General features: G+C 44.1%; 3 protein-coding genes across 8 annotated transcripts; 2 read left to right on the forward strand and 1 right to left on the reverse strand.

Moving 5' to 3' along the window:
• Window positions 1–16745: 16745 nt before the first annotated feature.
• Window positions 16746–33508, forward strand: Nipsnap1 (nipsnap homolog 1). 2 transcript variants are annotated; one of them, XM_003478330.5, is made up of 10 exons: window positions 16746–16903; window positions 22832–22959; window positions 23123–23168; window positions 23440–23534; window positions 27316–27386; window positions 27514–27654; window positions 27954–27985; window positions 28320–28414; window positions 29866–29949; window positions 32390–33508. In XM_003478330.5, exons 1-10 carry the CDS (start codon window positions 16800–16802, stop codon window positions 32452–32454), a joined length of 861 nt encoding a protein of 286 aa, XP_003478378.1. In that variant the 5' UTR covers window positions 16746–16799; the 3' UTR covers window positions 32455–33508. The 2 variants fall into 2 exon arrangements, with proteins under 2 accessions (XP_003478378.1, XP_012997505.1); XM_013142051.3 differs by having other exon boundaries at window positions 28320–28359.
• An 818-nt stretch (window positions 33509–34326) lies between these two features.
• On the forward strand, window positions 34327–71723 carry Thoc5 (THO complex subunit 5). Of its 5 annotated transcripts, XM_063225979.1 has the most exons (22): window positions 34405–34460; window positions 36615–36718; window positions 37914–37986; window positions 38872–39015; window positions 41283–41396; window positions 41513–41610; window positions 44297–44443; window positions 45166–45280; window positions 48701–48833; window positions 49552–49587; window positions 51071–51148; window positions 51750–51790; window positions 52037–52136; window positions 54066–54174; window positions 61590–61691; window positions 62190–62286; window positions 62523–62637; window positions 64554–64657; window positions 64801–64888; window positions 67282–67397; window positions 68103–68293; window positions 71528–71723. In XM_063225979.1, the coding sequence occupies exons 4-22, from the start codon at window positions 38971–38973 to the stop codon at window positions 71589–71591; spliced, it is 1893 nt and encodes a 630-aa protein (XP_063082049.1). In that variant the 5' UTR covers window positions 34405–34460; window positions 36615–36718; window positions 37914–37986; window positions 38872–38970; the 3' UTR covers window positions 71592–71723. The 5 variants fall into 5 exon arrangements, with proteins under 5 accessions (XP_023416563.1, XP_005007333.1, XP_012997509.1 ...); XM_005007276.4 differs by lacking the exon at window positions 37914–37986 and having other exon boundaries at window positions 34328–34460; XM_013142055.3 differs by lacking the exon at window positions 37914–37986 and having other exon boundaries at window positions 34328–34460; window positions 52040–52136.
• Window positions 71724–88705: 16982 nt separating this feature from the next.
• Nefh (neurofilament heavy chain) lies at window positions 88706–98293 on the reverse strand. Its single transcript, XM_003478333.5, has 4 exons — window positions 97326–98293; window positions 95196–95395; window positions 93864–93988; window positions 88706–91450 (listed from the first exon to the last, which is right to left on the reverse strand). Exons 1-4 carry the CDS (start codon window positions 98197–98199, stop codon window positions 89311–89313), a joined length of 3339 nt encoding a protein of 1112 aa, XP_003478381.2. The 5' UTR covers window positions 98200–98293; the 3' UTR covers window positions 88706–89310.
• Window positions 98294–121999: the final 23706 nt, after the last annotated feature.

Here is a 121999-nt window from a genome sequence, read left to right on the forward strand (position 1 = left end):
GGCAGGGAAGGGAATGGGAAAAAAATAAGCAAGATATATCATGTACAGATACATATTCTCAATATTATCATTATGTATGTTTCAAATGTACCAACAGAATAAAAATACCACTGAAAAAACCTTTGGTACTTTGTTCAAGGCAGTAGAGATAGAAACTTTAAAAAAAAAAAAACTTTAAAAATCCAGACATGAGGGTTGCTGTAATGCTACACACTCACAGGCATTTGAGTTGACCTTTACTGGCTGTTGCTTTGTTTGGTTTAGGCCCTCAGGCACATGTTTCTAAATTATCTGACTTTGTTAGAAGAATGAGGACAAGATCTCACCAGATTTAGAAGAAAAGAGGGGAAGAGGCCCATATTTGCCCTAAAATCAGTCTTTTCTCTTATCTGCGAAGCTGACAATTCCTGGTGTGGTGAACTAATTAAGAATCAATTTGACTGGGACTGTCCAGCTAAACTGAGTCAGAGATGTTCTGGGCGTGTAAAATCCAACTGAGGATTTTTGTCAGAATGGCATTAAAAACAGAACATAGGAAAATCATGCTGCTGATTTTTCTTGAAGAACCTGCTTTGCAGAGGTTTTGTGTTTTTTTTTTTTCAAATGAGTTTTGGCTGTTGTCTTCCTTTGGGAAAGTTTCAGTCCTCATCTTCATTGTGGACGTCATCTCCTGACTTCAAGTGCAAATCTGTCAGCCTTCCAGCACAGATCCTCCACACTGCCCACACAAACTTTCTAGCTTCCACTCTGGGCTTTTCCAATGCAGATCTTTGATATGGACTTGCTCAAGACATTGCCATGGGCTCCAACCCCTTGACTGAAGTCTTCAGGTCTCTAGCATGCAGACGAATGTCTGCATTCTTCTACATGTGTCTTTAGTAAGCATTGACTAATACATCTGGTAAATATGTCAATTAAGAAGAACAAAAAAGATGGCAAATAAACCAGGGGTATAGCCCAGTGGCACAGTGCCTGTCTGGCAAGCACAGGGTCCTGAGTTCAATTCTGATACCTAAAAACCGAAACAAAACACACCAAAATGGCTGACAAACATGGTGGAAAGTTAGGCTGGAATGAAATAAAGTTTTGAGAGAGCAACTCACCAAGAATAGCCAGAGATAATAGGCCATCTAGTGGAAAAGCACAGATGAGACTTTGAGCACAAAAAGAAGTAAACTGTGGTAGGTAGCTACTTAAGAAAGAGGTCAAATTACCAGTAGCTGTATTTCCCAAAAGAATGAGCAAAGTATGGAGAACAGAAATGTGAGGACAAAAAGGCATATTAAACTCTGGGTCACACACACAGAACATGCATAGTTTACAGAAGCCTTCTTGGCCCAGTAGAACCTAAAATGGTCCCTTCTGCAATTGGGTCAGGTTCGTGTTGGAAATAAGGCCCCAGGCTCAAATAGTCAGTACTGGAAAGAATGCATTCAAATAGCAAAAGGTCTCAACGGGGCAAAGTTGACATTTACTTCAGCAGAAGGGCATTAGTGCACTCAGACACAAGGCAGCAGGAGAATATAGTAGTGGGGAAGAGGGCTTTTTAAACCCTAATGCATAGGAAGCAGTTATCATTTAAATTCATTGGCTGAATTCAAAGTCTTATTCAATCAATAGATTGAATTCAATCTATTTCAATTGGCTAACTCTAACTCGAGTGGCTCAAGAGAGGGGTGGTTCATTACGGGGTAAATTAGAGGAGACATCCGGTTTGGAATAGAAAGGTGTTGGATTTTGATTTGGAAACTAGAGGGTTCTGGGAAAAAGTATATAGTCATCCTAGCTCAGGATATTAACAGAGCAAGGTAGGTGGTGAGTAGATGGCCAGGTCATTTAAATCCACAATGGAGTTGCTTTGGCCTTGTGTTTTGACAGAAAAGACAAAGCCTGTTTCTCACAGCCAGACACCCAGGCAGTCTTAACCAACTTGTACCCTTGTTGAATGACTGAAATCAGGAAAGAGAGCAAAGAAAAGGGGAGATAATCTTTTTTTTTACCCCCCCTCCCCCAAGAGGAGATAATCTTGAGGCAGACCTATGAGCCTCTCTATCTTACTATAGAAACACAGAAGCCATGTGATTTCCCTTCCCAACCCACAGGGTGGGACACACTAGAAAACTATTACTGGACCCATAAGAAAATTTCTGAGTTCTCCAGCTTCCATTGATTTCTACACTCTCTAGCTCCCTGCCTCTCCCTGACAACCAACATTGGAAACAAAAGTTAAAAGATTTGAGCCCTTCCACACATGAAAGCCAAGAGGGAAAGAAGAAAAAGAAAATCAAGACCCTCCTACTGCTACCGGGTTGTCTCTTCTTTATAAAGGTGACTACCAAATAAATACTGCTGGGTTTTGTGGTTCTGCCTTCTCCTCCTGGAGTTGGATTCTAGGTTCTTGTCATCTTGAACAAAGAATTGAACAAATGAGCAAAAGACAGCAAGTTTAGGGGTGGAGGTTTAGCTCAGCGGCATAAGCGCCTGCCTTGAAAGCAGGCAGTCATGAGTTCGATCCCCGGTACTGATAAAAAGGAAAAAGACAACAACAACAAAAAAAAGACAACAAGTTTGGCCCAAGTAAAAGAGGAAAAAGCAAGATAAAAGTATACCCTGAAGGACACAGGGCAAGGTAATCATGAGGAAAGCCATGATAGCAATCTCTTCCTGGCATCTTTGTCCTTTAATACCATACAAGTATGGAGGAAACCCACAAGAATTTCTACAAACAGGTGCTGAGAGGCAGTGCTGGGATCCCCCACCTCTGGCTGATGTCAAGTCTAGGCCATCCTATTGAAAACCTGCTCAGATTCCTGAGAGAGGTCGATGTGCAGGGCTCTGGGAACTCTTCTGCACAGGTATTCCAGGATCTTGTAATTAACAGGTCATGCCTGTTTCCCCAGTCAGCTTTGTTATGCCTTAATCTTCTGTCTCACTTTGGAAGAGAGGAGGAAAGAAAAAAGCCAACTAGTGCCCTTCTTCTTGGCTTGAATTCAGAGATAATGAGAGAGAGAGAGAGAGAGAGAGAGAGAGAGAGAGAGAGAGAGAGAGAGAAACAAAATTGTGCCAAACAGGCCTTACTTCCCTGGTTGGCTCACCAAGATATGTCACCAGATTTTAGAATACTGGAGTCTCCTGTTTTTAATTTTTTTTTCTGAGACAGGGCCTTGTCATGTAGTTCATGCTAGTCTTGAACTCACTTTATAGCCCAGGCTGGCTTCAAATTCATGGCAATCCTCCTGCCTCAGCCTCCCAAATGCTGAGATTACAGGCATGTGCCACCACACCTGGAAATAGAAATGTTATAGTGTTTTTTTGTTTGGTTTTGTTTTTTGAGTTGAGGTTATATAGTCCCGGTTGGCCTTGTACTCGACAGTACTCCTGCATCTGCCTGAGTGCTGGAATTTGTTATAACTTGGGCCCCGGTATAAAATCCAAGGAAGCAAGAGACCGAAAATTTAGGTAGCAAAGGCTTTATTTCCAGGCCTGATGACGAGTCTCCGGGAGCCAATTTGGAGACTGTGTCCCAGAGACTGAAGGGAGGACTTTAAATAGAGGCTGGAGGAAAGCGGGGGGGGGGGGGGGGGGGGAAGAAACAAAGAAACCTGCAGAGCCATCGAACTTGTTGACCCAAGTCTGGAAATTGTATTGCTGTCCACTTAGCTCTGACAATCTCGGGAGTTCCTGGTGTTTCTCAAATTACTCCCATCCTACAGACTGACATTATCTCAGAGTGGCACATCTGCAGCAATATTTGGAGAAGAAAGTGGAGAGTTAATTATCCCAGGACAGCTCGTTTTCGCTAGTGGGTGTGAAGGGGTCAAGAGTTACAAGAAGCTGAAAGTTAAGTTTTACAAAGATCTGATATCTAACTCATTTGATGCATACAGAACAAAAGGAAAGTACCGATTGGGGTTTGGGCCATAGTATTTCCCGGTAATTTCTTTGAAGCTAAACAGTTCTTAAAATTGGGGCAGGCTCATTTTATGACAGATCATCACCGGGTCGGGAAGAGGTCACCAGAAACCCAAATTCTTTATGGCCTAGATAGATAGGTGAGGGGAGAGGGAGGCAATAAGGCGCCATACAGAACAGAAAACGGCGGTTATGTGTATCTATCTTTCTGGGAGGGGAATCAAGGTTAGGTAAAGGGTTAAACTCATATGCAAATCTCTCTGCACACAAGCAGTTACTTCAAACAAGTGTAAATTAGTGGGCCATCCTAGTTTTCTTTAGCTCTTTAACAGAGAATAGAGGCGCCTAACAGTGATTAACAACCCTTGTTAGCTTGTTTTAGCACAACTTCTGTAGTTTGTAGAGGGCAACAATGGTTAATATATCAATTAGATGAGATTCTTGCAATTCTTTACAGAGGAGAGTATTGCTCAACATATCAATTAGGTCACTTAACATATCAGTTAGGGAAAAAGGATAAAAAAACACATTTAGTAAGCCACGTTGCAGGTTTGCTATAATACACATATAACGAAGCTATTTTCTTAGAGTACAACAGAATTGTAGTTGTCTACCACCATGCCCAGTTTAGAGTTTTCTTCTAAAGGTGATTTCTAGGTTCTTTCCATCCTGAACAAAGAATTAATCAAGACAAGCACAAAAGGTACAAGGGTACCTTGGTTCACAAATATAATTCTTTCCATGATTCTGGTCATAAACAGAATTGAACAAGAACTGAATCAAACTCAATGTTTATGTTCGATGTTGACTTTATGGGCAATTTTGATTCAGTTCTCATCCAATTCACCTTGAAAACAGAATTATGGAAAGAGTTAGATTTGTGAACTGGAGTACCACTGCAGTGAAGTTTTACTTTGTTTTAAAAATAACTGCATTCTTTAATGGCAGTAATAACAATTATCAGATTGAGACACAGGAGAAAATGCAGAAGAGGTTTCCAGAAGACAGATATGGTGTACAAAAGGGGGTAGGATACTCATGCAACAATCATTGTAAAAGTACAGAACATTATATACATATTTTTTTGTCCTTTTCCTTTTTATTGGTACTGAGGATTGACCTCATGACTGCCTGTTTGCAAGGCAGACGCTTATGCCGCTGAGCTAGATCTCCAGCCCTGTATACATATTTGCACCAGCGACTTTCAACATGTAGTGAAGTTTTATATTTACTAAAAGTAGGAAAAGAAACATGCTCTGTAGAGCACGGTCAGTTGAAGGTAGAAAAGTATACTCTGCAGGATGAGAGCAGACCACTGTGAAATAAAGAACATAATGATCAAGAGCTTAATGGCAAACATCTTTTGTAGCCTCTGTTTTTCAGGCTGACATCAGGCCTAAACTGTCCAATCAAAAACCTACTCAAAGGGGCTGGAGATTTAGCTCAGTGGCATAAGTGCCTGCTTAGCAAGGAGGCAGTCATGAGTTCGATCCCTGGTACCAATAAAAAAGAAAAAAAAAACTACTCAAAGCAGAGTGTGGTGGCACATGCCTATAGTACTAGCATTTAACAGGCTCAGGTGGGTTGCCACAGGTTCAAGACCAGCCTGAGCTTCATAGTGAGTTCAAGGCCAGTCTGAACTATATAGGGAGAGCCTGTCTTAAACATACCAGAAAAGCTGGACATAGTGGCTCACACCTGTAATCCCAGCAGTCAGGAGGCTGACGCCGGGGAATTGCTGCGAGTTCAAGATCCGCCTGGGTTACGTAGTGAATTCAAGGCCAACCTGAGTTGCATAATGAGACCCTGTCCCAAAAATCCAAAATAACAACAATAGCAACTATCCTGCTTAAGTTCCTACGAGAATTGAAGAGCCCACTCTCTGATAGGTACCAGGTGCAGGAAGTTTTTTTGTGTATTTCCTAGCATGTTCCCTTGCCCAATTGGCTGGTTACATTCTAATCTTCTGTCTAAGTTTCACACATCCACTGGGGGTGTTGGAAATACATTTGCCACAAAAAGGAGCACTATAGGAAACCAGCCTGGTAGGAATGCCTAACCAGTGGGGCAAAAGAAGATTAAAGAGACAAGACTCAGAGATAATTTTGAGAGAGAGGGGTGCCAGTAGGCTCTTTCCTGTGGTGGACAACACTCTGGTTATCTAGATTTTATTTACTTAAACATAGATTAATCAATTAGGGTAGCATAAGATTCATCTACCTCTTGTTATCTACATTGTATATGCCCAGGTAAACAGCCATATCTTAGCTGTGTTGACTCTTCCTGGAACTTGCAATGTGCCAGCATGCCTACATGTTACCAGAGAACACAGCCTGTTGTTTTCTCCCTTGTGCTCACAGAGAAGGTCAATTAGGCCTTAGTACTTATTGAGTACCTGCTGAAACTAATATTCATCCTAGTCCCTTTAGGCCCAGAATTTTAGATCTTTGAATTTTCTCAGTATTTTACTTGTGGTGATAGAATCAGGCAAGCCTAAGGGGGAGACTTCTTTTTCCCTGACACTTTGGGCAACTTAGCTTCTCTCAGACCCAATTGATCTATTCTATAATAATAAGAAATTAGATGATAAACTTAAGAACCCCTCATAAGTAGTAATTAATATTTATTAAACATCTTCTATGTCCAAAGTACATTGTGACCTCAGCAAGGATTTTACCATCTCTGACCTCCATTTCATCATCACTTAAGAAAAGAAGAATATCATGGCTGTAATCCCAGAAATCTGCAAGGCTGAGGCAGAAAGATTACTAGTTTAAGCCCAGGCTGGGCAATTTGGTGAGACCCTGTCTCAAACTAAAGATAAAACAGAGACTGGAGGTATAACTGAGTGGTAGTATACTTGGCCCTGGGTTCAATACCAAGCACTGCAAAAAAAATGAGGGGGTAACTCAGTAGGAGGATGTGTGCAGAGCATTTTCAAGTCCCTGTGTTCAAACTCCAGCACCACCCTCCCAAAAAGGGAGAATAGTAAATGGGTTTGTGAGTACAAAGCCTAAATCATACATTTAATGAACTTTTAAAATGAGTACTCATTTTGTGCATGTTCATTTCATGTAAATCTCAATATTAAGTAGATTATTTTGCCCATTTAGCTGTTAAGGAAACTGAGGTGTCCAAAAACCAAATTATTGGCCTAAGGTCATGTCTGAGTTACTTTTCTTGTTGCTGAGACAAAATACCTGACACCCAAAGTTAAAGGAACAAAGGTTTATTTTGGTTCAAAGGTTTATTTTAGTTTGTAGAGGTTTCAGCCCATAGTTGGCTAGCTCCAAGGCAGGATGGCATGGCAGAAGGGGATCACAGATGAGAAACAGTTCATGGTGGGCAGAAGGCAGCAAAGCAGCAAAATAGCTGAAACAAGTGACAATAGTAATCCCTACTAATGGGGAAAAAAAAAAACAGAAAAAAGGACCTTACTTATGTCTACAGGATGCATGGATAATCCTAAAACTCATTCTGCAACTCATCTTTGTGCCTCATTGTTGCTGTTTCTACCTTACTTAAACTGGTAGATAGTTTGGGGCTTGGACCTTACGTTCTGTATTAGTTAGCTAGAGATCCTGTAACAAAATACCACAAAGTGGGTGCTTTAGAAAACAAATTTCTTGCTCAGCTTTGGAGGCTGTAAGCTGAGATCCAGGTGTCAGCAGAGCTATACTCTCTCTAAAGCCTACAGGAAGGAGAATGATCTTTCCTTGCGTGTTCCAAATCCTGTTAGCCCCAGGTCTGTTTGGCTTGTGGAAGCTTCACTGCACCCCACCCCCTCTTTTTAGGACACTAGTCATATTGGATTAGGATCTTATTTTCACTTAATTACTTCTGTCAAGACCCTATTTCCAAGCTGGGCCTGGTGGCACTCTGGGAGCCTTGAGGCAGGAGTATCAAAAGTTCAAACCCAGCCCAGGTAGCTTAGTGACTTGGTGAATCTATGTCTCAAAAAGTAAAAAAAAAAAAGGCTGGGGGTGTAGCTCAGTGTTGAAGACTCTGGGCTCAATTCCATAGTATTGGAAAATAAATAAATAAATAAATAAATGCAGGCTGAGGATGTAGCTCAGTACAAAGGCTCAAGTTTCAATCTTTATTTATTTATTTATTTTTTGTCTTTTTGGGACAGGGTCTCGCTGTGCAGTTCAGGCTGGCCTTGAGCTCACTTTGTAGCCTAGGCTGGTCTTGAACTCGCAATGATCCTCCTGCCTCAGCCTTCCGAGTGCTGGGATTACAGGTATGAGCCACCACGCCTACCTTCGAGTTTCAATCTTTAATATAAAATCCAAACAAAACAAAAAACTCAGCCTATTTCCAAATAAGTTCACATTCCAGAGAATTACGCCTTAAGACATGAATATCTTTTTTGGAGGGGGTACATAATTCAGCCATAACACCCCCTTTCTAGATGTGAGCTCCAGCATCCACATTTAAGCCGAGATTGCTGGGAGGGTTGAAAGAAATCACATTTCACAAGAAATGAGGCAGGAGTACTTTTATAAACTTCACATGGTTCCAAGTTTTGTTTTCCAAGAACTTCCCCTTCCCTTCTCCCCACAGGAATGAAGTTAAAGGCAAAGATAAAATGTACCCACATAGCTTATAAATCTATGCAACCATTTTACCACAGCTTTGCCTTTGGTGGGGCTCCCTGTCTCTGCAGCGTTATCTCTGCCTTCAGGCGCTCTTCTAAATTCACTACACCACCTGATTTAGAGGTGGTTCAATCTCCTTTATCTTGTCTGTTTTATCACGTTCATTATTTACTCCACAGATAATGATCTATGGGCCTACTTTTCAGTACTAACATCTCTACTACTTGAATGCTTAAATGATGTTGTTACCGCTTTTTAAAGTATCTTGTATTAAGAGTGAATATCTAAATTACAGTTTAGTAGTCACAAAAAACTATTGCTAGACTTGGAATCAAGCCAATGGTATGACTCAGTCAAACAGGGTAAGGGCATTTGTTTCCTAGATAAGACAGCGCCACCTTGTGACCATAGCAAAAACAGTCATAATTCGTTCTGCCTGATATGGTACTGGACACTCCTATAATCTCAGCTATTATAGAGGTGAAGGCAGGATTACAAGTTGGAGAGACCAGCCTGGGTGAATTTGTGAGAACCTGTCACAAAATTTCAAAATGGTTAGGAAGAGTGTAGCTTAGTGGTAAAGCACTTAACACACACGAGACCCTGAGTTCAACTTTTTCTTTCTTTCTTTGAAAAGGGTCTATGTAGTGCTGGGTGGCCTTGAACTTGCTTATGCAGCCCAGATTGGCCTCGAAGACACAAAAATCCTCCTGCTTCAGCCTCCCAATTGCTAGGATTACAGGTGCGTGCCACCACATCAGGCCTGAGTTCAATTCTTAGCAGGAGGGAGAGAGACAGAGAGAGACAGACAGACAGAAGAGAGACAGAGTGAAAAATAGAGAGAGAGAATAAAAGAGAGAGAGAGAGAGAGAGAATAGAAGAGAGAGAATATGTAACTCAGTGGTGCATGTGCCTAATTTACATAGAACTTGGAATTTAATCAATAGGACCATCAAAAACTACAATAAAAACAAAGAAGAGAAAAGAAAAAGAATTTGTTCCATGTCACCAGTTCTGAGATTGTCTAATGCTTGAAGAAAATTTTTTTGGACATTTGTATTATTTATCCTTTATTTGTCAAATGGCACTTTGTTAATGCTTTTATGTGGCACTATATCAAAATTGTAATTTATATCTGCATACGATACATAGTACAGAAAGGTTGGGACTTTTGTCTGCTGGCTCAGGCCCCTGTAGAGATTTAAAATCTTGCTTGTCCTGGCCTTCCTGTGAGGAGTCCATAGGAACCAGAGGATATAGTTCTCAGGGAGCAGTTGGGCCTGAGCATAAAAGCCCATCAATAAAGAGCAGGTGACACTGCCACAGCTAGGTAATTTGTCTCTTTGCTCTTCTTCAGTCTATTCCATGATGATCTATTTATCCCAGGGAATAGATGATGGCAGGTTTGTCCATATTTTTCACTTATGAACCTGCCTCCTCCTCGCTTCCTAGTGCTGCTCGTCTATCTCTGTCCTGAGCTCCTCTCATTTCATTTTATGAGTGGACAGCAGGCCTTGGTTAAGAGTTATGGAGGTGGGCTCCCAGGGGAGGGAGAGGAAAAGAACAGAATGGATCAGCTCCCTGCAGAGAGTGAAGGAGAGGGAGGAAACACTCTCTGGAGAATGAGATGTCATGGACTTAGTAGTGGACAGGAAGGGACTTGAGAGAGGAAGGAGAGGCTGACGGAGAGGCCCTAAGAGAAGGGGTATGCTGGGAGGCCTGCTTGCAGAAGTCAGCTGAAGGGGACTGGAGACATAACTCAGGGATAGAGTTATGTGCGAGACCCTGGGTTGCACCCCCAGCACAGAGAAAGAGGGGAGGAGGCAGGGAAGGGGGAAGAGAAGGGAGAGGGTGATACATTGGCAGCCTGAGAAGTAAGTGCAAACCCAGTAATTCATTCAGGCCTTGTGTAGTCTATTTGTATCTGGCCTCCTCCAACCTAGGTGGTCCCAGAAGCTATTGGATATTGGCATTCATACCCTTGTGTGTCCCACCCCCATACTGAATAGGACTAACATGTGCAACCAATGGGACATGCAGAAATGACACCGTGTGGCTGACTTCCAAGGTCAGGTCAAAGTCCTTGAAAATTCCCCTTATTCTTCCTTGGATCACTCATACTAGAGCCAGCTGCCATGTAGCGAGGACACCCAAATAGACAGTGAAGAAGCCCACACAGCAAGGAACTGAAGGCTCCTGCAATGACCAGCACTAATTTGTATGACCCATCTTGGAAGGAAACTCTCCAGCCACAGTGTGGTCTTTGGATGATACAGCCTGAAATAATACCCTGATTGCAACCTTGTAGAAGGCCCTGCAACAGCACAGCTCTGGCAATCCCCTACTCCTGAATTCTGAACTAATGGGAACTGTGTAAGATAATAAATGTTTAAAGTTTCAAACTGCTGAGATTTGGAAGTTGTTTTACAGTCACTGGAAATGGTTGAATTCCTTATTTATAGAGTTTGCGTCTAACTAGTTTGGTTCCCAGAATATGTAGTCCACCAGTCCTGGCCACATTCCTAGCAGGTGCTCAGCCTACCAGCATTGAGTATAACTGAGCGCCCCAAAGAAGCCCAACTGCCCACCCTTACAAGCAAGATAAACAGATTTAATTGAAGAAATAATTCTAGGATGATGTGGTATGTATCTTGGGGGAAGAACAGGGTCTTAAATAGGAATCTTACCAGGATGTCCCAGTTTCCTGGGACAAGGGACTTTCAGTGCTAACACTAAGAAAGTTCATGGTAGGCTGAGGTAAACTTGTCACTCTAACTGGGGTGGGACCTGAGATACTCTTTCAGTTAGCTGCCATCTTGTAGTTCATATGATGATTTATCCTGTTTTCCATTGCTATAACAGAATACTTGAGATTGGGTAATTGATAAAGAAATTTATTTCTTTTTAAATTTATTTTACTTTATAGTTTTTCAAGACAGGGTGTCACTGATTATATATATATATCAGGCTTCCTTTGAACTCATTATGTAGCCCAGGCTGGTCTCAAACTTACAGCAATCCTCTCACCTCAGCCTCCTGAGTGCTGAGATTACAGGCATGAACCACCACGTCTGGCAAGAAATTTATTTCTTAATAGTACTGGAGGTTGGGAAATCCTAGGTTGAAGGGCTGTATCTGGTGAGAGACTTTTGTGACTTTTTGAAGTACTGGGAATTGAACCCAGGACCTTTGCACTGAATTGCTTCCCCAGCCCTTTTTATTTTTTGTGTTGAGACAGAATCTGACTAAATTGTCCAGGCAGTACTCCTCCCGCTTTGGGCTCCCAGGTGGGGACTGCCATTCTAGTCAAACTATCTTTTCTTTTCTTCTTCTTTTTTTTTTTTTTTTTTTTTTTGAGACAGAGTTCTGCTATGCTGTTTAGGCTGGCCCTGAACTCACTTTGTAACCCAGATTGGCCTCAAACTCACGGCAATTCTCCTGCCTTAGCCTCTGGAGTGCTGGGATGGCAAACTGGCTTTTATAACAAACCTGCTGTCATGACTATCAACTTCCTTGAGAAACCAGTAATCCACGAATCCATGAATTGATAAATCCAGTCATGGGGGCAGAGCCTCATAACCCATTTACCTCCCAAAGTTTCTGTTTCCAAATATCACTAATGTCTGACATTGGAAATTAGGTTTTCAACACATGAATTCTTGGGGACAAACATTAATAGCATAGCACATAGAATGGGTAGGGAGATCCATCTTCCATCTCTCTCGGTCAAAGGTGGTGATAAAGTAGGAGGTAGAGTGCACAACAGAAAGCCTTTATGCAAAGACTTGAGAAACCAGACAGAGCGAAGGTTACTATAGTGTGTCAAAAGGTGAGAACATCAATTAAAGTCACCCGGTTGAAACAGTTAGAAATGGAGGAGCTGAATGAGCCACCCCCTTCCCTTCATTTAGCTGTGGGCACAGCACCGCCCAGCAGCGCCCCAGCAATTGTCCATGTTTGATTTACACTAAGAAGACTGTGATGCCTGAGGCAATAGATCATTATTGTGTATGATGCCAGCGAGAGATGAAATGGAAGGCACCTGCAGTCAGAGGTGTCCGGCCACAAAGGGAGTTAGAGGTGTCTGATCTTTCAAGTGCTGGATGCCCAAGTTGTGTTAGTACTCGCTGAAGGTTCATGTTCCTCTTTCTCCCAGGGCCCAGTGCAGCCGTGGTAACACACAGTAACATCACCACCAGCTCCTTTGCCAAGAACTTCACCACAAGCAGCAGCTTTGCCTACAACCGACTGAGGATTCCCATTCCCTCCTCCTTTTTCCTTTTGCCATTTTGTCTGATCCTGTGGCTGCCTTACCTTGAGCTTCAGTGAATGTGGCTGCTTGCCACATGCTGCAGGGTGTGTGCGTGGCAATTCTTTCCTTGTTCTACACAAGAAGTTGGACTGTTTTGGGTCATGCAACTATAACTGTCCTCCCCACTCCAAGACTTCCAGGAATCCAAAAACCAAGAGTTCAGGACCCTGGTCTGCTTTTTCTCATTTACATTGTGGTTTTGACTGCCACTTTTTGGACTTTGGATGCCATGGCACTTCCTCTAAAATTTTGTATGGTCAGAAATCCCTCCTACTAATGGGTGCACTGAATCAGGTACTAATGGACCATGACTCCTGCCAATGCCCAGTTATAGATCCTCTCATTATCCCAGGACCTTAAGAGACCCAGTATCTACCCCATTGGGCTATCAGCTCTTCTCGCTGCCTTGTTTCTACCCTGTGGAGTCCAGCTTTGCTTCTTTCACTTTTAATAAAAATTACTTTTATTACTGCTTTTGAATGTCCTCCTCATTCTTTCTTTCTTTGGGACACCAAGTGTGTTGGTTACTTTTCTCTTGTTGCTGAGACAAAATACCTGGCACCCAAAATGAAGGAAGGAAAGGTTTATTTAGCTCACAGTTTATGGAGGTTTCAGGCTATATTCAGCTGGCTTCAAGGCAGAGTGGCATATGGCAGAGGACAACAGAAGAACAGGAGAACAAGCCTCTTTCCCTCCCTTACATTGTTTGCAGGTTACCTGGGTGGGTGTAGCACTCACACTCTAGAAACCTGTCTCATACATGACTGTATGAGGCTTTGGGGGAACATCTGGGCACCAACCATAACACCAAGTGAACCTGGAAACAATTCCCCAGAGATTCCCCATCCAACAGCAGAAGGATGCTCCTGAAGCCAGCTTTTTTTTCACCCTTTTGCCCTAGTTGGGTGGAGGGAGATGGAAAAGCCTTCTTGGAAATGCCACAACCAACAAGAAAAGGCTCCCCCTTCACAGCCTCAAGAGAAGGATTGGGCACCCTCAAGAGAAGGCTCTGCTTGCTTTGACAGCACTTATATAGAATAGCAAAGTTTTGGTGAGACTCTCATCCTAGATGAGAAAAAAACAGCCTCTTGCTTTCCATAGGGCCTGCTTCCTGTGGCTTGATTCCCAAATGGCCTCTATCTACCATGTGGCCACTGATCTCATGGCAACCCATTCTACTGTTAGAGAATTATCCCCTGTACAAAAAGCTGCTACCACATAATCTTTAACTTCTGATTACAGTTGACTGAGCTTTCTTCCTGGAAGCCTCGCCTCAGACAGCCAACCCTTTGCATCCATAGGTTTTCAAGTGTGTGTATTCAACCAATTGGGGATAGAAAATACTTGGAAAAAAATAATTGTGTCTGTACTAAATGTGTAAAGTTTTTTCTTTTCATTATTCCCTAAGCAATATAACAACTATTGACACAATATTTACATTGTCTTAGATATTATAACTAATCCAGAGGTGACTTAAAGTATATAGGAGGATGATACACGTGAATTTATTTATTCATTTTTGAGACACAGTCTCACTTTGTAGTTCAGGCTGCCCTTGAATTCACTATGTAGCCCAAGTGTCCTTGAACTCACAGTAATTCTCCTGCGTTAGCCTCCAACTTCTGGGATTATCAGTGTGTACCATTATATGCACATTTGCCTTGGTATATAAGGATTTGAACATCATGGATTTTTGTATCCTTGTGAATGGGGAGCCTTGTGAATGGGGAGCCCAGGAACCAACTCCCCACAGATATTGAGACAACTGTACTGTATATACATTGCTTCTTTTTTTTTTTTTTCTTTTTTTTCTTTTCTTTTTTGAGACAGGGTCTCTATGCAGTTCAGGCTGGACTTGAGCTCACTTTGTAGCCCAGGCTGGTCTCGAACTCACAAGGATCCTCCCACCTCAGCCTCCCAAGTGCTGGGATTACAGGCATGAGCCACCACACCCGGTACATTGCTTCTTCTGAGGTTCCCTTTGCTCTGCTCTCTGCTCCTGGCAAACTCCTATTCATCCTTTGAATCTGAGACCCAATGTTGGTCCTCCAATGGCAGAAGTGGTTGCTTCCACCTCTCACACTCAACCTACCACTTGGTTCCTGAGCAGCTCCCACACCTGACTCCTAACTTCAGTCATACCTATTTGTTGTTCCTTCATTCACCCATTTGGGTTTTTCCTAATTGACTATGACTGGAGACCCTACAGAGATCATACTGACTTCTGAATGAGAGACTCACACTGTTTTTGTCTCCCTGATAATTCCAAAGGGCAATGGGCAACAGGCCTAGCTGTGTCTCTGAATCCCTCTATGTGTTTTTTGGGTTTTTGTTTAGGTTTGGCCTTGTTTTATTTATTTATTTATTTATTTATTTATTTATTTATTTAGAGCCAGTCTCACCATCTCAGGCTGAGAGATAGTGAGCCCAGGATGGCTCAGGATGGCTATGGGCTTGCAGTAATCTTGCCTCAGCCTCCGAAGTGCTGGGATTAGATGCATGTACCACCATGTCTGGCAACTTTATATACTATAGCTTTCTATTTTAGCTACAGTGGAGTATCAACACCACCGTTTTCATTCTAGTTTACTTTGATGATTCTGTCTGCTTATAAAAACTGATTCTGGTTTCCAACCAGCCAGGAATATAGCACACACCTGTAATCTCAGCACTTGGGAGGCTGAGGCAGAAGGATCACCATAACTACAATAGTGAGTTCAAGGCCAGCCTGGAATACATAGTAAAACCCTGGCTCAAAAAAACCAAAACCAAAACCAAGATCGTGTTGATATATAGTTCCTTTTAAAATAAATCACACAAATAATATATGTTCACTGTGTTCAACATTAGAAAGTTCAAGAAGAAAAATCAAAACCTAACTTCGTAATAGATATTTGAAGTCTGTTTAGCTCTTCTCCACCACTCCCATTATAAGTACTCTCCATACTTCCCCATAGTCTGTCACAATTGACAAACACATTTCCGTGCATATTTTTCACGTATTTAGTAAATACTTAAGTGTCAGGCAAGAGAGATGAGGGAAGGTGGTGCGTGGCTAAAGCCTTTGTCCTGGAGGGGCTCAGTCAGTGGTGGCTTGGTGTTAGCTCCGCCAAGCACTGACCCCTGAAAGTACTGCGGTTCTTTAAGAATAAAATATGTCTGTGTGCCTGTTCCCTCCTCTGTGGCGTCTGCAGGATCTCCATCCCTATCTGTGACCTGGGGGATTGTGGCTGAGAAGGTATTAGTTTGAAGGGCAAAGAACTCAAAGTCTCAGGAGGCTCTGGCAAGAGAAGGTTGAGAGGGATGGAAAAAGCAAACGTTGTTGGAGAGAAAGCTTTCTGGCTACCCAGAGCTTTGCCCCATCTCTTACATGGTTAGTGAGGCTGTTTCTTTAATAGTGTGCCCCAGAAAACGAAAACGCACGGGTGTGTGTATTCCCACCTGTTCTTGATGGTACTGTTGCTTGAATCCAGTGACTTCACATTAAGCCCCATACTCAGTCCTGTTTTAAATTTTTTGAGACAGGGTCTCACTAACTGGCTAAATTACTCAGGCTGAGTTCACACTCGTGATTCTCCTGACTCGGTTTCCAAGAGGGCCGGAATTACAAACATGTGCCACCACCCCCGTTTGGCATATGCAACTGTAGTTTCGGGGTGTTTGCTGATCTTCCTTGGCTCGTCCTTGGTTTTTGATGTTCCCATTTTACTGAGGAGACCATTTGGGCTCTGAATGGGAAAAGGCTTGCTTAATGTAACAAAGCGAGTCCTTTGTAGAGCTGTAGAGCTATCGAGGTTCTGAAGTCAGCATCCGGCTTTGAGCCAAGCATCTAGGAGTTACAGGAAACTGGGGTGCTACGCCCACCCGGCTGCGCTGGAAGGGAGGAGGGCGCGCCGCAGGGGCGGGGCTCTTAAGCGCCCCTCCCCGAACTCGGCAGCGGGGGCGGGGCCTTCCTCAACCGAAGCCGCTCCAACATGGCTCCGCGGCTTTGCAGCATCTCTGCAGCGACGCAGCGGCTGCTGTGCAGCCCGCGACCCAGCGCGGGGGTCGCCGTGGCCGCGGGTGTGGCTGCTGCCCGGTGAGAGCCGGGGGAGGAAGGGTCGTGCACAAAGACGAGGCGGTGGAGGGAGGGTGGAGGTTCCTGGACTTGGATCCCAAGGTTTGGAGGCGGGGCGGAGATCCAGGCCTGGGGATGGTCTGAGATTGAACCAGGGAGGTGAGGAAAGTATGGGCAGAGTCTTTGTTTTGGGGCAGACCTAGGGCTAGCCAGAGAATGAAAGGTGGGGTTAGTGGGAGGGACCTAGGTCCTGGAGAGTGGGAGAGGCAGAGGATAGAGGCCCATTCCTCAGGCCTTTGCCTGTGATTCTGCTTTAGCACCTCCCTCGGGCAGCTCCTCCCTCAGGAAGTTGAGGGGTTTAGTGGGGGCCTCCATGGGCCTTGGCTGTATAGACTGTTTGCCTCCCCACTCTTAACTTCACTGGTGGACCAGCAGACGCCCAAAAGGGGATGGGGGTTGTTCAAGGTCGCTGTCCAAGCTTTGTGGTGGTAGCAGTGGATCAGAGACCGAGGTCTTTGATGCACCATGCACTTTGCACTACAACTGGTGGCCTCCTGGGAGAGGGAGGTTGGCTGGGCCATGTGCTCAGTGCTAACTGTTGTTTATTCCTGCTCTGGGTGAGGCAGGCTTAACCACCCTTGACTGGCCCTGAGTGGCTCCTCCCCCCATCCAGTTACTGTACTTCCCCTATCTCTGCCCTTCCACCCTGTGCACTTATGACCTAATCTTTACCTGCTTGTCCCAACAAACCATGATCTCATTTTTCTGTTTCCCCAGCTTCCCACCCCCACAGCGCTCAGGACAGTGTATGCTCAAAGAACATGTGCCAGAGAAGTGAGACTACCTATCCTCCCACCTGTGGAAAGGAAGCAGGGGTCCCTCCTGCCCAACAGCCTGGGAATGAAGCTGCAGAGTTCTGTTAGGCATTGAGACGTTAGAGCATCCTTCAGTGGGTTTTAGCACAGCTTGGAGAGAGGGGATGGGCATGTGCCCCTCACCCAGACTGCCCACTAATGAGGAAGAAAGTTGACGGCATGTGGCAGTTTGCTGTTGGCCTGGCCTTAGCAAATCTAACTTGGGCTCTTTTTTTGGGGGGGGGGGGTTAACCTTGGTTATGCCATTTGACCTCTTCAAGCCTCAGTTTCTTCACTTATAAAACGAGGGTGACAAGAGAGGATGTGTCTCAGGACTGATGAAGACTGAAAAGGCCACACTTACAAAGTCTCTAGCACCCAGCAAGCTTATGAGTTACCCTTTGCCTGAACCTGTTTGTCTGAAGCAACTTCTACATGAAACACAAATAACATCATGATTAAAAGGACCTTAGGAAGCTCAGCTTTTATGAGATAGTGTTTTCCAGATGAAGAAATTGAGGCCAAGGAAGGGATCAAATCAGTTGGTGATGGACTCTTGTGTAGCAGATATCCAGAGGCCACAGAAGTAGCTAAGGGACACGGGGAAGACTTAAGAGGCAGCCTTCTGTTCCTCATTTACTCATTTGGTAACCCCAGTGACTAACAATCTTTGAGCCTCACTTTGCTTTGCTGTAGAGTAGACATTGTGATCTCTGCTTGGCACTTTTTACAGAACTGCTATAAAGGCATTTAGGTGAATACTGTCAAGTCCCTCAGAGACTGTTTAGCAGCCAGGTGTGGTAATGCACATCTGAAATCGCAGCACTGCCTGAAATCCCAGCACTTGGGAGGCTGAGGCAGAAGAAGCCCTGCAAGCAAGGCTACCTGGGCTTACATAGTGAGACCTTGTCTAAAAAAACAAACGTTAAGCAAATGTTAAGCCCTGGTACCACATTGAATACCTAAGAACATCTCTTTCTGACCCTCATGCTGCCCCCAAATGGTATCTATTCAGGAGACTGAGGCAAAAAGATCACAAGTTCAAGGCCTGTCTGGGGAAACACAGTGGACCCCCCCTCTCAAAAAAAGTACTGCCTGGGTTAAATGGGTTAGCATTTAGCATATAGTAAACGTTCAGTGGTTTTTGCTATTGCTGTATTGGTAATCTTTTTTTTTTTTTTTTTTTTTTTGTATTGGTAATCTTGTTCTAGCTGAAGATGTCCCTCACAACAATAAGCAGAAATGCAGCCCTTTTCTAAAATTAGTTGATTCAAAATGACAAGATATTTCAGAATGTGCACAGAGCTGAGGTTCCCAGCATGTAAATCTAGAATGTTCTAGAGTTTTCATGTGAAGAGGCATCAGATTATTGATTGCTATTGACAGTACAAGTATGTCATCATCTATGGTGATTTTTCTTAGAGATGAGAAAGTTCTGCCTGCCAAAAGTACTGCTGTGTGTAGTGGTAACATGGCTGTAATCCCAGATTTGGGAGGCTGAGGCAGGAGGATCGCTGTGGGTTTAGAGGCCAGCTTGCCCTATATAGTGAGACCCTGTCTCAAAAAAACCCAAAATTGCTGTGTTAAACATCTTGGGAGGAATGGAAGAGTATGGAAGGGTTTTAACTGGTGTCTGGGGAAAAAAAAATATCCAAATGAAATGAATAAAAGAGGGAGTATAGATTTTTGTGGGAAAGTCTGGACTAATCTATCGGGGAGTCCCACCCTTTGTGATACTGGGAATTAAGTACAGGAAGTGATGAGCTACATCCTCAGCCCTTTTTAATTTGAATAAGGTCTTGCTAGGTAGCCCAGACTGGCCTCATGTGTTCCTTCTGCCCCAGCCTCTCAACTGGGATTACAGTTATGTCCCCCACACCTCTCTGGGGTACACCTTTCTTCGATAAAGTTGCATTATGGTTTTTCAGCCCTGACCAGCAGTTTAAATACCACAGTTTTTGGCATTTCTAGAATGATTTGCTGACATGAAGAAAAGTTGAAATTGGGACTGCACTAAGACAGAGCATGCAGTAGAGTCCTGGCAGTCCTGTTGAAACTCATATGGCCAGGCCTACTTTTAGTGTTTTTGTTGACTAGGTCTGAGGTGGAGCCTGAAAGTTTCTCACAAGTTCCCAGGTTACTCTGAAGCTGTTAGTCTGAGAACTACAGGAGTGGGGTGTCCTGGGCGCTGGTTGCAGTGGTGTGCACTTGTAATTTCAGCTACTCAGGAGACTGAGGCAGAAGGATTGTAAGGGCAAGGCCAACCTGGGAAACTTAGATCCTGCCTCAAAATAAAAAGGGTTGAGATGTAGCCCAGGAGCATGCTTGCCTAGCCTGTGTGAGGCCCCAGGATTGATCCCTAGCACTGCAAAGCCAAAAAAAGGCGCTTAGCAAGTTAGGAAAATTTTGAAGGAAAAAGTGGAAACCATGAGATCTGTTAGGAAGAAAGGTAGAAATACTGATGGTAGCTACTTTTGCCATGTTATGCCCTTTTTTTTTTTTTGGTCTTTTTCTTTTTTATTGGTACCAGGGATCGAACTCGCGACTGCTTGCTTGCAAGGCAGGTGTTTACGCCGCTGAGCTAAATCCCCAGACCCCAATTATGCCCTTTTTCTAAGAGACTATCCTATAGCCCCAGTTGTACAGATGAGGAAATGAGGTCCAGAAAGGTGCTGAGCTCAGATTAGAACTGAGCTCTTAAACAGTAATACCGCTGTTGGTAATGGGAAAGGCTTGAGTCCACATTCTAGGCCAAAGCCCACCTTTTGTTTCTTACCTTAGAACATACATCATTTTCCTGCAACTGCACCCCCAACCCTGTTCATTTCCCAAATACAGATTGAGCATGTGCCATGTGCCAACCCTGTTCCAAACACTGGGGACACAGAACAGGTCCCTGTGCTCATGTGGCTGATTCTGATAGGGAAAAAGACAATAAACAAAACACTTAACATGAGGGAAAAAGTATTGTCTCTAGGCTAGTGGTTTGTTTTGTTTTGTTTTGTTTTGAGTGCTGGTTGAACCCAGGGCTCTGTGCATGCTAGGCAAGTACTCTTAACACTGAGCTACAATTCAGGCCACAGTATGGTGCTTTAGAAGTCACTGTACAGCAAAATAAAGAAGCAGGTGAGAGTGGTTGGGGAGGTCAAGGATAGGAAAACATAAATTCAGCAAGAAAATGGAATTGGAACTCTTATTTAAAATGTGCATTTGAGGATACTGGCCTGAAATTCAGACCCACCCTGGGATCTTTGGATACGTCCCCTGTTGGATTTTTACCTGTAGAAAAGATCTTTTGAGATGGACTTCTCTGCTCTGCTCACTTGACAGATGGAAAAACTTAGGCTTACTGGTTGGTGGGAAGGATTAGGAAGCAGTGGAAAGAACTGGGAGCCCATCAGAGGTCTGTGATGCCTCCCTTTTACTTTCCTCAGCATTCCAGGCCCTAGCTCTTCCTTCAGGACTGGTCACTGGTTGTTTATCTTAGTTACTACTGATGTTAATAAATTACTGGGAACCTCGTTCTGAAACAGGTCTTGGTCAACAAATGGTGAAGCTGGACTTTTTTTTTTTTTGATAGGGTCTCACTATGCAGTTCAGGCTGACCTTGAACTCATTTTGTAGTCCAGGCTGGACTCAGACTCACAGTGATCCTCCTGCCTCAGCCTCCCAAGAGCTGGGATTACAGGCATGTGCCATCACACCTGACAAAAGCACTCCTGTCTGGTAATGTCACTCGTGAAGAGGCAGCCCCTCTACATTCAAATCAAAAATCAAGTCCCTCAGGGTCCCACCACTGAGCTATACTTCCAAACCCTGGAAGATGATTGTTTTAAATTTTATTTTTCTTAGTACATGTTCGTAATACATAATGGCTAAATTTTATTATGGAGTGTTGTACATGTACATAACATATCAAGATGGTTTTTTAATCAGCCCCAGTGGTTGTTCCACATTTGGGGAAAAAATAATGTTTTTATTTCCAAGCCATTTGTTCTAGCCATGTTTATAAAGGGAAAGGACATGCCTGCACTGCCAGAGTCATCTCTCCACCAGGAGATCTGCTTTTCAGGCCAGGCTGTGCCCTGTCACAAAACTGTAGAATAAGAAGATTGATAGCCTCAAAATAAGCTCTGTCCCTGATGGGGCTTTGGATGTATGTGTGCAGGACTTACGGGACAATTGTGGTGTGGCAGAACGTGGCATTGGGTCCCCTTGCTCTGAACTGTCCCACAGGCAGAGCACATGGTCGTGTTCACTAACCCACTCATTCTTACAGCATCTGACCTAGGCGGCAGAGCAGGTGTCAGTGCATAAATGAAAGAATACATCTTCCTTGTAAGGCCTTCTTTGTCCCTCTTCTCTGCCACATCAGCCCTGCAGAATCATCTGACCTGCTCACTGCCATACAGCCAGAGGCTGCTCAGGCTTGTTCACCTGAGTTCTCCCAGAGATCTTGGCTGTAACTGCATTCTGAGACACACTTCTTAGTGAACTGTGATCTCTTAAAGGACAAGGCTTATTTGTCTTTGGCTACCTTTGTGGTATCTAGCAGAGAGGGATAGGAGTACCGGGAAGGATAGTGAATGTAGCCTTCTCATTAGAGAGAGAACTTAGAAAGCCCTGAGTAAAAGATTCTGGGGTGTTTAGTTAGGTAAGAGCACATCAAGAGAGTGGGTTACATAGGTTGGGGTGCAGGCAGATGATAGGTTGAGTTGTCAAGGGCTTTGGACATCAGGCAAAGTGGGTTTGGGGCTGCTTCACATGGTAAGAGGCTGTGGTTATGTAGCCCAAGTAGAGGTTCCCCTTGTAAGTCGGGAGGGGAGGAGGGAGGCTGGAGAGAGAGGTTGGACACAGGGCTGCCTCTCCCAGACTCCTGAGGCCCTGCAGGTACAGATTAGGCAGCTGAGATCTCTGTAGAAGGGACTAAGTCTGCCTACTTGATGACATTTCACACTTTGGAGCTGCCTGGGATTCTGTGGCCTTCTTTCTGGAAATGTAGGTCACCAGCCTTGGGGAGCAGGATGTCTGAACTACAGGATTTCTGGGACTCCCCCTACCTCTGCAAATCCCTCTGAACTCTTCTGTCCTGCAGTTTCTATTCCAAGGACAATGAAGGCAGCTGGTTTCGCTCCCTGTTTGTCCACAAAGTAGATCCCCGGAAGGATGCCCATTCTACCCTGCTGTCCAAGAAGGAGACCAGCAATCTCTATAAGATCCAGTGTGAGTGACTGTGGGGCTAACCAGCCCCATCCTCTCATGGCTTCTGGGGTTCTTTGAGGCTCCAGCTTGTAGATGGGAGAGTTAGGGTCATCTTGTCTGCTACTCCCAACCACACATACACACACAAACCTCTTCACCTGCTGTGCTTTGTCCTCTATTGCAGTTCACAACGTGAAGCCCGAGTGTCTGGATGCATACAACAGTCTGACGTGAGTATCCTCCATCCACCTGTCCCAGTCCCTGCCTGGAGAGGGGGTTCCATCTCAGCAAATCCTCAGAATGTCCCCTGCCTCATGTTCCTTGCCAAGATCCAGGCCATGTAGATTTCTGAGCTAGAAATCCCAAGGACATCTTGTCCAGCCTGTACATCTTAGAGACGGGGAGACTGAGGCTCAGCCCTGAAGGCCCGAGTTGGAACCCTTATGTCAGAGGCCCTGGTAGCCAGTGTGAGCCCTCCCCGTCTTTGTGCCTCTCCCACAGGGAGGCCGTGCTTCCCAAGCTCCACCTGGATGAAGATTATCCCTGCTCACTCGTAGGCAACTGGAACACGTGGTATGGGGAGCAGGACCAGGCAGGTGAGGTGCCCAGCTTCCCAGCAACACCGCCACTCTCCAGCCAAAGCCTCTGGCACCTCCCACATCCGGCTGTCCTCTATGTACGCCACAACAGCTCCTCGAGTGGGGTTTTGTTTCTGTGTGCACACCTTGTTGCCTCACATCCCTGCTGAAATATCTGTTAAACTCCCCAGTACCCTTGGGAGCCTCATCTTGCCACATTCTCTATGCCCACTGTTCTGTCTCACCCAGGACTTCTGTCCATTTTCCAAATGAACTGTTTTACTCTCTGGTTCCAGGATGCTGTTCATGTTCTGTCCTCCACCTCAGCATCCTTTCTCCCTTGCCTGCTTTATCTGCTCACTTGTCTTTTTATTCAGGCTTCAGGTGTAAGACTCCCTGGATTTTCACCCTGCTGGCTGGGTCAGGCATCTTCCCTTGTTCCACATGGTTCATGCCTGTCTTGACTACTGCTCCTTGTTATGCAACACATTTTTGGAAAACTAGTTCCTTTACAAGGGGTATCCCCAGCATACCTCATGCCATCCAGTGTACCCACAAAGTTGTGCCTAGGACCTGCATACAAACTCAGTTGACTCTTAGCATCTCAGCTACTCAGATGTACCTTGGCATTTAGATTGGTAGTAGTCATCTTGGACAACAATAGAACATGTCCAGGGTAGCTGAAAGACTTTGCAGATAGTGCTAGTTTAGGCTATGTATATAGCACAACCTTGACAGACCTCTAAATTTTGCTTGATTATGGGACCTCACCACCTCATAAGGCAATCTCTCTTATCCTTTCAGAGCTTGGATAACTGTGTGTAAAAAATTCTTGATCTGATCAGGTGTTGTGGTGTACACCTATAACTCCAACACTCTGGGAGGCAGAGGCAAGACAACTGCAAGTTCAAGTCCAACCTAGACAATTTAGTGACTTAGGGAGACTATCTCAAAAAGTAAAAGAAGTTCAGCTCAGTGCAAAGACCCTGAGTTCAACCTATAGTATTACAATAAAATAAAAATGTAAAAAAATCTGTGACCTGCAAAGAGATAGATTTCTTTAATTGTTTATTTTGTTTCAGTAACAGGCACTGACATATTGGTAAGGGAATAAGGGAAAGGGAAATGGCCTTCAGTTTCTGTCACTACAGCTTTTCCATTTTCAGCATTACTTGATCAGTGGGATCTTAGTTTGGTTTTTGTTTGCTTTTTTTTCAGTGCTGGAGATCTAACCTAGGGCCTCATACATGCAAAGCAAATGCTCTGTCACTGTGCTACATCTCTGCCGTGGGACCTTGACCTTTTTTTTTTTTTTTTTTTTTTTTTTTTTTTTTTTTTGGTACTGGGGATTGAACTCACGACATCATGCTTGCCAGGCAGGTGCTTATGCCGCTGAGCTAAATCCCCCCCCTGGACCTTGACCTTTTAAAGGATGTCCTACATTTTGTGTATCTTAAAGTGTAAGCTTCCTCATGTAGAGTCAGCTGGCAAATAGGCCATTTGATCCATACCCTAGGAATAGGGACCAATAATCTTCTTTTTAATAAAACTTGTAAGAACCACTGACTTCTGTTCCTTGGGGGCCATTATAATTGTCAGCAGATTCTTTCTTAGCCTATGATATCATTCCCCTTTATTAGGTTAATCTCTTCCCCAAGTCAGCATCCAGGTTTTGGTAGATTTTTGCTATTTCCCTTGGGAACAAGTCCTTTAAATTATTGTCAGGCACTAAATGCTTATAATCAACTATAGCCTACCTAATTGATCCTTTGGGGACCATTCTCCCCTGATGGGCCGGCCCTGCTTCTGGGAAGGCAAACTATTTTCTTTCTTCACAATTAACTACACATCATCATTCTTTTTCTTTCTTGTATGGTTCCTTTCCTCTCCTCTCCTCTCCTCTCCTGTCTTCTCCTCTCCTCTCCTCTCCTCTCCTCTCCTCTCCTCTTCTCTCCTGTCCTGTCCTGTCCTGTCCTGTCCTGTCCTGTCCTCTCCTCTCTTCTCCTCTCCTCTCCTCTCCTCTTCTCTCTCTCTCTCTAGCTATCTTTTTGGTGCTGATAAATAAACCCTCCCATGCTCTACCACTGAGCCACATCCCCAATTCATGGTTTTGTTATTTGAAAGCAGATTAATTTCTGAGCATGACCATAATAAAAGACCACAGGGGTAACTGAAAACAACAGAAATTTATTCTTTCACAGTTCTGAAGGCCCAAGGTCTGAAATCAAGCTGTGGGGGGATGCAGTTCCTCCAGAGCTCTTAGGGGAAGTGCCTGCATTGCTTCCTCCAGTTTCTGCTTGTTGCTGGAACTCGGGTGTGTAGGCACGTCGCTGTGGTCCCCTCTGCATTCCAACTCAACATGGTAGTCTCCTGTGTCCAAACCTTCCTTCTTTGATAGAGGTATCAGACAATGGACCTAGGGTTCACCCAATGTGATTTCAATAATCTCTACAAAGACCCCGTATCCAAATAAGCTCACTTTCTGAGTTCTGGGTGGGCATGTATTTTGAGGGATATTCAACCCCATACAGAAAATTTGAGAAACTAATTCTAATGGTATAAAGAGTTTTCAGTGAAAAGCTCTCTCTCCTGAGGCCTCCAGCTCTCAATTATCTGCCCCAGCAATATCTAACATCTCAGTCTCTTGGGCCTTCCTCAGGAGAGGATAAATACATAGATCAGCATCTCTGGATGCCCCTCACCCAACTGCATAGCGTTCCCTATACTATGTTTTATCCCTTGGTGTTCCTTTTGTTTTTTTAAAATTGTCTTGCTGTATTGCTCAGGCTGGTCCCAAACTTTTAGGCTCAGCTTCTTGAGAAATTGGACTATAGGCGTGCACTATCATATATTCCTATAGTTTCTTCTGTTTTGTTGTTTGTTTTTGAGACAGGGTATTGTATATGTATTCCCAACTGGCCTTGAACTCATTTTATATAGCCCAGGCTGACCTTGAAATCATGGCACTCCTCCTGCCTCAGCCTCCTGAGTGCTGAATTGTAGACATATGTCAGCATGTCTGGTTCTTTTTTTTTTTTTCCTGTTTGTTCGTTTTTGCAGTACTGGGGATTGAACCAAGGATACTCACACTGAGCTACACCCCTTTTTATTGTTTATTTTGAGACAGGGTTTTAAGTTATTAAGTTGCCCAGACTGGGCTCAAACTTGGTATTCTCCTGTCCCCTAGTAGCTGGGTTTACAGGTGTGTACCACTGCACCCAACTGACTTCTGTTTAATTCATGCCCTGGAATGTTTTCATCAGTCCATCAGACCTTTCTCTCCTTTTGCCTGTTTTGATCTTTATAGTTCTAGTGGTCATCCTTACATGTGTTGCTTTTCTAGCATATAGGTTACATCTGATGCCTTTTTTTTATTGTAAGGCTGGAACCCAGGACCTTGTACACCCTAAGTGCCGGGTGTACCACTGAGCTATACCCCATCTATAACTAATGCTCTTGCTGTTATTTAAGGAAGGTTGGGCAGGAGCATTATTCCTATTTCAGGATGAAGACTTGAGACCTAGAAGGGTCAAAGGACCACCTGGTAGAGTGGGAACTCAGAAACTCAGGTCTCCTGGACTAGTGTCTTAGGTCATTTCCACCCACCACTGCCTCGCACCAAAGCCAAGGGAACTCAGTGTCCTGATTTGTTAAGGATCAAGGCAAGGGGACCCCACCACCACCACTGCTACACATGCATACACACACACACTCACACTCACACACACTCACTCTTAGTCTTGGGATAACCAGGCAGGGCCCAACAACCCCCCAACCTGCACCGTACCCCCTCCTACAGTGCATCTGTGGCGCTTCTCTGGCGGCTACCCAGCCCTCATGGACTGCATGAACAAACTCAAAAACAACAAGGTATGTGAGTATCCTCTTGGTGACCCTTTCTGACTATTGATTTCAGCTGAGCCAGGCTGCCCATGGGGAATGTGGTTGGGGTGGAGGGCTCTTCCTGGCTGCTGTGCCCATACCCCTGTGCCCACAGGAGTACCTCGAATTCCGGAAGGAGCGGAGCTGTATGCTGCTGTCCAGAAGAAACCAGTTGCTCCTGGAATTCAGTTTCTGGAATGAGCCGCAGCCTAGAGCAGGCCCCAACATCTATGAGCTGAGGACATACAAACTCAAGGTACTTCCATCCTGCCACAGTCCTCTGCCTTCCACCATCCCTGCTGTGCTGTGCTGCAGATGCCTGAGGGGAGTGACCACTGTGTCCCAGTGTGTGGTGTAGGGTTCTGGCCACCCTGTCCCCGAGGGCTCAGAGCAGAAGTCTATGTTCCTGTGTGCACCTGGGTAGCAGTGTGAGTCAGGGCCTGTGGGTGAGGCCCCTGGAGCTGGACTGACAGCACAGTTCCCATCCCTGCCCTGCTGTGACACTGGAACTCCAAGGTGGGGCTCATTCCCTTTCTCTCTCTGGTTCTCTTTCAGCCAGGAACCATGATCGAGTGGGGGAACAACTGGTGAGTGGTGGTACTGGGGCTGGAGGCATGGGGAACCCTGCTGTCCTGCTCCACTGAGGCCCCTGGTGGGCCACTTGCCGAGGGCCATGTCACAAGGAACCTAGCATCCTCTGCCAGTCATGGAACCAAAAAAGGATCTGATCAGAGATGTAAGTCTCCTGAGGATGTGAGGCTCCTTTGGTAGAAAATCAGCCATCAGCTGCACCTCTAAAATTGCCCAAGCATGTCTGAGAGCATGGGCTCTATCTTCAGGTGGCCACAAAACCAGCCTGGGGCCACCTTGGGAATCCTTTTGTATTGACCCGTCTTCTTCCCCACATTCTGTCATCTCCAGGGCTCGGGCCATCAAGTACCGGCAGGAGAACCAGGAAGCGGTAGGCGGCTTCTTCTCACAGATAGGAGAGCTCTATGTTGTACACCATCTCTGGGGTAGGTCAGGGACTTTCCAGGAACCTTTTGTTTGTTTGCTTTCTCCACTGCCACATGTAAGCAATGGGGATACCTTAGCGCATGCATAGAAATTATACTCTTAGAGATGCTACCTCAGACATAAACTAATAAAGATTAATTTGAGATGTTTACAAATAATATCTGTAGAAGGTAAGGCAGGTAGAGATGACAGAAAAAACAGGAGGACTTACCTTGGTTTGGGCAGACAAAAATGACTTCCCTAAGAGGTAATGTGTAAGTTCAGAGCTAAAAGATGAGAAGGAGCCAGCTATGAAATACTGAGGAGAGGCACGGCAAATGAGAAAGGCTGTTCTGTGTTTTGAGACAGGATGTCACTATGTCGTTCAGTCTGGCCTTGAACTACTATGTAACCAGGGTTACCTGGAACCCATGGCAATCCTTCAGTCTCAGCTTTCAGAGTGCTGAGATTACAGGCTTGTGCCATCACACCTGACTGCCTCTGAGGTTTTGATGGGTGGAAAGAAAACCAGCAAGGAATTAATCAAGGAGAGTGGGAGGAGTTAGGATAGGAGAAAGGGGCAGACACTGTATAAACTAAGCCTTACAAGCCAGGGAGTAAGTTGGGATTTATCATAAATGCAATGTGAGGCTACTGCAATGTTCATAAGATTCTTCTGGCTGCTAAGTACTTTACTGAGAGTGTCTGCTAGAGGAGCAAGATCCTGAGATGCTTATGCTAGTTCAGGCAGACAGCGCAGGGGCCTGGCCCTGGGTAGTGGCAGTAGGATGTAGCGGCATCCAGAGTTACTGTGTTGAGGTTGACCAATGGGACTTAAAGATGAATGGTTGGCGGAGTTGGGGGTGAAAGAGATGAAGATTCCAGAACTGCTCCCAGGCTCCTCTAAGCAGCTGTGTGTCCTTTATCAACTAGGGGAGGAACAGACCAGAGGGGCCAGGAGTTTAGTTTTGGCTCTCTGAAATGTCACACATAAGATGCTGACACATTCAAGTGGAGATGTCACGTGGGCACTGCACATACACTCCAGAGTTGGCAGGAGTTTGGGGCTAGAAATACAGGTGTAGGAGTTGTGAACAAGTGTACTCCTCAAAACTCAGAAGGCCTTTCCCCACTACAAGGCCTTTGTGCTGTTCTCTCCACTAGGATCACTTCTCCCCAACAATTCACAGCTGGCTTATTTTTTTCTCCTTATCTGAGTTTATATTTTACCCTTTAAGAGAAGCTTTGTTTTGTCATGTCTGTTTCTCTATAAACATTGTTAAAAATTTGTAATTATCTGCAGTTAATCTTTTCCCTGACTGGATGAGATTGCCACAACAGACCATGTTTGTGATAGCCTGAGGGAAGAAGAGATAGGAGGGCAGGCTTGGGGGCAGTGGGAAGAGGGCCCTGTGTTGGGAAGGGATCAGAGCCTCTGCGCCTGAGGAACAAGCCTCTGTCTCTTCCACAGCCTACAAAGACCTGCAGTCTCGGGAGGAGACACGAAATGCTGCTTGGAGGAAGCGGGGCTGGGATGAAAATGTCTACTACACAGGTGAGCACCTCCTCTCGCATTCAGAGGGGTCTTTGGAGGTCATCCCGCTGGAAGCCCTGTCAGGAAATGGGAAACTTGGGGTGGGGAGGGGGTACTGGAGATTGTACTCAGGGCATTTGTACTTAGCCCCTTTAAAATTTTTATTTTTTTTATTTTTAACTTTTTATCGGTACCAGGGATCGAACTCACGACTGCCTGCTTGCAAGGCAGGTGCTTATGCCACTGTGTTAAATCTCCAGCCCTAAAATTTTTTTTAAAAAATGATTCTCAGGTATGATGATGCATGCCTCTAACCCTAGTACTCAAGAGGCTGAGGCAGAAAGATTGCCAAAAGTTTGAGGTCAGCTGGGCTAGTCAGTTCAAAACCGGCCTAAACTACATAGCAAGACCCTGTCTCAAAAAAAAAAAAAAAAAAAATAATAAAATAAAATTTTTATTTTGAGACAGGGTCTTGCTATTACCAGGGCTTGAACTTGCTGTCCTCTTAGAATGCTGGGATTATGTGCATGTGGCACAGAGCCCAGCTGGAAACTCACTTTAAGACAGTGAGTTAATGGTTTTCTATTCTGTTGGCATATTCCACATGGTACCGACAGTCCTAAATGAGTGCTGTATAGGACCATAAGACAGCCAGGTGACCTCTCCATGAGAGCTGCAGAGTAGCTGAATGCCCATCACCACCCTGGGGACGGTTTTGCACTGTGCTAAGACTGCTTCTTCCTCGGTAAACTGGTGATCCTGATCCTGCCACCCTCAGGGGCAGCAGGGAGGACTTATAAACTAATTTATGACAAGTGCTTTGCCTTCTCTGCGGCACACATACATGCAGCACTTTTTGTTTTCTGAGCAAGTTTTTTAGTCAAGAAATTTTCCACTTTGTTAGAACCTGGAGTTGGTAGGGGTCGACAGAGCCCTCACTATGTGTGGAGAGGGGATGATGGTGGTGAGTGGGTGGGTACAGCTATAAACAAAAGCCTGTCCTGGCCCTTGAGGAGCTTTGGAGGAGCTGGTGTGAGAGAGAACGTGTCTATTGTAGGAAGTGGTGCAGCAACAGTATGCACATCCCCTGGGAACTTGTTAGAAATGCCCATCGTTCCCCCCCCCCCCCAGCAACCTAGTAAATCAGGATCTACACTGTTGGGCTTGATGGTTGCGATGGTCTTTCTCTGTAATTCAGACTAGCCTTGAACTCACTTATGTAGCCCAGGCTGGCCTCAAATACCCAGCAAGAATCTGCACTTTAAGGGGAACTGTGGTTTATCTGTATGTACATTAAGGTGTGAAAAGCTCTGAGCAAAGCTGGGTGGTGGCTCATGCCTCTAATCCTAGCACTCAGGAGGTTGAGCCAGGAGGGTCCCTTTAAGTTCAAGATTAGCCTGAGCTACAAAGTGAGCTCAAGGCAGCCTGAACTGCATCGTGAGACCCTGTCTTTAAAAAAAAAAAAAAGAAAAAGAAAAAAAAGAAAAAAGAAAAGCAAAGAAAGAAGAAAGAAAAGCTCTGAGCAGTAGAAGGGTCTAACTTTCTGGGTGACCTTGAGCTGACCCTCTCTGGGCTACAACTTTCCCATCTGTAAAGTGAAGCAGTTTGATATTCATTGTTTTTCAAACCTCAGTCATTTGAAAACCTCCATACAACTTTTGTGTCTAAGCTAGGACACTGTAGTATTATGACTGCAGTGCTTCCTTCTTTCTTTTTCTCTTCCTTCCTTCTTTCCCTCCTGCCTCTCTCTCTCTCTTTTCTGTCTGTCTCTATGTATCTTTTTCTCTCCTGCCACTGGTGCTGAGGATTGAACACCCAGAATTCATAGACCTTACCTAAATAATCACATACTCTATCACTGAGCTACATCCCCAGGCTTAGTTATTTTCTTTAAGTCACCCTACTTTGTCCTTAGCAGTATCTGAGAAATAATTCTTTACTATGCCATTATTTTGTTTTGTTTTTGTGGTGCTAGGGATGGAACTCAGGGCCTCACATGCTAGGCAAGCACTATTCCACTGAGGTACATTCCCACCCTGTACCACTTATTTTTCCACATACACAGGAGAGATGCAAAAAAAATTTTTTTTAAAAAGAATGCTCAGCTCATCATCACCAAGATCCTGTGTTACCTTGTAATTTGGATGACCTAATACTCTCCATGGGTCCTTCTGGTAGGGTATGAGGGTATTGTCTTGTCTGGTAGAGTATGAGGTTTTCTTGTCTTAGCATCTGCTCTTTAGAAGCTTGTGTTAAAAAAAAAAAAAAAAAAAAAAAAAAGCTGGACATGGTGGTGCATAGGAGGACTGCTGGGAGTTCCAGGCCATCCAGGACTACGTAGTGAGTTCAAGACCAGCCTGAATTACATAGCAAGATCCTGTCTCAAAAAACAGAAGCCTGTGTATGTTATGTGTAATTTTTGTCTCAGCTCCAAGTAAGACCTGTCTTTCTGTCTCCACAGTCCCCTTGGTACGACACATGGAGTCTCGAATCATGATCCCCTTGAAGATTTCACCTCTTCAGTGATGCTGCTGATACCTCCACCTCTTTTGTCTTCTCTCTCAGGACAGCCTGGGACAGAGGAGCGTTCTGGTCCTGCTGTCTTGGTTTTCTCTAGGCTCTGGGAGGATTTTGACAGGTAGACCTCAGCTCAGACACATATGGCAAGGTTCTGAGGAGTTATAGTTCTGTCCAGATACTTCCTGCCTTCCCTGCCAACTTCCTTCCCTCTCCTGGAAGTAGTTTCTAAGTTCCCTGAATGAAGAATAGCAACCTTTTAGGTCTTCTCACATTTCCCCCTTGAGATTCCTGAAGGCCTCTTGTCCCTAGATATCACTGTGGAAATCCTTGGTTTAGCTTAGTTGCACAAAAAATAAGATAACCAGTGGTTAGAGGTGGGGTGAGAAAGGAGAAAGTCAGAACAGGCCTGGTCCTCAAGAATTCCCTGGTCTCCACTGGGTCATCCACTTGCTGGACAAGTAAATCTGAGCCAAGTTCCTCCTGCTGGAGAAAAGCGTGGAACTGCCATGAACTCTCAGCTGTCAGGAGGAAATGCAGAATTCTACGCAGTGAGGCTAGAGAAAAGGGTTGGAATAGGATGATTTGGGAGCAGGAGACACACATGGAATAGAAACCCAGAAGGTAGCACATTGAATTCTGAACTTGAATTTGAACTGCAGAATTTGGAATTGGATAATAGAACAAAGGTGACAGAAGACTCTTTGCCGGAGATCTAGTTAGACAAATGGGGAGAAGCTGGTTTCTCCTTACATAAAGAGGTTGAAACTAGAAATGGTAGTTTCAGCCTTTTTCTTGCCAGCTTCCTTCTTCCTGCAGGCAAAACTACAAGCCGAGGTCTATATTTCCATCACCCTGAATTTCTCCTCTGCCTGACATTCTGTCAGCCCAACCCTCAGTTTTCCAGGGCCATCAGATCTGTGGAACAGGATCAGTGACTCTGGGGACCTCCTCATGACCCCCCCCCATACCTCATGAATCCCTACAAAGTAGCTTGATTTTGCCTCCCTACCAGAAAAACGTGCTAGAGTGGCTGATGGAACCAATTAAATATTTACTATAAGTTGTAGTGTCATTTCTTAAATGCAAAGAACTTCAGCAGGTACCCAGGGCTGAGCAGAGCTGACTAGCTTCCCAGTTCTGCCTGACTCATCTGCCCCGCTGGAATGTGTGGTGTTCCTGGGCTACTCTCAGGGAAGGAATTTCCGTTGTCACTGCTGAGCATTATGACCTATCTTTATAACTAGGGATTTAGGATAGGAGTGTTTCTAGCTCCAGATAAGTAGGATTTTACACCAAAAACCCTTGGCCCTGTCTTACAATTCGTATCAGCAGGAAACGCTGAAGCTTTCTAGTACTCCATTTGAAGTTGGGCATGGTAGTGCATGCCTGTAATCCCAGCACTCTGGGAGGCTGAGGCACAAGGACTACAAGTTCCAGACCAGCCTGGGCAATTCAGCAACTTAAAACTTGTCGTAAAAGAAAAATGCCTGAGGATGTAGCTCGATGTGAAGGCCCTAGGTTTACTCTGCAATGCTCAATCCTGCCTTTGTGTCCCAAGTAACTACAATTTTATTTTTTTGTCTTTTTTTTTTCATTTTTATCGGTACCAGGGATCGAACTCACGACTGCCTGCTTGCAAAGCAGGCGCTTATGCCGCTGAGCTAAATCCCCAGCCCCCTACAATTTTAAACATACCACAAACTCATTCATTCAACAAATTAGCAAAATGTCTACTAATTGATGGGCTCAGCTACACGCACTGGTAAAAATTAGTGAGTCCTTGACCTCAAAGCCTATTTCCCGGTTGTGAAGCTATTACCCACACAGAACCTGCGCTAACTTTTTTCCCACATTGCCCTGCGGTTCTCGCGGGACAAAGCACTCCAAGGATTCCGAGGCTTATTTCCGGTCGGGCGCTCTTTCTTTCTGTGTCTCTATGGTAGGTGCGTAGTGCATCCGGTAGCGCTGCCGGAAGTAGTTCTCTGGGCCGGATTAGTTCGCCGTTCTGTGAGGTGAGGTGATGCGGGGAGGGAATTAGGGTGGCGGGGTATTGGGTAGCGACATTCTGGACAGCCCAAAGGAAAGTTCCCGACTTCATTTTCCAGAGTGGGTTTTAGATATGTTGCATAGCGCTGTTTTCTAATCAGAAGAATGCTCGTTACACTATTTTGTGGTTCCACTTTGCAGCCTTCTGATGATAGTAGTAGTAACAGGTTCCCCACCGTGTGCTGTGTGTGTGTGTGTGTGTGTACTGGTACTGAGGATCGAACCCAGGCGCATTCTACCACTGGTTTTTATTTTGAGACACAGTCTCGCTAAATTAGGTAGGCTGGTTTAGAATTTGTGATCCTTCTGTCTCAGCCTCTTTAATAACATGAATTACTGGCGTGTGCCACTACACCCAGCGCATTTTACGTTTATTGTACATTTTTGTCTGTCAGGCACCCTGTGTTGCCATAGTTGGAATTTCCCACACTTAAGCTTAATTAGTTTACTACTAACTTCCCAGAACTCAGAAACACTACTAAGGGTTTTTAAACCAATCGCTATTTTTTGGACGAGGGTACTGAAAGTGAACCTAGGACTCATATTCTACCATTGAGCTACACTCTCAACCCACTTCATTTATTTATCTATTAAGACAGGGTCTTTTTATGTACTTCAGACTGGCCTTGAACTCATGGCAATCCTACTGTTTGAGCTTCCTGAGTGCTGGGATTACAAGGCATGTTTAGCCACACCTGGCTGAGCACACTTTATTTAAACGGAAGTTTTCTTTGAGAGGTTTTCTTTAAGAGAAAACTTCAAGTCTTCCTGCCATAAATGAAAAACTGTTTTCACTTATGTGAAATATAATGATAAATTACATACTTGATATAATGAAAAACAAATCATTGTTAACAAATTTAGGTTTCATTTAAATCTGAAGCAGAGTGCTTTTATTACAGTAGAACCTTGGCATTCTTAGCTGTTACAGACAAACTAGGGAACTGAGATGAGGTAATCAAAAGTTTCAAAGGAGAATCGAAAAAGGATTGACTTCTCTCCTTAGGTGTCCAGCATTATGTACAATCACCCTTGCACCATCTAAAGCCCCGTCCCAGATCCTATCCATCACCTTGCCCAATGGAGTATGTTAATGCCCGACAACCCTTGAAGTAGGGACTCACTTGATTTGTGAAGAAAGTAGATCTAGAAAAAAGTGAAGTGACCTATTCCAGAACTCAAACCTGTAAAACAGTAGACTGGAGATTGCAACTCAGAACTCTGACTGTACCACTACCCACTATTGGCTCTCTCAGTTAGTGCTGGTGACACACGAATTGGGTAAGAGACACAGTGCTGCCCACTTTAGGATGCTGTGGTGATAACCCTTGCCAGGAGGTGGCAAGGAAGGTGACCAGGGAATTTGGACTTGTTTCAGTGCATTGTGAAGAGTGGTAAAGATTTTAAAAAACAGGAATGGCATTATGTGGGTCTCCTTTAACAAAAGAATTTAGACAGTGTTCCTTGTGTAGGACTTTTTTTGTTTTGTTTTGGTTGGGGTTTTTTTTGTTTTGTTTTAATACCAGGGATCAAGCTCACAACTTCGAGCTTGCCAGCCAAGCGCTTATTCTGCTGAGCTGTATCCCCTGCATGTAGTCCTGGAGAAGAATATGGAGGCCTGGCCTAGGGTTTTGAGTTAGGAGAACATGGTACCTGGGATTGCTAGGTGAATACCAGAATGCAGGATGCTTCTGTGGAGAGTGTGAGCAGAGTCAGGCTGGTAAGAGAGGTTAAAAGTGATTCCAGATTCAATGGGTGCTTGGTGAAGCCTGTTCTAAAAAAGGGGTAAAGTGCCAGTGATGTAGCTTAGAGGCAGAGCATTTGCTTAGCACTTGATAAGCCCTGGGTTCATTCCTTAGCATCGAAGAGAAAAAGAGGTGGTGCAGACAAGTTTATTTTGAACATAGTAAAAAGAGTGATTCCCAATTTTACAGAGGCTTAAACTAGTGCTTTTAGAGCTGAGCAGCTTTTTTTGAGTTACCATATCTGTAAGAGACCCAAACTTCTAATTAGATTTCAGCATTCTGAATTTTTAAACAATAAATCCCTAGTTCTGATCCCAGAAAATCTCAAAGGCTTTTTCCTCCTAACAGCTTTGTTGTTTTCTTCCCTATCTCAAGGAACCATCATGTCAACAGAATCAAGCAAAAAACGGAAACCCAAAGTGATCCGCAGTGATGGAACTCCAACTGAAGGAAAGCGAAATCGATCAGACACTGAGCAGGTGAGTCAGCCAGAACTGCCATGCTACCATGAGATTGCAGTTCATGACCAGACACCTGCCACTGGGTTTGCAGCAGTTCAGGGTTGCATCTAACAGGAGGGAACCTCTGTTTGACCAGCTGACTAGAATTCCTGTGATTCCGTGCAACCTGTCTGCATTAGGCTTAACCACAGTATTCCAAGCCTGTACTATACATGATTAGGTCCTGCATAGTTCAGTGTGCTGTCTCCATTTTTCCTGATAGGCAGAAGGCAGAGGCTGTGTCTGCAGCACAGCACTGGAGCTTCAGAGATTTTGTGTCTTAGGGGCTGCTGCTAAGAGGATGTCTAGTCACTTTTCTCATTGCTGACACAAAATAACTAACACCCAGAATTAAAGGGGGAAACGTTTCTTTAGCTCATAGTTTGTAGAGGATTCAGTCCATAATTATCTGGCTATAGAGCAGGGTGGCATGGCAGAGGGGCAACCATTCACAGCCACAGAAGACAAAAAAAGCAACAAAAGAGAGAGACTTAACAGCTGCTTTTATATTGTATCCAGTCTATAGGGTTTAGGGCAGTGAAAATCAATCATGGGATTGATCCAGCAGTCACCCACTTTAATTCCAGCATTGTACTACAAGTGAATCACACTACATTCAGCCACCTCTAAAGAAAACTGACTGCATGAGATTTTGGGGGAATATCCAGACACAAACCGTAACAGATGGTACCCAAACCCATATGACATATGCTGTGGCCTGAGAGCTGTCATAGTCAGCAAATTCTTCTCTTCCTTTTGACATATTCTCAACTGAATATGTCAAGCTAATTCATAACATAGCTGTTTTGGTTGGCTAGTTGTGTCTTTGTTCTTTTGTTTTCTGGTTCTGGAGGTTGGGGAGCCAGGGGTGCTACATCTCCAGCCCTACCTACTTACTTATACTTTTTTTTTGGTTTTTTGAGACTGGGTCTCACTATATATATAGCTCAGACTGCCCTTGAACTCACTGTGTAACCTAGGCTGGCTTTGAACTCATGATGGTCCTCCTGCCTCAGCCTTCCAAGTGCTGAGATTACAGTAATGTGCCGCCATGTTCAGTTTATTTATACTTATTTCTGTAGTCCTGGGGATTGAATCCAGAGCACTATGCCAGCTAGGCAAGCACTCTACTGCCAAACCACACCCCTAGCATTTATTTTTTATTTTGAAACAGGGTCTAAGCTGCCCAGTCTGGCCTCCAACTTGTGATCCTCCTGCCTCAGCTTCCTGAGTAGCTGGGATTATTGGTATGCATTATCATGCCTCACTTGTTTGGTTTCTTAAAGGTAGAATAGGAAATCTCATGATCTTCAACTTGAATTAAAAGAATAATGGGTTAGAGATGTTGGTAGTGGAAAGGGGAGGTTTAGCAAGTGAGAGGCCCTGGGTTTAAGCCCAGCATTAAAAACAAAACACACTACAAAAAATAATGCTCTTAGGAGTTGGGTTTTTAACTTACGGACAAAGAAAGATGTATAAGTAAATACAAAATATGAAACTTCCTTTGCAACCCAGCACTCATCATTCATTATCAGTTTTGCTACAATAAAAAATACTATGTAAAGAAAGAAGAGAAAACAGAAAAAAATAGTACCCTTAAATTTAGGAAATTAAGGTTAATGAAGAGCCTTACCCTTTTTGAGCATTGATTATGACACTTTTAAGTCCCATGCTTTGTTTACTACAGAGGCTGGGAGCAGTTAAGATATTTTAATTTCTACTAAAGCTAGAGTTAACATCTAAATTCCCATCAGTAGGAATTTGGTATGTAAGTTCTCATTTATCTCTACTGTGGGCTATCATGCAGCCATTTTGATAGAGATCTATATTTGTTTGAGTGACAAATTGTCCTGAACACCATAGATAATATCCCGTGTAGCTTAAAAATAAAATGCAATATTCATCCACAGTATTCACAATAGAGTTGTGGAATTACAGGCAAGTTTTCATTTCCTTTTTGCTATTCCTATGTTCTGAATCTTTGACAATCATGCATCATGTTGTAATTAGAAAAAAAGGTTTCTAATTTGGAAATAAGCAAAACACTTGATTTGAGGACCAGTTCCTTTAGCCACTTCAGCCCAAAGGGGATCTTTGCCCTTTACCCAGGACCTCTTGCCTTGACTCCACAGGAAGGTAGATACTACAGTGAAGAGGCTGAGGTGGACCTGCGGGACCCTGGCAGAGACTATGAGTTGTACAAGTACACATGCCAGGAGCTACAGAGGCTAATGGCTGAGATCCAAGACCTGAAGAGCAGAGGCGGCAAGGATGCGGTAAGGAGTGAAGCCAGGCATCTCTGCATCTTGGGGGTCTGCACAGACAGGGCTTCATTTGTACCTGCCAGGCCCCTTCCTGATCTTGGTTGTCTGTCCTCACCACGATAAGATGGTTGGAGCTTGAAGCCTCTTGAGTCCTGCCTATTGATTAGAACTTCTTGTCACCAGCCCACTATCTATTATAGTAATGAAAATACAGGTTATTAACTTTTTCTTTAACTAAATTTGATCGTTCTTTGAGTTATTAAGTGCCAGGTATTTCTTTAGCTGTTGAGAAATAATGTAAATTCCCTTGGTATTAGAAATGTGGATATGTGGAAGTATGTCGTTGTGGTGGGTTAAATAATAGTCAACTTGTAACACCCAGCTGAACTGAAACAGCATGGTGCTGGGTGCAGAAGATCCAGCTGAGGATTGTCAGCGGCATAAAAAAAGAAAACAGGAGAAGATGGTGTGCTGTTAATTCTCCTGGAGAAGCTTGTCGAGCTGGCTTTCCTGATGTGAACTCAGCTGTTCTCATCAGAGGAGGTCAGGATCTTGCTGTTGCTCAGGATGGCTGCAGTCCTTTTGAGGGGAGCTTTGGTCCTTGCTTCCTGGCTCCAGGGCAGATCCCTCACCTGCTGGCACAGCTTCTTCATCCTACTGGTGCAGACTCTCTAGCTTCCACCACTGACCCCTTGGGCCTTCCTAGTACAGCTCCTTGGTACAGACTTGCATGAGACATTGTCTTGGGCTTTGAGCCTCCAGTTACACTTGTGGAAGACATTGCCTTTAGCTCTTAAGTTTTTAGCTGCACTTGTGCAGGACACTGCCGTGGGATTCAGGCCCTCACCTGGATTCTTTGGGTCTCTAGTGTGTGGACAGATTTCCTGCACTCTTTTGTATCTGACTCTTTGGGTGAATATTATAAATAATTCTATAGATTATGTGTCCTGTATTAAATTGTTTCCATTGCAAACCCTGACTACAACAGCCATGAAGACCAAAGATGAAATTATCATTAATATTAAATGGATAAGCCAGGCTTTAGGGACAGAAAAACTAATCAGTTACTACATTTAAAAACTAGATGGGAGCCAGGCATGGTGGCTTATGCCTGTAATCCCAGCATTTGGGAGGCTGAGGCAGGAGGATCACTAGGAGTTCAAGAGCAGCCTAGGCTACAAGCCAGCTCAAGGCCAATCTGAACTGCACAGAGAGACCCTGATTCAAAAAGACAAAAACAAAAAAACAAAACTAAAACTAGATGGAAGCTGGGTATAGTAGCACAGACCTACAATCTCAGCACTCGGGAGGCTGAGGCAGGAGAATAATTGCAAGTTTGAGACCAGCCTGGGCTATGAAGTGTACTCAAAGCTGGCCTGAACTACATAGTGAGACCCTGTCTCAAAGAGACAAAAAAAAAAAAAAAAAAAAAAAAAAAAGAATAAAAAACTAGATGGATAAGGTTCTTTTTAAAATTCTGTATTTTCTTTTTTTTTTTTTTTTTTTTTTTTTGTCTTTTTCCTTTTTATCGGTACCAGGGATCGAACCCACGACTGCCTGCTTACAAGGCAGGCGCTTATGCCGCTGAGCTAAATCCCCACCCCCCCCCCTTTTTTTTTTAAATTCTGTATTTTCAATAGTAAAACTGTCTCAAAAAGATTTAAAAATTTTTTTTCAGTAACCTTTTTTATGTTAGCCAATATCATTAAGATTTTTACAGTGTATCTTTTATTGTAGCCAAACTTTATAATTTTTTGTCATTTAAATTATTAAAACTCTTGAGTTTCTTTGTGTGTATTTGTTTGAGACAGAGACTCACTATGTAGTTTGTTCAGGCTGGCCTTTAACTCCCTGTGTAGCCCAGCCTAGTCTCTCTCAGTGATCCTCCTACCTCAGTCTCTTGAGTGCTGAGGCGCCACCAGGCCCAGTTTTAATGCAGTTTATAAAGCCACATTTTATAGCTTGATGTTGCCATTGTGAGGGTCTCCATAGGATCTGTAGGGACAGATACTAGTATGTTGTCTGCATTTGTTCCATTTTCTAGTTCTATCATTCCAACCCAAGTAGAATTGCTTTGTGTGTATGTGTGTGTGTGTGTGTGTGTGTGGTCTGGGAACCTTAAGCATTTTCTTTATATTTCCATCGATCTTTCTCTTTCTCTCATGACTTTTCCCATGGCTCAGAGCTGCCTTGAGTGTCTGTTTTTGGCCTTGGAGAAGGTGGGTCAGCAGTAAGGAGTGCCTGTTATGAGTCGACTTTACCATGTTCTCTGCCTGTAGGCAATTGAAATTGAAGAACGGAGGATCCAGAGCTGTGTGCATTTCATGACTCTAAAGAAACTTAACCGATTAGCTCACATCAGGTTGAAGAAAGGAAGAGATCAGACCCATGAGGTATGAGTTAAGAAGTTTAATTAACCCCTTTGTCCTCTTTCCCTGTTCATTGATTTTGCTGACACACTCTCTCTCTCTGACTTGCACCTACCCATTTGACTTTGTCTTCCTTTCAGGCCAAGCAAAAAGTAGATGCCTATCATCTGCAGCTCCAGAACTTGCTGTATGAGGTGATGCATCTGCAGAAGGAGATCACCAAGTGTCTGGAGTTCAAGTGAGTTTGGGAGGACTCTGGCACACTGGTCTGTGGCAATTGCTTTTTCCTATATATCTCAGTGTGAGTCAGTCTCTGAAAAGAAATCTAGTGAACTGAAATCTAGTGAACTGGGTGGACTGCAAGATCCAAGAGAAGGGTGAATAAATCTCTTTGAGCAGGCAAATCATAAGCAATATTTTTTGGCTGCACAAAGAATGAGAGGCCTCTCTGACCTTTTTGAGTTTTGGGTTCTAAATTTGGTTAAGAAGTGATTTTCTGTACCTTGCAGGGGCCTTTTCATTACCAGTTTGATTCCTGGGCATATTGTACAGAAGCAGCTCACTTCCAATCAGATCCTTTCAATCTTTTGATTTAGTTTTTCTCTGTAAAAATCCTAGTACTGCGGTTCATTTTTACAAATGGATCTTATTCTTAGGAACTGGAAAAACTTGCTCCTTAGCTACCTTCAGGTGAACAAACTGCACTTCATTAGTATTCTTAAAAGGTGAGGCTTTGAAAACACCAGTCTAGAGTTGGGAGATAAAAGAGTAAACTGGAAGAGAAGAACAAGAGTTCTTATAGTCAGACCTGTTTGGGGACACTTTTAAGAAGAGAGGCTTTAAGGGGCCGGGGATTTAGCTCAGCAGCTTGAGTGCCTGCCTGGCAAGCCTGAGGTTGTGAGTTCAATCCCTGGTACCAAAAAAAAAAGGGGCGGGGGGGCTGGGGATTTAGCTCAGCAGCATAAGCACCTGCCTTGCAAGCAGGCAATCATGAGTTCGATGCCCGGTACCAATAAAAAAAAAAAAAAAAAAAAAAGAAAAAGAGAGACTTTGTTTGTAACATACTTGGCTAAACAGGACTATGTTAAACATCGGGTCCAGGATACTTTGAGTAATTATGTTGCTTATTTTTGAAAGGTGTCTTTATCTGCTCCACAAAGTTGTCACATAAATATTTAAATGCTAATAAAGGTGAAATTTGCATCACATTTCTACCTGAATTAATAGTATTGAACTACTGTATTGTCAGTTTCTTGGTTTTAACAACATATTATGTTTAGATGTCATCCTTGGGGAGCCTGGGTAAAGAATACCTGAAGGAAATAAACTCTCAGCAGTGTTTTTTAAAATTTATTAGTCTTGGGGCTGGGGATTTAGCTCAGTGGCATAAGCGCCTGCCTTGCAAGCAGGCAGTCGTGAGTTCGATTCCCGGTACCGATAAAAAGGAAAAAGACCAAAAAAAAAAAAGTATTAGTCTTTTCATATATAATATTTGTTATTATATATAATATATATGATATATATAATATATATGTCATATGTATTATATATGTCATAATATAACATTAATGAGATATAGTGATATTTTGATTCATGTATATATTGGGTAGTTATCAACTTGGTAATTAGCATATCCATCAGCTTAAACTTTTATCACTTCTCTCATGAGTACATTAAAATTCCTCTTTTCTAATTTTTTTGAGATATGTAATACATTATCATTACTGTATTCACTCCACTGTGCCATAAAATACCAGAATATATTCCTCCTGTCAATAATATGATACATATTAACCACTCTCTCACTCTTCTTTCCTTAGTACTATTTTTGAAACTTCTATGAGACTTTGGTGGTATTAAAAGTTAAAAAGGCATAAAGAATGCCATGCCCAAGTTTGTCATCATTGTTTAAGTGGAAACTGACAGATCTAGAACTCTAGAACTCAGGGCCTGTGGGCTTGTGGGTGGAGGAATCATGAGCATTGGAATCACACAAATTAGGTTCACATCCCAGTTTTGCCATTCAAGTTGTGTAACCTTGACAAATTGCTTACTAATTGAAACTACCTTCTCATTTGAAAAATGGAGCTAAAAATCCCCACCTCCTGAGGTTGTTAATAAGAATTAAATGAAGTAAGAGAACATATAATAAATGCTTATTAGTATATAGTAGCTCATGTCTATGACTTTAACACTTAGCTGTGTTAACACAAGAAAGAGGATTACAGTATTCTGTAGGTATCTCAGTATACATGCAACAATTTTTTTTTTACATCTAGTTTTATCAAGTTGGATCTCTTCCCTTACTCTTTATTTTTTTGGTACTGAGGATTGAACTCACAACCTTGGGCTTTCCAAGAAGCACTTAAGCCACTGAGGTAAATCCCCAGCTCTTCCTTTATTCTTGTGCTTATACAATTAATATTTTGAACTTAGGTTTATTCTTGTTAAATGACATGTCTTGAATGCAACCTGATAATCTAGACCTGGGCCATTATGATTTTATTTTAGTCTTTTTAGGTTATTAGCTTTCCTTCTTAGCTGGGAAACATTTGTATATTTGATAAGCATCATTTTTAGGTCTCTTATTTATTCATGGATAAAAAAGTTAGACAGAGGGGCTGGGGATTTAGCTCAGCAGCATAAGCGCCTGTCTTGCAAGCAGGCAGTCGTGAGTTCAATCCCTGGTACTGATAAAAAGACCAAAAGAAAAAAAAGAAAAAAAGACAGAATGGATGAGGATCAGTTGGCATGTCACCAGTGACCACTCATCACACTGAAACATCTAGTGAGCATCTCTGGAGATTGGATTCCAGGATCTTGAATAGTTACAGACCAGGGCTGAGTGGGCCTAGATGGAAGAACGTCATACCCATGTAAAGTCTCCTGTGAATGACAGCTTGACATCTCATTATTTCCTTTAGGTCAAAGCATGAAGAAATTGATCTGGTCAGCTTAGAAGAGTTTTACAAGGAGGCTCCAACAGACATCAGCAAGGCTGAAGTCACCATGGGAGACCCTCATCAACAGACCCTGGCACGGCTGGACTGGGAGCTGGAGCAGCGAAAAAGGTATTCTCCCTTCCAAAACCTAATCACAGAGTAATGGCATTCTGTGATGACCTAGGGTCAAATAGCAAAGCACTGGGCCAAGGATTTAGCTCAGTGGCATAAGCGCCTGCTTTGCAAGTGCGCAGTCATGAGTTCGATCCCCAGTACCAAAAAATAGAAAAAAGAAAATATCAGTGTGCTGAGGCTGGGCATATAGCTCAGTGACACAGTGCCTGCTTGGCAAGTGCGAGGTCGTGAGTTCTATCCCTGGTACCAAAAAAAAAATTTCAGTGTGTTGCTTAGCATGTGTAAAACTGAGGATTCAATCTCTAGCAAAAAGAAGAAAGGAATAGGGGCTGGGGATTTAGCTCAGCGGCATAAGTGCCTGCCTTGCAAGCAGGCAGTCGTGAGTTCAATCCCTGGTACCGATAAAAACAAAAAAGACCAAAAAAAAAAAGAAGAAGAAGAAGAAAAGGAATGAAGGAGGGAAAAAAGAGGGAAGAAGGAAGGAAAGAAAGGGGGAGAGACAGGCTTTAGTTTCTTTCTTTGAGGATAAGATCTAGTGTTGTTACAGAGAATAAAGTGATAATGCCTGTAACTACCCCAAAGACCTTCCCATGTAGTAAGTGCTGACAGACATTAGCAGTTAATCAGCTACCATTATAGGTGGAGTCAAACAATGCACATGTATGTTGAGGGATCCTTGCAAGTGTGGCATGACAGTACTTTGTCCTTTCCCTTAGATTGGCAGAGAAGTACCGAGAGTGCCTGTCCAACAAGGAAAAAATCCTCAAAGAGATTGAGGTGAAGAAGGAGTACCTGAGCAGCCTTCAGCCTCGGCTCAATAGCATCATGCAGGTGAGGCCTGCCAGGCTTTTGTTTTGTCTTCACCACTTTACCAGAAGAAGCTAGAAGTCTCTGCCTTTAGCCTTTGGTAGGTCTTAAACTTTAACCAGGGTACATTATGAGGGTGGTTTTGTCTGCAGTCCTGCCCAGCTAATACAACAAGCTTAAGTCCTGAGGTAAAGCATTAGCCAGATCTTCTCAGGACCACATACACAAATGTACCTGGATGTTTTCTTTTCATTCAGAGCCATCTTTGGGTAACATACTTTCTCAGACTGTTCATCATACCCGGAACCCTGCATTGTTCCCACCACCAGGCCTGTAGTTTCCAGGCACTTTTTTTTTTTTTTGGCAGTTCTGGGGAATCAAACTGAGAGTCTCATGCATGCTGAGCAAGTTCTGTACTACTAGCCCAAGTCTTCTTGTAAATGTCTGTTAGGGTCCCTTGAAGACACCTTAGGGCCAGACTGCTCGGTAGATCTGCACCTTCCAAAAGGAGCTTGACTCATATTTGAAAGCCAGTAAGTATCTTAAGAGGGAAAGTTCTCAATTTATTTATAAAATAGAATGTCTCTCTATATAGGTGACCTGATTTTTGTTTGCATTGTGAAGCCAAATTTGTTCTCAGTGTTTACAGTTCTGTGAAGCAGGATAAATGGCTAACATGGAGGAACTTTGTAAAAGGACCCTAGAGAAATTATTAATTCTGTTTTCTGGGACTTGGCAAGATCTGCATCTTCAAGTCTAAGCCTACAATTAGAGTTGTTAGCAAAATATATTCTATTATGAAGCATAGGACTTCATAACAGAAGAAATAGAAAACAGAAACTAAAAGTTTTGGTTGTGTTCAACACTCCATATCCTCTGTATAGTTTAGTTGTATTTTGTTAAACGGAAACTAAAAATGCCCTTAAGTAGAATACAGGTTAAACGTATGTTTATGTAGCACAGCCTTATAACTCTGAGGGAAGTGTGGAATAGCATACTACTGATAGAATAAATGGATAGAAAGATTTATTGTACGGTATTTTTTTTATGTCTTTTTGAGACAGGGTCTCACTATGCAGTTCAGGCTGGTCTTGGGCTCACTTTGTAGCCTAGGCTGGTCTCGAACTCACCATGATCCTCCTGCCTCAGCCTCCCGAGTGATGGGATTACAGGCATGAGCCACCACGCCCAGCTTTATTGTACAGTATTTTAAAGTGCAATGTGTAGAACACAGCTCGATTTGTTTTGTATGTCTTGGTTTACAAAGTATCTGTGTGGATACATATGTGTGAATTTTGTGTGTTCTTACAACAGTATATATTCACGCCAAACCAATAATTTACCTTTAGAAGCTTCAACCTGGGAGATTTTGCTACATATAAACTGTGTACAGTTTTCTGATACAACATATATGTTACTTGGGGAAAGGACATGATCATGCATGCCTGTAGTCCAGCTACTTGGGAGGCTGAGGTAATATGATTACATGAGTGAGGAGTTTGAGACCAGCCTAGATAACATAGTGAAAACCCCATCTCAAAAAAAAAAAAAAAAAAAAAAAAGCATGGTGGTAAACACCTGTAATTCCAGCAGTCAGGATGCTGAGCAGAAGGATTGCTGGGAGTTCAAGGCCAGCCTGAAGTGCATAGTGTCTCAAAAAAGACAAAATTTTTTTTTGTAATTTTACAGGGCTAGGGTTGTAGCTTAGTGGTAGGCTGCATAAGGCTGGGACCAAAAAAATAGTTTTACATGCAAAAAACTATTCAGAAGACTCATAAGTATATAGCTGAATAAATATTCACTGCGTGAACATATGTATATAACCACGGAAAATGAAGAGAAAGAACATTATCAAGTTTTTAGAAACTCCTTTACCTTTCTAGACAGTGTCTCCTCCTATCTTCAGTAACCTTATAAAATCATGGGTTTTGCCTTTTCTTTTCAACTTTATGCAAATAGAATTGCATCTGTGCTTTTTTGTCTGGCTTCTTTTACTGAGTGATGTGTTTGTGAAACTTATCTGTGCTACTGTATCAGCTCATTTATTTCATTGACATTTAGTGTTTGATTTCAAATATTTTTAGTTTGGGATATTATAAATAATAATGCCATGAGTCTATGTTCTTAACTGCGTGTATATACATATTTTTGTTGACTGTATACCCATTAATAACATTACTGGGTCATACAGAGTTTGCTGTGTATATAACTAATTATCTTTGGTAAAAACTGAAACTATTTCTAAAGTGGTTGTATTGATTTATGACAAGTCCCACTGGTACCATATGAAAGTTGTGATTGTTCCATATCCTTCACAAAAAAGACAAAAATTGATGTCAGTTTTTTTAATTTTAGCTGTTTAGGGGCCCATGTGATTATGGCTTTGATTTTCATTTTCCTGGGGACAGTGATGTTTTGTATAACACATTTTTTTCTTAACTGTTGGTTTGTGTAGTGGTGAGGAATCAAACCCAGAGCCTTATACATACTAAGGAAATATTCTACCACTGAAGTACATCCTCAGCCCTTTGATACATTCATTTTCTTTCCCCCAGTACTAGAGGTTGAACCCAGTGTCCCTACCCTATTTTTTTGAGATAAAGTCTTGGTAAATTGTGGAGATTGGGCTCAGATTTGCATACCTGCCTCAAACTCACTGAGTACTGGGATTATAGGTGTGTGCCACCAAGCCTGGGCCATGTTCTCTTGATAAAATTAGAAATGGTACACAGTGTATTAACTATTGTTAATCTCCTATTATTTTGTTACGAATTTTTTAAATAAAAGAAATGGTTTATTTACTTATTTTGAGATAAATTTATTTTGTATAATTCAAGATAGTAATGAACTTGCTCTGTAGCCCAAGCTGGCCTTGGACTCATGGCCAGCCTCAGCCCCCCAAGTACTAGGATTACAGGTGTGCACCACCGTGCCTGGCTTGAAATGGTATCTTTTTATAATTTCATTGTCTTACTCTTTGTTGCTGGTATAAAGAAATGTAGTTAGCTAACCTCATACCTGTAATACCATCTACCTGGGAGGCAGAGGTAGAAGGATCACAATTTGGGGCCAGGCAACTTACAGAGACTGTCTCAACATTTTTTAAAAAGAAGAGTAGGATAAGAATATAGCTCAATGCTCCCTTGGATTCAATTTCTAATATGGGGTGGGGGTGCTACAATTTTTTTATGTATGCGTTTTCCTTTTGCCTATCTATACATTGTTAGTTTACATATTACCACCTTTGCAAATAAAAAACAGTCACAAAGCAACCACATACACCTTTGTAGATGGGCTAAAAGGAAAAGCCAAGGCTTCAGTGACACTTTGTTGTAGAGTGAGTGCTTAGCATTTCTGAAGTATCCTAAGTTCAATCTCCAGCACCAAAGGGAAAAAAAAAAAAGAGAAAAGGAAAAGTGAAACCCCTCTTATTGTTTCATACAGGCTTCCCTCCCAGTGCAGGAGTACCTGTTCATGCCATTTGACCAGGCTCACAAACAGTATGAAACAGCTAGACACCTGCCACCTCCCCTCTACGTGCTCTTTGTGCAGGCTACCGCCTATGGGCAGGCATGTGGTGAGTATGGGGGCTAGAGGAGGAGGAGGGCTGTAGGAGTACCACCAGTGTCCTGCAGAGTCATGTGGAAGCCCTGCCTGCGCAAAAGAGCTCCCTAGCCCACCCAGAAGTCTTCAGGTGATAGTCCTCCCCTCTGCTTTGCCCAGCATGGCTGCTTTGACCAGCTGGCCTGAATCTAGACTAACTAACTGATGGGCATTTCAGAATGGATGGTTTAGATGCTTTCATGAATCTGGATGGCTTTTGGGTGTAGTGCTCAGGTAGCCTGTCTGCGCTTCTAAATGCTCATGCCATCAGGGCATACTTGGCAGGTGGTTTGGAGCCTTTTGTTGTGCTTTGTGTGGGGGTGGAGGGGAGCTTGTTGAGCACAGGGCCTAACCAGCTCTCTCAGGCATTCTCTGCATTCTGAAACAGGCTGCATGTCATTATACTAAATTACAAGGTAAGAGGCTTTGTCCTTACTCTGTCTAAGGGCAGCCTGTGACTCTGCTAAAGTTTTGAGAAGCTTTGCTTTTGCTCTAATGCAGCTTTCACCCAGCACCTAATCTTTCCCCTCACTGCCATCCCACCCCATGCATCAGATAGACATGTATTATACCAGTGCATACCTTCCCTCCCAGCCACAGGCGCCAACACATTACTGTCTCTCTTCTTATGTCTTCCTGGTCCTTTTTGTCTTCTCCCTCCCCATTGTTCTCCCTCCCACGTTCATCATCAGCTCATATGAAATCTTCCTCCCAGCCCCCTAGACAGGGTGAGTAATTTTCTTTTCTTTTGTGTTTAAAATTCAGATGATTTCCACTCCCATTTCCTTACAGAGTTCAAGACTAAACAAGTGAAAACATCTGTGTGAAAATGGGGATATGGCCCAATGGTAGATCTTGCTCAGCATGCATGAGGCCCTACGATCAATTTTCAGCATCATCACCACACACACACACACACACACACACACACACACACACACAACTTTCAGCATCATCACCACACACACACACACACACACACACACACACAATTTTCAGCATCATCACCACACACACACACACACACACACACACACCCAGTAGTTGAAGAGGAGTAACCAGTTTGTTTGGAGTAGGGTGTGATGGTTTGGTTTTGGTTGCCAGAAATAAAGTAGTTGGCTACCTGGGGAGATCTGCCATTCCTTTTTAGTATGGTAGTTGCAGTTGCAGTTTTCTGTGACTGTACAGAATGGAAGAAGGAGGGGATGGAGATATAGCACCACAAAAAAAGGGGAGAAAGAGGACCTGAGTACTAGGCCTGCAGAGTACAACAAAGAGGGACTCAGGAAGACATGAGACCAGGTATATGAAACAGGCCATTCCCTCAGTCCTTGAGAGGCTAAGTTCAGGTGGGATAGACCTGATCTTCAGTGTGTGCCTAACTGCTTCCTAGCTATGGTTTATAACTTCTCTTGAGACTTAAATTTCTCATCTCTAAATGCCATAATAATAGTTGCCTATGTCTTCCTGTAAGGTTGTTGTGAAGATTAAAAATGAATATCTTTTTAGTATTGAGGGTTGAACCAAGGGCCTCATACATGTTAAGCAACTACTCTACCACTGAGATTCATCTCCAACCTAAAAACTAATTTTTAAAAAATATTTTAATAAAAATGATTAACAGTATTTTAAGTCCCCATTTCTCATAGATGTGAAAGCAGAGGCTTAGAGCAGTGATACTTTTCTATGTCATGTTACTAGGAATTAGAAAGACAGGAACTCAGGTTTGGGACTGGACTGCAAGTTCCTGCCTGTTCCTGCTTGTAGTTAAATGAGACGGTGCTATCCTGGTGCTTGATGTCCTGCAGAATAGAGAATAAACACGTAGAGAGCTGTTGTTCTTGGGATGTGGACAGGTGTGGGGTTTTTGGTGAGAACTTTTAGGACAATTGGCAGAAGAGTTTCATGGAACTTAATGTAGGCACTGAGTTTAAATTTCTGTGCTTTGGTATGCATCTAAAAGAGAGGTATTTGCTCGTAGTCCTGGGGTACTTTGTCTAGAATCTGTCCTGTGGGCTCTTTGGACTCAATAAATGATGGGAAAAGATTTAAGTTTCTTACCTTGTACCTCTCCATGTGGAGAAAGGATCTTTGTCCTCCACCCTGAGTCAGTGGGCAGAAGCAGGAGAACACAGCCCTTGTGCTGGCTTGCTTGCATCTCTTAGCACCCTTTCCCAGCAGCTTTCCCATGGAGCCTTTTCTTGTCCTCAGATAAGACCTTGTCTGTGGCCATCGAAGGCAGTGTGGATGAAGCCAAGGCTCTGTTCAAGCCTCCTGATGATTCCCAAGGTAAAGGGGAGGTTGGGATGCCTCCCCCAGGAAGAAGAAGACACATTCTATATAGCAAGAAGCGTGACCCTAATGTCAGTGTTGTGGGATAGCCAGAGAAGCACTCATTTCCTGCAGTTATAGAGTGCTGCCTTTGGATTTCATCCCTGTCACTTACCAGCTCGCAGACTATGGGAAAGGTCTTTAGATAATAATATCTCATATAGAATTAATGCATGGATTAAATGAGGTAATGATTGAAAGGCTCTTAGCATCATAGCAATCCTAATTAATCAAGTAGTTATTGGTGTGATTTATACTACTGTTAACCACCACCCCCCGCCAACAAGGGACTTGTACTTCACAGAAATGATGTTAAAAAGCCTCTTAAAAAACAGGGGTGGTGGGATATAGGTCATCCTTTTTTTGTTTTTTTTTTTTTTAGGTCATCCTTTTTTATCACTATGTTTTCATATATAAGAAGCAGCAACTTCTTTATTCTAAAGGAGCCTATATATAAAAGACAGTCTAGGCATCTCAGTTCCTGTGGGTAAGGGGTGTGGTGCTTCAGGGAGAATTAAGAGCACTCTGATTTCTTGTGTCCTTTTCTGTGTGGCTGCAGATGATGAGAGTGACTCAGATGCTGAGGAGGAGCAGACCACGGTGAGTGTGATTTCCCCTGGCAGGGGGAGGGGAGGCTAGCTCATTTGCAGGTGCAGGTGTTATTCCTAGAAGCAGAAGGAAGACTGCTAGGAGGACTGCTGAAGAAATGGCTGCTGGGAAGGGAACTGGCAGCCTGGGTAGCTGAGGCAGCAGGACCCAGGCAACAACTTGGAGGCCCAGGCTGAGAGGGAAGGAAAGGGGGCGACTCATGTAAACAGTGCTTATGGGCTTAACTATTTTGTCCAGAAGCGACGGCGACCCACACTAGGAGTTCAGTTGGATGACAAGCGCAAGGAGATGCTGAAGAGACACCCTCTGTCCGTCATGGTTGACCTGAAATGCAAAGGTCTGGTTGCACTTGCCTCATTGTGGGTGATCGAACAGCATCTAGTTTGGCCAGCCTTAGTCCAGAGGGTTCCTGCAAGTCAGAGCCCTCTTTGCCCCTAAAATTATTTTGATTTATTTTCTTTCTTTCTTTTGGTACCAGGAATTGAATTCAGGACTTTTCACTTGCTGGGCACATTTTGATTTTCTATTTCTGTTTTTCTTCCTTTTGGCATGGAATATTTAATTTGATTTGGGGGGGTGGTACTGGGGATCAAACTCACGACTTCATGCTTACCAGGCAGGTGCTTGTGCCACTGAGCTGTGTCCCTCACCCTTAATTTTATTTTTTTAAAGCTATAACCTTAACAACATAGCAGAACTCCAGACACATAAGGGAAGCTCACTTCATGAATTTGACACATTGGATACACAGAACAAATTTCAAGTATATTTAGGTTTTAAGTAATACAACCAACATGTTTAATAAATATAAGTATGAACTAGCTAGGCATGATGGTGATGCCTATAATCCCAATACTGTGGGATGATAGGGGCAAGATGATCTCACATTTGAGCCCATCGTGGGCAACTTAGAAACTCAGGCCCAGCCTTACAGTGAAAAAGTTTTGACAGGCCTGAGGATATAGTTCAGCAGAGAACTTTTGAAACCGGTTTTGTGTGAAAAAGTAGCACATAATAAAGTGTTCTGGCAATATTAGTTAATAGTTGAAATTTAAGTTTTCTTCTCACCCATGTTTTCAAATGCCAGTCCTTGGACAGCCTTTGTTACAAATGTGTATTTTTTAGAAATAATTTGTATTTGTAGAAGCTTTTGCATAAGTTTATATTTATCATTTATCTTCTCCTTTGGTTTTTATGCGGAGAACATGCTATACATACTGATCTTTTGGTGTGTGCCTGTGAGTGTGTGTGTGAGTAAGTGTGTGTGTGTGTGTGTGTGTGTGTGTGTGTGTGTGATGCTGAGGACTGGACTGAGTTACATATGCTAGGCAGTTGCTCTACTGCTGAGCTATACTCTAGCCTGCCCAGATACTAGTTATCCTACTCCCCCTCGTGTTAGCACCTTAATTAACCACAGCACAATGATCAAAGCTGGTAATTTTTTCTTTTTGAGAGAGGGTTTTGCTGTGCAGTTCAGGCTGACCTTAGACTCACTTTGTAGCCCAGGCTGGCCTCAAACATTGAGCCTCCTGCCTTAGCTTCCTGAGTGCTGGGATTACAGGCTTGTATCATCATGCCTGGCATCAAGCTAGTATTTTATTGGATTAACTAATAGATTAATCTATAAAATTATTCAAAGTTTCCTCGTTCATCTAATGTTCTTTTTCTGTTTCAGAATGCAAGGCAGGATCTCATAGTGCATTTAGTTGTCATGCTTCATGTTGTCTTCTAGCCAATCTTGCCTTTGCATTCATGACCTTGATTAGACAGTTTGGGGATCTTTGGGAAGAGTAGCACATAGTATCCCATCATTTCAGGAGCATATGGTATCTCCATGTTTTTGATGGTGTTAATTTTCATTGCTGAGCTCCCTTTCAAATACTGCATTTGTTAGAAGCATAGTCAACATGTCTAGCACCCATATATAGGCATAGAAATAAAGCTCCATTTGTTGGAGAAAAAGAGGACTAAAGAATTTGCAAACTTTGCTCCCCCCCCCCCTTAACATTATATTGCTACCACGTTTTTGTTTTTATAATAAAAGATTGTAGAAGGGCTGGGGATTTAGCTCAGCGGCATAAGCACCTGCCTTGCAAGCAGGCAGTCGTGAGTTCAATCCCCAGTACCGATAAAAAGGAAAAAGACAAAAAAAAAATGTCCAATAAAAGATTGTAGAAGCCTCTCTAAATTTTCTTTCTATAGTACTGTTAACTGTGCTTTACCTGTTTGACTCATAAATGAGCCCTCCTTTTCTTGCCCTCCTTAGATGATAGCGTGCTTCACCTGACTTTCTACTACCTCATGAACCTCAACATCCTGACTGTGAAAGCCAAAGTGACAACTGCCACGGAGCTGATCACCCCCATCAGTGCAGGGTATGGGAAAGGTGCTCTGGGGACCAGATATGGAAGTTGTGATGAGAGCCTGGGGAGCTGCTCTGTATTCCTCTGTCTGGTTTTAAGGAAGTCCACTACCTCATTGACTTCTGTTGTTTCCTCTTGGCGTAGGAATTCTGACACATTACTGGAATTTAGAAAGCACTCTCTGACTTGTGAAATTCTTTCACTACACTGCTGATGATAAAGTTACTACAGTGTATTTCCAAACTGAGTGGATGGGGCAATGCCACCAGCGTTTTGCAACCAGTGAAGCATATAGAAATGTAAAGATGAGATTTGGCAGATATGATCAGCATAGTGAGAAGAGGGCTGTGCAGTGCCCTGAGGAGGAGGTTTTGTAAAGGGTGAACAGAGGCATAGTTCCAGTAGCCTCAGCATCCCTGTGAAGCTCTTGACATTGTCAGTCTTGTGCTACAGCCAGAGGTGGGAAGGAGAGAGGACCAAGAGGGCCTGGGGGCAAACTAACTTACACTTCTGAGACTACATCCTAGGTTCAGCACTTTTGGTCTGGCCCTGATCTAATCACCCTGTCAGCTGGAGAAAGACGATTGAGGCTCAGATCTAGTGCCTGCTAAAGCTCTTCCCTTCTTCCCCTTCTGCCTGAGGGAAGGCTGTCTCCTGAGTTTTAGATCCTATACTTGGAGTCCACATGACTGTCAGCCTTAGCAACCTGTGCATGAAAGAGTTGTTGGACTCTTAAAAGCCACTCTTTATGAAACTGATCTAGTTTCCAGCAGAGGGAGCCCAGGGCTGGCCTCTGAACACAGCAGTGACCATATATCTAGGGCTCCTTCTCGAACACGATTAGACTTGTTTTTATTGTTTTTATTTTGTTTTTGAGATAGGGTCTCCATATGTAGTTTAAGCTGGCCTCAAAGTCACTAGGTACCCAGGCTAGTTTGGAACTCATGATGATCTTTCTGCCACCAATGCCACAAGTGCCACCAATGCCCAGCAAGATGAAACTTCTTATAATGAGCATCTGCTTGCTTATATCTAAAATGCTTGACATGCTAAGAATAGGGCTGCAGACTGACTATATTACATACTGTACTTCAGTTTCTTGCTAAGCTATGTGTTGCTATAGGCCTCAAAGTCTGCTTTGTGGTCATTAATTGTAATATTCTTCCCAAGGGTGCTCGTAAAGAGGCAGATTATATGCTTAGCATAGAAGGGTACTTAGTAAATGACAGCTGGTTTATTATCATTTATTCTTTTTGTGGTTGTTGTGGGGATTGAATCCAAGGTCTCACATAAACTTGGCATAAACTGTACCACTGAGCTACATCACCAACCCTATTAAACTATTTTTTTTTTATTTAAAGAAAAGGAAACAAAAAAATACATGGAGATAAAAAAGGGTAGAAATAGGACAAAATTACAGAAAAACAAACGGTAAGAAGTTGCTGGTTGATAAGTTACATATTGTCATCTTAGAAATAGCTGTTCAGGTTACAAAATTAAAGTATTTAAAATGACATTCAAAAAGTGACATTGCCAACAGTTCTGCTCAATGATCGAACAAAAACTCAGTACTATGGTTATCAGTCCTACACACTTGTTTTACATCTCAAAGAGGGTAAAATTAAACATATCAAAACAGAACAAAACAGTTAAAAAGACAATTTAAAGAAATACAGATTTCAAAGCAAGTCCACTGGAGATCTTCACTGTCTATCTGTCTCTAGTTTCTTACAAATAGTTGTCCCCATCTTCACCTATTTTATATACTTATTGCTTATTATAGAACTAATCAAATCATTACAGGATGATGAAGGCTTTTTAAGTCTTCAAGATCCAACATTAGGGAAGACAATAATAAATACTATCGCATCTCTCATTCTCTTCGTGGTAGCTGTCCCCATCTCTGAAATTGAACTCGAGACCAGACCAATGTTATTCTAATCAGTAAACAATAGTATTGCTAGAATTTATATCATAATGCTACAAAATTAGCATTGGGTTTCTTAGCGTCTCTTCTTCAGAGTATCTGTTCATTACATCTTGCATTATATAATCTGTTCCCGTAAATAATTTTTTTTAAAAAACTCATGTGTGAATTTCTACATATATATCTATCCTCTCTGTATTATAGAGAAAAACAAGTCGTAACAAGACAGCAAACAAATTCCTAGAAAAACATGCAATGGATAAGACATATAAGACCACAATATAGGTGATCTTCCGTAGTTACTATGTTTTCTCTTGTTATTTTCAGTAGATTTGTCCACAACATCGGCTTAATATAGTTAAACATAGTATTACCTATTTTTATAAAAATACAACTTTGAAAGCATTGTAGGATTTGAGAGCTGTTAATAATTAATACCAGTATAGATATCGTTTACATCTTGTCATCTTCAGAGTAGTTGCCTCTACTTTTAGGGTTGATACTAACAAGCATACCAAATTGAAATAAAATCAGCCAAGGCCAGCCCATGGTCTTATGAATCGGATTCAGTTAAGATCAGTCATAGTAAGACAATGTAAATAATACAGGATTTCAGTTTAAGTTAATAGGAAAGTTAAGGATAGTTACCATGGTATAACCTGCTATTTTTGGGTCAGATGTCTGTGCCCTCAAATCTGACATGAGTGGACAGACCAGAACAAATTAAATTCAAACTAAATATGGCGATAAGACTGCTATGTCTTTTAAATCTTGATACACTATTAACAATGACCTCTGCCTTTTTTTATAGTGTTTCAGAGCGGTCTATACTAAAGACTATAGCTTACCGTCTCTGCCTCACGTCTGCTACTTCATTTTTCTGCTATAATTTGTCCACCTTATTCCCTCATTCCACTGTCTGCCCCGTTCATTGAGGCCTCTCTGCCACTGTTGCTGGAATCGTGGTATCCCTTCCTCTCTTTCTCTGGAATGTCCTTCAGCACTCTCTGTAGGATTGGATTGGTGGCCACGAACTCCCACAGTTTCTCCTTGTCTTGGAAGCATCTTATTTCTCCATTAATTTTGAGACAGAGTTTTGATGGGTATATGAGTCTTGGTTGCATATTATTTTCTTTCAGGACTTGGAATATTTCTCCCCATTTCCTTCTTGACTTAAGAGTTTGTGTTGATAGGTCTGTTGTTATTTTGGTAATTTTCCCATTGTAGGTAATCTGCTTCTTTTCTCTGGATGCTTTTAATATTCTGTTCTTTTGGTGGATTTCTGGAATCTTGATTATTATATGTCTAGGCGTAGATCTGTTTTGGTTGTAGGTAGCTGGTGTTCTGTATGCCTCTTGTATTAGGATATCATTTCTTTTTGCTATACATGGGAAATTTTGCTTTAATATATCTGTGAATATTCTTTGTATTTCATTTTTGGTTGCTCCTGCTTCCTCACTCACATTCTTTATTCTTAAGCTATGTATCTTTTTGTCATCTTCTAGCCTTTGAATTGTTTCTATCTGGTTCCTTGTTATTTTTAAGAGATTTTTTCTTTCACGATCATATGTCATAAATCTCTCTTCAAGTTTCAGAAGGCTGGCTTTAGTTTCTGTCTGGATATTTTGCCAGTGTTCAATAGAGTTTTTAGTTTCCTGGTAAATCTCTTTGGATCTGTTTCATGTATTCTAAGTTATGTTTAAATTCTTCTTCAGAAGTTTCTCTTTCTTTTCTGATTTCCTCAGTTCTTCCATCTGTGTTCTCTTGGGCGGGGCTTGTCATTTCTTTAGTTAACCTCTTTATATCTTGCCTCACTTGGATCAGGAGTACAGCTTTAAATTCATCTATGAGGTCATGGAGGTATTTTTTAATTTCAGCTGATGCTGTGTCCAGTATTGGATGGTTACTGTGTTTGTTCTCTTCATTGTTTACTTCTCCTGGGCTTATTTTCTCATGTTGGGCAGCTGGAGATTTTTTTTTTTATTTTTATCTCTTGTCATGTTTCTGGTTTCTTTCAGACTGGAGTGTACTCGGGGTCTCTGGCCCTCTCCATATTGCTTAGGGCCTTTCAGAAGCGTGCTGACTTGAGTTTTTGCTGTCCTCCCCAATTTGCTGTTATCTGGGGTAGGCTGGGATGCAGGGACGGTGCAGGCTAGCCTCCAGCCACTGTGCCAGTCAATCCGTAAACTAGGCCGTACTTTCTGGATGTCACAGAATTGCGACTATTTTGTATCTGCTTATTGGGCCCCAAGCAGAGGCTTGGTTCAGCCCCAGCAGATCCTGCCAGTTCTCTCTGTGCCAGAATAAGCTGACTAATGTCACCGTGGCACAGGGTTCTGCCCAAATCCCAGCTGTTCTCTTCGAGACCTCTCTGTGCCTAGAGCACCAGGACAGCGGGTCTGCCCAATTCCAAGATGTCTTCCACTAGTTATCTGTATGACCCTGAAGCCAACACGGCGTCAGGCTCTGCCCAATTTCAAGATGTCCTCCACCAGACCTCTCTACAGGGGCGACTTGGTGATGTCACCAAGCCGCAGGTACTGCCCAACTCTAAGATGTCTTTCGCCAGACTCTCTGTGTTATTGATGTCCCTGTGGTGGCAGGCTCTGCCCAGTTCCAAGATGTTCTCTGGCCAACCCTAGCAGCCGTGGGACCCAGTCCCCAGTACTCACCAGGGCTCGGTGCAGGTCCTCCTCTTGAGTCTACTGCACACCACGCTTGTTGCTGTCACTGCGCTCCCGGCACAGTTTGGAATGGTCAGAAAACTGCACAGCGTTCGGCTTCGGAACTCCAGAGCCTTTCACAATCTCCTCTGGTGCAGTGAGGCAGTCCTGGCTGCTTCTCGGGGTCCCAGGTCTCAATTTCCAGCAGTCACCAAAAGCCAACACTGCTTTTCCTGTTGGGTCCACTGGTCAGTTTGCTGCATTAAAGGCGTGGGATTTGCAGCCTCCCATTATCAGCCTTCTTTAAAGCACGACTTTAAATCTTCCAGCCACGCTGCCTTGGTTAATAAGAATCATTATCCAGGGGGCTGGGGATTTAGCTCAGTGGCATAAGTGCCTGCCTTGCAAGCAGACAGTCATGAGTTCGATCCCCAGTACCGGTAAAAAGGAAAAAGACAAAAAAAAAAAAGATCATTATCCATTTGTCTGGCCCTCTCCATGTTGTCATATTCTTAGCATTTAATATGATTTCTCCCGAGAGACTCTCCACCCAATCCCCTAACAAGCCGCCATTTTCCTGAGGTCCTGGACTTCCATACTTAATGACAGCACTTTCAGACCCAGCCGATTCTGAAAGCCACACTTGCCAGGTCTGGCTTTTTACCATGAAGGGTAGAGCCCTACCTCCTTCTTGGATTGTGCATAAACTTCTCAGGATGTCTATGTCAAGCTCATTCCATGTCCATTTCTGTTCCTTGTGGCTGTCTCTCAGTCCCTATAGAAGGATGACTTGGAACCCTCAACTCTTAAACTATTTTTAATCATTTTTCATTTTTACTTTTCTAGGGTTTTTCTAAAGTTTAATCTCTTTCATGCCTTTTATAACAAATACTTGTCTAATAAAATTATTTCTTGTTTTGGTGTTACGTATTTATGCTTTTAAAGTAGTGGGCTTTGAGCCAGGTGTGGTGGCTCACACCTGTAATCCCAACACTTGGGAGGCTGAGGTGGGAGGATCGTTGTGAGTTTGAGACCAGCCTGGGCTACAAAGTGAGCTCAAGGCCAGCCTGAACTGCATAGTGAGACCCCGTCTCAAAAAAGACCCAAAAAAAAAAAGTAGTGGGCTTTGAACCTAGGGCCTTACTTATGTTAAGCGAGCTGAGCTAGATCCTCAGATGTTTTTAATTTTACTTTGACATAAAGTCGCTGGAAGTTGTTTAGACTGACTTCAACCTTGCAATCCTCTTGCCTGATCCTCCTGAGTAGCTAGTGTTACAAGGTTGTTCCACCACACCCAGCTTCATTTTTATTTTTCAGTGTTGTGGGCAGAATTTAAGGACTTGCTTAGTACTGAGCCATACTTTAGCCCCAGATTCAAATTTTTATCAAGAAGATTTGAGTCTTCCATCAAGTTCTGTTGATTAAATGTCTTTGTCATATGCAGTTCTTGCTGTGCTGTTTTGATTGATTGAGTATATTAGTAATAGTTAATAAACACTGACTAAAAGACTGAAAAACTTTATTTTCTCCATGTGAGACAGCGAAGGGGGAAGTAATCTATGGGGGCAAGGAAACTGAGACAGAACAGGAAGAGCTAAACTGCCACTGTCCTGTGTTAAGTTCCCAAAGGCATGCTGGGGTAAAGTATCTCTGTGACTCAGCTTCACAGCTAGAGTTGCTTCTGATGCTATCCTTAGAAAGATGGAGAACCCCTGTTGGTTCAGAAAAAGGGCCATGTCATCCTTTGTTAAAATTACTGCATTATCCTCCACACCGTCTCTCTTCTGCTTGTCACATTTAATTACACGCTGTGCCTTAATCATCCCAGGTGGGTGGCTGTGGCATCACTTTCTCTCCTTACAGCACTGGGTCACCTTGTCTCTAACACTTGTGATAGTATCTTTTTCTGAGCATATAAAGGAGGCCTTTTTCTGTGATTATCATGGGATTTGATCAAAGAGAGGAAGAATACAAAGCGGAAAAGGAATTAGTTCTGCTTCTGTGAAAATCATAATTATATCTAGTATTAGAAATCATTACATATTACTATACATTTTTGTTGGGGAAAGGGAGGATAAAGAGAAATTAGATAACAGAAACCAAAATACAAAGTAGTAAGTTCTAATATTATACTGCATAATAGGATGGCAGCTTACTATATTTTATGGGTAACTAGAAAAACCTGGGCATGGAGGCACATGCCTGTAGTCCCAACACTCTGGGAGGCTAAGGCAGAAAGATCATAAGTTCAATCCCAGCCTGGGCAATTTAGCAACTTAGCAATACCTATTTCAAAATAGTTAAAAATAGATATGGATACAGAGCTCAGTACAAAGACCTTGGGGTCAGTCTCCAGTACTGAAGGCAGGCTAATGCTAACCCTAACCCCCATAAAAACTGGTTAAAATACTACTCTCAGCTGGGCATGGTGGTGAACACCTGTAATCTCGGCATTCAGGAGGCTGAGGCAGGAGGATCATCATGAGTTTGAGGCCAGCCTGAACTACATAGCAAGATCTGTCTCAAAAAAATAAAATACTACTTTCTTGATCAGTGCACACCCTGGCTCCAGCTTACTAGTGGCATGAATTTGAACAAGCTACAGCTTTTAAAGCCTTGAGTTTTTCCCCTAGAAAAGGAGAATGATTATTCTTCCTGTCTTGTTCATGAGTCCACAGACCTCAAATGCATAAAGGGCCCAGTCCATAGGAAGCATTCAATAAAGTATGGCTTCACTCAGCAGTGAACAGAGGCACTACCACCCTTGGATGTCCAGGCCTACCTTGAGGGAAGGTATGGGTGAGGATCGTCATTGCAGTCTCTTTTCCCTTCTGCAGGGACTTGCTATCTCCTGACTCAGTGCTAAGCTGTTTGTATCCTGGTGATCATGGAAAGAAAACTCCAAATCCAGCCAATCAATACCAGTTCGATAAAGTTGGGTAGGTCAGCAGTGTTTGCTGTTCTCCTAGCCTCTCCTTCTGAATGTCTCTTGTCTGTGGCTCAAGTCCAAGATGGAGACTTGTTAGGGCCAGAGGACATTGAGGGACACAGGGCTAGAGGGTACATTTGCTTGCTTACAATGTAAACAGATGCCATAGAAAGGTGGGAAAGGTTTGAAGAAGGGTTGGGGAAAGAAGTACAAACCATGAGGGCTGGGAGGTGTAAATTAATGAACACTTCCCTGGCATGTATTAAGTATTTTATGAATTGATTGACATGCAGAGATCAGTAAAGACTGCAAATGGAAAGAGAGGAAAGTGGGTATCAGCATCAGGGAACTGATAAAATGAAGGGCCTTTGCAGGCAGCTTAGCTATGCGCACAGGAAGGTTGGAGGGTCTGGCCTATCTGGAAGGCATTGGAGGATAGGAGGGCTATGTTTGTGGACTACAGCGGTAATGATTTATAAAATCACTTTATTGTTTTTTTTTTCTGCAGTATTTTAACTTTGAGAGACTATGTACTTGACCTAGGTCACCCCTATTTGTGGGTACAGAAACTGGGAGGCCTCCACTTCCCCAAAGAGCAACCCCAGGTAGGTACCTTGACCCTGTTTCCTTGGCCAAGGACTTCCCTGGCTAGTCGCGGCTCTTTTTAGAGCCCAGCAGCTGGTAGTGGTCTTGCCAGGAGTCATTGCCTGGCCTGTCATGGTAGGTAAACCCTGCTAAAGGGTGGTCCAAGCTAGGTAGGCTGGCAAACTCCGGGAGAGACGTCTTCCTGGAGGAAGGGAAGAGAAGTTCTCAGATGTGTATCTCTCACTGTCATTCACAGCACACAGTGATTGCTGATCACTCGCTGAGTGCCAGCCACATGGAAACAACTATGAAGCTGCTGAAGACCAGGGTGCAGTCCCGGCTGGCCCTCCACAAACAGTTTGCATCCCTGGGTAAGCTCATGTTGGGACTGGGCCTTAACACCCACTCAGTAGTATAGGAACAAAAACAACAGCCTTTTAATCAAAACTCAATTCCAAGGACAAATCAAGGAGATCTGGATTCATGTCTTTATGAGTAAGGGCATAGTTAGAAGCATTCAGGCAGATGTCTAAGTTTACCCCAGAGCCATTTGGATTGTGCTATGACTCTCACTGGAGTCCCCAAGCCATTGGTGGTACAAGTTCACAGACTAATTAGGGCAGCCCATCCTAGGTCTGAAGTCACAGACATTGATGAGCATTAGAATGCATCCATGCTACAGACCAGTGTTTAATGAGAGCCTAATTTATGCTAAGCACCAAGCATAGGTGGAAAGAATAATGGAGCACTTGCATTCATAGAGCTGCATTTAGCTTATCTGAATACAGCTGTATAGGAACCCACTCTCTCATCCCTCTCATAAGGTCTACTGATCTGATTCTTCCAGGGTTGGGGCTGAGCCCCCTGTGTTTTCTCTGAAGCCCCCACTGATTCAAGGAGAAAGAAACTCCCAACCTACTATGTGTCCAGTAAGATTGAAGAATGAATTTACGAACAATGGAGGTTAAGAGTAGAATATATTTACTGAGAGAAAGAAAGTTTCTGTCTGAGTCACAGAAGGGGTCCCCAGTGGATTGCCAAAGACTGTCTTTTCTAGGAATTTTTATTAGAGTAAAACCACAAAGTAGGGTAGATCTAAGGTGAAAAAGCATGAGAACTCTTAAGGTGAGCATGAGGTGGGACAGAACTAGGGCCAACCAATAAGATGAATTGCTCAGGTAAAATGGATTAACTTGGGGACAAATGAAGGAGCAAATCACTTAGCAAGGAAGCATGCTTAAAGAGCAGTGACTCTTACTTAGGGGATTGTGATGGTGACTTCTGGCTTCTTCAGAGTGATAGAGATCTATTTAGAGTATCAATCCTTAGGATGTGGGTGTATTTGTTTGATCTTTTATCTTGAGGTCTTGCCCACAGTGCAAAGTGTCTGTCTTTTCCAAGGTTGCAAGATACCTAGTCTTCTGCACTGGCTCCTTCTAGGATCTAACGCTTTCTGCCTATAATATTTCTAACTAACTCAGTTACCTGTAACACTAGGTCATTCTGTCCAGTGACTTCTTTTAGTTTATTCATTCATCAGATACCTGACAAGTGTTTATATAAACAGGGCATTTTCAGGGTAGTGGGTGGTAGAGGTCAGATCTTTCTGATCTAAAAGAGTCACTGTGGTGAAGGGCATTAGGTTTCCAGGACCCATCTGTAGGCTTTTCTCCTAGTCCCCAAACTTTTCAGGTTTCACATGGATGTGGATCTCTCCAGGGCATTATTGCCCCATCTTTTGCCCTCCACGTCAGCATTGCTGAGTTTGTGTTGTCCCAAGGTTTGATGATTGTCATCTGGGACAGCCATTACTGTGTTAACATATTTGTGTATTGTAACACCAACAGGAATTTACCCTAAAGCAGTTCTGTAGCTCTTTCCCTTTGAGAAAATGACACAGAATACTTCAGTCATTTCCCCCACCAAGGTCAACTATGAAAACACAGCCCTGTGGGCTATTGTGATCCAGTTCACAGTCATTAATGCAGAGGGACCAACACTGATTCTGGCTGCAGGGCTTTTTGTCTTGCTAGCCATCATTTACATTAAAAATAAAGTACAGTGAATGCTGATAGCACATAGTGCTGGGTGAAGGTCAGGCTAGTGTGCCTGCATTCCTGGCATGTGTTGACCTCAGTAGCTCTTGAGTGTGCACTGTAACTGGACAGATATATGGCAAGGCCACCTTTGCCCTCTGTAAAGCCCCAAACAGATCCTAGTTAGCCAGCTGTGGTACCTGATTACTATTTGTGACACTTATTTGTGACACTGTCTTGCTTCACTTTAGAACATGGTATTGTGCCAGTTACCAGTGATTGCCAGTACCTCTTCCCTGCCAAGGTTGTCTCTCGCTTGGTGAAGTGGGTGACAATTGTCCATGAAGATTATATGGTAAGTGGAAAGGACTGACAGGTCACTCTGTCATCCTGAGGACTGTATGATCATCTTGCCTTTCAGTTCTTTACCCCACCAAAAGGGCAGGAGATAGACTGAGAAGCCAGCAGCTTACTCTGTGTTTGTGATGCTTATTCTAGGAATTGCATTACACTAAGGACATTGTGGAAGCAGGACTCGCTGGGGACACCAATCTCTACTACCTGGCGCTCATTGAGAGGGGCACAGGTAGGTAATTATTCTTCTGATGACAGTGATTTTAGTCTAGAGGAGATGCTGAGAATCAAACATATCTGAGGGTTGGCCCAAAGAAGCAAAAGATCTTGGAATCCTGCCACAGGAACTTAGCAAATAGTAGTGATTTTGAGAGCCACGTTCAGTGGAAGAGTAATTCTACAGCACAGTCACCTCCATGTTTCAATACATTTACTTGTTAAAACAATCTCTGGGGTGGTAATATCATTCCTATTTTATAGTTGAGGTTCAAACTTAGGCTGACCTCTGATCCTGAGCTGTCTGCCTTTTCCTTTACTCATCTGTAGCATCATACCTCCTTTCCTGCCCCCATCACCAAAGAACAGAGGTGTCACTCGGGTTGCTATAAGGTCACAGAACCTCTCTCCCTCTCCCATGATCCCTGTACAAAGGCATTGGGGCGTTGAAAGCTGTGATTCCTCATACTTCTGGCATCTGACTCTGCCAGGCTAGAGCTACCCAGATGCTGTGCTCGGGTTGTTGTGCTGTTGTGTCACCCCAGCCTCAGTAGTCTTCACACTGCCCACAGAATATCACCTCTCAAGCCCACTGCTGTAGATAGCCAAGAAGAGGAAGTTATCTGTGGTTCTGTATTATTTCATTTTCACGTGCTATAACAGTATTGCTTAGGCTAGGTACTTTATAAAATAGATTTACCTCACATTTTTAGAGACTGGAAGTCTATTATCAGGTGTTCCCATCTGTTTGATCTCTGATGAGGCTTCATAGTGAATGGTATCACAATGGTAGGATTATGTGTGGAAGAGATCACATGGTAAGACAGAGAGATTCAGGAATCAGGCTTTATCTTTATTTTTTGTGGGGAAGGGGTATCATACTGAAAAATGAACCCAAGACCTTCACACTGACTTACATCCTCAGCTGTATTTTGCATTTTCATTTTGTTTTGTTTTTGAGAGTAGGTCTTGCTAAGTCACTTGGGATAACTTGCTATCCCCCTGCCTCAGCTGCCCATAATGCCATTACACCTGGCTATGGCTTAACCTTTTTATAACAACTTTCTGTCTCTACTCAGAGTCCTAGAGGACTACATTAATCCCCTCAGAGAACAGCTCCCACTTCTCATGACCTAACTGCCTCGCACTGGGCCTTACCTCTCAAAGGTTCCCCTGTCTCTCAGTACGACACCAGGGACAAATCTTCTAGCCTGTGGACCTCATAAAGGGGTCACCTCATGTCCAGACTATCACAGGTTCTAAGATATTGCCTGTTGATAGAGAGGATAATATCAGCCTGCTGATAAAAACAAAAGCTATCACCAGAAGAAAAATAAAGATAGTGTAATATGCAATACAGATACTTCTTTTCAAGGTTATGAATGTAACTCTGAAATTAGGCAGCTGTGGTCAATCTCAGCATTCCTGCTTTACAACTGTTTAATGATGTTTTTTGTCAGAGCCTGTTTCTACATCTGTAAATGGAGAATTATACATTTCTCAGAATCGTTAGGATGAGATAAAACATGCTTAAGGAGTTTAGCACAGAACCTGAAGTATAGTACGGAATCAATAAATGCTGGCCATTAGGAATTTCAAACCAGGTTTCCCTAGTTATGGTGACACATGCCTATAATTCCAGTTCTTGGGAGGTTGAGACAGGATCACTGCAGATTTGAGGCCAGAGATACAAAGTGAGTTCAAGGCCAACCTGACTTGCTGAGTAAAACCCTGCCTTAAAAAAAAAAAAAAAAACAGGATTTCAAGCCAAACAGGGAGGTACACACCTGTCATTCCAGCTACTTGAAAGGCTGAAGCAGGAAGATTGCAAATTTAAAGTCAGCCTGGACAGTGTAGCAAGACCACATCTCATAAAGGACTGGAGGGTGTAGCTCAATGGAAGAATTTCTATATTCAATATGCAGCATCACAAAAGAACCTCCCCCAACAAAAATGAAAACAGAAATTCACATAATAAAATATATAAATATAAAGAGATTGGAGAATATATATTTGGTGTAAATACTGATGCAATAATTACAGCACACTATCTCAAGAAAAAGAATAAACTTGCACATGGAAAATTTCTTAACCTCCTGGCAAATAAGGAATTCAACTTAAAGCAGCAAATTAAACTTGTGAACAAGCCCAGTGTGGACCGGATCCCAAGAAGCCCATACTTTTGTGGCACACCAATAGATGGTCCTTGGAGAGACCAGAATTACCAGACCTCACATTCTGCAAGCTGATAATTCCATTTAGGAGATTGTAGAACCATTTGTACCAGAGTGTACTCTGCAGCACTGGGATTAATAGACATCTGAGCTGGCCTCCATTCCAGTGGGGAGGGTGCCATGCTGGCAGGCTGGGTAACAGGCTGGTTTTTTCCTCCTCTCCCTCTTTTCCCAGCCAAACTCCAGGCTGCTGTGGTATTGAACCCTGGCTACTCCTCCATCCCACCCATTTTCCAGCTCTGTTTGAACTGGAAAGGAGAGAAAACCAACAGCAATGATGACAACATTCGGGTAAGGCCCACAGAGGGATGGGAAGAACAGTGAGAGCCCCCTAGAGAAGTGGGTAGTGACAAAACTTGGGTCCATTCCTGGGACAGAAGGGCTGGCCACATTTTGAGAATATGCTGGACCCTACGTGGTATAGCAGAAGGAAGGGCCTAGATCAGTGATGGTGACCTTTTTAGAGACCAAGCTGCAATCCAGAATCTACTTATGACAAAGTGCCAATATGGCAGTTAAACCTAAACACTGAAATTTTAGCTTAGAAAAAAGCATAGCCATGCTGGGGTGAGTTGGCTCATGTGCTGACAGGGGTCTGCAGCATGCAGACCATGGCTTACCACCACTGGCTTAGACCCATCTCATGTGCTTACCTACCTTGGGTCCCAGGGATTTCTCTGTTTATAAAATAGTTCCCTTCTGGCTGTAGAGCATTTTTAATCCTAGCACCTTTGGACTTGGGTCTTGAGTTCTCTATATACTTGTCTCTGGCTGTGGGTGTTCGAATCAGGGGAAGTTACAGGTAAGAGACAGGAAGATTCCAATGTGTCCAGGGGTGGGGGCCTCATGTCAAGATAGTCTAGTTCCATCACAGGCCCAGCTACTATAGTGGCACCAGCCACAGTTCTTGTGGTACCCTGAGGCACATCTGATGACATAAGCTGGCTGATATGGTCAGAAGGGAGAACTGAGGCACTGACTTTCTCACCCATGCAGGCCATGGAGAGTGAGGTCAATGTGTGCTACAAGGAGCTCTGTGGTCCTCGGCCCAGTCATCAGCTTTTGACCAACCAGCTGCAGCGGCTATGTGTGCTCCTCGATGTCTACCTGGAGACTGAGAGCCATGACGACAGTGTGGAGGGACCCAAGGAATTTCCCCAAGAGAAGATGTGTTTGCGGCTTTTCAGGTGAGAGGGCTGGTACACTGGTGACTTCTTGTGGGGATGTAGGGCAGAGAGCAGAGCCTTGTAGGATACTAGGTCTCAGTGCAAGGCCAGGCAAGGAGTATGTGTGCTCTTGCGAGTATACTTTCCAGTAGGATTTCTTGGGGGAGCTTGGTCCCTCCTTCTGGAATCTTCATGAGCATTCCCTGGAACACACTGCCTAACCAAGTCAGCAGTTCCAGGCCTTGAACTAAGAGGATTCAGATGAATTCTCAATACTTCGTCTAAAAAATAATAGAATGTATTTGCTTTTAATTACCAAATAAGGGTTTTTAGTACTTCCCCAAGGTTCCACAGTAGTCTCTATAGTGACCCTCAGCTATGTGTAGTCAGACGAAGGAAGCGCTCCCAAGAAAGACAGTGAGTGTAGTGACCACGGAGAATCACTTCTGCTAGGCACTGAAAGTAGTACCTTCTAACTCATGGTGAATCAGATATTCATATAAGTTTCCAGATGATTCAGACACAAGAATATGCCACTAGGTCCTGACAACTCGGTGTTTAAAGTATCTGAGTACAAGGTATCTTTGGTTACTTTTCCTTTCTGTTAGGTTTTTTTTTTTTTTTTTAATTTTTTATTATTTTGAATGTAGTAAAAAACAACAGAACAAGATGGAACCAAGCCAATTTAGACAGTGTAGTGAAATCAGTGCAGAACTTCACAGCAGGTTACCAGGATAACAGTAATAGGTATATCTTTCATTATTTTCACAATAGTTGTTCTTTCAATCAGGTATAGCAAAATAAAGTATAATACAGAACACTATAGAACTTATCAGAACAGAATATTGAATAGAGCAATAGCTTTAATCAGAATAAAGCACAACAGTGGTAAAAATATTTGCTTTCAGAGAGATGGTAGAAGGAAATCTCCCTTATTTGCTGTATTGCATATTGTCAACCTCCCAAGAGATACTCAGATCTCTGGCTCCCATTTGCTGGGGGCGAGGGTGGTGGTGGTGGTGTTTGATTCTCAGCCTGCATGCCGGTATGCTCACTACCACTTAGCAGGGAGGTGAGCTGATTGCTTGGTTTCCCAGTGCTCTTAAGTTCCAACATGGTGTGGATCTCAGGAGTCATGGGTGGTTTTTGCTCTGGGGCAGCCACAGGCTGCCACACCGCAGCCACTTACCAGGGAGGTGAGCTGGTTTCTTGGTTTCCCAGTGTTCCAAGTTTCAACATGGCATGAATCTCAGGAGTGGCTGGTGGTTCTCTTCTTGGGGCGGCCGCATCCTTTCTCTTTGGTATTGGGTTGTTTCTTTCCATTTTCTCCCCTAACTAATGATCTTGTTCTTTCAAAACTGCAGAGTTCCCTATTCTGGGCAAGGGGTTGGGGAGAAGTGGACTTTGGATCATGATCTTTCTAGTCAGGACATCCCTCTTGTCCCTATCAGTCAGAATGGTGCCTTATCTTCCCCTTATCTCAGCCAGTCCCAGCATTCTTACCCCTAATTTTGCACCTCCACTTGTCTGGTTAGTTGTGTTGTCTAACAATAAACAACTCCAGTCCCTGAGGCTGCAGGAAGGCAGAGCTGGTGGTGGACACTAGTAGCTTCTAGGACTTGTGCTCCCTATTGGGTCTATGTGAGACCTCACCTGTCCCACCCTCCCAGCCCACTGCAGCACATTTCCAAGGTGGGAACTCCCCAACCACCTGTGCTTATTTCTTTTCAAATGCTTGCCAAAGAATCTGTTTCCTAAAGTGCTGTCTCCTCTGTCAGTACTTTAGGAAGGTGCTCCTTTGATGATTCAGATCCAGTTAACTCTGTGGCTGCTGGACTGGAGTTGTGAAGGTCATGGCCTGGAGTCCAGCTCACCACTGAAACTGGGCTTGAGATTGGGCCAGAGGGCCAGGATGTGAGCAGCCAGAGACCTCTGACTGAGGCTTTTCCATCAATACTGTGCCTGGATGTTGCCTTGTTGCCCCTGGTGACAGTGTCCTTCTGGTGTTAAGTGGTATATGACATCATGGATATGAGCCAGGCCTTTGGGGCCAGAAAGAGGCCCCAAGAGGTTCCAATTCCAGCTTCTGTCTGTGTGGTGAGTCTAGCTGCACTAAGCTTCAGTTTCCTTATCTGTAAAACACACCTATCTCACCTCATTGGGAAGATAACATTCAGTGAGCTGGAATATAAAGTACCAAGCAGCTAGTGTGGGCCAAATAAGCACTCAGCCACTGGTGGTAAAATAAAAACTTTTCTTCTCTTTTTACAATCCCTGTTTCACTCACACATACTCATACATACACAAACACACTCAAAAGCACAGTCACATTCATGCACACATACATACAGGGTCCCTTAAAACCAAGACCCAGGATGTCACTTTATGGTTACCATTGAATGTCAGACAGTCATGGGTGGCATTCCTTCCCTGTGGGGTGCTATGGAAGAGACGTATGAAATTTGCTTGGGAACCCAGAATACAGCTACAGCATCCAGGCTTGACAGTGTCAAAGAGTCTAGACACAGGTCTGACCCTTCCCAGTCATGACTCTCAGCCTTCCTGTGGCAAACAGGCTTTTGGCATCAGACTGGTTTCACTTTTGACTCTTCTGCTTCCTGGCCACATGGTGTTCAGCAGACACTGTACTTGCTGGGCCCACATCTTCTATAAAATCTAAAACAGTAGAAATGGCACCTACAAGGTAGTAAGTATAAACCCACAGCTCTTGGCAGACAGTGGAGATTCTTTTCAGTCTCAGGCTCCTGCTTACAAGAGGGCTTTTTAAATTCTTTTACCTTCTTTTTTAAATTATAGAAATAAAGCATATTTGTGGCTCAGAATATAAATAACAATCTGGGGGCTGGGGATTTAGCTTAGTGGCATAAGCACCTGCCTTGCAAGCAGGCAGTCATGAGTTCGATCCCTGGTACCGATAAAAACGAAAAAGACAAAAAACAAAACAAAAACAATAACAATCTAAAATTTGGGAGTGCCTAAGCCCTGTCCCTAAAGTATCCACTGTGAGGGCCCCACCAGGTTTGTGTTCACGCATCTGCAAGCACATAGTGACATTTTTACAAAAATAGTGTCACACTTTACTGTGGTCTGCTTTTCTCACAATGTCTTTTGTCACCTAACTTTGCCTTTTTTTCATAACAGCTGCTTGATATTCCTTATGTGAATGAACTGTAATTTATTTTATCAGTTCAGAAAGTGTGATATTAACTGCTTTCCCTTTTCCTGTTTCTCTAGGGGTCCAAGTAGGATGAAGCCCTTTAAATATAACCATCCTCAGGGATTCTTCAGCCATCGATGACCTCCCGCTCTCCGCCAGTTACTTCCCCCAGGATCCCACCTCAAGTACTGGGCTTCTGTTTTTTGCTTTGTTCATATGTGGCTCTTAATAGTCTCCAAAGACAATAGCCAATAAAAGTGTCACCTGACCAAATGCCCCTTGTCCGTAGCTTCTTGGGGAGGTAGCTTTGCAATTTGGAAGAGCAGGTAGGAGCACTTCCCAGTATGAAAAAACATTTGTGGGTAGGCTTTGTAAAGTGGGCAGAAAAAAGAGTGCCAAGAAAGCCTCATCCGATAGGGAGTTGCCACCCTCTTGACTACACATACCTTACTTGTTTTTGTTTGGGAAATAAGGATGGTCCTTTTCTCTAGCTATTTATTATCCTTGATCACTGCCATAAAGTTGTAGGAGAAACCAAAGTCAGCAGAGCCAAAAACGTTGCTCCTTCTCTACTCTTTCCACTCTTCCTGTCATTGCTCCTGATGACCAGGTTATTTTTTGATCATTGGATGTTTTAAACATCTGATAGTACAATGTAAACAAAAGACATATACATCCCAGAGAGTAATTTTAACTCTTGCATTCCAGTCAATGAGAATGATGTTGAAGAATTGTACAGGCCAATCAGCCACTGGATAATACCCACACCACAGCCTGAGAGAGAGCCCAAGTGGTACTTGAGGAGAATCTTCATGGTAATGCTATGATAAGTGCCTCAAAAAATATTTTGACTATTAAAGAATTAAGAGAATTCAAACTCCAGGAAAATGTTTGCAAAATTACCTCCTTTGTAATTCTGCAAAAACCAGGGTCAAAGAGAACATAGATTATTCTTAGTTTTGTTAAAAAAAAATTATACTCCACCGCCATCCTTTAAAAAAAGTCAGGTCTTCTTACAAATATATATAAGCAGGGCAGGATCTCGCTAAGTTGTCTTGAACTTGGGATCCTTCTGCCTTAGTGTGTCAAGTACCTGGAATTACAGCTGTGTGCCACCATGCCTGGCTTCTCTATTCATTTTATAAAATAAGATACAGGGTTGGGGGTGTAGATCAGTGGTAGTATATGTGCTTACAATACATGAGGCCCTGTGTTCAATCCCAAGCACCACACCACACAAAAAAGACATATTTAAGAATTATTATATATGGGGCTGGGGATTTAGCTTAGCGGCATAAGTGCGTGCCTTGCAAGCAGGCAGTCGTGAGTTTGATCCCTGGTACCGATAAAAAATGAAAAAGACCAAAAAAAAAGAATTATTACATAGGTCAAGATACAATCTAGTTTGCTAATTCCAAAACAAGATGAATTTAACTTTTTGTGGCAGTCTCAAACTTCCCACAACAGTGATGTTTGGTCTGTTTTTTGTTTTGTTTGTTTGTTTATGTGTTTTGAACTGGGAATCAAACTCAGCCTTGCGCTTTCCAGATAGGTACTGTGCTGCTGAGCTACATTCCCAGGCCCTCAGTCTCTGTTGTAAGCATGACTATCCTTGGGTGACACACACCTCTGTTATAAAAGCTGTTCCTCCTGCCCACTCAGCTGAGCATTCCAAGGGTAAGGACTGTGTGAAAGACACCTAGGAGACAGCCCTACCAGAGCTCTTCACTTTATAGCTGGAAGCCAGACCTCTAAGAAAAGAATGGTACCTTAGATAGTTGCTCAATGACCACTTCATTTTCTTTTTTTTTTTGGTACTGGAGATCAAACTCATCATGCGCTTGCAAGGCAGGCACTTATGCCACTGAGCTAAATCCCCAGCCCCAGTGACCACTTCATTTTATGTTAAGGAATCATGCAAGCTCACCAGCCACTGAGTAACATGCACACCACAGCCTGAGAGTGAGACCAGGTGACATTTGAGGAGAACCTTCATGGTAATGCCACGAAGGTGAAGCCTTTTCTTCACCTTGGTTGCATCATTGCTTTGAATAAGAGTTAGGAATCCTCCAGCTCAGAGGTCTTTTTTTTTTGTCTTTTTCCTTTTTATCGGTACCAGGGATAACTGCCTGCTTTCAAGGCAAGTGCTTATCCCTCTGAGCTAAACCCCTAGCCCCCAGCTCAGAGGTCTTTGAGCTGCATGTGTAAGTCACCCATCCTGGGAGCCGATCAGAGATGTACATTTCCGAGCCCACTCCAAATATTCTGACTCAGTTGACCTGAGCTGGGCCAAGGAAATTATTTTTAACAAGCTCCCCAGGTACAGTTTGCCCTAGTCTCTTTTTGGAAGGCACTGTATTCCTTTCCAGATTGTTTGAACAGCTCCCGCTCTCTGCCCTTCTGCAACCCAAGCCTCTGGGTACTTCTTTATGTGTAGCAAGATATCCTTGTCTTTTTCCTGACCTACTTGCCTGGGAGTTTGTACCTGCTAGCATCCTCTTGGTCTGGCCACCTTCAGGCCTGTATCTCACTCCCTGTGCTGAATCGGATTAAAATAGGACCTAAAAATAGTTATTTAAACGGTCCCTGCATTGCAGGCCACTTTTGTTCTTGACTGGAAGGTGGCCAGACTGACTCAGCACAAAAGCTCATCTCCAAAAGGAAGTGAGGAGTACTCAGCTTGTTTTGGCTGGGAGAGGGCTCTGCTTCCTAGGCAGAGATATTGTAACCTGTCATCTGCCAGAGAGGTTTTCTTTTTTCAAAGTAGTAGACTGAACAAAGGAATCTCCTACTCTTTAAGGAGAGAGGTCTTAAAACAGATGAGAACCTCAGAACAATCAAGCCACTTTTGAGCTACTTCAGCTATTCATGCCTAAGGTGGACAGACTGGGGCCAGATGCCTGGCTTGGAAGGACTTAGAAGCTTCTTCCTCAGTTGGAATTGTCTGTAGTCTTCCACCAGTTTCCATTCCCTTCCCTTTCCTCCCCCCCCCCTTTTTTTTAAAGACAGGATTTTACTAATTTGCCCAGATGGCCTTAAACTTTGAATCCTCCTACTTGGCTTCTTAAATATCTGGGATTATAAGCATATGCTGCAACACTTGGCTGCCTTTTTAATGCTACTTATTTATTTTGCAGTACTTAGATTGAATTTGGGTCCTCACTTATGCCAGGCAAGCACCCTACTGAACTATACCCCTGTCTAATCCTTGCTTTTTGTTGCCTCAGTATTGGGGATTGAACCCAGGATCTTCACACTGAGCTATATCCTCAGCCTGTCCATTGATTGATTGATTGATCAATTGATCGATGATTAAGATACAGTTTCACTAAGTGGCTAAGCTCTCCAATTGAGGGCTCAAACTTGAAATCCTTGTGCATCGCCTCCAGAGTACTACAATTACAAGCGTGTGCCACCATACCCAGGTCAGCCTTGCCGTTTTCAAACTGCCTTCCATGTTTCTTGATACGTTCTGTTTTTGTTTTTGTTTCCAGTACTGGTGATTGAAGCTGTGCTTAGGCAAGTGTTTTATCACAGAACTATATGCCCAGCCCTTTCTATTTTTCATTTTGAGACCAGGTCTTGCTGAGTTTCCCAGGCTGACTGAACTTGTAATTCTGCCTCAGTCTCCAAAGTAGCTGGAATTACAGGCATGCACTGTGTGCCAGCCCCCCTTATTTTCTTACCTGCCTGCCCTTTCTTGTTTTCTCTACAAATCCAAAAGACTTTATTTCAGCGGCAGTCTTGCTGATCACTCTCATGAAACAAAGCTAAGAAAAACTATGGAAGGAACAGAGCTCCCAGATTCCCAAAGGAACTTTGTCCCATCAGTACAGCCCCTATTCTGCACTTTCCATGTGTTCCACAGCCTCTCCAACAGGAACGGTCGTTAACCATTTATTTTGGGTCAAGCATTGAGCTAATCATGATTCTGTATTCACTGTCCTACTTAATTATGTCAGGCCACCCAGTGCCCACATTCCTTTCATTCTTACAGAGGAAGAAACTGCGGCTCAGGATGCTTACCCAGGTTTGAGCTCAGAACAGGTCTGTTGGCTTCTAAAGCTCACTGTCTGCGATTGTAGCTTCAGGTTGTGTTCAGACAGGCAGGCTCTTTTGCTGGTCAGTTTATTTTTTTCAGCAACACAACTTGTTCATTTCAGTATACTTACCATAGCATGGTGGGCAGGAATCATAGCTTGGTGTTAGACAGATGCATCTGGATTGTCCTTCCACCCTGAGCAACTTCATGACTCTGGGCAGATTGCTTGACTCAGTCTAAGCTTTAGGGCCCTTATCTGGTTCGGGGGTCGGGGGTGGGGTCATGGAATTCACAGGGTGATTATGGGGATTTGGGGGTTGTGGGTACTCTGTTAGTTACGCACCTGACCTGTAGTGCTGCTCAACAGACTCCTACCCCTGACCTCCAAGTTTCACACACACACACACACACACACACACACACACACACACACACACAACCAAAAACAAAAAAGAGGGGCCCAATAATGCAGCTCAGTGGCATAGTGCCTGGCTGGCAAACACAAGGCCTTGATTTCAATTCCCCATTTAAAAAAAAAAAAAAAAAACCAAAAACAGAAGATCTAAATGATGGCTTTAGAGTTTATACTTCTGTCAATTACACTTTTGTACTAAAGTAAGTTGGTTATTTTTCATCCCTTCATTGTGAACTTTAGATTAGACAAATCCATTTGTAAGACTACACTGCTTCATACCTCACTGAAATCCTCAGAGCCTAATGTGACCCTGGTTTTAAGGTGGGCTCCAAAATCTGTTTTCTTTCATTAACATACGGGTCAACCTGCCATCGCTCTGCCAGCAGGACTCCCTATGGGCTCAGCAGTGTTTCCTTCACCAAAGTCCTGATGGATGGCTCAATCTACTGTGTGCCTGAAAGTAGAGCCCATAGCTATGCCAGTTGTAACAGTTGCCACCTGAGCCATCGCACCTGACTGCTGCAGTGCAGCAGGATTCCTTGAGCAGCTGGTACTGGTCCTGGTTCAACTCTCATCCAAGGTGCACAAGGGCAGGAGAGGCCATGCAAGAAGGGTAGCTTTGGCTTCCACATAGTATCCTAAGTGCATACTGTCATCTAGATGTGCAAAGCTCTGTGAACAGCCTGGTAGCATCTTCAAAGAAGCTAGAACCAACTTTTGGTTTAATCATTGTTTTTATCATTCTTCTACTTGTTTATTTCAAACCTAATATTAACAATAAATACAGTTCTTTTTCAAAGGAAAAAGTTATTGATTTGAGATATTTCTTCTTTTTAAATGTAGGCTTTTACAGCTGTTAAGTTTCCCTCCAAGCATTGCATTAGCTGTTTCCCTTGAGTTTTCCTGTTATACCTTCATTTTCATTCATCTCAAAGTATTTTGTAATTTCTCCTATGATTTCTTCCTCAAACCACTAGTTATTTAAAAGTGTTTTTAATAATTTCTACATATTTATAATTTTTCCAAATGGTTTTGTTATTAACTCTACTTTCATTCTGTTGTGATCAGAGAACATAATGTATCTTTTGTATGATTTTATCCTTTTAACTTTGTTAAAGGCTTTAAAAGTTTAAAATTAAAATTACCTTTTACTTGTCAGATAACTTTTGCATGGCATATAGAAATGCCAAAGCTTGCTTGGGCTGGGCGTGGTGGCACATGCCTCTTATCCCAGTACTTGGGAGGCTGGGCAGAAGGATCACTGTAAATTTCAGGCCAATCTGGGCTACATAGTGAGTTCAAGGCCCAGCCTAAACTACATATGGTGAGTCCCTGCCTCAAAAAAGAAGTCAGCCTGGTGGTATACATTTGTAATCCCAGCACTCAAGAGGCTGAGACAGAAGGATCACAATGAATTCCAGACTAGCCTCAGCTACATAGTAAGTTCAAGGTCAGCCTGCACTGCATAGTGAGTGAGACCTTGCCGTGAAAAAGAGAGAGAGAGAGACAGAGAGAGAGAGAGAGAGAAAAAGAAAACAACTTTTTTTTTCCTTTTTATCGGTACCAGGGATTGAACTCACGACTGCCTGCTTGCAAGGCAGGTGCTTATGCCACTGAGCTAAATCCCCAGCCCCGAAACTTCTATTTCTATGAGCTGAAATAAAAACCTTCCCTCCTTTAACTTTGGGTGTCAGGTATTTTGTCTTAGCAACAAGAAAAGTAATCAAGGCAATACTGTACACTAACCTGAAATACTTTGATAATAAATACAGTGGTTTCTTTTTTTTTATCCTATTTAGGTGCTAGAGATGAAACTTGGGCATTTTACCACTGAGCTACATCTTCAGTGCTTTTTTGTTATTTTTTATTTTGAGACAGGGTCCTGCTAAGTTGCCCAGGCTACTCTTGAATTTGTAATCCCTCTTGCTTCAGCCTAAGTACCTAGAATTCCAGACCTGTGCCACCATGTCTCAGCTTCCAACCGTGTGTGTGTGTGTGTGTGTGTGTGTGTTTTATACTGGGAATTGAACCTAGAGCCTTCTCCCTGAGCTACACCCCCGTCCTTTATATTTTTTATTTGAAGCAGGATGTTGCTAAGCCACTTAGGCTGAACTTGAACTTAGAATCTTCCTCCTCAGCCTCCCAGAATGCTGGAATTACAGGCAAGCCTAGCTCCAGTCTTTTCATCAAGAATACTTCTATTATTGAAAGAATGCCCTAATCAAGAAATCTAAAACTAATTAGCATGGAATAACCAAGTTAAAACTTCATAATATAAGAGCTTTATTTAATATATATGTTCTAATTGAGGGGATTTGTTTGACTCATGCAGGTAATAACAAGTTCATTTGCCAAATAGCTTACACACAAGCACACAAACAAAAATGAATTAATATCATTTATAAAAGATACATTAACATATGGGCACTTGTATTCAAGGAGAATAATGCCAAATCTTATGGGCAAAGGAACACATACAAATCACACATCTCCAAAGAAGAACTAGCAGTCAAGTATAGTGGAAAAGATAACAAATCCTGTGCATCAGGGGTGTTTTGGGAAGGGCAGTTGGAAACTTCATGAGCCAACTGTATCCAAGCCAGACCAGGAACCTGAGTGGGTGTCAGGGTGTGTGGGCAGAGAGCTTCAAGGCACTAAACCCTAGACATATAGACCATTCAGAAGACAGCAGAGTGTGTTGGGTTAAAGAGATGTAATCTAACAAGAGACTATACACAGGAGAGGAAAGAGAAACCTCATCCAACAAAGAAGCAAAATGTTTTCCCTCCATGCTCTCTGGATGCTGAACAGCTGAGGATTATTCTTCAGGTTTTGCCTGAAACCCCAGGGCCCTAGTTAGTCCCTTGGAGTCAAATCCATGAGCAAGAAACTTATTTAATGGAAACTCTCTGTTCCAATGAAATAAGACAAAAAAAAAAAAAAAAAAAAAACAATGCAAGCACGTAAAAACTAAAAGACAGATCAGAGCAAGCATTAACTCCTCATACTTCATCCATGTGCCAATTGTCACATAAAGACAGGATCCACCCCCCTCATACTAATTCCTGCAGAGCATTAACAACATTTAGCATATCATCCTTCTGATACATCCTCCTCTAAAAGGATAAACACTGCCCAAAATACAGACCTAGTCATGTGTGGTGGTACATGTCTATAGTCCCAGCATTTGGGAGTCTGAGAAAGAATTGCTGTGGGTTCCAGGCCTACATAGTGAGTTCAAGTCCAGCCTGAACTACATAGTGAAAACCTGTCTCAAAAAGCAAATATATGTATGCATACATATAAACCTAACCTAAACAAAAGTTACCAGCAACTTTTTTTTTTTTTTTTTTTTTTTTTTTTGTCTTTTTGAGACAGGGTCTTGCTATGCAGTTCAGACTGGCCTTGAGCTTACTTTGTAGTCCAGGCTGGTCTCAAACTCACAACGATCCTTCTGCCTCAGCCTCCCGAGTACTGGGATTACAGGCATGAGCCACCATGCCCAGCTCACAAAAGTTACCATCAACTTAAGAACACTACTATAATATTACTATGCTAACTTTTCATGTTTTAACCCTTTTCTGACCAAGTTACTATGTGCAGTCTGTACTAGTCTGGAAACATTATAAAAAAATACTGCATTATATTTCTCTACTTGAGGTATTTGAAAGTTTCAAAATACAGCAAATTTATGTATTTTTCTATACTGCCACAGCTAAAAGTTAACACAAAACGCCTACAAAGAAACTCCCTATTCCCAGTCTCTCCCTATTGTAATTTTTTTCCCTCAGATCATAGCTAACTTCAAGTGGAAATATTATATACAACTGAGACAGAGATACTATAAGCAGTCAGACAGGGCTAGGCCCTCAAGAGTCTGAGCAAAGACAAAAACTCATTACAACTGTGACCAGAGACACATCTGTTGGAGGTCAGGCCTCAAGATAAAAAGAATGAACAGGCCTAAGAAAAGTTTTAAAACCTGGTCTAGTGGAGGCTGGGGATTTAGCTCAGCGGCATAAGCGCCTGCCTTGCAAGCAGGCAGTCGTGAGTTTGATCCCCAGTACCGATAAAAAAGGAAAAAGACAAAAAAAAAAAAAAAAAAAACCTGGTCTAGTAAAGTCTAGATATCAATCACCTTGGTAGATGACCAAGAACCTCTGGCTCATCACTTTCTAAAAAGTTCCTTGTTCTTTCTATGTGTACTTGCTATGTGTCTTGCTTGCCCATTCAATTAATATCACCTAAGTGGCTATGCTTATAATCTTATTGGTTGATCATAACTGTAATTCATGTGGTTGTGTTCTATAAGACTTCCCCTGAAAAGTGGGCTCCTCAGGAACCTACTTTTGGGTCTCTCCTGCCTTTCAAGATCCGTAGCTCTCTCTCAATAAATATTTCCTACTCTTAACTTTCATTGTTTCTAAAATTCATTCTTCGATTTTAGAGAACACAAAATCAATATATCAGCATCTAACAGATTGTGACTTATAATATTTTGCTTATATTATATTTAAAGGTCCTGATATCAACTCTTATAACAGAAACACATAAAGATGAAGTCATACAAAAATAAAATACAAAAAAAAATTTACTTGCATAATACTAAAAGTCTAGACTGTGATAAAGATAAAAAAAAATCCTGGTGTAGCATAGCTACAGGCATTTTGTAATGTACTCAAGTTATCAGCTCATAAAACTACAGGGGAAATTGTAGGTGGGAACATAAAACTAACATCATCTGCCAAGAGTTCTTTCCAAAGGCCACATCTACAAGGAGAGATTTTACCAAAACTGTCTCTTTGAGGCTACTCATAGGCCAGAGCTCTCTTAGGTCTGCTTTAGAGGTGCACAGATATTGGGAGAGGCGTGTTCAGGTATCCCAGGGCTTCCCTGGGGCTTTCCACTGGCTTTTTGTCCTGCACATGAATGACCTCCAGTACCTGTTGCCGATGTCTCAGCTTTGTCAAATGTTTCTGAACTAGCAATTTTTTTGCTGCAAGACATAATCTGATAATGTGCTCTCATTTCTGGAAAGACGACTACAAACTTCAGGAAAATCATTTTGTCTATCTTGACATATCCAGAAACTTCTGGATATATTGATCAATACTAGTTAAAATTTCTTCCTGATCCATGCCATCGACATAGTCCTCACTCACAAGGGAAGCAAAGCCTCAAATGACTTACTGTTACACCTTCTTGGAGACCAGGCACTGCTTGAAGAAACTGCCTGGTGTGGAGTCCCTGCAGGGGCAGGGCCATGATGGCAGCCTGAAGAACATACTGCTTAGCTGAGCTGCTGTGTCTGAAGTGGTCATTTGCTTGTTGATTTTTGTTTTTTAACAGACAGTCTTGCAAGGCGTGATGGTACATGCCTGTAATTCTAGTACTCAGAAAGCTGAGGCAGGAGGATCACTATGAGTTTGAGGTCAGTTCAAGGCCAACCTGAACTATATAGCAAAACCCATCTCAAAAAAAAAACAAATAAAAAATGGACAGTCAAAAAAAAAATTTAAAAAAAATGGACAGTCTTGTGATATTGCCCAGACTGGTGCCAAAGTCCTGAGATCAAGTGATCCTCCCGTATTGAAGCATTTTTAATGGCACAACATATAGTCTATCCTGGAGAATGTTCCACAGACACTCAACTAGAATGTATATTCTGCTGTTGTTTACATAGAATATCTATGTATAGGTACATTAGGTCTGATATAACTTACTTTTAAAATAGGCAGTTAGAGGCCTGGGGTTTAGCTTAGTGGCCTGCTTGGCAAACACAGTTGTGAGTTTGATCCCTGGTACCAGAAAAATAAAAATAAAATTGAAAACTAGATTTTCATTTCTTTAATGTGTTTGCTAATGTAGATGTAATTCAATTTATTTAACCAGTCCTCTTTTTATATATTTAGTATAATTTATATTTTTCAAAATAAAGTAGAGGTTTATGTATTTTATGTTCAAACATTTCTATAAATACTTGATTATTTAAAATGTATTCCTGAAAATGGCATGCCTTGGTTGTAGGGCTTTGGATATATTTCATTAGACTGCTTTCTAGAAATGTTTTGTTGAATTCATTCAAAGTGTTGTTTTGGAAGGTTCTGGTTTCTCTGCATATCCAGTAGCAGTATTATGATTCTTTGGAATTTCTGCTATATACCCAATTGCACATGTATCATTACAGATGCCATTATGCACTCCTTTTTGTCCTGATAACACTATCTTTATTTTCCTTTGAGAACCACTCTTTTCAAACTCTCAATTTCAGTTTGAGGGACCTTACATATCTCCCCAGATCTAGGCATGGGTAAGTGACTTGCCCTCTTCATCAATGTCCCATAGTGCTTAGCCACAAGTATTGGCTCAAGGAGAATCACATGACTCTGCCTACCCAGTTAAACCCAAACGCTGAATTATTCCTGGAATATGAAATAGCATTTCTCCCCCACTGTCATCCCAAGTTCATTAAACTGGTGATACATAACCCTGATACTTCTAAAGACCACATGGAGATGTCTTACTCAAGAGTTGTGCCAATATAAAAGAAAGGAGGTGCGAAAAGAGAAATGAGTGACAGAATTCTGGGGACTATAATTTAAGAGTTTCCCAGATTCAGTCATACCTGAAGAACTCAATCTTCCTGAACTTCTTGATTATACAAGCTAGACTATTTATGAGCAGCAGCAGCAGTAGTACTTTGCTTAAGCTAATCTGAATCTGTTTTTGATCACTTGCAGCAGAAATAATGCTTATGAAGATAGAAACTTCCAAAGCACCCCTTGGGAATGGGTCCAAATCCTCTGGAACACTGCTGTGAAGTTACCAGTGCAGCTCTGCTTTCCTCCTATAAGGCACTTGGAGGTGGAAAACTTCTTTGCCCCTCCTCTATTATCTCCTCTGATAATAAGTGTTTCCTATGATTTGCTTTGTCTAATGATTCCCAGCGAATTTGGAAGCATGGTTCTAGATAGATCCCTTATTACTTTGGTTCTTGTTTTGTTTTGTTGAGACAGGGCCTTGCTATGTAGCCCAGGCTGAGCTCCAATTTGCAGTGAACCTCTTGCCGCAACCTCCTGAGTGGTGGGATTACAGGCATGCACCACCAAACTGACTTTAGTTTGATTCTTTTGCGTGTGTGTGTATTTTTTCAAATGGTTCTTGAGTAAGCAAGTTTTCTTTGTGTTATGTCATTGAAATTTTGTCATTTATTATTGCAGATCTATCCCTTATTTTATATTTACCTATTTATTTTGGGTTTTTTTGGAGGCTGGGTCCCATTAGGTCAGGCCAGCCTTGAATTCACTATGTAGCTCAGGCTGGCCTCAAACTTTGGATAATTATTCTATCTCAGCCTCTCGAGTGCTGGGATTATCAGTAGTACTACCACACTCAGTTTATTTATTTATTTTTATGGCACCAAAGATTGAATTTATGAATACTGTACCACTGAGCAACAAGCACGCCATCCCCTGCCCCCCGCCTTTTTTATTTTTTATTTTATTTGAGACAGGTCCTCACTAAGTTGCCCAGACTAACCTCAAATTTTCCACCCTCCTCCTTCAGCCTACTGAGCGCCTGGGTTTATAGGCATGTACCACTGCACTCAGCTTTAATCCAAACTTTTGGAAACAATTTCCCTGGAGAAAAAAAATGAAGGATGTTTTTCATCAGCCCAGCTGTATCTGTTAGCAAGCTGGAAAGATACATTCCTAAAATAGCTCTTTTGCTCAGATTATTTGTGTCCCCCCGGATTCTGACAAGCAATTCTTAGCAAATTGACTTGATTGCTTTTTCCTAAAGTTTATTCTCTTCTCTTCCCAGAGGGAAGATGGTTTTGTCTGACAGATGGTTAAAGTCAGTCCTGGTTGGTACAGGCCATCTAATTCTAACAATGTATTGGGACCACGCCTGCTTAAGAGAAAGCAGAGAGGCAGCTAGGTCAGGGCCTCTTGCCTTCTCTAGGCTACTTGTGGTCATCATGAAAATGTTTTCATGAAGGGGACTGGGCTGAGCCCGCGGTTTGAGGCTTCTGATATTCCAAATAGCCTCAGCATCTGGTTTTGCCATATAGTATGTTCCAGAGAAGACAAAGACAAAGGCAGGAGAACAGAGTAAAGAAGAGGCTAAGGTAAGAGGATCAGAATTGAAGACCAGCCTTGGCCTCACAGGGAGACCCGGTCTCTGATAAATAAAAAGGACAGGGGATGTGGCTCAGTGGGTGAGTGCTTTCCTAGCGTACACGAGGCCCTAGGTTCAATCCCCTTCTACTCTCCCTCAAAATTTGTGGACCTGCAGTCCATATTCCTCTGTACAACACACGGACAAGTATAGCTCTGCTGTCAATCGTTTGTACTTGTGTGGGCTCTGATCTCTCTGGCCACAGTTTCCTCGCCAGTTTTCACTAGGAAATTGGACTAGATGCTGTTTTCATGCCTTTATTCTTTGCCTGGTTATAATCTGCTTTTATCATGCACTGTGGTATTTATCTGTACTCCCCTACCTTCCTCCACACTCATGTTCATTTATCTCCTATTTTAATTATGCAATCTGTTGTTTTTTTGTTTTTTTGTTTTTTTTGGTTTTTTTTTGTCTTTTTCCTTATTATCGGTACCAGGGATCGAACTCACGACTGCCTGCTTGCAAGGCAGGCGCTTATGCCACTGAGCTAAATCCCCAGCCCCCAATTACGCAATCTCTGGATATACAAGTTTTCATGTTAACATCTTCCACAATGGTGTCACATTTGTCAAAATTGATAGGTTATCAAAATTAATCTAGTATATCATTAATAACTGAATCGCAACCTTTCTTTGGAGTTCACTGTTCTTTTCACTAATGTTCCAGTATCCAGTTCAGAAAATCACATTCAATTTTGTCCTCTGTCTTTTCAGTCTCTCCTAATCTCCATTTTTAATTTTTTCCCATTAAAAATTATGAAATTCTAATATTTTTCTCCAAAGTTTTGATTATGAGATGACTGGTTAGTTTGTTCCTTTGTTTGCTTTGAGACAGGGTCTCCTGATGTAGTCCAGGCCGGCCTCGAACTCACTGAAGTTCTCCTGTTTCAGCCTCCCAAGTGCTGGGATTACAGGCATGCACTACCACATCTGGCTGTCCTTTGTTTTTTTAGGTGGCACTGAGGATCAAACCTAGAGCCTCATAGAGGTGAGTGCTTTTGATCAATTAACACCTCTCTTTCCCTTCCCCCATTCTTCTTATGTATTTACCTTACTTTTTGGTATAATCCATACTCATTGTTTCTGTTACTGTTATGAAACCATTGTTATCTAGTGTATCACAATTATATTTCCTTGCACTGGAGACATGGCTCAGTGATAGAACACTTGCTCAGCATAAATGAGGCCCCAATTCAATTCCAAGTACTGGAAAAAAAATTTTTAAATTAATAATTATACTTCCTCTCACACATAAGTTTTGTTTGCCCTGCAGTTGATAATTGTTTCCCTTCTATTTTTCATTTTTGTTTACAATGACTCTTCCCACAGTCTCCCGTAGTCACTAAAGGCTTTTTACTCAGTTTTACACTTTGGCAGTCATGTCAAATAATCTCTCAGCTCAGTGCTTTTCTTTGGCTGCACAGCCACTGCAGGCTGGGTAGGAGCTCCACAACTGTTGTGTTTGAACTCTTCTTTGTTATCATCCTGGAGAGTTCTTTTTCCCTTTGTTGTACTCTGTTTTCTGTAGATCTAGTGTTTCTATTTCTTGGTTTATGGAGTTTTTAGATTGTTTGCATATTTATTTTATGGAGCTGGGGATTTAATCTGGGGCTTCAAGCATATTTAACCAATGCTCTACCACTGAGCTATATCCTCAGCTCACTGTTTGTATTCTTTTTTTGGATCATGCACAACAAAAATTTATAGGAAGTAATTTTTGAGACTTTATATGCCTGAAGTTGTCCATTTTCTCCTCTCATATTTGATTTATCAGTATAGATTTCTAGGCAGTTTCCATAATTGCTGCTGAGTTCATTTCTCTTTCTCTCTCTTTTTGTCTCTTTCAATCTGTCTGTCTGTCTGTGTCTCATTCTCTGTCTCTGTTTTTTAGGGAAGGGTCACAATTCATCTCCATTTGCCTAAGATGCTTTTTGTTTTTGCACGAAAAGTCCTGCATCCTGGGAACCTCCTCTAGCACAGGCAAATTGAGACAATTATCACCTTACATAGCAGTTATTAAACCAATGAAACACCAAAGCAACTTGCTCAGGATTTGGTGGCATGGGGCTACAGAAAACATAAGGACTCTTCAATTAAGTGTGAGTTTAAATCCTAACTATTCCACTTACCAATTGAGTCCTGAATAATCACTTCTTCTATTTTCTCACCATTAAAATAGGAATTGGAATATCAATCTTGAAAAACTACGTTGAAGCTGGGCATGGTGGCCCATGCCTGTAATCTCAGCACTCGGGAGGCTGAGGTAGGAAGATCGTTTCGAGTTCGAGACCAGCCTGGGCTACAAAGTGAGCTCAAGGCCAGCCTGAACTACATAGTGAGACCCCATCTCAAAAAAAGACTAAATAAATAAAATACGTTGAATAGGTTGGAAAAAATTTATGTAAAGACATAGTTATCTCAAAAAATTATCATTATATACATTTTAGGTTCCTCAGATGTTATGGTTTATGTCTAGATGTCCTCCAAAGGCCTCATGCAGTCAGAAGTGGGATTGGGGGCTTTCCAGAGGTGACTAAATCTAGAGTGTGGAATTCTGGGACTGAGTACACTGGAATTAAGGGTGAGTGATTGCTATGCCAATCCAATCTGTGGAGTCTGTAATCCCAGGAGTCTGGATAAAACAAAAAAGGTAGAAAGAAGCTTGTCTGCACCTCCTCCTTTCCTTGTTGCTTTTGCTGTTTTCCACCACCATGAACTGTTGCCCCTGTGCCATGCGCAACTCTGCCTTGGAGCCAGCTGATGATGCCTGAAACTTCTACAAACTAAATTAAATTCCTCCTTTAACTTTTGATATCTGGTATTTTGTCTCAGCAATAAGAAGAGTAACTAAAATATCAAACAACTCTAATTTTTTTTCAGATAAGTCACATGGAGATTTATTTTCTAGTTTCCAGATTACAGTGTGATATTCAGATACTGTAGCTATGTCCGGGGGCTTGGAGACGCTGTCTGATTTCCTCAAGCGAGAGCCACTGAAAAAAATTAATGCTTAGGTTTCCATAGAGCCCTTGGGCATGTTTGATAATGTGGGTGAAGAACTAATCAAAACCATTTCTAAAACCTATATTGCTAAAATGTGACCACCCTCAACTGTCTGGCATTTCCTTCTCTTAAAAACTCAAGACTTTTTGACAGGTGGAAAATGGGTGCTAAAGGTGACCCTGGATCTTGGCCTGAGGTGCTAAGCATGGATAGGACTTTGGGGAGGTCACTGCTGGTTCCGTGAGGGATCACCATGTGATTTCCAGCATTCAACCACCACTTTCAGTAACTACATTATTCAGAACTCTTTTAGTAGCAAATGATGGAGTCATAACCTAAATGGGATTGGCAAAGAGAGGAATTTATTGGCACAAGGAGTGGTCAACAATATGTGCAAAAAACCTGGAATTATCCTGGTTCCTAGGTATCTTGCCTCTGTCCATATATCTAAGCCTTTTTCATTAGCTTTTCCACATGCCAGTAACATGCCTACACACGCCTAACTTCAACATCCTCCTACCTTTGCCAACTTGATGTCTACATACTCTGCCCTCAAGTTTAAAATCTCACAAAGAGGTTCTCATTGGCTCACTTGTCATCTTCCCCAAGACCACCTGATCCAGGAAGGGAGAGAAGCCTTTCTTGAAAATGCTGCTAAGCAAACAAAGTCATCATGACAATTCTAAAGTTAGAAACTACAAAGCTGGGCATGATGCCACACACCTATGATTTTAGCACTTGGGAGGCTGAGGAGGAAGATAGATACAAGTTCAAGGCCAGCCTGGGCTACAAAGTGAATTCAAGGCCAGCCTGAATTGCATCACAGACCCTCTAAAAAAAAAAAAAAAGAGAGAGAGAGAGAAAGAAACTACACAGGGATTTCACAGAGACTCTCATGTAAATCTCTAAGGACCACAGCTTTCAACATCATATCCAGAGCAGCACACTGGAGGTCAATTAATTAGGTTTGAATATGTCAGCTGTTCCAATAAAGTGGTCATTGTAGGTTTCATTACAGGTGAATTTAATTAGCTATCTATGGCCCCATATACATAAAGCCCCTTCCACAACCATATGAAGTCTTATAGTCTATTCAAAGCTCTCCTGGACATCACCTGTTCCCAAGCTTCAGTATACAGCAGAATCAATTATGAGCCTACAATCTCCCAGGGCTCACTCTCAGATTGTGATACAACTGCCCAGGGTGGGTTCCCAAGTTTGAATGGTTTGTTTGCTTGAGTAGGGTGTTGCTGTGTAGCCCAGGCTGGCTTGGAACTCATGGCAATCCTGAGTGCTAGGATTTCAGGTGTGTGCTACCACACTCTGCTTTGAAGGTTTCTAAGACATGGATGCAGGTTATCCATGGCCCACACTGAGAAACCACATCCCAGAATGCCAGTCCACAGATCATAAAAATAAAGCACCTAGCATGTTGCCTAGCATATTGTTTGTTCCCAGGAAAACAGCACCAATGAGGACATGCAACTAAGTCCAGAGCCCCCAGAGAACTGATGATCCTTGCTCAGTCCCTCACAAACTTGGATATGACATCCAGACTTTCCTTATCCCTAACCCCAGGCTACTCAAGAGAAGAGAATAAATGACAGGAGCCACATTTTCATTTTAGAAGCACTTGGTTTTATTGCACAGAAGCAACTGAAGGTGAACTTCAGTGGAAAGTGCGCCCTGGCGTGACCAAGTGGCCAGTGCCCAGCCTGACCTGCTTCAGCTTTTCCAGGACAGAGTATGCTGGGTAAAGGCTTGGCCACTCCTTTGGAAAACAGAAGGCATTCGGGAATAGGTTAAGACATCTCAAGCATATGTGTTTCTAACTGCTCATTCATTATTGCGGTCATCTGTCAGTTGTACATACAGGAAATAAATGCACTTATTTGGAAAGGAGGGGGGCAGTTTTGTAATCAAGTGTTTACGTGTGGCATTCGGCGTATGTCACATTTGGCTACATAAGCTATCATAACATAATCGTCCATCGCCTGGGGAGGGTTTGGGGCATCAGGTTCGGGGGACCAGGATTGCCCTCTCTTACTAACATATTGCTAATAGAAATTCCTGTTTGGTGAAGGAGGGCCCAACATCAAAGCAGAGTTTCTTCTTGCAGAAAGAAAAGGAAGAAAAATGAAAATTCAACTCACTGATCCTTGAACTCCAGGACCCTCCTGAGTTTCTTTGGCTGCTCTGGTTGTTCCTTTCTTTTCTGCCTTATTTCTCACCCTTGGTGGCCTTGTCCTCTGTGGACTTCTCTGACGGCTTGCTGTCTTTTTGGTCTGTGCTAGAAGATTTTTCGGCCTTCTCCGTCTTGGGCTTGCTGGGCTCCTTGGCATCTTCCTTGGTCTTAGGTTTCTCCTCAGGCTTCTTGGCCTCTGTAACCTTCTCCTCCTTGGTGTCTTTCTTTTCTGGGGCTGCTGGTGCTTCTTCCTTCTTTGGCTTTTCTGGCTCCTTTTCTGCTGGCTTGCTAGGTTCTTTGGCCTTGACATCATCTGGCTCCTTCTTGGCCACCTCAGTCTTCTCCTTGGACTTAGCCTCGTCCTTTACCTCCACCTTGGCAGGAGCCTCCTTCTCAGGGGTCACTGCTTTTTTCTTGTCTTCAGCTTTGGATTCCTTGGGCTTTTCTACAGCAGCTTCCTTCTTCTCAACCTCTGGCTTTGGAACCTCCTTTTTGGGCACTTCATCTTTCTTGGTGTCCTTCTTGTCCTCGGTTTTTGGTGTGGCTGGAACCTTCTCTTCCTCCACTTTCTTTGGGGGCTCTTTGGTTTTTACTTCCTGAGGTTTCTCCTCCTTTGAGGGGGACTTCACCTCTTCCTTCTTTGGGACTTCTTTCTCAGGAGCCTTGGCATCCTCCTTTGCAGGAGATGTGACCTTCTCTGGGGTCTTGACCTCCTTGACAGGGCTTTTGGTTTTTTCAGGGGATTTGGTGTCTGCAGGGGACTTTGCTTCCTCCTTCACTGGAGTCTTGGCTTCTGGAGACTTCACATCAAGAGTTTTGGCCTTCTCAGGAGACTTTGCTTCTTCCTTCACAGGGGACTTGGCCTTCTCTGGGGACTTGACCTCTGTAGGGGACTTGGCTTCCTCCTTTACTGGGCTCTTGGCCTTCTCAGGTGATTTCACCTCAGCTGGAGACTTGGTCTCTTCCTTTACTGGTGATTTGGCCTTCTCAGGAGACTTTGCTTCTTCCTTTACTGGGGACTTGGCCTTCTCAGGGGACTTCGCTTCTTCCTTTACTGGGGACTTGGCCTTCTCAGGGGACTTCGCTTCTTCCTTTACTGGGGACTTGGCCTTCTCAGGGGACTTCGCTTCTTCCTTTACTGGGGACTTGGCCTTCTCAGGGGACTTTGCTTCTTCCTTTACTGGGGACTTGGCCTTCTCAGGGGACTTCGCTTCTTCCTTTACTGGGGACTTGGCCTTCTCAGGGGACTTCGCTTCTTCCTTTACTGGGGACTTGGCCTTCTCAGGGGACTTTGCTTCTTCCTTTACTGGGGACTTGGCCTTCTCAGGGGACTTCGCTTCTTCTTTTACTGGAGACTTGGCCTTCTCAGGGGACTTTGCTTCTTCCTTTACTGGGGACTTTGCTTTCTCAGGAGACTTGGCCTCAGTTGGTGATTTTGCTTCATCCTTCACTGGGGACTTGGCTTTCTCAGGAGATTTGACTCCAGATGGTGATTTTGCTTCTTCTTTTACTGGAGACTTGGCCTCAGCCGGTGACTTTGCCTCCTCCTTCACTGGAGATTTTGCTGGGGACTTGGCCTTCTCGGGAGACTTGATCTCAGCAGGTGATTTTGCTTCATCTTTCACAGGAGACTTTGTCTTCTCTGGAGACTTGATCTCAGTGGGTGACTTGGCCTCTTGCTTCACTGGAGACTTGGCTTCAGCTGGTGACTTTGGTTCTTCCTTCACAGGGGACTTGGCCTTCTCTGGAGACTTGACTTCAGCTGGTGACTTGGCCTCTTCTTTCTCTGGAGACTTGACCTCTGGTGATTTGGCTTCTTCTTGCACTGGGGACTTGCTCTCAGCCGGGGACTTGGCTTCCTTTTCTGGAGTTTTGGCCTCTTCTGCTGAGGGAGACTTTGGTGCTTCTTCTTCTGCTGCTGCTTCTTCTGCCCCTTCTTCCTCCTCTTTGGCCTCTTTTTCCTCCTCCTCAGTGACTTCTTCAGTCACTTGGATCTCTTCTGTCTGTTCCTCCAAAATCACAGTTTCCTTTTCAGACTTTTCTACTACTTTTATCTTCTCTTCACTCTTGATTTTTATGTGAGTGGATACAGAGGGAATTTGGGGAAGTCCCTCTGAGAGAGAGAAAGGAGTTGGGCCAAAGCCAATCCGACACTCTTCACCTTCCAAGAGTTTTCTGTAGAATGAATAATGGAGCACATTACTATTAACTTAGAGCAGATTTGTTGGCTTGTGGTTATTCTAAAGTATCTTGAAAACTCCATGGCATCCAATGAGTAAGGTTTTGATAAAGAGAGAAATGTGAATGAAATACCTACTAAGGTATTTCTTTTTCTTTTAGTTTATCTATTTTCCTTTTTAATTGTTGGTAGACACTTTGAATTTCTTTATTCATTTAGATGCTGGAGATTAAACCCAGCACCTCACACACTAAGCATGCGTTCCACCCCTAAGCTCCACCCGCATTGGCAGGCACTTGGAGAATGAGAAAGTCATTCTGCAGATTACTCCAGTGACTACACAGAAACTATACACCAAGGGGGCTGATGTTGTTTAACGCAGCTAATGCTGCAGTTTATGAAATAACCCAACCCAACCCTCCCCAACCCCCCCCCCCCCCCGCTGAAGAATGGTATTCAAAAGAGAGTTCCTACATTAACAGTTACCTTTTTTGAGACAAGGTCTCACTACATAGTCTTAAACTTACTATGTTCTTACTTGAACTTACAGGCTGTCTTGAACTCATGGCAATCTTCCTACCTCAGTCTCCCAAGAACTGGGATTACAGGTATGTGCCACCATGCCTGGTCCTCCTATTACTTTTTATTGTGGTCCTTGGATTTTAACAATAGAGGGGGAGTTGCGCTGGCAACATACACTTGTAATCCCAACACTCTGAGAGGCTGAGGCAGGCAGATCCTAAGTTTGAGCCCAGTCCAAAGAATTTAGTGAGACTCTCATCTCAAAAATATTAAAAAAAAAAAAAAGAAAAGAAAAGGCTAGGGAAGGTAACTCAGTATGAAGGCCTTGAGTTCAATCCCCAATACAAAAAAACTTTAAAAAGAAGAGAAAAATAGGGTGATGGCAACAGTTTCTTCTCCTAACTTTTTAATTCACTACATGACTAACCTTGGGTAAGCCATTTAAACTTTCTTTACTTTGAGAAAGGGTCTCTTTATACAGTTCAGGCTGGCCTTGAGCTCACTCTGTAGCCCAGGTTGGCCTCTAAATTGGGGCAATCTGCCTGTACCAGCCTCCCAAGTGGTGGGATTAAAAATGTGTACCACTATGCCCTGTTTACTCAAACTCTTAACACCACCAGTGGTACATCCATGACTGTCCTATTGGTGGCTTATACCCCTGCTGGTAGAACTGATACAATCATGCATGGGATAATTATGCATGTACCACCAGTGGTTGCAATCTACCAGCAATGAGACAAATTATGGCCCTCTCATGAATGTGTTAAGGCCTCAATTTCCTCATTGGTAAACATGGTCATGACATTCCCTATCTCAGATGGTAATTTCAGTGACATATGAAGTAAGAGAGACTTGGCACAATGCCTGCCTTAGAGTAAGCATAAGAACATTTCCAAACCAGTGTTACTCAAATTTAATAGCACAGAAATCACCCAAGATCTTGTTAATATGCAGATCAGATCCCCTCCAGCAGCCAAGGGCAAGGTCTGAACCTGTCTTTCTAACATACTCTTATACGATATTGATTCTGCTGGTTCATAAACCAAATTCTGAGTAGTGAGATTACAGACCACAGCCAATATATGGGAAGCTAAGGGTTACCAGTCAGCAACTGGGCAGGTACCTTATGAAGTCACACCTGCTGACTCCTTATCCCTGCTAAGCTTAGACGCCTCATTTCTGGTCACAGGCTTTCTCACAGCTACCCTAACTGAGTGCCCTATGATCACCCAGTGCTACCTGTGTTACCTGATGAGCAGGTGAACAGATTAACTCGCACTCCCAACAACCCATGATGTGGACACTGTTACTGTCATCCCCATCTCATTTCCCCAAGAAACAAATGCTTAAAAGCTAATACAGAGTTCTTAAAGGCCCCAGAAAATTTAAGTACCACTATTTCCTCCAAGCCAATCATCTGTCTGGCTGGGTTTAGGAGCCAAAGTTAAAGCTCTCAGCCACTGTCAGAATGGAAAGAAGTCACTCTCATAATTTCTGCTTCTCAGAAAGTAGACAGTGGTCATTAAGGTCCAAGGGAAGGGAAGAATGGGGAGTTATTGCTTAAGGGCTATAGAATTTGAGTTTGGGATGATAAAAATAGTTCTGGATAGGGCTAGGGGCAACTCAAGGTCGTGAGTTCAATCCCCAGCACCAAAAAAAAGTTCTGGATATAGATGGTGGTGAGGGTTATACAACAATGGAAATGTACTCATGACTGAAATGTGTATTAAAAATAATTAGCAAATTTTTATGGTATATATTATATTACAATAAAAAAGAGCTGTATCTAAAATAGGCAAGCTGCCTAAGTAGGCTTGAAACCCAAGGTTAAGCATCTCATCCGAACACAGTGTTCTTTACCATTCAAAGGCTCCCAACCCAACTCACCTGTATGCAGCAATCTCGATATCCAGGGCCATCTTGACATTGAGCAGATCTTGGTACTCTCGGAGCTGGGCTGCCATCTCCCACTTGGTGTTCCTCAGCTCATTGTCTAATTGTTGAATGGCCTCCTGGGGATGAGAGGTCAACCACATCACCCACCAGCCAGTACCTGGCCAGCAGCACCAGGAAATTAGACCAGCTGTGCAAACTCAGAACAGCCTTGCCCAGCACTGGTGACAAAAACCCATCCTGTCAAAGCTGCAGGGTTCTCTTGGTAGAGACAGAAAAATCTGAAGCAAAAATGAAGCATATCAGATGCTGTTCTGGTCTTTTTACAGATCACAAAAAGTTACCAACTGCTTAGTGGAAACAGAATCTTATTTGTTTTTCTCCCTGTTGCTTCTCCAATGCCCCCTAAGCATCTGCCACATAGTGAGGGCTTGGTACATATCCACTGCTATTGATGTGATGACTAAAACAACATACAGAAGCTCACTAAACACAAGTTGAAACTTTTCCCTCTACCCTAGTGTGGGAGACAACTCCCTTAAAATCCAAAATAATTGCTGACTTTGAATACTTGGAGACTCATTTCTTTATACTGGGTCCACTGTAGCCACCATGTACAGTGAATTCCTATGGCTGCTTTGTATTTTCTCCTTTTTGTTTGTCTCTTTCTTTTACGTTTTTTAAATTTTTTATCTTTTTATCGGTACCAGGGATCGAATTCACAACCGCCTGCTTGCAAGGCAGGTGCTTATGCCACTGAGCTAAATCCCCAGCCCCTGTCTCTTTCTTAATATCTCTATAGTCACTCCATATTACTAATGTACTAAGTGCTTTGAAAGTGGCATTTTCTCTCACCTGTTGTCTTTTTTTCTTTTCCAAACAGATTTTATTGTTACATTTTAGATATACATAATGATCACATTTATCATAGAGAATTTGTACCTGTACATGATGTAGCTTGTTTCTTTTTCTCACTTGATGCCTTTAATTGGAGGAATATGCCCAGGTCTTCTCCAAGACTACTCACAGACTCTGGTTACTATTAACCAAAGGCCCACTGTGACCAAAATGTGGCTGAGCACTTGAATGCCTGACTGTCTCTTTGACCTTCTCCACTCTGCAAAGCAGGTGTTTTATCTTCAGTACAGAGAAGGAAAAATTTAGGCAAGCATATGGCTTTTCCACTTACACAACTGTAAAGTACTGGTATGACTGACTCAAGGTGCACAGTCCTAACCGTTATGTCCTTGCTCAAAGAGGGGCAGTGAGTTATCCAGGATCACCCACTTGAGTGAGGCAGTCTGACCCTCCCCTCCCCCCACCCACCTGGTAGGATGCAATGTCAGCTTGATGCCGGTCCTCCAGCTCACAGCGCTGCCTCTCCAGTGAATCCTTCGTGCTTTTCAGGGCTTCCAGCTCTGTGGTCCTGGCCTGCAGCTGGCGCCGGTATTCAGTAATCTCTTCTTGTGCTGAGCGCATAGCATCTGTGTTCACCTTGGCTGCTTCTGACAGTCGGTCCAGCTTCACTGTATGGCGAAAGGATTAGAGAAATGGTTAGACACACTTGGATTTGGGTTCTAATGCCTAAAAGCCAGAAGGTGACACATATGACTTGAGGATCTACTGGGTGCCAGCCATCCTGTTTGCTTAACTCACCCCAAACTATGAGATAGGCAAGAGACTTGTGCCCAAGGCCACCCAGCTAGTGTGTGCCAGAGAGGATTCAAATCTAATGTCTGTCTCCAAACATCAGATTTTCTCTTGCAACTTGGGAATCCACAAACCCTGCAGGAAAAAAGGAAGCCCCCTTTTTTGTCCCAATGCCTTGGTCCAGCTCCCCACCAAGGGTACTGTGGAGTTTCAGGTATGAAATCTGGCTCATGAGGCTGAACTCCGAGCTTAGAAGCTGGAGGCTTATAGTTGAACAAGTTAATGAGCTGGTGACCTATGGAGACATGGGAGCTCTGAGCAATCAGGTCACCATGGAGCCAGAGTACTGAGTCTTCCTCATAGGCTTTTGTGCAGAGTCCAAGGTCACTGCAGAGCAGAGGCCTGTACTCCAACCCTTTTGTCCCTTTCTCCACCTGACTGCACATTCTTTAGCACAAGAGCTGGAGTCAATGTCAGCCACACCCTGACCCTGTCAGCAACTGGCTCCTGGTTCTGACCTTGTGGTGGCCAGTATAGGTCTGAAGACTTGCCTGCATCTCCTGAAAGTAAAAATCCTGAGTGCCCAGATAATGGCCTGAGTCTTTGTGGAGGGTTGCCACATGGTAGGCCCACATGTCCCAAGATGGTCTGTCTACCTAAGTGAAGGGTGAACTCAAAAGAAGAGAGGTCTTCTCTGGGAGGGGCCTTGCTGCAGAGATGGAGGAGGGGATGGATGGTTCTGCCACTGCAGAGATATAGAGAAGGAACAGAGAATTCCAAATCCTAGCATTCCTAGCTTTTTCTACTAGTGCTGGCAAAAATTTAGAAACCATCCATGTGGATGAGGATTCTCACCTACTATGAATCACAGACTTGTTTGAAAAATCATTGAAATCTCTGCATTCTCTCTCCAGCACAAAACATTGTTTTAGCTTCAGGAGAGATACTGGAGCACCCAAAAAGGCCAGCTGGTCTACCCTGCTCTTTCAACTCCAAAAGAAATGAAAACCACAGAGCACAAGTTTTGGTCAAGGTCACCCTGAAACTCCTGGGCACAGGTTCAGGGCAACTGCAGTCTAGCTGACTCAGCTCTGCACCGAGTTGGGAAGAGGATAGAGGACTTAGAGGTTCCCAGCTTTCATGAAGAAAGCTGGTATTAAGAGCTTGAAAGCTGCCTCTGCCACACAAAGCCGGGATTGTGGTGATGGATCCATGCTGGGAAGAAAAACTGTGAAAATACCCCACTCCATGGCCAAGAGTTTAGCTCAGCGGTACAAGCGCCTGCCAGGAAAGTGCCAGGTCATGAATTCGATCCCCAGTACAAAAAAAAAAAAAAAAAAAGTGGGGAGGAGCTAGGGAGGAGTCATAAGAATGGGATCTCTCATGCAAGGTGCAGGAAAGGGGGATGGGAAGAGTTGGCAGGAAAGACAGGCGCTGCCGACAGATGCCAGCCAGTGCTACTTTGGATCTAAAAGGAACCTGTTTTTTTTATTGATGGAAGGACGGTCGCACATTTCCTTGCCTAACTTAAGTGGAGAGGTGAGGAGACGCAGAGTGCAAGTACAGACCTTTGGAAGAGGGCAACCAAAGGAGAACCAGTTAAGGCCAGCCCACAAGCAAACCAAAGTGAAACTACTACTTGAATAGGGGCACATGCGCTTTGCAAAGGGAAGTGAAGAGTGCTCCCTCCTGTCCAGTTAACTCCAAGCGAAGATCACTAACTCTTCCTTTCTGATCCACCCAACCAGCAGCCTAAGGGCTGGACAGCAGGGGGCGTTCCTCCCAAATCCCCGTGCACATGCGCACCTCGGAACCACTCCTCCGACTGCAGCGTGCTCTGAACCGCATGGCCTTCCAGTTGAGCGCGGATCTCGCGCAGCGCCGACGTCACGTCGCACTTGAGGGCGTCGCGCGCCTCAGCTTGCGCTTGCGCCTGCGCGGCTCCGCATCCCTGGATCTGGCCGAGCAGCTCGCCCACCTCTTCCTGGTGGTGGCGCCGTAGGTAGCCGCACTCCTCCTGCAGCGCCTGTGCCTTCTTCTGCAGCTCGACTCGCGCCGCGTCGGCTTCCTGCGCGAAACGAGCGAGTGCGCGCGCTGCTGCTTCAGCCTCCTCGCGTTGCCGGGCCTCGTCGTCGAGGCGCTGGCGCACGTGTGCGATGTCTTCGAGCAGGTGCTCCTGTTCCAGGCGCAGCTGGCCGCGCGCTGCGCCCAGGCGCAGCACTGCACCTCTCATCTCGCGTACCTCGCGCTCATACAGCTCACCCATGGCGGCGCGGCCGGCCTGCTGCTGCCGCAGCGCCGCAGCCTCGCCCTCCAGGCTGCGGTTGTGTGCCTCGAGCTGCCGCACTTTGTCGATGTAGCCCGCGAAGCGATCGTTCAGCGCCTGCAGCTGCTCCTTCTCGCTGCGCGCCGCCGCCGCTGCCACCACGCAGCCCTCCGGTCCGTTGCTCAGCGTGTCTAGAGAGTCGGTGCTCGAAGCGGCGCCTGCACCACGGAAGCGGCTTGGTGAAGCCGATACGGAGCTCACAGATGTCCGCGCCCACGAGTGGAATCCGCTGGAGGAGCCGGTCCCGGAGCGCGTTCCGCCCTTGCGGGCCAGCGCGTAGTGCAGGCTGCCGCCTCCATGCAGCGGCGCAAACGGGGAGCCCAGCAGCGCGTCCGCGCCGCTGAAGCTCATCATGGCCGGAGCAGGTGCGGGCTACCGGGCTGAGCCGGAGCCGGAGCGCGGACCGGGACAGGGCGGGTGGCACTGCGGCAGCTCCTGGACCGCCCGGCCCTTTTATAGCTATCTCGGCCTGGTCCAGCCCCTTGGCAGTGGGGGGCTGGGGAGGAGGGCCCCGCCCTCTTCACCACCTCCTCCCCCGCGCCCCGGTCCGACCGGCTTCGCCGCAGTAAGGGGCGGGGCAGGGGGACCAAGGAGCAAGGGGGAAATCGCTGCAGCGTTAGAGGAGCCTCCTGAGGTCAAGAAAGGGGGTAGGGAACTTCAGGAGTGCACCTGTGGGGGACCTCTGGGTATGGGTCGAAAGACCCTGTTAGGGTGCACGAAATAAGAGGGGGGCCGAAATAGAGAATGAGGGAATACGGGCAGGACACCTTCAGGATGGAGGATGGAAGACTGCAGTCTTTAAACTGAGGGTACGCCTGACAGAGAGGAATCATAAGGTTTTCCGGATAGTTACGAGGCCCTCGGGAAAGAGGTTGCAGAGACTCTGCCACCGGCCTGGAATAGGGGAGGAAGTAAGGCTGTCCTAAATAGGGACATGGTGAATGCTACAGAGATACGGAGAATAGAGGATCCCTCGCTTCAGGCACAGCATTCTCCTAATAGCTACGGCGATCACCGTGACAGGGCTCAAGGAACTTTGGAGAGGGCTCCGGAATAGGGGAGGGAGAACTGGCATTGGGAAGGACAGTAGGCTACCTTGCACGGGGCAGTGGGAGACACTGCAATGGATAAAGGGATTCCTGGGAGAGGAGAAGGGGACAGTTTCCAAAAACTCTATAGTGGTGCCTAAGATTGGAAGTAGGAGACTGCTCAACCCCAAGGAAGGGAACTCTCAGGCAAGGGATAGAAAACTGAGGTGAGTGAGAGAGGACACCCATGCCAGGTTCTGCATGCTGGGGTCTGCTCTGTAATTTGCTGGTGGAATGACCTTGGGCAAGTTGTTTTCTGCCGGGTTGGGTTTTCCCATGTGTGCAACTAGGGGATCTTGCTCTGGCCAGGGACACGCTGCAAGCCCCCAACTGCAGCAAGAGCTTCCACTTTGGAGGCCTCCAGCTAAACTGGGGGAGGGAAAGCCACATACTGTCTGTGGATATAGTAACCGCTTTTCCACATCCAAGAAGTGCATCTTCCTCCCCTGTTCCGCATCTCCTCAGTTCTAACTTATCTCTTCCCCACCTAACGACAAACTGATATGTCTGAGGCTTCCCTTGTTGCTCTCAAGTGGTGGAAGCCTTTCTCAGTAGCAAAGTCTGTCACCATAACCCTTACTGGGGAGTTAGAAAGGGACCTTGCAGATTTAGGGGACCTGCCACTTAGTTATGTGACTGTTTTCCATTTATGTCAAATGCCTTGGAAGGGGGGCAATGCTTTGGTGGTCATTTTTTCAGCAACGGGGACAGCGCCTACTCTTTGTTAGGGAGAGCGGGTTAATCTCTGCCTTTACCTTGGGAGGGGGTCGCTAGCCCTCTCAACTCCACCCTCTGTACTGTGCAGATGGGAACTGAGGAGGGGGTGGGTGAATGATCTGGAAGAATCACATAGTGAGCCAGGGACCGAATCCTGAACGTTCTGTTAGGGGTCAAGTCCAGTTTCCTGTGAAGTTCTCCACATGAACCTGGACTGTCCCCTTTCTTAGTTGAAGTTGAAAGGACCACCAGCAATCCTGGGAGCCCTACTATAAACACCCCTCCCAGATCCGAACCTCCCCCAGGCAGTTATTTCAACCCTCATTGCACCCTAAGTTACTCTGCTTTTTCTTCTATTGGGATCTCCATTATATAGACAGGTAAATGGATTCATCCACCCCAAAAGACCTCTACCAACTTCTTTCTTTTTGCCCTTTGCCTCATTCCCATCCTTCTGGTTCTAGGCAGATCCTTGGAGCTGGAGAAGTGATGGCGCTGTCCCTTTAACCATGTTGGGGAGGAGACAGAAGGGGGATGGGAGTTTCTGGTTTTGCATGGAGAAGCAGAACATGATGAAGCACTTTTCTCCCATTTAAAGGTCCAGTCAGTGCTCCAGGGGGAGAAGGGTGTGTTTTCAGGTTGTACTGGGAGGCTGAGGTGAGTGGTTGGTTTGAGGCACTGAAGAAAGACATAGGTAGGGGGATGTTCTCACATGGCTCCCCACTTATTTTTCATTCTGCTTGGAATTGTGCTGTTAGATATTTGTTCTTTGAGTCTCTTCAGTCATCTTCAGAGTGCAGATACTTTCTCGGTATGGGATGACTGACAAGCAGCTGATGACAGCAAGCCGAAATTATAAAAGGAGTAAAGGGCAGAGTAAGATGGATTTGTTGGGACTAAGGAACCACAGCCATCTTATTTGCAGCTGCCTGTGAATTCTAAGAAGCTCCAAGCATGATTTTTGTGGCTGAAAAATTGACAGGAGGGCTAAAAGTTCCCCCAAGAAGGCCCTTTAGGCACCTCCTGAAGGCAATTCTTGGCCTCCTTTACCCCCATATTTAGTTAATTATCCTTTCCTGAGTATTCTTATCATCTTCAGTGATAATCCTAGAACTGCATTTACCGGGTTGTGCTGATGTATGAATGGATGTGTTAGTATGTGAATGAATCACATCAGTTCTCCAGCCAAACTTATCTACATGGAACTAGCAATGATCTGCCTAAATCTCTGAGTTTTGAATCACTTTTCCTTCCCTTCCCACAATTATAACTACTTGGAAGTGAGTAGAACAACATATTCATTCATTCATCTGTCCATCCATCCATTGCCTAATGAACACCTATTTTGTGATAGGCACACACTAAATGCAAAGATACAGAACTCCAAAAATTCCCTAATTGTCTTCCTGAGACAAAACTTCTCAATTCCTCCCCAAATCTCAGCCTTCAGGTGGTGTTAAGTGATGTGGTTTGGATCTTGAATGCCCTGCATGTGTTGAAGTCTTAGTCCTCAGGTTGCCACTCTTGGAAGGTGGTAGAACCTTTAAGACGTGGGGGTTAATAGAATGTTATTAGGCATCATGAGTATGTCCCCAGAGGGGACAGTGGGACCTTGGTCTCTTTTGAGACAGGATATCACTAAGTTGCTAAATTGTGTAGGGCCAGAGTTGACCTTGAGATCCTCCTACCTCTGCCTCCAAGAGTACTAGAATTACAGGTATATATACCACCATGCTGAGCATTATGAGTAAACCTCTACAAGGGACTGTGGAACCCTAGTCCTTTGTAAGACAGGTCTTTTCTTCCTCTATTGCTTCCTAGCCATGAGGTGAGCGGTTTGTTCATCATATACTCCTGCCTTGATACACTACCTCACCACAGGCCTGGAGCAACAAAACCAACTGTTTTCAACTAGAACTTCCAAAATGTGACCCAAAATAAAGCTTTTTTCTTCATAACTGATTATCTCAGGTATTTTTTAGGTGAATAGAAAACTGATTAACATGACAGGTGTTCCTCCAAAAGAAGAAATGTCATGGCCAAAGTTGGTAACAGGGTATTTAAGCAGATTTTCCTAAAGCCTGGCCTTGGTGATGAGCAGTAGAAATCTTACCAAGGCAAGAGGATTGCACCAAGTTTTCCAAACTAATTTGCTGTTATATCATTCTCATTCCCAAATGTCCTTCAAGACCAGGTTCCTGTGGTCCACACTACAGGACCTACTCAGAATTGGGCCTCAGCTTCTGTTGTCCTTGCACTACTGTCTGACTCCCTTGAATCCTGTGGCTGGTGCTTTTCAGGCACATGCTTGCAGGGTGAGGGATAAAGCCATCAGCTCTCAGTGAACGTCCACCAGGCCCTGCCGCCACTCACCATTAAGCACTGAAGCGATTAGATTAGACTCTGTGGTGATTGCTGGGGACTCAGAACAAGGGTTTGCTGAGAGGGAATCCCTCCTCTCAGCAGAGTTCTCTCTGTGTACTCTCCTTGGAATCTCCTTAAACCCTCTTCACTAGCCAGGGATCACTGTTCCTATTTTATTTACTTACTGTGGAAATGGTGATGGAACCCAGGGCCTCACACTGTACTGCTGATATAAATCTCCAGCCATTTTAAGATTTTTTTTTTCTCGCTTAATTGCAGAGTTGACCTTGATCTTACTTACTGTCCCTTGCCTGCATCTCTCCATTCTGGGATTACAGGCAAGCACCACCAGGCCTGGCTTTGCATTGTTCCTACAAGTGCACTGAGGCCAGAGTAAGGAAGCAGGTTATCTGTGTTAACCCAGTAATGGAGCAGAGTCCAGTGAATCAAATTATTGTACTATAGTAATTGACCCACTACACTATAAATTTCATAAAGTTGGAGACTGTGTTTTATTTACTGCTGATTTCCCCAATGCTTAGGATAGCAGCTGGAGCTTTAGTAGTAGTAGGCTCTGCCTGAGTGACTGGTTCAGCACCAGACGGCTGGACAGTTCCCTCCTTCTCCAGCCTTGCGAAGAAGCCTTTTCTTCTCTTTCTTTCTTTTTTTTTTTTTTTTTTTTTTTGAAGAAGCCTTTTCCTTGGCAAGGAAACTGGGGAAGGAGGGTCTGAGGGTGTGATCCCTCCCACCTGTTGACATGTCCTATCCTGTATTGTGGTCCCGTTTGTTGAAGCTCAAACTCTGCCCATGCCATTGCCCATAAACTCACCACACTCCTAAATTACTTTTTTGGACCTAGCAATTCCATATGCTTTTGAAGTACTGAGCATTTCTGTCTTCTTGTCTCTCCCTTTAGTGATCATGGTGGCCCCCACATTTTCCATTTATTCTTCCCTTATCCTCTCCTTTTTTTTTTTTTTTTGCTTCATTCCCTTTTCCCTGTCCTTTGCTCTCCATCATATGCCTCCTTCTTTCTCCCTAGTTTTTCTGTCTTTATCCCTTCCCTTCTCCTCTCTCCTATTTTGTCCTCCTGTCCTCCTCCTACTTAGTTCTTCTCTCCCTCCTCCTTTGTCTTTATCCTCCTCATCAGACATGCCCTCATTTTGGCTAGCTTAAATCTAATTTACAGAAAAGAAGAAGCAGTCTCCTTACCCTTGCTCCCTTTAAGAAGCAAACAGTAAAGACTGAACTAGGTGCAGTTTTGCATAAGCTTTTTCCTAGGTTCCACCCCCGTCTTAACCACCAGAGACTTCCTGCAGCTGAGGAAGCCTGCAGCAGGCCTATCCACCCACCCATCTGCCACCTGAGGACTGCAAGGAATGAGAAGCTGAATTCTACCCCAAAGGCTAGGAGCTGGTGGGTGGATACACAGATCTGCTCCATCTCACCTGCTGCAACACCTGTTGTATGTAACTATGGTTGAATGATTCTCTGGCTGTGGTTTTCAAGTTTGGGAGTAAGAAGGCTCATTGTTCTTTTCTGAAGGACCATTACCTAGTGACTGAGTAGAGTTTGCTGTTTACTCATTTTTTAGGACTGTCACTACTTTTGTTGCTTAAAACAAGAGGCTATGTAGCAATAAGAATGAAAGGTCTCAGAGCTAGAAAGAGTAATGCATGCTTATAACCTTAGCACTCAAGGAGCTTTAAGACCAACCTGCATAATTTAGTGACTTCGTGAGACCCTGTTTCAAATAAAAATTTATAAAAATTAAAGAGGATGGGGCTGGGGATTTAGCTCAGCAGCATAAGCGCCTGCCTTGCAAGCAGGCAGTCGTGAGTTCTATCCCTGGTACCGATAAAAAGGAAAAAGACAAAAAAAAAAAATTAAATAGGATAGGGAGCCAGGGGTAGTGATGCACACCTATAATCTCAGCAGTTTGGAGTGTTGAGGCAGAAGGATCACCATGAGTTTGAGGTCAGCTTGGGATACATAAGCGAATTCAAGGCCAGGCTATACTATGTAGTGAGACCCTACCTCAAAAAAAAAAAAAAAAAGTATGTAACTCACTGCAGAAGGCCTGAGACCAGTCTCCAAAACAAAAAGAAATAAGGAAATCTTGATTCAGGAATGGAGATGTCTGTGCTTTTTATTCCTGGCTTAATTATCTCTAACACTAAGAATACTATCCCCACTTCAAGTTTGGAAAATAAAAACCAAGAGAGATTGATTAACTTGCTCAGGGTTATATAGGTAGGTGAGTGGTTCAGCTGGGATTCAAACCCAGTTTTTTACTCCTAGAAACAGAGTATGTAGCCTAGGCCTCAAACTCAACAATCCTCCTAGCTTTGCAAGTGCTGAGGTTACATTTGTATACCACCATACCCATTTCAAACCCAGTCTGATGAGCTTCTCTACAGGTATGCTCACTGCAAGACTACCACCACTGAGGGCCAGGGTTTTAGTACAGTGGTGTGAACCCCTGCCTGGAATGTGTAAGGTCATGAGTTTATGAGTTCAATTCCTGGTATGAAAAGAAAATACTACCACCATGTGTCACATTCACAGGATGAGCCAGTGGACCCACCCTTTCCCAGTGCCATTATGGTTTGCTGGAAAGTTTGTTCTAAGGGTTTCTTCTGGACTCTTGGTGTAAGCAAGAGGTGCTGAGAATTGGCTTAAGATTTTTTCCAGGTTCTTATCTTTCCTCTGGATTATTTTCAGGGCAGAAGGGAGAGACTTCCCAGGCAATATAGTTAGGAAATCCAAAATACTGGTCCATTTAGCTTTCTGTACATCTCCAGCTGAGGGGGCAGATAAACAGAAAGTAGGCATGGAATGATGTTTGATATTCACAGTATAAATCTGAATCATCAAGAAAACAAGCTTTGGCAGCCTCAGTGTAGTGAGCACCTGCCTGCTCTGTTCCAGGTACTTAGATAGCTAGTGTCTTCCGCAGCTTTGCCAAGCATACAGGGTCATCCTCTATAGCAGGAACCTCCTCACTGAGGTCAGAGGAAGTGACCTGACAAGGTCAAAAGGTAAGATACTGCAGGGGCCATGGCCAGGTTTCAGTGATGCCTCATCTCTATTCTGGAGAGATGGAGGCCCATATTTCATTTTAGAAAGATGCTATGCCTGGCAGGCATGGTGGTGCACCCCTGTAACTCAGGCTGAGGCAGCTACTAAGGAGGCTGAGGCAGGAGGAATGTGTGATCAAGGCTAGGCTGGGCAATTTAGTGAGACCTTATCTTATAAATAAATAAAAGGACTGAGGATAGCTCAGATGATATACCATAGAGTTTAGATGGAAATATTAGGACTTGAGATAATTAGCAATTAGATGAAAGTTCATTCCTGATGGTCAGTGTTGGCAGATCTATGACATGCATGGGCTTTAAAAAGGCATGCGAGTCCCTGCAAGTGGGCATAGCCCAAGGCTTGGTAGACATAAAGGTTGGCTTTCTCACAGCAGCTGTACCCTGGCTGTCCCTGAGCAGTGTATGTTAGGACATAAGGGCCAGGCAGTGTCCTGGCATTGCTAGCATGGGAAAGGTGTGCCGAGAAAGTTTCTGAAACCTCCTCATCAGCCCTAAGCTCACTATGGTTGGAAGACTTCAGGATCTAGGGTGGACCTAGACCAGGGACCCCGTCTCATGCCAGAGCTGGGTGCCTGACTGCCTTGTGGCAGATGGAAAGATTAACAGTGGTGAAAATGGGGAGGAAGAGTTGATCTTGAGATCTTGGCTCTCTGTGAGGGACAGTTAGTGGACTAGTGATCGTAACATACTTTTTTTTTTTTTTTTGTACTGGATATTGAATACCGAGCCTTCATACTGCACAACATGTCCAGTGCTTTTTATTTTATTGTTTTGGGGTGTTTTTTGTTTTTAGGGTTTTGTTTGTTTATTTGTTTTAAGGTAATTTCTCAACATGTTGTTCAAGATGGGCTTGAACTCACTGTGTAACTCAATCCTCCTGCCTCAGTTTGCCAAATACCAGGATTACAGGCATGTGCCACCATGCCCAGCCCTTATTTTATTTTCTGAGATAGGGTCTTGCTAAGCTGCCCAGATTGCTTTCCAATGCTATCCTCCCTGTTAAGTAGCTGAGATTTCAGGCACATACCACTGCATCTGGTTCTGTAATATACTTTTTACTGGGAGTGTATGTCAGTGCGCACATAGGTTGAATCTAAGGCTAGGCAAATGCTTTACACTGAACTATATCACTGGCCCCAATTTTTTTTAAACAGAAAAATTTATTTGGAAATTTCCAAACCTGTCAGAAATGGCATTTGCGAGCCTTAAGCTCACCATGTTCCAAAAGGCAAAACAGTCCGCCCAGCCTTCCCTTCACCTTACCGTGCCCTCTTCCATGTACACCCGCTACCTCAGGCCAGGCTAAAGAATTGGTACACCCCCCTTCTTCTGAGAGGTTCCACTCCCACCTCAGGAGGGAGCCCAGGAGATGCTGGCAGCCATAGCTGCTTCCCTACATTCAGAAAATATAAGGAAGGAGGCATCAAATAGGGCTCCCTGAAAAACCCCAGCTTACCCCTGTACAAAAAAAGGTGGCTCCCACATAGAAATACCTGCTCCCCACATAGTGCAAATACCCAAAGGAAAGGAAAACACAGCAGAAAGGCTGCCAGCCCTAATTTTTAAGGATACAATTTTGCTTCAGTGCTGGTCTCCAAAGCAGATTTCCAGGCCCACCCAGATGATGAGTTGGTCTGTGGTAGGGGGCCCTAGGACATGGCCTCTGAACCAGTGTTCCAAAAGCAATAGAATTGCCTCTGGATCTGGCTCCAGCTACTCCAGTTAACCTTCCAGGCCCTGCCATACATACGTTATCTAGGCTCCAAAAATCACTTACCACACATAAAACTTGGGATGTTGCTCAGTGGTAGAGCATGTGCCTACCATGCAGAGCCCCTCGGTTCAAACCTCAGCTCAAAAACTATTACTTGTCAAACATAGAACCAGGATTCAAAGCTTCAGTCTGGCTCTGGGTTACTAGCCTGTCCCACCTGAATCTCTCACCCTGGACTGTTGTCATCACTGCAGGCTGGGCCTTCTTTCCTTATGGCCCATGTCCTCTTCTCCCTGGTACTTGTGCCTTACTGCCTGAATCTCTCTGCCTTCTACAAATTCTGTTTTCTTTTCTTTTTTTCTTTTTTCTTTTTTTTTTTTTTTTTGGTCTTTTTCGTTTTTTATAGGTACCAGGGATTGAACTCACAACTGCCTGCTTGCAAGGCAGGCGCTTATGCCGCTGAGCTAAATCCCCAGCCCCAAATTCTGTTTTTTTTTTCGCTTTTGTTTGTGTACTAAGGGTTGAACCTAGGGCTTTACACATGCTAGGCAAGCTCTGTACCACTGAGTTTACACCCCCAGCCTTTTTTTTTTTTTTTTTTTTTTTAGCTAGGCTCCTGCTAAATCGCTTGGCATTGAGCTTGTGATCCTTTTTCATAAGTAACTGGGCTTACACAGCTTCCATGAAATTCTTGATTTGCCCATATTCTCTTGCACCCTGGACCTTCTGTTTGGAATCCTTTCCTCTACCCCAGTATTCACTGTCCCCTCTCCCATGACTTGTCTTCCTTCTTCAGATGTCCCAAGTTACCTCCCTGTTTAAAGAGCTTTCACTAACCCCAAGAATTTTTATAGCTTCCCCTTTTCTCCTGCACTGGGGACTGAACAGTGTTGCAACCAGTTCTTGCTGGGCAAGAACTGCCACCGAGCTATACCTGCCAGTGTATTCTAAAAGCCTATTTGGGGGCTTCACAAGGCAAAGAGTTCTTAGTGTAGTATCCCTAGGACAGTAGTGGCAAACATGTTTTTAAGACAAAATAAGTGTATGAGTTTTTCTAAACTGAAACCTCAGTATTCACGTTTAATTGCAGTATGGCAACTGGCAATAAATGAGTTTTAGGTTGCAGTTTGGGCACTCATCTCTAAAGGTTTGCCATCATTGGCCTAGGGGCTGTTCCAGAGTACTTGATTAGCAAACTCTATTGAAGGAATAAATGTCAATCAGCAACAACTTCACATTAACTCTACTCCATGTTATGTATCCACTTATAAACTGTCTTGGGCTGCAGAGTTAAAGAAAAGATGGCTCAAAGGACCTGAAAGACCATCCATTGTACAGACGAGCAGCAGCTGGGCTTGGTGGCAGGAGACTAAGGCATAAGGATGGCTGTGAGTATGAGGCCAGCCTGGGTTTGTGAACGCAAGTCAACCTGAGCTTCATAGTGAGACCCTGTCTGAAAAAACAAAACAAAAACAAAAAACAGGCCCCGGAGATAAGCAGTAGCTCTGACTCAGTGTTTTTGCTGGAGCTTATAGCTGCTTCCTTTCTGTTCTGCAGCTGCCACTCCCAGAGGCAGGAACCAAGACTTGGGACATTGTTTCCTGGCTTGGCAGGGCACTTTGCCCATTTTCACAGTCTACCGGTGCTTCCAAGATAGCTGACCCTTATATGTATTTCTTCATACCGTGTGTATTTCTTCCACATGTTGGCATATCCACAGGGAAGTATGGTATGGTTTTCTCCATTTACAGATGAATAAACAGGCATAGAGAAGTAATTTAATTATCACTGTAATTTCTGGTTCCTTTCACAAACTTAACCTGGGTACTATTAGAGCCTCTAAAGATTTATCATCAAACCTGCTCTCTGAACAAAACCCAGACACCGGAACTGCAGAACCCATTGCTGCTGCTTTGGAATACTAGGATCACAGTGGCAACAGCGCCCCCTGCTGGTGTTACTGGACACGCCTCCATCACATCTAGCTCCGCCCCTCACATCCTGAGCGGCCGGCGCTCTCGCTAAAGCTTCCAAAGACTGCTGAACTCAGCCCCTAGGGCTGTATGAAGATGTAGAAGTCGGCAGCCGGTGCCTGTGATGCGGGCTGCGCAAGAGGATCTTCCTGGGAGACTGTGCCACAAACGAAGACAACTTGCATCATCCTGGGCCTGTGTTTGTATGGCCGTGCGCTGCAACCATCACCTCCCTAGTCCTCAATTTCTGCGGTTTCTGTAAGGCACTTCCACACCTCCAAAAATCCAGATTTTTTTTTTTCTGGCATTTTCAGAATCTGCAACTTCAAGCAGGCACCACTGAAACAAGAGCTGGATCATGCAAGCTGGCGTGATCATGATCACTAGAACACTAAAGGACTTTTAAGTGGATACCAGCCACTTCCTGGTGGACCAGGTGTCCTGCAGTTGGTGTTGGTGATAGATGGGGCATAGCTGAGGAAGTAACAGATAACAAGAGTGGTCCATTTACTGAGCGCACACTGTGTGCTTCAGGCTTTGTGAAGTGCAGTCACATCAGTTGTGTCCTCAGGGCAGGGAATGTGGCTTGGTATCGTGTTCAAGCTCATCACATACATTATCCTGGCCTCTCCACATCCCCGTCTGGCAGGTCCTAGTAATGTCATCCCTGATTTACTGATGGCACAGTGAGTGAATAACCAGTCCACAATAATCCTGCCAACATGATGGCAGATGCATGGTACTATTAGTCTTACTGTACTGAGAAACTTGACCTGGAATGTGGGGTGGCAGAGAGGGAAATGATAGGAGCCTGTTAGTAAGAAAAATACCACAAATTGCGCTCAGCTAAGTGCTGGGGGTTGGTTCAAGGGCATTTGGTGGATCATATATACTCCTGACAGACATCCTATACTGAATATCTTCTGGTTTCTATTGTATTATTTCTATTATTTGCACAGATCAGTCTCAGAGAGGTCATCTCACAGACCTCAAGATGCTCTGGTTCGTTTGGGCTTGGCAGTGGTACACTGTTCTCTGAGCCTTAGTTTCTCCTGAGAAATGTGAGACTTGACTGACAGAGCCTGGACATTCCTCCCCAGTCTGACATTGTTTGAAGTATGTTAGCAGACCTGGGTTTGAGGATTACATATGATCTTAATTATCTGTGACTTAGATATACTTTGGCCAAATTTCTTTACGTCTAGGTCTAAGTTTCCCCACTAGTAAAATGTAGAAGCTAGACAATTTCAGCTGCTAATGTTCCACCTGTCTGTGTGCGTTTCACAGGAGGTTAAACTTAAGACCTGTGTACTGGACTATATTCTTTAAGCCCTTTAAAAATTTTTTTTTGAGGCAGTATCTTGTGAAGTCCCTCAGTTGCTCAAGATGGGCTCAAATTTGTGACCCTCTTGTCTCAATCTCAAGATTGTGAGGTTTACAGGAATGCGCCACCACACCCATCTCTCTTGAATATTTTATGACTGCAGATAAAGAGAGACCTGAGATTCAGCAAACTATCCTCTGAGAATTTCTTTCTTTCCTTCATTGGGCAGAGGAAGGAAAGGCAGGGTCTTGCTGAGTCAGGGGACAGTCCAGATTTGGGTCTCAGGCAGTCCCCTCCTCCGAGGCTGCAGATGCTCCCAGCCTGGCCTGAGATGGCATTGACGGGCATTCTAGCACGTCCCTGGCCAGCAGCAGCCCAGGGGCAGGCCAGGGGCCATGTAAGGACAGAGGAAGCCGAGGAATAGCGCCAGGGGCTGCAGCTCTTGTGGCCTCCTGGAGTTTGCGGTGAGATAACTGGAGTGCGTGCAGTGCTTCAGGCTTTGTGAGGCACATTCCCAGCAGCTGTGCCCCCCCCCCCAATGCCTGTGGTAGGCTACAGGGTTCTCAACCAGTGACCTGCAGACAAGGACCTGACTTATAGGGGCCTGTAGGTGAGCTGCAAGGGATCAGGACTGCCCCCAGAACTGTGTGTGAGTGATTCCCCCCAAAATATAAAATCTCACATTATCAAAAAAATGTCTTGATAGAGGCGTCTAAACAACTGGCCCCAGACTGTTTCTCCTTTCTATCCTACTATCATCTGTTCAACAAACATTTCCTGAGACTTGTTTCAGACCCAAACCATGAAGAAAATGGGGACCCTCAACAAGTAACAACCCTACTTTTAAGAGCTGATAAAGGGGCAAGCCCAGGGATTTGTGGGAGCCTCAAACTGGGGCTCCTGGCCCATTACATAAGGTGGGGGACATACCAGAAGCCAGCAGATGGGTCTTGGCTCAGTGCGTGTGGCCTTGGGCAGGCCATCAGCCTTGCTGAGTCTGTTTCCTTTTCTATAAGCCCGATGACCCTATTTCTCAGGATGGGAGGATAGGAGGGCCTTTGGAGCCTGGCTGTGTTTTGGCCTGCCCTAAAACCAGGACTCAGTGTGGGAACCCAAAGTCACAGCACAGTGCTCTTTGCCTTCTTTGAAGTAAAAGGGGCTCCCATTCAAAGTGGGCCAGTGGGAAGAGCATCTAGTGTGGGAGCTGGAGATCTGGCCTTGGACCCCACTCTGCCTGGCCTCACTGGGTTACCTCAGACACTTCTCCAGGTCCTTGCCAGCCTGCCTACTCCCATGCAGGAGCCATGTGGGTACCAAGAAAAGCGAGCAATCAGGAAGGGCTTCCAGAGGTGTTGGCATAGCTACAGCTGGGAATTCATGGAGCGGGGGTCATGAGAGAACTGAATGGGCTCCCTGGGCCTGAAGTTTTCTTGACAGAACCTCTAGGTTCAGGTGGGAGGAAATGGGGAATGGGCCAGGGGAGTCTTGCTCTCAGATGCACTGACTGGTGGAGTTAATGATGAGGGACAGATCTTGGGGGTCAGACAGACATCAATTCGAACTCTCATCATTGCTTCATAGGGTCCCTAAGTAAGGATTTTACCTGCCAAAATCTCATTACTGCCATCTGGGAAATGGGTTAATAATCAAACCTCATTCCAAAGGTTATTGGATATGATGTGACCCCATCTATTACGAAACAATCAGAAAAAGCAAACCTAGAGGGGCAGGAATAGTAGTGTGATTATCTAGAGCTTGAGGAATGAGGGGAACGGAGGATGATAGACACAGAGTATGAGGTTCCTTTTGGGGGTGATAAAGATGTTCTAAAATTCATTGTAGTGATGATTGTGTAATTCTATAAATATGCAAAAACCATGAAATTGTACATTTTAAATGGTTGAATTGTATGATACGTGAATTATATCTCAATAAAACTGTTACCCCAAAAAGTTTTTGGATCACTTGAGATGCTACATGCCTGACACATTATAAGTGCACCATAAATGTTAGCTATTACTGTGTTAATTTATTCCTGGAAGCCAGTCCTGCCCTTTCTCCAAAAGGGCTGATGGGACCAGTGTTGGGAGCCGCGTCTGTGATAGCTCGCCTTGCGCGGCGGACGTGCGGCCTGTGGTAAAGAGCAAAGCCTGAGGTAGATTACCCCTCCCATCGAATATGTTAGTTTCCTGCTTACCGCGTAAACAACCCGCTCAACAATATAGTCTGCCTGGCAACTGATGATGTTAGCCAATCAGCTTGCCTTGCTTACTTTAACATGATTGGACACTGTACCCGTATATATACCGGTGCCACCCCTGGGCGGAAGAAGAAGCCAGGTAGAAGCCCAGAAGTAAAAGCCCAAAAGGAGCCGCGGAGAGCGGACCGGTAGAGGCTTTGGGGCAGACTGAAGCACAAAAGGAGCCGCGGGGAGCGGACCAGAGGAGGCTTCGGCTGGGAGCGATCCCAGGGCAGGCTGTACGGAGAAGAAAAATAAAAAGAAAAGGTTGTCCACTACCAGACTTTGTCGTGTGTCCTTCCTGCCGGCCGGGAGCGGACATCGACAGACCAGGAGAAAAAGAAGAGGCCTGCATTGCCAGTGGCTGGCTGGGGTCCACAAGCAAGCTATATAAATCTCCCTGAGGCTCAGTTTTCTCACCTGTGGAATGGGAATGATTTTTCCAAGCCTTGATTACCACCACCGCCACCACCACTATTACTACTGCTTTCCCCCCTCCTTTTCCTCCTCCTCCTCCATAACCTCCTCTGTTCTGGATGCATGCCAGGGAAATACTCTGCCATTGAGCGACGTCCCCAACTGTTCCCTTTTTTTTTTTAACTTTGAGACAGGATCTTACTAAATTTCCCATGCTGGCCTCAGACTTGAGATCCTCCCACGCAGCCTCCCAAATAGCTGGGATTAAAAGATGACTTTCAGTCACCTCCTAGGACACCTGACTTTGCCAGGTCCTCCCATCTGCCCCTAGAGAAGCTGCCATCCACTGGTACTTGTATCCTAAGTGCAGATTTAATCCAAGGGGACTGCACAGGGAATAGAGCAGGGACTCCAGCAGTACCCCAGCCTGCAGCTCAGAGCCTGGGAGAAGGACTAGAGACCTTTTCCCCAGCCCCAGGTCTGCAGGCTGTCAAGTCATTACCTGGGCCTCCTCACCTGTGAAATGGGGGCTAAACAGGGCCTCCCAGTAGAGTGGTACCGAGGCCCACCGTGGCCTGAAACAATGTCTACACTGCATACATGCAAACCATTATTGTCAACTACTGTTGTAACTCTCATCATCATCCACCTGGGGTCTTTTATCACCTCAACTTAATGACCTTGTCATACATGAATTCTGTCCCTACCTCAGGCTGTCAACTTCCCTATGTCAGAGCCTGGGTGCTCCCTTCCACTTGGCCCTTGTTGGACCTGCCCAAAGGCTAGCAGCAGCTCAGCAAGGCTGCACCTCCTTCTCTGTCCCTTTTCTCCAGATCCAGCTGCAGAAGGCACGACCCAGGGGACTAAGGAGGGACTGAAGGCTCCTTTCTGCCTTTTTCTTCACTCAGCTGCAGGAGAAGGTCACCAGGCCAACCCCAGAGCCCTTTCTGGGCTTCAGCTCTCACTGCAGCTGAAGCTGGCAGAGCCCAACTCAGCATCTCCTCCGCATTCCTCCCTCTGCAGAGCGGCAGCTGGCTGGGGATCCAGCCCGGGCCACCACCCTCTGCAGCAACTCATGCTGTGGGGGCAGAGGATGGGATCTGTTTCTCCCCTCCCCACCACCAGCCGCAGTGCCTGATTTATGACACCCTCTGAGTTCCCTCCAGCAATGCTGTCTGCGCACTGTTCCTCCTGAGCCATTCTTGTAAGGAGCCCTGCTTGTAGGCTGTGCCTTACAGTGGGCATTGGGGACATCAGGCAGGCTGTGCAGTAAGGACAGCTTTCATTCCAGCCTCCTCTTGCAGGGCTGTGTGGCTTGAAATGGCTTAACAGATCTCTCTGGGCCACAGTATCCCCGTTTGTAGAATGAATGATCTTGCAGGCGTTGTCACTGATGCTTCTGCTCTGCTGTCCTGTGCCTCACCCCCCTCATAAGTCTTCCATCTTGACACTGAACCTTCTGTGTGTCTTTACGGGGCCTTAGCAACCACCAGGCAACCCAGGGAAAGCTATTACCGGGTGAACAGTGGGGATGGTGGAGAAGCCCAGCTCTGGAGTTCACTCACCTTGGGTAGGATTCCTGCCTCCCCTTGGCCAGTGCCTCCAATTCCTGAGCCTCAGTCTCCTCATCCATAAACTAGGGAGAGTCGGACCTGAATGAGTGGAGGTAAATCCTTGTGTGGGTGTCAGCTCTGGAGAGTGACAATAGGGGTCTCCCTCCTTTTCGAGGCCTGGGCCAGTGTCTCCAGAACCTGGTTCCCAAGTCCATACCATGCAGTGGGAAGATGGGGAGGCACTGTTGGCAGTTAAGTGGCCAAGGTGGTCGTAGGGTGCCACATGGGGTGGTACCTCCAGGCCACCTGCCTGAGGCTTAGCGCTCAGGCATGGGCAGGAAGAGAGGAGGCCAGAACCCAACCCAAGACCAGAGATGTACAAGGAGGGGATAGGACTACCAAGGCCTTGATGGCCTGTTTGTCATTTGATCAGCTGCCCAGCAAATATTTAGTCAACATCTTCTCCTTGGTGGCCACTGTGCACCTACAAAAGATAGCCCTAAATACCTACTGTGCTTTTATGGTCACAGTAACACGGAGTAAGCAGAATAAGTGATGCTGTTCGCTTCACTTGACACAGAGAGATTAAGTAACTTGCTTCAGTTCACACAGCTGATGTAGGGAGCCATTGAAGCTGGAGATTGATCACCGGTGTGGGGCTAAGACAAAGCCAGCCCTGAAAACACAGAGAGCTCAAAACAAGCCAGGTAAACAAACTGTTCCAGCACCAAGAAGGCCAGGGGCCCATAAACAGGCGTCGGGGTTGAAACTGACATTCTCCTTGGGAGAGTATAAATAAACCTACAGTGTGGTCCAGCAGTTCCCTCACTCCCATCCTGAGAGAAGGGCTCCGCCCAATCCCGCCTTTTGTCTCTTCTTTATTTCCTCCCCCTCTCATGGTCCCCCACCCACCCAGGGAACACCTAGAACTGCAGCCCGTTGCTACGGTCGCTGCAAGCTGGTAAGTGGTAGAACTGGAGTCTGAAACCAGGCAGTCCCTAAAGTCCATGGCCAACATATTTCCTCAGCGCCAGCCTCCGAGTTGCTTGTTCTAGAATAACTGTGGACTCTCATACCTCTGGCCTTTGCTTCTGCTGCTTTCCCTGCCCTTTTTTCTGACTTCCCTTCTCTGACTGATCCACTGCTAGTCATCTTTCAAGGCTGCGCTGTGGCATTGCCTCCTCCAGGAAGCCTTCCTTGATACCGTCTCTCTACCTTCTCAGCACTGTTTCCCCAATTGGACCCTCATTTTTCCTGTAAGCATCTGTTAACACATGTGTTTCCTTCTCCACCAGACTGTGAACCCTCCCCATGCTCCTTCTCAATGACATGCCCATGCCTGGCAGAAGCTGTTTGACAAGTAGGTCTCAGAAGCAGAATGCCCAAATAGGGATTGTCAATGACCTCGGGAACTGTGGGCAAATTCTAATATCTCTGCTTCACAGAGGAGAAAACCAGAGTGTGGAACGGTGTTGTGATTCCCCATGTCTCAGAGCAACAGTGCTGCCACTTATTGGATGGGCTCCTTCCTGAGGATGAGGTCCAAAATGTTGGCAGCAGACTGATGAGAGGGGACCTTATTACTGCCTGGTTGATAATAATAGTGACAATAGCAATATCATTTTAGGAGCTTTTACTGTGTCGGGTCACGCTAAGCATTTCACACTCATGCTATGGAGTAAGTGCTGTAACTGAGCCTATTTTATAATCTGAGGAACAGAGGTTGAGCGAGATTGTATAGCTTGTTCAAAGTAACACAGCAATGATTAACTAAATGAGGGCTTAATTTTTTCTCCAGTAAATAGATTCTGTTTTCTGTTTTTTGGTACCAGGGATCAAACTCATGACTGTGTACTTGCAAGGCAGGCACTTATGCTGCTGAGCCAAATCCCCAGCTTTAGGGCTTAATTCTTTTATGTGTGATGCTGGGAATGGAAGAAATTCTCTACCCTTAGCTATGCCCCCTCATTCCAGAGTTTATGTTTTAATTTATAAATAGTTCAAAACTCCAGAAGCCTTCAGACAAAGGCTAAGCAGCATAAAGGGTTTCCTCTTCCGTCTCCTCCTACCCTAGTTCTCCCTAAGACACAACCTGGATGACCTGAGTTGCAGAAATCTTTCTAAACAGGTTTTTTCATTGTTAGACAAGCCCCACGTGTGTTATTGAGAGCCAGGTTTAAACCAATGCTTGTGAGATACCCTGTCACCCCCACAGCTGCTCAGGGCTTGGGACAGCCCTGGCAGAGATGTGGAGCCATCAAAGGCCTCTGTCTCACCAAATCTGAGTTCACCACTTTATGATTTTAGCCCTACAGTGTCACCCAAAGTCTCATGTGTTTAGAAGTGGGCTTCTGAACCGGGCATGGTGGTTCATACCTGTAATCCCAGCACTTGGGAGGCTGAAGCAGGAGGATCTTTGTGAGTTCTAGACCAGCCTGGGTTACAAAGTGAGCAAGGCCAGCCTGAACTGCATAGTGAGATCCTGTCTCAAAAAGACAAAAAAAAAAAAAAAAAAAAAAAAGGAAGAAGAAGTGGGGCTTCTGGAGGGTGACAGGATCATGAAGCTACAACTACTGAGATCATAATCCGATAGCATTCCTGGGAGACAAAGGAAGTCTCATTGAAGGGAATGGGTTCTTGGGTTTTGACCTTGGGACTGTATCTTGTCTCTGCCCCTTCCTCTCTAACCTTTTGTCTGACATCAGACCCACACCAATGAAACCAGCCAGTCACAGACTGAAACAGTGAACCCAAATATATCATTCTTTTTTATATTGTATGACAGGTGTTTTGTCACAGTGATGAAAAGATGATTACCACACCTCCCTTTCCAGGTCCTCCCCCCACTGCTGTTGGGTGTCTCTCGAAGTTGGTCGAGCTGCCTGCTTGGCTGTGCCCCACTGACTATGGCAGAGGCTGAATTCTGGCCCAGACCCCTGGCAGGCTATGCTGGGGCAGGGCTGTGGCAGGCTGTGGGAGGTCTCCCTTCAGCCCAGTCTGACACCTGCCTCCTTATCCCTCCAGGAGGCAGCCCTGTGCAAAGGTACAGCAGTCTGACTGATGGATTCAGGGAAGGGCAGGAACACAAGGACATGTGGGTGGGGGCAGGGCCAGGCAAGCATGGCCCTGAGTCCCAGCTCCACCCTTCCAGGAGGGTCTGCCTCCATCAAGGACCTCTGTTCTCTCTGAGGACTGAGAGACAGTGAGTGTGGGACTCTTTCGCTAATGGTAGCTGGGGGTTTGCTGTTGTTGCTGTTTGTTTGTTTTTGGTTTTTCTTTGTTTGACCACTACTGTGAACTGGACCTAGTCCAGTGCCTAGGACTGAACCTTCTCACCGAACTACATCCAGGTCCTTTTCTACAGTTTTGAGATAAGATCTCACGAAGTCCTTAAGTGGCCCAGGCTGGGCTTGAATTTGCAATCCTCCTGTCTCAGCCTTCCAGCTTCTGGCATTACAGGCATGCACCCAGCTATTTGTTTTAATTATAGAGGCTCAGGGCTTTCCCACCACCCTAAGCTCCCATCAGACTCCCTAATGGAAAGCAGGGATGCCAGAACATTGGAGCCTGCATTCAGGGCTCTTGTGTCCCTTCCCAAGGGCAGAGGGAGCTGAGTGTGCATGGACAGTGGTACTGTTGTTACTGTTACTACCCTTAGCCCTCAGTAGAGGCCCAGGCCCCCCCACTCACCCCACTCTCTATGTGAGTAATTTTCCATTTTCCTGGGTCAAATACAGGGCACTAGTTAAATGCAGGGCTCAAGATGGCATCAGTTATGCCAAGCTACAACAGTTCATATGTACACTCATGGCAGAACTAACCTGGACAAAGAGGTAAGATTTGCCTCCCAACATTCCTGAGAGGGACAGAGAAGCACTCAGGATGGGTCTCACACCTGCCCAGGGTCATAGGAGTCTGAGGAGAGGTGTGCTTGGACCCCAGGCTCCTGCCTTCCAGGAAGCTGATGGTGCTGGCTTTGGGGTTATTACCCTTAAGGATAGGCTCCTGGCTCCCAGGAAGCTGACATCTGGCTTTGGGGTTATTCACCCTTAAGCAAATTTCAACTATAGCTCAGTGACCTCAGAAAAATCTCTGTACCTTAGAGAGCAACTTCCTCTTGTTAGTACCTTTTTTTTCAGGGTCTCAGGGTTTTAGGAAGAAGAGAAATGAAGTTGTTTATCAGGTGCTTATCAGTGCCGGGATGCCTGGGAGTGGGGTTGTCATGGTTACCAATTTGGCAGTCCCGGAGCTGCCGTAATTACTGGGGCTGTCCTCTGAACCCCAAGAAGGAAGGACTCCCCAACTGCTTTACTCTGCTTTTCCAGCTCCCTCCCAGGCAACACACTAGCAGGAATTTGTCCTCTACAGGGATGCTCAGGAAGAAGTCTCCTTTTTTGATGAGACAGCGATGAGGTGATGTCTGAGTTTTTTATATCCCCATTACTGAACTGGTGCCAGACTCCAGAGTCCAGGCCGGATCCCATGAGTTACATTTGTCCTTTGATCTCCTGGTCCTGGTGGGGACTTCTCAGAGGTTCACCATCTGGGAAGAAGTTAGCCAGGGCAAATGAATCCAGCTACCAGTGCTACTGGGGACCAGGCAGTGTCCTCAGAGCCTGCCTCCCTCAAGTCTGTTCTTTTTTTAGTTTTTTTGAAGCAGGGTCTCACTGTGCAGTTCAGGCTGGCCTTGAACTCACTATGTAGTCAGGGCTGGTCTCAAACTCAACACAATCTTTCTGTCTCAGCCACCCAAATACTGCGATTATAGTTAAGTTTATTCTTTAAAAACAAAAATTATCATTATTTTCTTCTTAGTAAAGTAAAAGCCCCTTTGTGGTATAAGCACTACCGCTAACCCCCTTTGGGAAGACAAATCGAGGCCTACATAGGTTAATTACCTTGTCCATAGAGACGCAGGACTAAGTGTTAAGTTGTAACTCTAATCCTATTGATGGATTGTGTATCACAGAGGCCTGAGTTCTCATTACCATTCATGGGCCACAAGAAAAATGGGCTGGAGAATTGAAGATTGCTGTTGATAACGTTATGGGATGGTGTTTTATTTATTTATTTTTGGCACTGGGGATTAAACTCATGATTTACAACCCTGCTGAGCTAAACCCCCAGCCCCTAGGATGATGTTTTAAATGAGAAAAGAATTTCTAAAAGTATCAGGCACCTATTTAAAACAAACAAACAAACAAACAAACAAACAAAAAAAGAATGTCTGAGGTATGCAGTGAAAGCCTTTGAGATCCCACTCTGTAGAGAGCAGCTCTGGAATCAATTATTACACAGATTCCTTCAGTTTTCTTTGCATTTACAAATACATGTTAGTACTTACATTCTGCCTTGTTTTGCTTGTTGAGACCGGAGTCATGCTATGCAGTTCAGGCTGACCTTGAACTCACTATGTAGCCCTGTCAATTGCTGTCTTCCTGCCTCAGTCTCCCTGTGCTGGGATTACAGGTGTGCCCTGCCATGCCTGGCTTTTAAAATTTTTTAAATTTTTTGAATACTTACATTTTTACACTATACATTCTGTTTGGGTCTAGGGATTTATCTCAGTCAGTGGTAGCAAGCACAAGGCCCTGGGTTGGATCCATGGCACCAAAAACCCCCAAGTAAGCAAAAAATGAAAACAAAAAAACAGCTCTTGAAAACGTGAAAGCTTAACCTGGGAGACTGATGACAGATTGGTAGAGGAAATGCCTGGTAAAATTGTGTTGTGTGTGCATGTGTATTTGTGTGTGCGCAGTTTTTAGAGGTGGTGACTATGACTCTCATCAGAATCTTCAGAAAGATCTAGACTCTAGCTGCTTGCTTTTCAGATGGGGAAAGTGAGGTCCAGAGAGGAAGAAACCCAGGTGAAAAGAATGGCGAGCCTAGTTGCACCAGATGGCTTCGGGGTGAGGACAAGCTTGCTGCTTTGTCTGCTCCTGGGTGTCCTGTCCTGGTCTCAGAGGGGAGGTGGGTGCTACAGAGCCAGTAAGAGGGTGAGGGAGTCAGCCTTCCCAAACTACCAGGCTGAGCCTCTGCAGTCCTTACCAGGAGAAGATTTACAGCTGCCAGGAGCTTGGGAAGGTTAGAGAGGAAACGCCTGGTGCAGTATCAGGGAGGCTGCAGCGCCTGCCATGGGCTTGTCTCCTCCAAGCTCTGGAAGCCCTCTCAGCCACAGCCCTTGAATGTGAAGGTGGGTGATAAATGCAGATCAGAGCTCCCATACTGCTGTACAGACCTGGGCAGAGTGCTGAGCACAAGGCCTGGCTGGCTCTGCTACTGTGCCTATAAGCATTATTAATTAATGCAGTTGGATAGGCTTTATGGAGTTTGGATGCCCCGAGGCTCTTCTAGCTGCAGTGGAATAGTCTCAGATTGCCAGTAACAACCACCATCATCTACTGAGCAGGTCTCCTATGCTGTCCCATGCCGAGCATTGTATCTATACACACTTCAGTATTGATTCAGCCCAGCCAAACCCTGTGGAGAGGCCCACTTTACAGTGACTCAGAGAGGCCAAAAAGCCCACACAAGGCTGCTGGGGATATAGGTCAGTGGTAGTGTGCTTGAATAGTGTTTGTTCAATCCTTAGCACCAAAGAAAAAAGAAAATTAAAAAAATAAGAAACAAACACAAAACCCTGCATAAAACTAAGGCCAGTGGTTAGCGAGTGTCAATTTGGGCTTGGTTTGCCCAGCTCTAGAGTCCTCAGCACCAGCCTCTGGCTGCCTCCTCAGGCCTCATAGAGAAGGGTGGCCCCCTGGCTCAGAGATGGCCTCTGCAAGTGGAAATGGAGGAGTTTTTGTTCTGTTCAAACTTTTTTTTAAGTCACAAGCACATGTCGCTTTTTTTGTTTTCCAGTACTAGGATGTAATCCAGGGCCATGCACATGATAGACAAGAGCTCTATCTCTAAGATATATCCCCAGCCCATCAATTAATTAATCTTTTTTTTTTTTTTTTGGACTGGCTTCAAACCCACAGCAATCTTCCTAGCTCAGCCTCCTGAATGCTGGGATTATAAGTGTGCCCCACCATACCCGGGTCACTCATTTACTCACGCGCGGGGATGTGTGTGTGTGTGTGTGATACTGGAAATTGAAATCAAAGCCTTCACATAGAGCTATATCACTAGTCTCTTTTTATTTTGAGACAGGGTCTTACTAAGTTATAAAAAAGAAGAAGGAGAAGAAGAAGAAGAAGAAGAAGAAGAAGAAGAAGAAGAAGAAGAAGAAGAAGAAGAAGAAGAAGAAGAAGAAGAAGAAGAAGAAGAAGAAGAAGAAGAAGAAGAAGAAGAAGAAGAAGAAGAAGAAGAAGAAGAAGAAGAAGAAGAAGAAGAAGAAGAAGAAGAAGAAGAAGAAGAAGAAGAAGAAGAAGAAGAAGAAGAAGAAGAAGAAGAAGAAGAAGAAAAAGAAGAGGTCTAGAAGCTTAACTAAGGTATTCAGCAGCTCTATATCTGGGGTGTAGAGGACAGGCCGGTACCATTACAGGATATTATTCATTGTGTCCATTTGAGAAGGTCAGAACTTTAGCTAGTGATTCAGCAGGAGCCAGGGTCCTTAGTTGGTAACATCCTCAGCCTGTGCAAGAGGAGGGCACAGCAGATGGTGTGAGTGCTACACCCACCCCAGGGGAGCAGCTGCATACAATGAATGCTAATGAGAA

This window comes from Cavia porcellus, unplaced genomic scaffold (genome assembly GCF_034190915.1).
Source record: "Cavia porcellus strain 051 isolate PalLab524CR breed Dunkin Hartley unplaced genomic scaffold, mCavPor4.1 scaffold_16, whole genome shotgun sequence".
In the NCBI taxonomy this organism is placed as follows: domain Eukaryota; kingdom Metazoa; phylum Chordata; class Mammalia; order Rodentia; family Caviidae; genus Cavia; species Cavia porcellus.

Bases quoted from the DNA above. Each gene is read 5' to 3' on its own strand.
- Nipsnap1 (XM_003478330.5), top strand. From the start codon at position 16,800: ATGGCTCCGCGGCTTTGCAGCATCTCTGCAGCGACGCAGCGGCTGCTG. The intron at 22,960-23,122 runs GTGAGTGACTGT...CCTCTATTGCAG, and splicing joins CAATCTCTATAAGATCCAGT to TTCACAACGTGAAGCCCGAG. The intron at 23,535-27,315 runs GTGAGGTGCCCA...CCCCTCCTACAG, and splicing joins TGGGGAGCAGGACCAGGCAG to TGCATCTGTGGCGCTTCTCT.
- Thoc5 (XM_005007276.4), top strand. From the start codon at position 36,623: ATGTCAACAGAATCAAGCAAAAAACGGAAACCCAAAGTGATCCGCAGT. The intron at 62,287-62,522 runs GTAGGTACCTTG...TGTCATTCACAG, and splicing joins TCCCCAAAGAGCAACCCCAG to CACACAGTGATTGCTGATCA. The intron at 62,638-64,553 runs GTAAGCTCATGT...GCTTCACTTTAG, and splicing joins CAAACAGTTTGCATCCCTGG to AACATGGTATTGTGCCAGTT.
- Nefh (XM_003478333.5), bottom strand. From the start codon at position 98,199: ATGATGAGCTTCAGCGGCGCGGACGCGCTGCTGGGCTCCCCGTTTGCG. The intron at 95,396-97,325 runs GTGCGCATGTGC...TTCGCCATACAG, and splicing joins GTCGGAGGAGTGGTTCCGAG to TGAAGCTGGACCGACTGTCA. The intron at 93,989-95,195 runs GTGGGTGGGGGG...TCTCATCCCCAG, and splicing joins CTGACATTGCATCCTACCAG to GAGGCCATTCAACAATTAGA.